The 144,179-nt window shown below is 34.9% G+C and overlaps 1 protein-coding gene and 1 long non-coding RNA gene across 5 annotated transcripts; one reads left to right on the forward strand and one right to left on the reverse strand.

The window, feature by feature from the left end:
• Positions 1-42,120: 42,120 nt before the first annotated feature.
• Positions 42,121-93,980, reverse strand: LOC101264235 (dnaJ homolog subfamily C GRV2). 4 transcript variants are annotated; one of them, XM_069287936.1, is made up of 23 exons: positions 92,984-93,980; positions 90,655-90,888; positions 90,434-90,521; positions 90,131-90,339; positions 78,172-78,273; positions 78,022-78,084; positions 75,811-77,076; positions 74,836-75,741; positions 67,780-68,142; positions 66,435-66,575; positions 63,314-63,706; positions 62,753-63,235; positions 59,938-60,161; positions 59,505-59,849; positions 52,420-52,714; positions 51,423-51,860; positions 51,007-51,352; positions 50,591-50,928; positions 50,038-50,505; positions 49,768-49,892; positions 47,268-47,391; positions 45,606-45,674; positions 42,121-42,672 (listed from the first exon to the last, which is right to left on the reverse strand). In XM_069287936.1, exons 1-23 carry the CDS (start codon positions 93,443-93,445, stop codon positions 42,466-42,468), a joined length of 7,689 nt encoding a protein of 2,562 aa, XP_069144037.1. In that variant the 5' UTR covers positions 93,446-93,980; the 3' UTR covers positions 42,121-42,465. The 4 variants fall into 4 exon arrangements, with proteins under 4 accessions (XP_069144037.1, XP_010324779.1, XP_069144036.1 ...); XM_010326477.4 differs by having other exon boundaries at positions 50,591-50,931; XM_069287935.1 differs by having other exon boundaries at positions 74,836-77,076; positions 92,984-93,943.
• A 1,888-nt stretch (positions 93,981-95,868) lies between these two features.
• Positions 95,869-109,455, forward strand: LOC101264040 (uncharacterized). The gene is made up of 2 exons (XR_182991.5): positions 95,869-96,135; positions 108,740-109,455. It is a non-coding gene; the product is annotated as an uncharacterized lncRNA (long non-coding RNA).
• Positions 109,456-144,179: the final 34,724 nt, after the last annotated feature.

Here is a 144,179-nt window from a genome sequence, read left to right on the forward strand (position 1 = left end):
AGGATTTTTGGAGATGTGGATCTCCTATAGATTTTTGTGAAGTATGTCAGGTTGCGTTGATAAGGCTTGAGTTGGTGTGTAAGACTCTGGAAAAGGTTTGAATATTCACGAAAGGTAGGAAACATCTCAAAGTTCACAAAAGTCTTATGCCTATGTTAGAAGAAGGTAACTTGAATTTATTGTTGATAATTTTGTCCACTTGAAAATTTTACCCATGAAGGGCGTGATGAGATTCAGAAAGAAAGGGGAGCTTAGTCTCTGTTATGTGGGCCCATATCAAATTTTGACACGTGTTGGCAAAGTTGATTATGAACTAAATTTTCCTAATGATTTAGCATTAGTACATTTAGTATTCCATATCTCTTTATTGAAGAAGTGTGTTGGATATCCAACGTTGATGTAACCTTAGAAGGATTGGGAGTTATAGAAAAATCTTTCATATGTAGAGGTGTCGATTGAGAAGTAGATTTTGTGAATGTTTTTTTGGAGGAATCAGTTAGTTGAGGGTGCTACTTGGGAGGGCAAAGCCGATATGATGTCCCGATTGCCTCAGCTCTTTCCCCTCGCTCATTTTTTAGCTTGAGGTATTAGCTCTTAATGGTTCATTTCATGCATTTGGGTCATTTTCTTGTTTCCATATGCATGCATGTTCATGAAAATGTGATTTTTATGTTATCATTTAGCTTGGAATGATTCTCTATTTTAATATGCATTTTGATGAGATTTGAATTAATTTTTAGTTTTAGTTTCTATCCTACTCTATTCATTATAACTTCAATCCCGTTCGAGGATGAATTTTCCCGAGAAAGAGATATTTTAAGACCTCCGAAATTAACAAGCCAAAGTTGTAAGGGGAAGATCTCATTTTGGCTACTAATTGTGTCCTACGAGACTAATTTACGATTTATATAAGGTTCTATGGGTCATAGAAGACATTATTATAAATGAGGTTGAGCATTTGAAAGTTCAAATTTCTAAAATTTGACCTATGAGTGAATAAGACGAGTCATAAGATTTTTTACAAGTCGTAGACGGGTTCCATAGTGGTATTCCAGACTAATTAATATATTTTATTTGAACTTGGTTTATTCGGATGGGGTCTATGAACCTTGGAAATTGTGACGGACTATAGAAATGTCTCGTGAAAAATTAAGGTGAATTTGGGCTTTGAAAGATGGTTCTCTGGTTGATTAGTACGTGTCGTAGGTCTAACCGGTAGAAGCCATCCAGAAGTTATTTTAAAGTGTATTTGTGTGTTTTTCCTATACATTTAATGACTTTATTATATAATTTTACTCCATTTCTAAGTCTTAAAACTATCCTTATACCCCAAAACTTTCTCCAACTCCCTCACTTTCTCAAAACCACAAATCCCCTCCAAATGTATTCTTCAAATAATTTCTCTCAAAGTCAAAGAACATGAAGCTAGGGTTTTCAAATCAAGTCTATATTTTCACAATTTATTTTTATCTTTGAATACCAAGGTGTGTTGGGTTTTATCAATGGGTTTCATTCATCCATTCAGCCCCAAATATTTCTTAATTCTCTAAGTTCTGTTTCATTAATTTGATTAACTTTTTATTCAATTCTTTTTTGGGTTGTAATTGTGTTAATTGAATTGATCAATTTTAATTTTATTTTGATTGTTTTACATGCTTTTTAATTGGTTTCATCAGATCACATGCAATTTTTATGATTTGACTGTAAACTGTTAAAGAGATGAATTTATGAAGAAGCTATGAATCTATTAATGTTGGTTTGATGAGCTTTATACATTATTTATGATAGGGAATGTCTTATGATCTAGTTTGTTTCAAAATGAGTATAAATGAAATTGTAGAAGGATTTTTTTACGTATTACGGGATCATGAGTTAGTGAAGATTTTCTTACACATGCATGATTCCTGATTAAATGAGCTATTTTATGATGTATTAAGTTTGGATTATTATCTTAATTTTTCTCATACATATATGATTATATGTTTATTAATTGAGAGAACTGGCGGTGAAGGATCAAATATGGTAGTCTCTAGTAGCAACTTCTAGTTCTAAACAATGTACTCCTGTTGGATTGTCTTAAATTACCTTGCAAGTGTACCCTCACATAGAATACGAATCATGAAACAATATTTTATTGAGGTGGTAGACTCCTTCTTCACATTGTGGGAGTTACATTATAATCCATGGTATAGATCAGATAGTTTATTATTGGTAAAGCTAATATCTTGCAAAATGAATTAATCTTTGTATCAAATCTTCCATGTATTAAGGGATACCTTTACCTTCATTGTTTCACTAATGTAGGGTCCAACGATCTTCGTACTCCCTATCATGGCTAGTTGATTGCTTAGTTTATTGAAGACTTGGTAAGTCCTCATGATACGAGGACCATTTCATCCTTACAACATTTTTCATATGTGTGGAGTTTTTGGATGTAGTAGATGGTGTACAGATTATTCCCGAGCACTTATTTATGTATTAGAATGTCTTGTCAAGACTACATTTTGACTTATGCTTTCATGTCAAACTTTTCTAATGACAAGATATTCTATACTTTTTCTATTTTATTATGTTGTATGCACGTCAGTTTGCTTGTGTAGGCCTCTTAAGATTTCATGCGTGATGTCACGTCTGCGGTGTACATTGGATTATGACAAGCTTTCTGTTCATTGCCCAATGTCTTAGAAAAGGTCATTGGTATTTAACAAGCAACATTGAGTAGAGTCTACTTCATGATAGTGAAGTACACAACATTTTTTCTGAGAAGTCTACAAAGCGTTTTGGAAACTTCACTTCTATTATTACTCTCAAGTTGTTCCATAGAGTCTATTTATATAAAAAATCCTTCTTCTAAATCTTGCCTTAATATTTCCACGGTATGGTCCTATGAACAACTTACATGAGAAGGAATGCAGTTGAAAATGTAGAGCCCAAGGTTTATCTGGATTCAGTTGATCCTTTGGCTTAGCAAGTCACTAATAAAAAAATTTGAGCCACTTTTCAATTGTTGACTCAAGATATGACGGTCCAGCCTAATATTGAAGTCATTTCTCTTGTGAACCCAAACATGGGTACGACAAAGATAAGGGACTTCACTAGGATGAATCCTCTTAGTTTCATGGTTTCAAGGTTGTTAAGGATCCTCAAGACTTCGTTGATGAGGTATATAAGATAGTGGGAATCATGTTATTTTCTATGGTAGAGAAGAGGGAGTTGGTCGCTATTAACCTAAGGATGTGGCTCAACTTTGGTTCAACCAATGGAAGGATAGGAGGGTGGTTAATGCAGATCCTATTGATTGGGAGATATTCAAAGAAGCGTTTCTTGATCGTCTTTTTCATCTTGAAATGAGAGAACAAAACTTCCTTGAGTTCACTAATCTCCTCCAAGGCAATATGAGTTACTAAATTGGGTGACTATGTTCCATCTATGGTTTCCGGCTCTACGAAAAATATGAGGAAGTTTGTGTTGGGCATATTCGAAATGATGGTAAAAGAGTGCCGCACCACCATGTTGATTAAGGTACCTTTTGATAATTTATGACCTACATATTGAAGATGAAAATCTCAAAGAGATGGCAAGAGGGAAAGGATCGGCGATTGTGACTTTTTTCATTCTAGGTTGAGTGGACAAGGGTGTCCATAATTTTTTTATAATTTTATGGTCGAGGTTCCTCCAATTCTTCGACTAAGAAGTTCAATAAGAATGGGTGTCTAACCCAAAACATTGACCTGAGCCAACCTCGTTTAACCACTTGTTAATGGTGCATATAAGCTACACATATTCAACACAATTAACAAGTACATCTCGGCTTAAAAATAATCTCTCAACTGGCAAGGCCTCTGTCAACAAGTCTATAATGAAAACAACTACTCCCAATAATTTGTATAATGTAATAATCACTAGCATAAATTATTGTTTAGGCCGTCAAGGACACCATGGTAACTAGGAAAGCATAAACTTTATGTCAGCCATAAAAGCCAATGTGATCTCTATACAGAAGATGAGAATAGGTATGTATCTAAAAAATATGTCAAACAGCTAAAAAACAATTCACCAAGTATAAATCAATACCAACATGGAAAATAATGTGGCTATACAACCAATACACTAGTTTGTTAGACTCTACGAATATAAAACTTGAAGGGGACAGGGCTCTTTCATACTTTAAATATTTAAAAAGTAAAAAAGCGAACCTCTAGGTTTCAAGCATTGCTTTGAAGAAAGGAGTCAACAAATATGCTGGATAAGAGGTTGTGCTACTTGGTAAGTCTATCTATTCATTGCTCATATACTACAGGCATGGATGCATCGCCACCAAGCAAGGGGCTTTAGTAAAAAATAATGTATCAAGCATGTAAGGTAAACTAAAAGCTGAAACTGAAGTATAAGTAGTGAACAAAAAAGGCTGAAAAGAAAGTGAAGTACAATATCGTATCTCTGTATAACAAGAAAATATAAGCACATAACAAGCAATAACCTTGCCTGGTCCCTAAAATCCTGACAAGAACAAACAACCCACAATCCATGTAGCTCCTAACAAGAACAAATAGTTGTTAAATAACCATATGAACCCCCTTCGTGGATCCTAATGATAATTTGATCTAAACTGTCTGAATGTACATATGCCATGAATCAACAGAAAGTTGATGCTCTATGGTCAAACACATATGTATGTTGCCCAATCGGTACAACCTACCCAGCCTGTAGGCACCATCTACCCAGCTTGTACGCACCGTCGACTCGGCCTACCTAACTTGTAGACTCAGTCTACTCGAATCGATGCTCATTAAAAGAATTAATACGTATACTTCAGAACCTTGCAGTACCAATGTTAGCTGAGGACAAAAGAAGTTCATAGGCAGAAACCAAATGTAAATATTACAACAATAAAAAGTATCGTAATTAATCATAATATAATCTTCTAGGCCATTAAGTAAGTAGTAGAGTGTCGCCAATAAATATTATATAATCATGTGGTAGCCAACTTAACAGAATAAGTCTACAAATCATATAATGATAGTACACTGCATATAATGATCTTAGGTCATTAGGATCATGCCAAAAGATAAATAGTAGTCTTAACATACGTTTCAACCAAATCCCAAAAGGTGTCTCTATGAAGCTTGTCCAACTAAAAGTAATGCAATAATGCTCGAATCAACCAGGCTATGAAAACGATTGATAAACAATCAAATATGGTGTTAAGTTCATCATTACGACAAGACTACTATTAAATCAACAAGAAAATTCATAATCTCAAAATAATCAGTAGCTACTAACAAAAACAACACGAGTATATCAACATATTACAAGAACGATAAGATCCCGGGGAAGTTAAAGAGGTGCACATCACACCATTCAATTGATAATCCTCCATACGCGACATATAAATGTTGCACACATATATCTCATTTCTTCATAACTTTAATAGAATCATATACAAATCTAAACAACTTAAACTAATACAACAACAAGATTGTGTGGGACCACGACACTCAAACACGCCTTATTGCAAGATGATTGGAGGAAACCTAACCATAATGATTATATTTTTTTTATCATAACAGTATTCCTCAAGGGTACGATACAATAAAGAATCCACAACTTTAAGAAAAAACATCAAATCAAAGCCAAGGTTATAGGTGTCAATTTGAAACATTCAACCATGATTGTTTTTTTAAGAAAAATAGAAGTACAACCTTGCCTCAAAGTTGTACAACCATATACTTTACTTAAAAACGCAGGCAAAACATGAAAATCCTTCAACCATAACAAAATAATTAAAAAATAGCACAAAATGAACCTTCAATAAGATAAATATTTCTCCAAACATGAGCAAATGAAGAATCAAGATAGAAAGGGGTGTTTTTGTACCTCAAAGGTCTTGCAAGAATCTTCCAGTGCTACTGGACGTTTGTCCTTCAATAAAATGAGAAGTTAATCCTTTTAAAAGTTAGAAATCAATTTTTAAAGAAGGTCAAACATGACCCCGATCCGTGACCGGGTTTTCTCGAACAGTCTGTGGTAAAAAAGTTATAGCTCTCTACTATGATGTCGTATTGAGAAACAAATTCATGAGTTGGAAACTAGAATCATAGACCTTAAATTTTTTAATTGTAGTCTTCATAAATCCTTATTAATTGGAAGATATAATTCTCCCAGTCAGGATATAAATAAGATCATATCAAAATTTCCTTGTAATAAATCCCTTTAAATTCTATAAATGAATTTAGGTGACTTAATATAGTTTTTTCTTAGTATAACTACATCATATCCATTATTCTCCCTTCATCTCCATGATGGTTGACGTAAATTATAATAAATCAACTCATCAAATATAAACTTTCTATTTAAAATTTTACAAACTTATGGTGAATTACATCTCCCCCCTAAGAACATTCATCCTCAAATGATAAAAATATATGTGGAATTATATAAAACTACACATGAACTCATATAAAAGCAAGTAAGGTACCTCAAACACTCAAGTCTAAGTCTATTTCCTTTCTACCTTGCAAAACATATGAAGGAGTAAGAGCCTGTTTGGCTCAGCTTAAAAGCTGGTCAAACTGACTTAAAAGCTGGTTTTGAACTTATTTAGCTATTTGGCAATACTCAAAATAACTTATTTTAAGTTAAAAAAAACTTATTTTAAGCCAAAAGTTAAAAGGTGGGGTAGGGGTGCTTTTTTTTTTTTTAGCTTATAAGCTGTTTTAAGTTGACCACATTTTTATCTTTTTACCCTTAATATTTTTATACAATCTCCAAATTACCCATATAACCCTAACATTTGTTTCTTCCATTTTTCGCTTTTCACGTTTGATATAACAATTTCAGCACTTTTATCCAAACGCATAATTGCTTATTTTAAAAATAAGTTTCAGCACTTTTAAAAGTACTTTTTTAAAGTTGCTTTTATTAAGCCCATCCATACGGGCCCTAAATAGGTAAGGATATATAGATTCCATGTCCTCTCTAGCATCCAACATCATCCTCTTCCACTTTACGGATCTGTCGTAATATTTTATTTTATAGAAATTTCATAAATTTTTTTTGATCTATTATGGTAACAGGAACTTCTGCATAAGATAGCTACTTTGACATTTAAATATTTGTTACCTATGAGATCTAAATATGTGTTGTAGGTATTGTATATGTCAGTTATCTAATACACTCCTATTACACAAAACATGAAATCCTAGATGTATCATCTCTAACTCTGGAGGCAATTCTATCTCATAGGCAACTTGATCTATCCTTCACAAGATGCGGTAAGGCCAAATGTATATGGGGCTAAACTTGCCCTTTTTGTTGAATCTTATAATATCCTTCATAGCTGAAACATTTCGAAAGACTGATTCATCAACCTCTAAACTCTAAGCCTTATCCCCTAACACTTGTATATGATTTCTAACAGCTCTGAGGTATCAATAACTCTCTCTAATTAACTTAACTCAATTTGTTGCCTGGTGTACAAAGTTTGGTCAATACAACCCTAATTCTCAAACCTCGAACCAACCAAGAGGGGATACCCCTACTATAGTTCCTCTTATATAATCCTCATATGACATCATACCTATGCTAGAATGATAGGTATTAAAGTGGAATATGAACATCACTATTTTCTTTGAATCTAGCACAGACACCCATAACATATCATTGAGTACGGCTCACAACGGAACCAGAATCAAGACTACCGAACCGGGACTGACAAGAACCTGGCACCACAGACCGGTAATGGTAGTTCCATAAATTTTAAGTAGTATCCGTCCCCAATTGCCAAAGAGCTAGGATCGGACAGGTTTAGCAGGACTCCAACGACTCTTTTTTTAAAAAAAATATATACTAAAAAATTATTAATTACTAAAATTTAAAAAAAACAAGATAATTTTTTTAAAAAATATTTACTCAAATAATTTTAAAACTTTATAATTTTGAAGTTAAAAATTTGTACTTTTAAACTTATAAATACAAACTTTAAAGTTTAAAAATATAAACATTCAAACTTTTAACTTTAAAAGTTTGAAAATTAAAATTCAAACTTTAAAACTATAAAAGTTTAAAGTTTTAATAGTTTAAATTTCACACTTTAAATTTTTATTAGTATTAATTGAAAATTTAAATTTAAGACAATAATTGAAAAAATAAAGGCGAATAGCCTATAATTTTAATAATATTATTCAATTATTACAATTTGATTTACAAAATATTAATAGAGTATTAAAATATCTAAACCACACAACCACCTTCTAGGATGTGTTCTATTTTAATTAGACCTCAAATTATCATACTCATATTAATAGACGATTAGAAATTGAATTTAATAGTTCATACTACCAAAGAGATTTTTTATTAAATCATGTAACATTTCTCTAGTAACAAGATCGGGAATTAGTTGATTAGATAAATCCTCCATTGCTTGATACTGTCTTCACTAAAATCTTGCATTATTTTGTCAATGTCATTTTCAAATTTGGTCAATAAAGGTTGACAACTATAACTCCTTCTCTAAGCATTAATCCAATCTCTAAATAATACCGATATCTCAAAGCTATCTGCTGTTAATGAATATCTATGTTCTCGAATTTGAAATCTTGTTGCACTAAAATCGCCTTCCGAAGCTACTGAAGATTCTTGAATAGCTAACACATCTCGAGCCACTGGTTGAAGTTTGAAAATCCCTTGCCGTGATTGCTCCACCATTCTAGAAGATCTACAGTAGGTTCTGTATTTTGATTAACATATACATCAAAATCATTTCTATTATTATGAGAAAGTTCAAGATAAGAATCTACCATATCATCAATATCATCTTAATTAAAATCTACTCCTAGAACTTTGAGGTTCTTCATTACTTACTACATTTCTTATATTAGAATTATATAATTCATATAATTCTCTAGTTTCAACATTTATACTATTTTTATTATCTTGACAACTAGGTGTTTCATCGTCTTCAATATCAATATCAAAATTTTAATATATATTTCAATCATTTGAGATGCAGCTTCATCTTTGTACTGTGACTTTAACAAACAAACGATTAAATAAATTTGAAGAGTATGAATTAAATTTTTACTAATCATTTTGTTAACAGATTCTTCAAATCTTAATTTATTTTTTAATTTATAAGATTTATTAGAAATAACACAAGTATTAGGTAAATCAGAGCAAATAGTTGCATAATAAAATGCAAATATTTTTTTGTAGTTAGATAAAAAACTTTTAAGTATTCTATGAGGTCTTTTATGTCATTCCAATAACTATCATCAGGTCTATATGTCATGTTTGAGTTAGGAGCATTCCAAACCATTCGTAAACGTTTTCTATATTCGTAAGTGACTTCAAGAATTTCATATAAATTATTTCATCTACTACACACTGATTTTGGAATATTTCTAGGTGGAAGAATATATTCACGACAACGATTTTCAAAATCTCTACACCTAGACTAACTTGCCATTTAAAAATAAAATAACATGCACTTTCAACTTTTATGCAACCATCATTATACATTGATATACCATCTCTAACAATCAATTATATAAGTGTGCAATACGCCGAATATGAAAACCATCAATGTAAATAGGGCAAAGAGACGGTTTTAGGATTTCAACAGCAGTTGTATTATTAGAAGCATTATCTATGGTGACACTACTTATTTTATCTCAAATTCCATAGTTTTGTAAAACATCTATAATTTTTTGACCTATATAACTATTAGTTTTATGCATTCCACAATATTTATAACCTAAAATTTTATTATACAAAGTCCAATTATCATCAATCCAATGTGCAATAATACTGAAATAATCATTAGCATTTACACTGCGGCCCATATTAGAAGTAATAACTATTTTAAAATTATTATAATAAAATAAACAACGAAGATATTGATAATGTTGAGCTTGATAATCAAAGACAACCTTTCTAATTGTATTTCTAGTAAAACCTTTAAAGTATGGATTATACACAATTTGAATATAATGAATAAATTGGGATTTTCAGCAAAACTAAATGGCAAACCCATGACAACAATCATTTAAGCTGATTCTTTGAGATATTTTTCTCTTCTATATAACCGTTGTATACTAGAGCCAGAAACATTAGAGCGATTTATTTTTGTTTGGACCATATTAGAGTCACCTACTCCTACAATTTCCAGATAGAGGATACCATTTCTTTTAGCTTCGGCTAAAACTTTAACATGCAAAAATTCATTTTTACAACATGACATTAAATGATTACTCAAATGTCCCATCCCACCCTTTTTTCCTACAGTTTTATGATTTTATCTATGTTTACATTTATCACAAATAGCTTCTATTTTATCTTTATTTAGATTCATGAATTGCCACATAAATTATTTTTTAGCCACGTTCTACCTTAGTTATAGGATGTACGCGGGAAGGGAGCAGGACAACGACACGGAGCGGTACTAGGAGCAGGACTGGGAGAGCGACTGGGAATACTAATAGCAGTAGGTGGCTTTTTTTCATCATCATCATCATCAAAAGTGGGTGTATCAATATAATTATTAACATTATCATGTTCATCATCTTCAGGCAATTCCTCATCAAAATTATCAAATCTTCTTTGTAAATGTTCATGATATTGATTTAATCCATAATTACTATCAATATCAAAAACAGTATCATTAACATGCGTATAATCATTCGTATTAATTCTTAATAAACTAGTTTTTTTAGTTTCAGATTTTGAAGAACTACGTGGTTTTTTATAAGGGTGGATTTCAAGTTAAACATACTACTAACCGACTCAATTATGTTTTTTTTTACCTTTTTAAATAATTTTTTTAATTGAAATTCATATTCAAATATGAAAAGTGAGTAAATTACTAAATTATATATAATACAAAAATGTAATGCAAAAAAAAATTACACACAAATTAAATAAATAACTAAATGAAAAAAGTGAGATGGAACGAATGTACCAAAACTCTACTTAAAAAAGTATATGTGTATGGCCGAAAGCCGAAATTGAAAGTTTGAATTTGAATTTTGAAATTTCAAATCCAATTTCCAAATATCAAATTTATAAGGTTAACGAGAATAACAAATTAGAAGTAGAGATTTGTGAGAGTAGAAAATGTTTTTTTGTGAGTGAAAGAAATGAAAACTATGGGGTATTTATAGGTATATAAAGGTATGAAAATGTAGATTTTAAAAGGTTGGGGTATTAAAAGAAGTTGGGGGGGGGGGGTTAGGGGGTGAATTGGGGAATAATGAGGGTGTAAGAGTTGTAGGTGGGGCTCAAAACTCGTTGCCCAACGACTCCAACGACTATTTTCAACGACTATTTTAGATTTTCTTAAAAAAACAAAAAAAAAAGTCCAGACCGGGAGCGGTATTTACCGGAGTAATCGATAAATCCCAATTTCTGTCCCATTACCTCTCCCAGACCTCCTACTGACCGGTCCTGACTGGGATAAACTGGAACCAGACCGAATCGATGACGGACCAGGTTGGAACGGTATCAGAACTGACACCACCCAATTGTGTTGCCAGGCTTATCGTCGAGCATATGGATAGTAAGCTTAGTTTGGTCGTCGGTCCAAGGATTAAATATAGTATTAAGGTTTACCTATATCCCCATAACCGTATGGAATAATTTTTAAAAATGTTTTCAAAGCTATGATGATGTATGTGAAATAATCAATATAGTGACACTGTGCAATTGAACAGTCTCTTTAATATCCATGCATCATCCTTAGCTGAAAATGTGGTCCTCATCGACAAAAAATGGGCTGATTTTTTTAGCTTGTTGATAATTACCCCAATAGAATCAAGCTTCCAGCGAGAGCATGGTAAATGTGTAACAAAGTCCATATTTATTGCCTCTCACTTCCACAAAGGAATTGGTATCTTTTGATTCAATGCACTGGGTTTATGGTGCTCGAACTTCACTTGGTAATAGTTGGGATATTGTGATTTGAAATCAACAATATCGTTCTGTATCCCAAAACATTTATAAATTTCTTTAATATTATTATACATAGTCATAAAACCTATGTGAATAGGATATCGAGAATAGTGTGCTTCTACCATAGTCTACTCTGAAAGATCTACAATATATGGAAATCATAATTGATCTCCATATCTAAGGATTTTGTCTTTTGCTATGTTGAAGGCTAATGATTCGTGTTGTTTAGACTTGCCCCTAAGATTCCTGAAGATGGGATCCTCATTTGTTGTGTTATCACCTCCACAAAAAGAGATAATATAGTAATTCACCAAATTATGACCCCTTCATCACTATCTAACAACCTCATCCCCAAGTTAACTAGGTGGTGAAGTTCTTAGGCTATGAACCACTTTTTTACTGCCAAATAAGACAAGTTGTGCATGATTTATGAGTTAGGGCATCTTTTACTACATTCGACTTCCTTGGATGGTACTGGATGTCTACATCATAATCTTTCAGCAACCTGAGTTTTCGATGATGTCATTGATTCAACTTCTTTTGCGTACGAAGGCTTTTATTATGCTATATAAATGAACATACACACCATATAATCAATGTCTCCAAATCTTCAAGGCAATAATAATTGTTGTCCACTCTAAATCAGGGGTCAGTTAATTTTTCTTGTGATTCATTAGTTTTCTAGAATCATAAGAAATTACCTTACCATGTTGCATTAGAAAATAATCCAACCCGATTGTTGAAGCATCACAATACACCACATGTCCCTCTTGTCCCTCTAGCAAGGTCAAAACTAGGGTTGAAGTCAATATGTCATTCAGCTCTTGAAATCTCTAGTCAGATGTTGTGGTTTAGTGAAACTTGGATAGTTTTTTAGTCAATTTAGTGAATTGTGTTTAAATTGAGGATTATCTTATCTTTCTATAAACCTTTAATAATAGCATGCTAACCCTAAAACGAAGCTCTATTGGGGTCCTTGGTATAGACCATGTCTTTACGACCTTAATCTTTTGCATATTAAGTTGTATTCCAGTAGATAATACAATATGTACGAATATGGCCACAAAATGCAATAATAACTCACACTTTAAGAGATTAGCATACAATTTCTTACCTTAGAGTGCCTAAGGCACAATCTTGTGAGGTCAAAGTCGATATGATATCCTCGTGACCTCATCTTTTTCTATCTGCTCCACTTCAAGCTTGAGTTATTAGTTCCTCGTGTTTAATTCTTTTGGATTCAAACATTCAGTCATTCTCATGTTTCTATATGCATGTATGTTCATGAAAATCTTGATTTTTATGTTATGATTTAGCTTTCTCAATGTTTATGTGCATTTTGATAACATTCACACTCATGTTGGTTTGTTGGTTTCTCTCCTACTCTATTCATGCTAGCTTAAGTCTCATTCGGGGATGAACATTTTCAAGGGGAAGATATTGTAACAGCTGATAACACTCAAATGTTCTCTTTATAACCAATTAAAAGGGACAACAGTCATAGTAAATAGAAACCTAATGAAGACTCGGGGTAGAATCCCATAGAGAATGGTAAATGAGGAGAAAACCTATAAAGATATTTGTATTTTTCATCGTTCTTTTGCAATACAAAGAAAAATAGTATGGATACTTCCAACAAGTTTATATACAGTTTTGGTTATCAATTATCGCAATTAAACTAAAATGTCAAAGATTCAAGAGTTAACAAGCAATATAGGGGTTATATAATTGGAAATCGATGTCATATAGGGGTAACTTTGATACTCTTTGTGATGAATATATATTAATAGGCTAAGCCATATTCATAGATGTTAATCATCTTTCAATCTAAAATCATTTATGCATAGAATCTCCATTCAAATTCATCTAAATGTTAATTTAAACAACCCAATACCTTACTCTATTATCTCTTTCAAGAATAGGTAAACTAGATTTGACCCAAAACCTCTATATTAAAGAAAGCTATAGACATCAAAACCAAGTTGCAAGTATTTGACTAATATCCCACTCCAATCAGTGTTTTTCGAGCATCAACTGGAGACTGGAAGTAGGAATTAAGTTTGTTGATACGCTCAAATTACACCTCCCTAAAGAATAATAAGTGATCATTATCAAGTAAACAACCCAACTAGTATGGTGGGGTCGATCCCACGAGGAATATGGTTTAGACTTAACTTTAAGCTACAATTATCTCTTTTTAGTCAAGGTATTCCCGAAAAAAATAAATAAATGGGGGGCATTTGTGAAAAAAATTCTTTAAATTGTATGATTCACAAGTGAACAAGGTTAAACTTTGGTTGTGATCAAGATGAGAAAGTAACCAGTGTGTTTGTGTTCCCCACAAGTTCATAAGGCGGTATTCCTAGTAATAACAATCCTTTCCTAATGTATTACATGCAAAGTGATAATTAGGTATCTCTAATCCTTGGTCCGGAATCTAGAGAATTTCATCCCACACCTTGGCCCGACTACGTGTGTATAATTTACTAACACTTACCCTTACCTCATATTAGACATCATAATTGATGTATATCTTAGTTATTAGTTCTCACCAATCAATACTAGCCTATTAGATAGTATCACACTAAATCTATGTTGATAATTTTTTTTATTAACTACCTCCTTGGTCCAAAAAGTAGCAACAATGCCATTTCTAAGGCGTGCACTCGTCAAAAAAACATCTAAGCGAAACAACTATCAATGCATGCAAAAACACTATTCATGAATTGCTTAAATGCGAATCATACTTTGTTGATCCCTCATGGTTCCCACAACCCTAATTGTGGATTTAGTTACCCATATTAGCAAGAACAAAATACATATTTGTAGATGAAGAAATCATGAACTTATGCAATAGATTAGTAAACACAAAAATTGCACTTGAAACTCAAACCAAACGCTTCAAAACCAAATCCGAAAATCAATTATTTGCCCAAAAGATTTCAAACAAAAATCTCCAAGAATAAACTAGAACAAGGATAGTAGTAGCTAAACCCAAAAACATGGTTTAATGCCTTACTTACAAAAAAGAGTCCTAATAAAAAAAAGAAGTTAAATAAAGAAATTTTTGTTCAGGCACGTGGCTTCCATCTACGGGATCACTGATGGGCCATTGATCGATCGGCGGTCCATGGATTGATTCTGTCAGCCAGGATTTAGAGAAATATTTTGATCCCCTGAATGCATCTTCTCTGAATCGAATGACGGACCAACAACACGGTATGTCGTTCCATGTATGGTCTGTCGATGCTCCTCCGTAAATCCACACTTAGAATCTCCAACTGTCATGTACTGGAACCATCACAATTGCAAGCTACGGTTCACCAGTACGATCTGTCGATCAATTGATGTACTATCGATGTTGGTCGTGGTTCAACACTTGGTCAGTATTCCCTAATTTCTTCAAATGCCTGGGCTGATCATCTAGGATCATCATCTACGGGGTCTTGATTAAATTATGGGTTGTCAATTTCCTCCGTAGATCCTGTTTCTGCCCTTCTTCAGTTGTTTCCATCATTTTATGCATGAACATCTTTCCTACAAAGCAATACACAAAATTTGTTAAAACCAATACAAATCGGCTCCGGAAACACACTACTCTCAAATTAAATGCATTAAAAATACTTCGAACCAATGGTACGTCAACACCCTCAACTTAAATTTTTTTTGATTGTCCTCAAGCGATGCACTATGACCCTAAATGACACTTGCATAAACGCAGGCACTTTAAGCTGGAGCGATCACATGACTATCTATCCCGACTCTTTCTTTATTGAGTGTAGGCCTACACCTTAGTCTCGGCAAGATAACTCATGTAGATCATATCATGACATGAATTACCATTCAACAAACACCTCCATTGTTTTTCCTATCACCAAGGTACTGATTTCCTCCTAATGTAACTAGTGCCCTCACTCCAAACAATCCTCAATTATCACATAGTGATTATGACATTTGAGTACAAGGATTTGTTTAAACACTCACACGCAGAAATGAAATTCATATACAGTTAATCCTCCACGCCATAGGCTTGTCTTTATATTCACTGCTCAGGTTCACCGAACCAGACTTTAGGATCACGGTAGGACTTTCTTGGCTTGTAAGTAGGCTCAGGGTCAAGTATGGTACATTTGGGTACATTTAGTGACTATCATCCCTCCTTGATATTGCAGTTAGGATTTCCAGCTCTTTTTATCGTTTTGACGCCCTATTTTTGTTTTTTTTATTTCCTTTTACTCTTTTCTAAGTTAGGTGTGACTTTCACTTTTGGATCTTTTTCTCCACATTTTTTTCATTTATTTCAACGGTTCTTTTATTTTTCACTAAGTCACATCCTTCTCTTACTTATGCTTTTCTTTTCAACATCCAACCCTTTTCACACCCATTTTTGGGTATTTTCTCATAATTGCCACCCTTAATTCATGTCTATTTCACGAGTCGAGGTGCACCAAAATTGATGTCGGATTAGGGCCATGATGAGGTCACTTTTGCATTAGCCACCTTGAACATGGGCTTTTGACCTAAGTCGAGGTATACAATGTCCAAGGAGGGTCTGGGGCCAACACATTAGACCCTGGGAAGGTGAGTTGATGAGTTAGAAAGAAATGTTCTACTAAATTCTCAACATATTGGGATCAAAGGGGACATTTACTTCATTTGCTCAACTTCTGTTTTATTCTATTTGTGGACTATTCTTAACAAGGGTCTATGATCACTATTTGTGGACTATTCAGAACAACGGTCTATGATCACTTCCTAGATTCTAGAGAAGATTCCCTTTGAAGGACTAACTAGGCAAGTTCTAGTTCGGCACCAACTGTTGAACAATCAACTATTCTCAAACTCACTTGACACATCAATGCATTATCAGATTATTATAATTCACAATTCAAGTTTTAGTTACAGGTCATGCAGTTGGTGCATTTTAATATCACGTTTAGAGCCAACATATTCAATTTATCTGAGTCTATACATGCAAGCACTAAAACTTGATGGGGCTCAATATTTTTGTTTTTAATTAGACATCATGCTTGAATCTTTCCTTCTTCTACACATACACTTACTAATACATGTCGGTCCAATAGAATTTTAAGCAATCTCTTGAGGAAAAAGAACACATGCAAGAAAACCCCAATAGAGGATCGTGAGTTGGGATACTCAAACTTCACCCTATCACACTCCGTTTACCCCTCCCCCAACAAAAGAGAGTGCAATTATCGCCTATGATAAAAAAAATCATATAAAGGGCATAATGGTAGGTGAAGCAAACCTGTGGCGCAAAGTGCCGAAGACCTTGTAACAAGCGGGTGGGTCCCAGTTCTCGGAACCAGCAGGATTGACAATTGGGTCACCCTCATTAGCGCCCACATCTCCAAGGATGACACTGTCAGTAGTGCCATACACCACTCTATCAGCACCATCATTAGTAATCATTGCTCCACCCATGGGTTTGGAATTGGATGCCTTAGCAGCTAACTCTTGCACCCTTCTCTGACACATCTCTTCATCCACAATCGAGGCCCTCCTAGCATGTTTCACCTGCATCTGCTCCCTTTTTCTAGCATGTGCCTCATCACCAGTCTCAGTAGTGTGCCTAGAATGGTGTCTCTTGCCACAAACTCGCGGTTTGGGCTATATCTCATCAAGTGTCTTAAATAATGCCTCGAGGATAGTATGTTTCACCAGCTATGAAGGGACATGCTCTGGCTCAGCATACAGCATCTCAAATATAGAATTAACATCCCACCTTAGGCGCTCCAACTCTACTTAATGGCAGTGAGGTCTATGGTGAGGGCTGGCTGTGCTAGAACAGGTAGCTCAAATGAGCCAAGCCGTTTGTGAACCGCCTGAATTTGCTGCTCCATTTGCTTGGCCATCCGTTTCTCTATGGGGTCCTCTGCCTCCACTATGAAATTTTGCATCCAGGTTTTTATATGATGGAGCAAGGTGGTCATCTGCACCTCTAGATTCTGGACTCTAGCTAGAGGAATCACTGATACAATTGGTGGTGTGGACCTAGATGAGTTGGGGGCATTGTTGGTTGCATGCAAATAAGAGGATGTGGTGGGGTCAGTGTGATCTGGTGAAGAGGGGTCTGCCTCTTGATCTAGCTCCACTGTGTCTGCAAGATTTTCTCCTAAAAGAGGGACTTTGATCCAAGACCCTCTACGGGGTGCTCCCAGATTAGCCTCATCTTTGATGAGACCTATATCCATTGTCCATGTATGTTTGAAGATTGTATCATAGTGCCAGATTTTCACTCCAGCATCCCTACACATCTGAAAAATCAAACATGGGAAGGGGTAAGTAGTGGAGGTCTTAAATGCCCTCTCGTGTATCTCTGCCAACATCATCCTGGCAAAGTCAATCTTTAGTCCCGCTACCAGCGCTGCAACCATGACAGCCATATCCCACGTGAGTATGTTGTCAGCCTGCATGGTTGATACTTTGTTACAGACTATAAGCCAGAAGAATTTGGCCACAAAGTTAAGGCCTTCCTGATGATCACTAAGGGTGCTATGACCAGTCAGCCCGCTCACCATCTGCTGCAATGTATTGGACAAGCCACATTTCATCACCTATTGCTTCTCGACAATCCTCTAAAACTAACCACCTCTAACGATGTCCCATATGTAATCAAAATCTGTAGTATTAAGGCTCCAATATGGACCAATGGTGGGTCCGTATAGAAAGTGGATGGTGGCATGCAAGATGTCAACCCAGCAGCCTCGGACTACTGTATAAGTGAGAAAGTCCTATTTGGCGGGTTTTGCTTGCTTGTTTATTGACCCTTAGAGAGTGGTAGCATAGGAAACATAGAACTCCCGCACAATCTCCTCTCTATATGTGCCCAAGTCTTGAGCCATACAGTCTCACTTGCGATGTTTAAATAGCTAGTGCGCCTCGAGTACTGTATGCAGGCTCCCTGTGAGGACTTGTCGTTCTTAAGAGATCAGTCGGGCCAACACCCCTTTTCATTTATCATATTGGCATCCCTATTAGATTTTTCATTGTCCATCAACACACCACCTGTTTGGTTCATCTACTGCTCGGGTGAGGTCATATTTTCGGTGTGTAGGTGCAGCTCCCGAGATAGTGTCCTCATCAAACAAGGCATAATGTTCTTGTTCCCCTGTTTAGGTGGCTCCTTGAGAGTTGGAACCGGATGCGGTGGCTGACTGGACCCTGAATAGGCCGACCCTGATCTTGAAGTTGTGGAAGACAAAAAAGCCAGATGCTGATCTCCCTTCTCAACTAAAAGCATCCTCGGTTGGTGAACTGATCAGTGTGCACTCCTTATCAGACTGGAAGACAGTGACTACGTCGGGGTTCACCTTCCTAGGGGTGACACCTAGTGACTTGAGATGTTGTCGGTGGTGTCTTTGTTCTCAGACGAATGTAGGTTGGGTCTATATCTGAGTTTGTGTCTTCATCTATCAACCGATAAGACGAGGCGACCGACTTGGATTTTCCCATTTTGGAGTAGACCACTTGCTTTTTTGGATCCATGGTACATGTGGATCTATTGTTAGTACCAAAATAACTTACGACACACTTGAAACAAATATAAATAAAAAAAGTCCCAGGATGTATTTTAGGTTGATGGGCCCCATTGATGGTCACTAAATTAATCTACGGTCCCTGGAACCCTTCCGTCGATTGGGTGGGTTGAAACATACTCTTTGATAGAAACGACGGATATACAGAATGACCCATCAATCAATCGACAGACCGTAGTCCACATCGGTTATTTGACACTTGGTTTTATTTTTTGCATAGAAAGCAATGAACCCAATCAACAATCTATCGATTGAACGACGGTCCGTAGACAGGGTCTCGACTTAGGAATGTGCCACATTTCAAGCCTCCTTCAATTCAAATTCTGAGTTTCTTTACTGATTAGTCATAACAAAAATCAAGTCTATGCATGTTTTTCAACATATCATATGCTAGTTCATCGTTCCAAGTATTTTGATTTTGAATAATTTTCTAACCTTAGTTGTATAAAGTATGGAACCCTAGTTAGAAACTAACATCTAGACTTATACACACATATTTTTGGTAGTTATGATGCTACACAATCACAATCTATCATACCAAGGGTAATTACTACATAATAATTAGCATGCAATGTTAATTGATTCAGTACCAAGGTCAAGATCCCACTCCCAACTTCCTATATTAACTATGAATGTTAATTCAGATTGAGGGGAAGTAAAATTACCTTTTAGGCAATGAAGAGTGGTGTGATTGTGTGCCTACAATTTTGTGCGACCCAAAGAAGAAGTCAACGCTCGCCGAATCCGATCACCGAACTTGTGGGGACAAAAGGATAGAGAATTTTTTGGGAGAGATGGTTGGGATTTGGGGAGAGTAAGAAGTCTATTGATTTTTTTGGAAGAAACTTTAATGATTTGGGGAGTTATTTTAGGAGAAAATTAATAGGGAGAGAAATTATGGTAAGAAAGTTGGAAGAAAATTGAAAGGGAAGAATTTGAAAAGGGTGTTTTAAATATAGGCGGCTGGGTCGGGTCGATTCACTGGCAGACTTGATTTACGAGACCTGTTGACGGTCCATGGATTTATCGAAGGTCATCAATTTGGATCGTCGATCACAGTCTGTAGATTGAATGACATACCGTCGATGGGATCCATAGATCTCTGCACCAAAATATTTTCTGCAGATTCCACTTCGGCCTTTAGCAACAATTAGGCCATTCTTTTTGTATTTTATCCTAATCTTTAGCCAATACTAGCACACAAATACAAAGAAAATAAACACTTAGAGAAACTAAACAAAACAAAAACTCTTTCTTCACTGAAAATAAAACTTATCGTTGGCTAGAGTGTACACCATGAGTTGCCTCCCAAGTAGCGCTTGATTTAGCGTTGCGGCATGAAATAGACCTCTTGATTAATCTGATTTAACAATATGGTAGGCCTTAACCACTTCGTGAACACTTTCTTAATTCCCCAGATACACCTTAATCCTTTGTCCGTTTACTATGAACCTTTTTTGACTTCCTTGTTCTCCAGCTCAACTGCTGCATGTGGGAAAACTTTGGTAATGAGGAATGGCCCTGTCCATTTGGACTTGAGTTTACTCGAAAACAAGTGCAGCCTAAAGTTGAATAGAAGCACAACATCACATACCGCAAATGCTCTCTTTTCTATTCTTTGATCATGATACCTTTTCATGTTATCTTTGTAGATGGTTGAACTTTCATAGGCCTTAAGTCAAAACTTATTAAGCATATTCAATTCATTTAGCCTTTTTTCTGAAGCTCCTTCCAATCCAACTTCATTCTCTTCATTTCCCACATCCCCTTATGCTCTAGCTCGATCAGTAAGCGACAAGACTTCCCATATAGAAGTTATCATGGAGACATACCGATGGGGTCTTGTATGTTTTGTGGTAGCCAAAAGTGCATCATCAAGCTTCCTTGACCAATCCTTTCTATTTACGTTTATAGAATCTATTTGATATCCTATTGGACACTTCAACTTGCTCGCTAGTCTGTGGGTAGTAAGGAGTAGCCACATTGTCGCGAGCACCATATTTTTCTAGCAGTGCTTTGAAAACTTATTTACAAATGTGAGAACCCCCGTCGCTAATAGTGGCCCTAGGTGTACCAAATATAGAGAAGATATTCTTCTTCAAGAATGCGGTGACACTCTTCCCTTCATTGTTGGGTAGCGCCATTGCTTCAACCTATTTTGACACATAGTCTACCTCTACAAGAATAAACTTCATCTCATGAGAACTCACAAATGGTCCCATGAAGTCAATTCCCCAATACGTCAAATAGCTCAATCACAAGAATGGGATGCATGGGAAGCTCTTGCCTCCATGAAATCCCTCCATATCATTGGTAAAGATCACATGATTTGACAAAAGCATAAGCATAAGCATGTTGGTGTATGGTGGGCCAAAGGTACCCACATTGCAAGATCCGATTCGTAGTTCGAACACCACTATGGTTCCCGCCAATAGGCGATGAATTACACGTCTCCATAATACTCAATATCTCAACCTCAGTCATACAATGACGAATAATCCCAATCTACACAACTCCGATATAAGTAAGTATCATCCCAAAAGAACTGCTTCACATCACGGAAGAACTTCTTCCTTTGATGGAAAGTCAAATCTAGCAGGACCAAATCACTTGCCAACTAGTTAGCAAAGTATGTGAACCATTGGATCAGATCCTATAAAGAGGCCAATATATGCTCATCTGGAAATACATCATCAATTTTAGCCTTTTCCCCCAATTTACGTATAGCTTCATGCTCCAATCTAGACAAGTGGTCAGCCACTTGATTTTCGGTCCCCTTTCTATACTTCACGTCAAAATAAAACTCTTGAAGAAATATTACCCATCTGATAACCCTAGCTTCGTATCCTTCTTCGGCATCAAAATCCTTAATGCAGAATAGTCTGTATGCATATGACCCTCGTGCCCAGCAAATAGGATCAAAATTTCTCAAATGCAAACCACCACTTCTTGAATTTCCTATTCAATTACACTGTAGTTCTTTTAGGCTTCAGTTAGGGCTTTACTCTAATAATAAATAGGGTGAAGAATTTTATCTCTTTTTTGTCCCAATACAAAACAAATTGCAACCCCGCTCACATCACACAACACCTCAAATGGCTCACCCAATTTGGTGAAATAATAATGGGTGCATAAACTAACTTCCCTTTCAACTCTCCAAATTCTTTCGAACAGGATTCATCAAAATAGAACTCACAATCCTTCTCTAGAAGCACAAAGGGTGCGCAATTTTCAAAAAATCCTTGATAAATCTCTGGTAAAACCAGCATGCCCAAGGAAACTTCTCATACCCTTGACTGAGATGGGTGGTGGAAGCTTCTCTATTACCTCAACTTTGGATCAATCAATTTCTATCCCCTTTTTTGAGATTGGATAGCCCAACACTATACATTCTTTCACCATAAAGTGGCACTTTTCCCAATTTAGCAACAAATTGCAATCTTCACATATCTTGAGCACCTCCGCCAGATTGTTCAAACACCGATCAAAGGAGTCGTCAACCGTAGAAAAATCATCCATTAACACCTCAATAGTGTTCTACACCATATCAGAAAATATTGACATCATACAACGCTAGAAGGTTGGCGATGCATTACACAACACAAATGTCATCCTCTTGAATGCAAAAGTCCCATAAGGACAAGTGAAGGTGGTATTTTCTTGGTCTTCCAGCGCGATATAGATCTGATTGTATCCCCAGTAGCCACCAAGTAAACAATAACATCCCTTGTCTGCAAGACTGTTTATATCTGGTCCATGAAGGGAATGGGAAAATTTTCCTTTTCTATCCACCCATTCAACTTTCGCTAGTCAATGCAAACTCTCTATCTTTTCATGGGTTTCATCGAGACAAGCTCATTCATTTCATTAGGTACAACAGTCTTCCCATCCTTTTTGGGCACGCACTGAATTGGTCACACCAAAATGTTTTCGCAATAGGATAAACGACCCCGGCATCCCACCACTTGATGATCTCTTTTTTAACTACTTCTTGCATAAGTGGATTCAACCTTCTTAGGTGCTCAATACTCGGTTTGTGATCTGGCATTAGTTGGATTTTATGTGAACAAATACCTGGAGGGAGCCCAATTATATCCACAATAGTCCATCCAATGGCTCTCTTGAATCTCTTCATCACCGTCACTAAACACTCTACCTGTGTCCCATTTAGATCTGCTGCAATAATCACCGACAAAGTTTCATCTCTACCTAGGAACACATACCTCAAATGTGATGGTAGAGCCTTAAGCTCTAGTTTTGGTGCCTCCACAATAGATGGTCTCATAGATAAAGACTCGTGATGCTTCATGTCCAACTCCAACTTCTTCGACTTTGACTGATATTAGTTTCTTCCAAGTGCAGCCACTAAAACATCATACTCTTCAATACCATCATTGTCAAAATTAATGATGACAGTTGTTAGTGCCTCAACACTTAATCGCTCTTTGATCTGCACTTCTGATACACTATCAACTCTGTAGGTGATTGCAAATATAGTTTGATGCTTACCATTCTACTTCATGGACCTACATATATTGAAATTTTCTTCTTCATTATTCAATTTAAATTTCATCTGCTCTTTTTTCATATCAACTAATGCACGCCCAGTTGCAAGGAATGGTCTCCCTAGGATAACGAAACCTCAAAATCAACCTCACAGTCAAGAATTACAAAGTCAGTCGGAAAGACGAATGACTCTACTTTCACTAGCACATCATGAAATACACATATGATCCTCTTCATGGTTCAATCGACTATCAATAACCACATCATGATAGGCTTTGGTCACCCAAACCTAACTTCTTATTAATGGACAGCGGCATGAGATTTATGCTCGCACCAAGATCACAGAGCGCCTTCGTGATGTGAAGCAACCCTATAGTACATGAAATGATGAAGACACCTGGATCCTCCTACTTTTGCAAAAAGAAACCTTGAATCAATAGCACTACAATGTTGTATTCCTTCATCATCTTCAAAACTCACATACCTCTTCTTTGTCATCATATCCTTTATAATCTTAGCATATCCGAGCATTTGCCCTAAAGCTTCTATAAACGGAACATTGATGGAAAGTAGCATCAACATAGTGATCAATTGGCGATATTTACCATATTTTATTTTCTTCACATTGATGTTAATAATTTTTTTCTTAAATACTGGTCTGGCAAGTAGCAACAAGGCGATTTCTAACGCGTGCACTCGTTAAAAAGACTTCTAAGCGAAAAATTTTCAACGCATGCAGATATACTATTCAAGAATGGCTTAATTACTAACCATACTATTTTAATCTCTCATGGTTCCCACAACCCTAGTGGTGGATTTAGTTACCATATTAGCAAGAACACAATTCATATTTGTAGATTAAGAAATCATGAACTTACGTGATAAGATTAGTAATCCCAGAAATTACACTTGAAATTCAAACGAAACGCTTCAAAACCAAATCCAGAAATCAATTATTTGCCCAAAATATGCAAACAACAATTTTCAAACATAAACTAGAATAAGGATAGTAGTAGCTAACCCCAAAAATGAGTTTTTATTCCTTATTTATAGAAAACATAGTCCTAATAAAAAATATGTTAAATAAGGAAAGTTTTATTCAGGCATGAGGCTTCCATCTACGGGACTACTAACGGGTCGTCGATTGATCGATGGTCCTTGGATTGCTTCCGTCAACCAATACTTAGATAAATATTTGGATTTTCAAATTGTATCTTCTCTGAATCAAATGATGGACCAACAACACGGTCCGTCCATGCTCCTGCGTGACTCCATACTGAGAATATTAAAGTATCAAGTACTCGAACCCTCGTAGTCACAAACTATGGTAACCAGTACGGTCCGTCGATCAATTGATGCACCCTCGATGTTAGTCGCAGATCCACACTTGGTCAGCATTCCTTTATTTATTCAAATGCTTCGACTGCTCATCTATGATCATCATCCACGGGGCATTGATCAAACAACGGGCCATCGATTTCTTCCATAGGTCCTGTTTTGCACTTTTTCAGTTGTTTCTGTCATTTTATGCATGAATACTTTTCCTGCAAAAGATATAAAATTTGTTAAACCAATACAAAATGGCTCTAGACACATGCAACTTTTAAGTGAAATGTATTAAAAATACCATGAACACACAGTACATCATTTTCAACCTTAACCATACATTATACCTGTGTTAATTATAACAAATTCATGTATGAAAAATAGCAAAGTAAATCATAGCACAATACCCACTTCATTAAATTTACACCCTACCCAATAATTGTGCCCCTAGACCTTGGGGTTTTAGCCACCCATTACAAATAATAAAGAGATTATACCTTCTATGAAAGCAGTCATGAGTAAAATAAAATTAAGAGGTTATTAGTAAACCCACCTTGGATCCAACTTCAACTTGTCAATTTTAAGCACTAACTTGTAAAACCCTTAAAGCTAGAAAAGTTTTCTTCAAAGGTAGAGTGTTTTTTCTCTCTAAACTCTTTACACACTTTGATATTCTCTATTTTTATGTCATATGATATATAATTTATCTCTCTTTGTGATATTTTATAATTTCCTAAAATTAGGCAAAAATTTAACTATGCGGCTCAATCGTTGATATTAGTTAGACTCCCTCTTGCTCCTCATCTCGCCTTTTCATACTCTAGGTTTCAGGTCTTTTGAACTTCGATTGGCAAACTCGATTGAGTCAGCCTTTAAAGTTCGGTGAACCAGTGAGAACAACCTTAGTTTAAATTTCGAGCATTCTATCTTTTCTTTCCATACTTTCATTTATGTGATGTTCGTCAAGGTCGTGCTCAATTGGCGATCCGCTCTTCTTGTTAGGCGATCTACTCTTCTGGTTAGGCAATCCATAATGTATGGTTTGCACTTCTTCTTTTATATTTTGGCAATTCTTTCAAACATCAGAGAATGATAGGAGATATTCCCTTTTTGAAAGGTTATTTACAATGTATGATGCACTTAATTCTTATGTGTGACTTACTTGTGAATTGTGATTTATGTACATGTTATGTGTGACTGAACTACTTATCATTGAGATTGACGTATTTGCTTTATCTTATTGTTGACTTATGAAGATTGAACTGAAAATATTGGTCACGTGACCCGTGTATTGTAGAATTTCTAGGTTGGTTTGATTTATATGCAAGTTATATTTTGAGGAGGTTCGGTTGGAGTGTAAAAGGTATTCGATTTCTATCTAGTTACTCTGTTTATTAGTTTGCTTATTGGGTACTGTGTTGTTGGTACTCACCCTTGCTTTTACACTTGTGTAGGTTCCGATCCTAGATCTGAGTGATCGCTTTCTCCTTCTTTTTATCACGAGGAACGTCAAGGACTTGATGAGGTATTGGATTTTCATTCGTCAAACCCTCTTTTTCCTTTCCTTAAACTCTATTCTATTTGAGAGACAAAATTGAGATTTGTATTTATTTCCTAATTCTGCACTTATGTATTTTGTGGGTTGTACATATGACAACCATATTTTGAAGGTTTTTATAGATAAATGAGTTTTCCGCTTTATCTTGCTCTTAATTTTCTGATTTAAACATTTTTTTTATTTCGTTGGGCTGCGGCTGACTTATCTTGGTGGGAAAATATTGGTGGCATCATGTCCAATTTTGGGTCGTGACAAAAGAACATGTTCAAACATAAGACATCTGACGGTTACTTCAGATCAAATACACATTGAATAAAATTTCAAAATATACTTGAGCTCGTTTAACGGGAAAGTGGATTGTCAAATAGGATTGGGTAGCTTCAGTGAATTCGCTAAATTAGACAGTAGCAATTGTCTCAAGGTTAAGGCACAAAAGGCAAATTTAGTACGAACTCGGAGATTCATCAAGTCGATTTTTGAAGGCTAAGATAAGTGTGTCAAAAGCGATAGTGAAAAATTTAAAGACACAATTATCAAGGGTGATATCAACGCACAATCAGAGATTTGCCAAATGGGTTCGACGGACTAAGACAAGCACTTTGAATGGGACAGTACCTAGGTAAAATATATGCTAAAGAATGCAAACTGGGGCTTATTATGTGATTCACCTAACCTCCTTGGCGAATTAATACAAGCTCTCAAACAGGAAATGTTTAGCATAGTGCATAATTTTTATAGCTAATCTAACATATACAAGAAATAAAAGTTTCCCCATCATTATAATCAACCTATATGATTATCTACCCAATGGGTCCTTAGATTCCCCCAAATATTATTAAATATTATACTAATTGATGATTCTCCCTTAAGAAAGTAGTCACCTTATCTATCATTGGGAAAATCATGCAATTGGGTGAAGTCACCTTATCAAATCGAACTCAGACACAACACATTTCACAACTCAATTTCAAATTTTAATCCACACAAACAAGATTTACTTTACAGGCACACATATTCGACTATCACAGGATTAAACTTATAATCATACTATACGATGCTACCCATCAAAATCTAGCAGACACTAACAGTTAAAGGGCTCAAGCCAACATCCCACATGAAATATAAGGCTAAAAATCTCAACAAAGATTCGAAAATCAACCTCAACCTCAATACAACAGTTGAGAAAATGAGGGATTGTGGGTTAGGTTAACAAAAAATCCAAGAAAATACATTCTACAAACTTTGAAAATACTCAATAGGACTCACAATCACTCAATGAAGGAAAAGCACGAGAAAGTATTTTAAAAAACTTCATGATAACAAAGGGTTTGATTTAAGAATTTGAAAAGACACTTGGTATTTTTATGCGAGGCCAGTTCGGCGATCTTGACTAGTGTCACCGAACATGTTCGGTGAATTACCATTTGGATATTGGCATCACGTATTCTTCCGTTTTCCACATATTCTCAGCATGCACTCAAAACACATTATTTGCATGAAATAAAACAAAAGTAAAGACTTGGGTTGCCTCCCAAGAGGCGCTTTATTTAACATTGTGACATGGCATAGTTCTCATTTCAACAATCATTCTTGGGGTTCAGGATGGTATCACTAGGAAATGTTCTCTTTTTCTTTACCCTTTTCCTTGGATTAAGAAGAATGCCCATTTCGACAAATCATTTCTCCATCTTCTTGATAGAAACTGAGTAAGAAGTTAGTGTTGGGGATAAAGTGGAAAAGTCATTTTTCAATTTATTCAACACTTAATCACACCCTTCAACCTTGTTGTAGATCCTTGCAAGCATGTCTTCAGTTCGGCTTCCTTTTGGAACAACTAGTTCTTTACGGTATGGACAAAAATGGGAGGGATGTACTTATCTTTTTCCATCTCCTTCTCTCTGCAATTTCCACCCCTCCGAACTGTCAAACACCACCATCTCTGCCATTATTCTAACCTTGGTTCCCACTTTTTCATTGGTAATTGTTTTTGGAACCCCCCCCCCCCCCCCCCCCCGCGCATCACCCTCCAAAAGAAAATTATTTCCTAAATATTGAACTTCTCAAATTTGGCATCATTCAGGCACTGCCCACTACCTGTTCCAATCACATTTATCGACTTGGTTCCACTGATGTACCGTGATTTCATGATATTTCGAATGCATTTCACTTAAGAGTTGTGTGTGTCTAGATACTTTTTATATTGTTTTTAACAAGTTTTGTGCCTTGTTTTGCAAAAAAAAAATGTTCAGGCAGAAAATGAAGAAGACAACGTAAAAAAGCCAATCGATGGTTCATCTTTCAATCGACGGACCATAGGTGGTGATCGTAGATGAGAAGTTCTGGCATTGGAAGAAAATCATAGAAGTCTTACAAAGTGTGGAACCACGAGTGCCATTCACGGTCCGTTAATTGATCGATGGACCATACTGGTGAATCGTCATTTAATTCAGAGAGGGTTCTAGTACCTGATATTTGAAGATTCTATGTATGGAGCTACAGAGGAGCATCGACGAATCGTAGATGGATAGACGAACCATGTTGTTTATTAATCATTTGATTCACAGAGGGTGCCATCTGGAATGCAAAATATTTTCTAAGTCTTGACTATTGGAGTTAAACCACGGTCAGTTGCTCATCGATTGAAGTTGTGTACCTGAATAAAAATTTTCTTATTTGAATTCCTTTTTCATTAAGAATTTGTTTTCTATAATTATGGGATAAAAACCTCATTTTGGGGGGTGGTTATTATTACATTTGTTCTTGTTCTTGCTTTTGGGATTTGTTCTTTGCAACTTTACCAATTTATCGAATTTCAAATTCTTTTTGAAGATTTGTGTTGAAATTTCTGCGTTTATTCGTCTTGATACGTATGTTTATGATTTCTTGATCTAAAAAAATGAATTGTGATCTTGCTAACCTGGGTAACTAAATACACAACTAGGGTTGTTGGAACCATGAGAGATTAACAAAGTATTACTAGTAACTAAGCAATTCTTGAATAGTATTTTTTGATGCATTCATAATTCTTTTGTTTAAAAGTCTTTTTAACGGTGCACAACGTTAGAACTTGCCTTGTTGCTACTTGTCGGACCAAGGAGGTAGTTAATAGGAAAAGAATTATCAAATAGACTTAGTGTTATACTATCTAATAGACTAGTGCGATTTGTGCAATGTATTAACTAAGTCATACATCGATTATGAGGTCTAATATGAGGTAGTGGTAAGAATTAGTAAATTATACACACGTAGCCGGACAAGGTGCGGGGTGAAATTCTCTAGATGTCAGACCAAGGATTTAGAGATACATAAATTATCACTTTGCATGTACTACACTAGGAAAAGATTGGTATTGCTAGGAATATTGCATTATGAACCTGTGGGAAACACAAAAACCCTAGTTATTTTCTCATCCAAATAACAACCAAAGTCTACTTTTGTTCACTTGATAACTATACTAAAGAAAGAATTTGTTTCCAACCCCACACCTTTTGTTTAATTGTTTTGGAAAGACCTTGACAAAACAATTATAATTGTGGGTTAAAGTTAAGTATAAACTATTTTTCTTGTGGGATCGACCCCAATCTACTAGTTGGGTTATTTACTTGATAACGACTGCTTATGCTTCTTTAGGGAGGTGTAATTTAAGCTTATCATCCACCTCCCATGAAATATCTAGATAAAAATTTGAGTTGGGTCATCACTTTGGATATATTTTCATCTCTTTCATGGTCCTTCTCAATTTTTTCCTTGCTTAAACTCACTTATATAGTAGAAACTTCGTCCTGTCTAGTTTGCGATGCTCGATTAACCTTAGTCATATCATCAAGAAACAGTACAACCATATCTTATGGTCTCATTAATCCACATTGGACTAACTGGTCAGTCAAACCTTTATTGACTAAAACAAGGTTGCAACAAAATTATTGCAATAAGAAAATTTTCCGGCCAACCATGCGCTGGACATTGTAAAAGCAACTTCTTGAACCTCAGTCATATCTCATATAGAGATTCAACTACATTGCTTTAAAATTTAGGATATGGATTCGAGGTTTAACCATCTTTGATAGTGATATCTATCTCTCAGAATGGCCACATTTAGCTATTCAACGAAGTGATAGAATCATTTGGCAACTCTGACAACAATCTTATAGCCTCTCCCGATGAAGAGAACGAGAATAACATCAACCTTGCGGACTTTCGAGATATTTTCTTGAATACGAAGGGTCCACTTATATCCATGAAACTACTAAGGTGTTCATGGGGATTCTAGGCCCCCAAAAACTTCTTTCATCAAGAGCAATTGTATCATAGTTCTAGTGATGTGAAGCACAACCCTCCTGATTGTGGGAGGTATCCCATGATTTGAGTGATATTAATGTGTATATCATTCAAATCACCCATGTTGTTGTTTTTTTCATAATAACTATTGTTTTAACTTCCATGGCCATTCTTTGAATTAACCTGCAAATCAACTAACAACACACCAAACAACAATTTACTACAACTAAACAAAATAATCTAATTATTTATTAGAATTCTCAACTACCATTCTCTGGCAGTAACGTCAATTTTTATAACGCTCAAATGTCGTTCTTAATATCATTAAAATGTACAGTAGTCGTAGTCAATGAAACTCAATGAAGAGTTGGGGTAGAATCCCACAAAGAGTGGTATATCACAGAGAATTCCTATCAACATATTTTAGATTTTATGATCATTAATTTGCAATAGTAAGAACAAGATGGTGGATGTTTCCACCAAGTTTATATAAAGCTTTGGTTATCCATTATTGAAACTAAACTAAAATATTGAAGATTTCAAGAGTTTACAAGAAATCTAGGGTGTTGTCATTAGAAATCGATGTCACATAGGGGTGATTTGTTTCTCCATGGTGATGAATATTAATGAATGCCTATTCATCTCTATTAAAGCTAATCATCTTTCTATCTCAAAGAATATATTCATTGAATCTCATTTTGGTCTCATCTAATTGTCAATCTAAACAACTCAATTCCTTACTATATTCTCTTTCAAGAAAAGGCAAATAGACCCAACCTATAACCTTTATTTTAAAGTAAGTTACAAACATCAAATCTAAGTTGCTAGTATCAGACTAATTATCCACTCCAATTAATCTCGTTCAAGCATCAACCGGAGATCGGAAGTAGGAATTAAGTTTCCAAATTAACCCAGGAATTAACTTTGAAAATTAATCTATAAATAAACCCCATGCTAGTTAGACCAAATTCATGCATGAGATAATAGCAAAGCAGTGCATTGCACAATACGACTACATTGAATTAATACCCAACCCCATAATTGCGCCCTTAGATCTTGAGGTTTTAGAAATTCATCAAAAAAAATTAAAGAGATTATACCTTCCATGAAAGAAACCATGAGTAACATTTTATTAAGCAATACAAATAAACCTACTTTGGATTAGACTTCAATTTGTCAATTTCAAGCATAAAGTTGTAAAACCCCAAAACCTAGAAAAATGTTCTTCAAAGGTAAAGTATTTTCTCTCTATAAACTCTTCACACACTATGATATTTTCTATTTTATGTCATGATATATAATATCTCTCCTTTGGGATATTTATAATTTCTCAAATATCCACTATGTGTCTCAATCAACGACGTTAGTCGAGCTCGCCAAACTCATTCTGCGCATCAAATTTTGCTCCTTAGCTTATCTTCTGATGCTCGAGTCTTCATGTGTTTTGAACCTTAGTAGGAAAACTCATTTGAGACATCCATTCATGTTTGGTGAAACGTCAAGTACCACCTTGGTTCTCCTTTTGATCATTCAATACTTTCTTTCCATGCAGTCATTTTTGGTGATGCTCATCAAGATTGTCTTTCTCATTTGGTGATTCGCCTTCTCCACTAGAGTCTGCTGACCTAATTTGATAAACACAAGTGTTATGCATTGTTATTTTGGGCAAGCTCGTGCTCAGTTTTTCTTTCTCTTTAGGAGATCTACATGTATAGTTTTACACTTTTTTTGTCATTTTTTCCATTCTTCCAAACATCAATCCTTCCTTTGTCCAATTTCCTCCATAGCTAAAAATCATCAACATTTAATCAGAATAAGGAAACTATTAGTCATTGAATACACTAAATAGACCTTAAATTAGTGCAAATCTACAACTTAAACACCTAGAAAATTGGAAAGCTAAAGTTGGAAAGGGAAGGTCTTATTTTGGGCTAGTGGTTGTGTCCTACGAGACAAATTTGTGGTTTGTAAAGGTTTTATTGGTTGTATATGGAACTCGTAGGAATAAGGTTGAGATTTTGGACTTTCAAATTTTGGAGGTTTAACAAATGAGTGAACATGACGAGTAATACGATTTTTGACAAACCTTAGATGGGTTTCGTAGGGGTGTTCCATACTAGGTGAAATTTTGGTTTGAGCATTGGTTCTATAGATGGGTTCTAAATACCATAGGAATTTATAAAAACCTAGAAAATCATCGTGGGAAGTAAGGTGAATTTGGATTTTAAATATGGTTCTACAGTTGACTAATACGGATCGTAGGAAATTCTATCCATCGTAGGTCCAAACAGTAAAAGCCATTGGGTAGTTATTATAAAGGGTATTTGGGTTTTTCCCAATGCATTTAATGCCTATACTACGTTGTTTTACCCCAATTTTGTAAGACATATAACTTCACTTCAACCATAAATTTTCCCCAACTCTCCCATTTCCCTCAAAATCCTGAATCCCCTCCAAGGTTTTCTTTATAAAATTGTTGTCAGTGCCAAAGATGAAGAAGCTAGGGTTTCGAGATCAAGACTCATTTTTACCATTTGTTTTGGTATTTGAATAGCAAGGTATGTAGGATTTTTTTCTAGGGGTTTCATTCATCCATTAATCTCACAATCTTTATCAATTCTCAAAGTTCAATCTCATTAATTTGATTAGGTTTTTATTAAATTCTTCATGGTTTCTAATTGTGCTGATTCAGTTGTCCAATTTTTTTATCATGGTTGTTTTGGCTCAATTACATGCTTTACAATATATTTCACAATAACCCATCCAATTTTCAATATTTTGACTATTAACTATTAAAATACATGAATTTATGTAGAAGTTATGAATCTATGAATGTTGTTGTCACTAGAGATGTGCTTCATTTATGAATGAAATGTTTTATGATCTAGGTGCTTTAATATGAACATCAATGAAATTGTAAAAGTCTTTTCTCATGTATTAAGAGATCATGAGTTAGTAAGAGATTTTGTCATGCATGCATCATTCATGATAAAATGAGTTACTCTATGATGTTTTAAGCTTAGATTATTATCTTAATTGTACTTTTCATGTATGATGACATATTTATGAATCTAACTATTCCGTTGGCATTTAAGAACTTGATGGGAGGCTCATATAGGGTAGTATCTAGTAGCAATCTCTAGTTCCAAACTAGGTGAACGGTCTGATACACCTTTGTACTTGTATGCATTTGTAGTTTTAATTCTTTTACTCAACTATTTGTCAATTGAACCCTTAAACTCAATGTAACTCAGAATTTTAAATCGCTTTGGCTTTGTGTAACCTTCAAACCCACAATAAAAATGAAATGTCATCATCCACATCAGATTTATATGACATGTCATTTATTATTTGTTTTTAGAATAAACTATTTTTTTCTTCTTTTTCACTCTATCCTCATCTTCACGTCACTTGACCAACACTGGTAAAATCTTTTTATCCATGGGTTCTAATGAATCACCATTAAAGCATTTCATTATATATTTTAATATTTATATACAATTTTACACAACATATCTCATCTAATTTCATAAAGACATTCAACAATTATTTTTCATCTTTGTCACTTAACTCTAAAAAATAGAAACGAAAGACAAATCAAGAAGAACTTCAAATTTAAAGATGGAGCACTAAAGATACCTACTAGACATACTTCTTCCGCGAATTTGGATATTACACCAATATTTTCGATTCTCCTTTGCTCATTTTGTTCTCACTTTATTGTACGATTTTATTTCTAATTTGGGGGGAAGAAAACATGAAAAAATAAAAAGGAGAAAATGAAAATTTATGGAATGGGGGATTGGGTGGTGGAACAACAGGGAGGGTGATAGACTGATGGTAGAAAAAGGAAAAGAAATGAGGAAGTGTTTGGGAAAGAAGAAAAACTGAAGTTTTTAATTTTTATTTATTTTTATTCTTTTTATTGTATTTTCCTTTTTGTTTTAATTATTTTAGTCTAAATTTTCATTTGCATTCCCTTTTTTTTTTTACGTGAAATCATGTGTGTATGCTAAATTAGTAATTAAGTTGTCACATAAGTTTGGTCAACGGTCAGAGGGATTTAAGCTGTTTAATTTATTGAGTTTAAGGGTTCAGTTGACAAAGAGGTAAGTATGAAGGTTCAGAATACCAACTCATGCAATTAGAAGGGTCCAACAGATCATTTCACCTCCAAACTATGTTCTTGTAGGCTTACATTACCTAGCTATTAGATCCACAAATAGCATATGAACCATAATACAAAGTTCTACCTTGTCAAGTAAACTCTCCCTTGTATACATGAGAATTACATCAGATTACATGGTATAGCTCACATGGTCTATTGTTGGTTAAAGCCAATAGCTCACAAAAAACCTAAGTTGTCTTTCAAAGGTTTTATAAAACTTTCATTATGATTTTAAGATGTATTAATCATGTTCATGAGTTATGGTTCTTCTTTAAATAATTTTGTTATGTTTAGCTTGGTCACGCTCATCATGTTTTTAATTATGTCTCCTTATGATAATGTCTTATGTATTATTGCATATCTATCATACTTACTACATTTCATGTACTAATGCATATTTATGACTATTCTGTTTCACTAATGTAGGGTCTAAAGATCCTCCTCCTCCCACTAATGACTAGTGGATTGCTTAGTAGATTGAAGACTTGGTGAATCCTCATGATTCTAGGACCATGTAACATTTATTATATTTTTCATATGTGTTGAGTTTTTGGATGTTGTACATGGTATTCATGTTCCGTCCTAACCAATTCTTAATGTAGTAGAATGGATCGTCAAGATTACGTTTAGTCTTTCGCTTTTATGTCAAATTTTCTAATTATATGAGATTCTCTACTTTTATCTATTACAGTGTGTTATGTTCATGTCAAATGTCTTGTGTAGGTCCTCTCGAGGTCTTATACACCATATCTAGGGTGTATTTTAGATCGTGACATTATGGGTCGTAACCTAAGGCAAAAACCTAGCATAACTCAATTCAATTTTGTGTATATAGGTAGCATCTGAGGGGAGAAAGAGTTGCATGGGTTGATTCCAATTTATATTTATAAGGACAACGACCCAACGATTAGAAAATGTCTAGCACGGGTCATCATTTTCTACCACTGATCAACTAGTCATTTGTATGCCATGCCTTACACAGATCATGACAAGAAAAAAGAATATTATGTACATAATAATGATAACTAAAAGGTAATTGTTTATTCTTATCTAGCCATTAACACATTGATACATTATTTCATTTCAGCTCTTGGTTTATATCTAATCACTTTATTTCCTACATCTTTAGTGTACTCTTTTTACTAACGTCCCTTATGGGGGATGGTGTGTTTCATGCCACATGTACATTTACTCCAGGTAATAGATCTCCTCGATAGGAGCATACGATACTCAAGTGCTTTTGGTGAGCTCCTGATTGCTCCTGAGCTTTATCGAGTTTTTTGTAGATTCATCTTGGTGTTTTATAGTAGGTAAGGGTAGGACGGGCCTATCTTGACTTAATTTGTCACGTCCCAAGGCTTCCACCTAGATGTGACATGATGTACAAGACTCCTAAAAGTCTCATAAAAGCCTCATATCAAATAATAGCATAAGAACATAGGGAAAAAGTGCAAAAATTTAAAACTTTTCTTTACAATAGAAGTCTTTTATAAGACGGGAGAGTTTATAACACCATGTCTCAAATCATTTATAATACTTGGATTAAAACTCTTGAATACAATCTTAGGGACATAGCCCTTACATAAATCTAAAACATAAAAGAAAGACATAAAGGACATATGTTCAAGACCTTAAAAACTATGAGGACTCAACAATCATCTTCTTCTTGATCTATTATGGTCCCAGCCATGAGGGAAGAATCCAATATCTTCAAACCCTACACTTACAGAAAATGTAGACATATGGGTTAGCACAAAATATACTAAGAATGGAAGCATGCATAAAAATTCTTAAAACATGCAAAAGGGTACATTTTATTTAAAACCATGCGATATGCCAATTTTGAACATCATATTTGAAATAGTTGGAGAATGTAGCTCCTAAGACAACCCATGTACAATTCATCATAACATAAAGGATATCAACATAATCACAAGCATAGTCTCCAACATAAACATAATGCATACTCCAATCTTTACAAGAAATAGTTCACATACATAATTACATATCAAGATAATCTCATCATGATAGAAATATCACATAAGCTACACTTGCGCAATGTATAAATAAGGTCCCATAACCCCATTCTACACTAAGTGTCACTTTTAGGACATCATAATCATGCATAACATACCTTGACCTTATCCATAGCCAACACTCATAGACAAAGAGACATTCATGTTCATAACTTGTAATAAGTAAAGTTAATCATAGCAACAATCCATGTCATGCATTCATAAATTCATAAATCTTCGTAGAGTACGGAAACCACACCATAACCCCTTTTAAGTCTACTTGTGCAATGTATAAGTGAAGTCACATACCCTCCACTCACACTAACTAAAGCTCATTAAGAAGTCATAAGTATAGTTCATGTTCATAATTCATATTAAGCACACCTTATATCATAATCATCATGTCATAAGAGAAACATACCATGCCCACTCTCAAAGTGTATTTGTACAATGCATGAAGTAAGTCCCATACCCCATTCATACTATGTAGAAACCTCTCGAGGAACCATAGTTCATAACTAATGTTCTTGTCATAATTCATATTTTTATTATGTACGGAAATATAGCCTTAACCGACATAGACCATGTGAGCTACATGGAATCCGGTGTCTTACTCCCACACTAAAAAGAAGTGTCCTGCTTACGTAAGGTAGAACTAATATATTAGCTTTTAGGTGGATCCATTAACTAAAGACCTATGTGGGCCCATAGTTATGGGAAAAGAAGATTGCTACTATAAATTTGGACTTTCTAAAGTAAAAGGTTTTCAACTCATGAGATAACTTACTTTGGGAAGCCAGACTTTCTAGCGTAAAATCTTCCATTTCATTTTCATATTCACTTGATGCTAAGCATAGTTCCCTTTAGAATTCATATTAAGTCTTTACTTAAGTTCATGTTCATGAAAGAAAACACTAGACACTCAAACCAACATAATATCATAATAGCTCATAATTCATTAGGTGAGAATGTCCTTTCAACCTTATAATCATCAATATGTGAGTAAACCTTTCACGTCATATTCATAGTGTATTCATGATAATAACATTTCATTCAACACAACAATACTATCAAAGTCATAGACATATCATACAAAGTCATGTGTGAAAGTGCATATAAGAATTAGCCTTTCAATAACACTTTAGTCACATCATAGTCATATTCATGCATGGGGTGCGTGTGGCTATCCTTAGAATGAAACAACAACAATATTATCATATTCATAAACATTTCATGCATAGTCATATGTAAGGGTATGGGGCGAATGATCTTGTAGCCACACCATTATTACACAATAGTCATAGGATCTTCACTTTCTAAGTGAATCATAAGCTCATACACAATTCTTATCAACATGTACAAACCCTAATAATTTTCCTTTGAAGGTTATGAATTGACTCAATCTAAACATCTATAATTACTATATTAGATAGGGGGAATATAAAGATTTAATAATGCAATCAACACATCTAGCATTCACCACATTGAGATATAAATATAGTCATAACTTCAAGCATACCATTCATTCCATGTATACACTCATATGCTCATATTATAGGTCATGTGGGCAAAGTCCTACAATAATACCATATACAATTCAACATACATAATACTTTCCTTCTTAAAGCTTCAACATTAACAACTCGTTCATTTTATCTTTTATCTTTTTTTGCCTTAGGAGTCATCTTCATAGTTGATACTATAAGCATTACTCTCAAGCAGCACCTCACATGGTCATAGTGTAAACTTAACTCTAAAGATAAACCATCCACATGCTTCATTCTTAACCAATTATAGTAATATAGCATCAAGTAAACTTGATCTCAATACTACTCAACCATAATCCATATAATCCCTAACTTAATTTATTCATATCTACAAGCTTTGCTTCATAAAAAAGTTCATTAATCTTAGAAGGTCGCATCTAAACCCTCAATTTTCCTCTTTCATCACATAACCCTTGACCATATCAATTTCACCCTAAAATCTTAGATTAATCAACAACGCATACATAATCATACTAAAGTCATGTAATTGCATCATAAACAATCATTAAATGCTCAATTGAGCAAACATACAACAATACCCACACTTGAAGATCTAAACTGGGAAAATTGGGAGTTTCATGTGTTCTTGGGGAAATCCTTCATGATTTAATAACTAATTCGACATAAAGATGATCAATTCACATACTTCTAATATCAACCAACGATGTCATTGATTCATGATTTTGCAATATGGGGAATCATGGGTCCATAGAGGATTTTCATCACAATCAAAATTCTCCATTAAACCAATCATTATTCATCATAATCAATCTAAATAAACAATTGAAAATATTTTGGAAGAAGAATCGTGACATAGATTGAAACCCTAGGTTTCGGGGGAAGTTGGTAACCAAGTTTTGAAGGGACTCTATGGGTGGAAACTACCCATAGATGAAAAACCACCATACCTTAATGGTGTTTCCCCTAAAATTTGAGAAGAAAGACCTTGGTTCTTCAAGACCTAGCCTCCGCTTCTTCTTATTCTTCTTCTTTGGGAACCTCTAGAAATATTTGGATTTTGGAATAAATGACTGAACTGAGTAAGTTCTGGGGTTAAATTAACTTAAATAGGGGTCCTAGGCTTGGGCAAAACGACATAAATTTGAATTAAAATGATTGAAAAAAAAGCAAAGAAGTTACGTGAATGTTAACTACCGAAATGGCATGATGGACGCCTTCACAGATCGTCATCATCACCACAGCCTGTCAAACGAGTCGTGAAGAATTTTCAGCCTAACAGTGCTTCAATATTTCAGGCATAACTTTTTACCCCGAGATTGAAATTTGGCAATCTCGGTGGCACTGAAAAGAGGACTCACAGAACTTTAACTTTTTAGCTCATGGCACACCTAATTCGTCTTGTGCTACGTGATATGACCATTTGAAGTTGACTTTACACTCTAAGTCTAATGAAAAGCCCTTCACGTGAAGCTTCACGAGGCATGGTGCGTACCACGAGCCGTGATGCTTCTCGTGGTCATGATACAATATCTAGGAAACCTTCCCATTAACCGCTAACATCTAAATAACAACCACAATCCTTCCCACGCCCCTGGTGGCTTTCACGAGACATCTAGTAGCTCGTGGGGAGGGCCCTTATTTTGGGCAGTTTTGTGAAGCTACTGCCTCACCTCCCCAAGTGGTTCCACGATCCGCGGTGACCACCACGAGTCATCTAAGATCTCATGGGTGGAAGGAAACCTTCTTTAGCTACTGCCTAGGCATCATGGGCACCACCTCGAGTCATGGTGCCTTTCGCAACCCGTGTGGGCACTCATGGAGGGTGCCAAGGCCCAATTCTCTAGTCCATGCCTAGCATTTAGCGCCTAGCCTACTATACTAGATTCTAAGGTGTTACATAACCTAAGTTTGCTATCTTATAGAGGTTTTGTAGAGTAATGTTTAAGTTATATTTGGTTCCTTAGTAATTGTGACCTCAACGGCCAAGTCATGTATATTTATATTTTTGGTCTATTTATATGGTTTTTTGTTTTTTAACAATGTAGCTCATCCATATTGTTAGAACTTCATGATTGTCATAGCTACTTGCGTGATAATTATAGGTTATAAATTGGTTCTCTAAGTCTATAGGGCATAGGGTAAATGTCCGTCTTAATGGGATTGAGGTGTAACACAAATATAATGAAATAATACATAAATATGCCCTTTTGGCTTCAAATTTATGCGCTTCAACTTTGGGTATGCACAAGTAGACACTTAAACTTGTATAAAATTGAACAAATAGGCACACATGTCCTACATGTCATCCAACATGTCATTTTATGTCCTAGTGGTGTCTTACGTGCATTGTGCCATGTAGGACCCATGTGTTTTTATTTATTTGAAAGTTGGATAGTTAAAGTGATTGTTTGTGCATTATGAATGCTGAATGTCAAAGTTAAAATTTGAAGTCAAGTTTAGGATCCAATATATGTATTATGACCAAATATAATCGAAGCTTTTTTTTTTCAAAATTTGTAGCTTCGATGAAGGAAGTATATGCAAGGAGATGAATTATAATTACGAGGGCAATAAGAAACTTAGACATGAGCTTTCAAAGAGCCGAAACTAGTGTTTAGTATTGGATGCCTAAAAGACAACACACAGGCAAACTTTCTGAGGTCCGCTTTGCATATGGAATGTGATTTGTGAGTCAATTTTCTCATCATCTCCCATGCTAGCTAGCTATTGCTAATGTCACCACTAGCAAATAATGTTCTGTCTTTAGTATGGTGAGTTCAGCCAGAAAGCATTGCTAATGTAACAGAGGTAACATAGGGTACATCTGTCGAGATTTTATACTTTGAAAAAAAAATTGTGGTTGTCTCCACCTGATATACTATGAAAAAAGGGAATAGATTACTAGCGCACGAACTTTTAACATACTCCTATTCTTGGAGAATGTAAAAAAGACTCAAATTCAAGCATTGCATAATGTGTCTAGGTTTTTGGATTCCCAGGAATTTATCCTGCAATCCACGGTAGAGTTGTTAAACAAGGGTTTTGGATTTATCCAACTCCATTAGATGTTATTTTACAAAGCTAATCATTACAAAATAAAGTAAAACAATTATCTCACTAAAAATTAAAACTTCAATATAATGTTGGGGGAGCTATTTACAACCATGTCAACTCAGCGGAAGGCGTAAATTTCATGTTTAATTTGAAAAGCTCTGTGAATCAGCTCAGTTGTAAAACAATTGAGAGGCACAAAAACTCACCAAAATGAACTCTACTAGTACTATAAGAAATTTACAGGATGTTTTGCTAGTCTTATACATTGGAAAATCATGTACTGCTTTTAATTTGACCTCTTCCGTAATTCCATGACATCAAAATAAGAGCAAGCTAGAAGTGGTGGGGAAAACTGTATACAAGATGAAGACCAAAAGCCGGGGAGGGGGGGGGGGGGGGGATCACATGAAGAAACTCTTCTTTGAAAATAAAAAATTGTGTCCATGGAAGGACAATGCATGCCTTCCAAGTGCCAAAAAGAGGAACAGCATAATTTTTTGGCTGAAATACTTCAGCAAGACGTATATATCATGGCTAACTTTTCATCTTACGAAACTTGATCCTGCTTGCCACTTGATTCAGATGTCGTCACGACAGGAGGTTTAGCTAGACCAGTTTGCGCTGGAGGAGCTGTCAGTGCATATGTCAACCTGGATGACGAATTTTCAATCAAACCAGCAACTCCAGCAGCTGCAGATTGGGCATTTGACGGGAGAAATAAATCATGTCTCTGATCTTTATAAGCACTCCAAACCTGCGAGTTTAAGTTTGATCACAAACTTGGCTTCATTAGATCCATCTTACGACCTCACTTACAACAATCTCTTAACACTTCTTGTGATAGTAAGAGTTGGTCCTGACTACATGTAACTCGGGCAAAGTGCACAAACAGCCTTTTTTAACCCCACTCCTTAAATTTCAGCCGTTTTTAAAGTACTTTTAAAATGGTCAAGTGCTTTTGTAGTACATTATATGTTGAAAAAGCTATCTTCTTCCTCTCTTCTTCAGCCACCTGCTTCTAATAAATGTCCAAAACCAGGATAAATGACTTATATCTTCTACTGATTCAAATATTCATTATTATGCGAATTACCACCACACATATATTAGTTAGACATACCATAAATTATGACAAAATAGTATTTCAAATTCGAAATTTTCTATGCAGCCACGAACCCAGATGGGCTAGTTTGGATGAAGATGCAACTGTCTTTTGCAATCCAGAATGGGAAGAGGGTATTATGGAAACAATGGTTCTACATAGGAGAAGTGATGAGTTTTGCTAGAGAAAATGATCAATGGATATGAACGGATTTTCTCTGGTAGAATGCATATGTGTCTATGCTTTTGATAATTTCCCCAATTCTCCAATGGAATGAGTTGTTTGTGCTTATATATAGTGTGTCAAAGATTAACAAGGTAGAGTGTGTGTGTGTCGTTGTGAAGGACAGGTAGATGAAAAAAAGAGAAGTAACGATGGATTGTTGTTGTGAAGAGGGTAAAACGGTCTTCAATATTCATTATAAATAAAAAATGAGTATTCTTGCTCAAATACTAAATGGGCTAAACACTAAATAACAGGCCAAAAAAGGCTCCCCACACTATTTGCACATGCAACACAATCTCAGGCACAACAAGGAGAGGGCTAATGTAAGACCGTATAAATTCTAAGGTAGAAAGTATCGAAATGCAAACCAAAACCGGAGCATGGGAACACGCTAAGATTTTAAAGTCAAAAAGTAACTAAACAGACTAGGACGGGCATGGATGTACTTTGGAAAACGGACAAAAGCGCAAAACGGTTTAAGGCTTTAAAGTGCAGCAACAACTAGAAGTAATGCTTTAGAGTGCAAAAAAAGGCATACAGACTAGTACCATATCACATGGTCATGACAATAGGTGTAGGAGGTGTGTTGGAAGTGATTTAAAGGTGTAAAGTAAGCTCTAGCACAATGTTGGGTTTGAAGCTATGCCACAGACTAATATATCAAATAACCTCAAACCAGGTCCAACTTCAAACAAGTTTACGTCTCCAGAATATGTACTTTTATGTGGTGAATTACCTATCAAATCAAAGGTCTTCGAGTCTAGTTTCCAACGCTCCAAACTGTTTACCATTTGGACCTTCCTACAAGGAGTTATGATCATTCCAGGGGGGACGTAGCAAAATAGCCAACTACCGTGACCAACGGTTCCAATCGTGCAAAAATGCCCTGATTGTTCCCAGAGTCAATTGTTGTGACCGCGTCCAGTATGTTGGATTCAAGGCTCAAGGACAAGCCCTAACCATGGCCACAGGTTGGCTCCATGGTTGACCCCTAATATTTTTACGATTGCGAAGAGAGACAAAGGGCATATGTTTTGATCACGTCTTTGAAGGTTCTCTCCCCTCTCTATACCTCCAACTCCTTCCACGTTTAAGGTAGTTCTTCCCCATTACTTTGGTGTTGAAACCTATCATTTCAACACTAAAATTACACCTCCTACTCCCGGAACCCATAAAAAAAATTTAAATCTTCTCAAAAATTCAAGTGAAGGATTTGGCTAGGATTTCGTCCTTGAGGTAAGCTTACACCCCTAATCACAGATGCATGATATTGTGATTACTTTTTAAGTGTTGAGATTTATGTGATAGTGATTGGAAGCCAAAAATACTTGGATTGAAATTATGTGTTGAAAGTAGTACCTAAGCATGATTTTAGTGCCATTATCGGCTTATAGGAAAGTTGTTGGATGAAAGAAACACCATTGATTTTTCTCAAAAAAAAAAAAAGAGAGAAAGAAAAACCATTGATGAACAATGGGGAATGATGTACACTGCTTGAAATGCATAAACGACTCAAAAACAGTGTTGTCAAAGGCACACGTAAGCCCTGAAAAGAGGCTCAAAAAGTGTTGAGCTCTTCACCTAGCTTAATGTGCACTTTGGTGTCGCCATCAAGGTTCTAAGATATACTCTTCCTTGCCAATAAACCTCTTTTAAAGAGACGACAATAACAATTGATATTTCACTTTATTGTAATTATAAGACTCTGAGCCAAAGATTTATTAGGTATGCACAAGCATGTTCCAAACGATTCTAAATTAACCTTATACCAACAAGTCAATTTCTGCTCCTTTCCTCTAATTCTAGATAAATTTATTCATTCTTAACAATCACAGTGTTAAAAACAAAAAGTCTCACATTGGTGGTTAATGAGATGGGTGGACTCCTTATAAGGCCTGGACATTCCTCCTCCCTTTGAGTTAGCTTTTGGGGTATGAATTAGGCTTAAGACCCAATTTAACATGGTATCAGAAGCAGGGCCCATCTCACCCAATGTTGGGGCCCAAAAAAAAAAATTATCCACGCACTAGATGCTATGCACTCGTTCTGAGATGGATCAAAAATTACCCAAAATGCCCACGCACAAGATACTACGCACTGGACGTGAGGTGAGGTGTTAAAAACAAAGTCTCACATTGATGGTTAATGAGAAGGGTGACTCCTTATAAGGCTTGATAATCCTCCTCCCTTTGAGCTAGCTTTTGAAGTGTGAGTTAGGTCAAAGGCCTAATTTAACAGTAACATCAAGAACTAAAGAATTGAGTTCAGTACATCGGGGAAAGCCTCAGAATTTTGAAAAAGTTGTGAACAATAAAAAACTGGAATGGCAAGCACAAACTGTTTACGTGTTTGGAACTTACATCGGAAGCATTAAGTATCTCACGAACTTTAGTACAATGGGCCCCTTCTGCGGCAAAAGCATGCAAAACCTGGACAAGTATTTTTAATACTAGTTAATAATGGATATCAAGAAATATACAACTGGCAAAAACATGCAAAGAGTGGGGATGGTTAAACATGTCTTCACAGCAATAAAATTCTTCAGATACTCAACATTTCACTAGCAAGGGCACTATACACATAATATATTTCTCCAATAATGTGCAGTCACCAAGTCCATAGGCAATAGCGCAGTGTTATAGGAAGTTGCTGTTTAATCACTTAAAGTTACAACACGAGGCGACAGGATCTCACTTCAAGGGTACATTTACAGTTTTGACCAGCAACATTTACAGAGGGTGAACCTATACAATCTCTAAATGCTGCTGCACCACTTTTTCTTCAGCAACATATTTTTCTGCTAAAAGCTCCTCAAGCTGCTGCTGCTTTTTTCTCAACAAAAGAATCCTCAAGCTGTTGAGGTGTTCTTTTTATTCTTCCTTGTCATTTTTTTTTGTTTTTCTTCTTCTTCCTCGGTGTTTTAATCTTCTGTCGCTCTTATATTTTGAAAGACTGAATTTGAAATAGCTGCATTTTAATTCTTTCATGAAGTTGATTTCCAGTGGATTTTTTCAATTAAAATAGCAGAAAATTTTAATTCTTTCAGCTCGTCATCAAACGACTCTTGAATTTCCTTGTTAGCCCTACCCATAGCTTCATAAATGTAGCCAAGTGGTGGTTTTTGTTCCCCATCCACCAAACCAAATGTCATTGATCCAATTTGTTTGGATAGAATATTTACATGCCATAACAACACCTGGCAATGTCATTGATCCAATTTATTTGGATAATATTGGTGAGGCTAATGAATGGCTAATTGGAGTCCTGAAAATCATGAAGATGAAGAAGTAGTTGATGGCGATTCTAATTTCACTAGGGTTGATGTTGCGGAGGCAAGTGGAACTGGGGAGAGCTTTTCTGGTTTAAGAGGGAGTACATCATGTTCAAGCTCGCATAGGAGGAGAAAAGAAGTAGTTATGAGTTCATCCTTAGTTGATGAGAAAAAGAGGAAAATATAATGATGATGATGATAGAATTAGATATTTTGACAATCTTGTAGAAGTATAGGATGTTGATTTTATGGTTTAGTTTTGATTTTAATTGTCCTATTTAACACATTGTAGAGTCTAGTTTTTAGTTTATAAATTGAACATTTGTTATGCATTGTCTCTGGGTAAAAATTTTTAAAAAGCCGCACGTAATCTTTCTTTTCAATGAGCCCTAAAAAATTGCACTTCACTTTGAGGAAGAAGTGCTTTGCTTTCCCGCTTTAAGCAAACTGAGGCCTTGTCGCTTCACGCTCTCAGAAATGCTGCATTAGTGAAAGATTTAAGTCCTAAAAAAGGCTTTCTCAAATTCAAGAAGTTTATTTAGGAAAACCAACAAAGAAGTTCATTCCACAGTGATCGTATCATTAATTGACTTTTACAGACTCACAAAGCATGAACCAAAACGGACAGAATCATCAAGCACCGGTTATTGCCAGTTATGAGCTGACACAGGAAGTACTACCAGATACTTAAAACAAGATAAAGTAGACTACAGATCATGCAAATCAAGTAACAGTAATAAGACGCACTGACCTCAACTGCAAGCACCCTGCCAATGGATGCTTCAGACTCATTCCACTGCATCTGGGAGTGAAGTCCATTTCTTCCTCCAGCCCTCCAATCAAGAAGGCCCAGGAGTACTTCAACAAGTCCCACCCTATATAAAGAAAGCAATTCGAGTGTAGGTAAGGTAGTGAGGAAGAAGGTAGGGTACAAAGAATATCCTTTTCAGACTCAATAAATTCGTTAATTTTGTTGGAAATCCGTGATAAAAAGAAAACATAACACCCACACAATTTCTAAAAGATAAACAGAGGATACTTTTTAAGTGCCAAGCAAACCATAAAAGAATATAATAAGGGCAGTTTCAAAGATAAACTGAGAATACTTTTTAAGTGCCAAGCAAACCATAAAAATACCACCAAGGACAGTTCAGAGTTTGCTAATATTGCACCCAACAGTGTGACCACTTAGCCAATGGAGTGACTTGAAACCATGAGGTCTTAGGTTCAAATCATAGCAGAGGCAAATACATTAGGTGACTTTTAGAGCATAACTTGGGGGGTGCAGGTGACAAACATTGGGGATCAAGGAAGAACATTGAGGTAACATTTTCAGACCTTCTTTGATCCTTATAACATGTTCTGATCATGAAGCTTACACCAAAATAGGTTTCTGTCCTTGGGGATAGATTTGGGGATAATTCTCAATTGACCATCGATGTCCAATCAAAATAAAACTTTGATTATGGATTAGGAATCCTAGAGTCATGGACTTTGCAGGAACATAAAACATATCAAATTCTGAGTCCATTTGGATTGACTTAAAAAAAAAGTAGCTTGAAAGTCGAAAATAAAAAATTAAACTTAAATGACTTTTACATCAAAAAATTAAAAAGTAGGGGAGGCTTACTTTTGATTTTTAACTTATTTTACGTTATTCTTAACCTTGCCAAACACTTCTTCCTCAAAATATGGTATAAAAGATATATGGACCGTTTTAAAATAAATAGATGAGTCGACATTAAACAAGAAAGTCACTGAAAAATTGTCTAAAACATGTTCATGTGCCGGAATACTAGATTTGTGCCTGAAAGTGGTCAAAATCTGAGAAATAAAATTATATGGGTAGGGTTGAATGATGGCACGATCCCCTACAAAGAAAGAGAACTCTGGGTATGGTCAGAATGACAGCACGACCCTATTGCAAAATAGAAATCATATGTAGGATTGGAATGATGGCACGATCCTACCAAAAAACAGAAATTATAAGGGTAGGGTCGAAATGATGGCACAACCCTACACAAACAAGAAAGTAGTCACCGGAAAGAACAGTGTTACGCCAATTAGATATAAAAAAAAATTAGTCATCGGAGAGACGGAACGGTGCTAGACTAATCAGATATGCAAGTAATCACCGAAAAGATGGCACGTTGCTACACAAATAAAATATGAGAAAGTAGTTACCCGAATGATGTACAATGCTACACTGATCAAATATGATGAAGTAGTTCGAGAAAAAGCACAATACTATGCAAATTAAATATGAGAAAGTAGTCAACAGAAAGATGCACAATGCTACACAAATTCGATATGGGAAAATAATCACAAAGAAAGATACACGGTGACACAACTTCTACTAACACAATTGTCAGCCAGACGAGCGACATAAGTGGGTACTAGCAACCCACTGATAGTGGAAGCTCTTTGATTCTCTACCAACGTCGTAGAGGCTCTGATACCGTGTGAGAAATATTGAAAAAAATATATTATTGAATTGTGTATCTACATTACTACGTTGAGACTCTACATTACCATAATTATATTCTGGAAAGCAATTAGTGCAACTCCAAGATGTAGAAAACTAATTTCTAATAAGTACCAAATTAAGCAATTAGTGCAACTCCAAGATATAGAAGACTAATTCTTAATCTGTCAAGCCTAAATACAAAAACTAACTGTTCACTCCTCTAGCTTCTTTTGGCCAAACCTAACAATAGCATTGGTTCAAAGCTGCACCTTGTGGACTATGCATCACTTAGAGCATGTTTGGATGGGCTCACAAGCATAAGCTAGGAATCCTAACTTATGTTTTGGCTCATTTTTGTTATTTAGGCTTAAAACAAGTGCTTAAAAGCACTTTCTTATCTTACTCAAACAAAGTGCTTAAATGCTATTCCAGCTTAAAAGCACTTAAAATAAGTCAATCCAAACAGGCTCTAACTCCTTTGGGGATCTATTGTACCAAAAAAAAAATGAAACATATTATCAAGCACACTTCAATAAAATAGTACTTGATCAAGACTCGGTCATTTCCAACACCCTGCCTATAGCTTCCTATGAGAAAAACCTCCAACTTACTATCAGAACCAACTAGACTGTGAAAGAGAATTATTATTTTTTGATGGTGAGATTTGTGACAAGAAATTACCTCAGTTATATTCTGAAAAGCAATTAGCAACTCCAACATATAGAAAACTAATTTTTAATCTGTACAAAAACAAACTTGCTACATAATTAACTTATGTACTCACTTGAGTCCCTGCGCAACCAACGCATCCCTAGCCCGGTTTCCAGCAACGACTACACGTTTTAATGTTTCAAGAGCTAGAATACTTCCACCTTGCCATCCAATAGCTTTCATCAGAAGGGGAACAACCTGAAAAACGCACCAAAGGCACAAATGACCATTAAAGCAGGACCTTGCAGCAAAGTATTTTGTTTTTAAGTATTTTAAACAGCAGAGACCAAGAAACACAAATATCTCAACTTATTCTAAGTTATGCATTTGGTAAAGCACATACCTGGGGTGTCCCAACACTAGTAGCTGCCATAGCTTCAGCGCACGTTGTACTTCCTGCAAGTTGATGCAGAACACGCAAACAACTTAGACGCACACGCTCTTGTAGCGTTGGTGAAGGGGGCTGCTTTGAGCTACTATCAGCTTCATATTCTTCCTTGGAGTAGTCAACATTTTTCACTTCCCCGATGGCCATTGTTTCTCTTCTCCCTTCATATGCCACCGCAGACACAAGTTTTGGTACATATCCTAAAAATCCAACATGATCTGCAAGAGTAGGGTGCACACGTAATAATGACACCAGAGCAGCAGATAGAAGAAGAGGAAGTTCAGGGTCAACAGATTGGACATCATAATGTGTGGCAGCGATTGATGAAAGATACTGATCCAATAGACCTTCCAAAAACCGCTTCGGATTTCTAAGAGGAAACTTTGGATCTTTTAAGAATAATCTAACGTAGATTCCACCAACCTACATCACCATAAAAATTCACCATTTAAACAAAAAAAAATGGTTCTGGAAAATGGTGCCAAATAAGCAATTTATCAATCAATACCTGAGGCTCATCTCTCATTTCCTGTTGGCCAGTTGCTTGCTCAGGTACATCCCAATCAACAACACTGCCTTTCATCTGTTCACGGTACAGTTCTGATGCCATGGTCGCAATTTGAGCAGACAAAGAAGCAGCCATTGCTGGAGTCCACACGAGTTCTGGAGTCTCTGTCGTTTGTTCAAGAATGCTCACAACAGCTTCACCAGGACCATCCTTGATGACAGATACCAAGCCATCAGGAAGAAACCTAGCCAGAGTAATAGCAACTCTAGGTCCATGCATTGGTTGCCCAACAAGTTTTCCCAACAATGATGCAGCTGCTGCTCTTTGCTGCAGAGGAACTTCTGCAAAACATTATTCAATATTATTAGGCTGTCTAAGATAATGATCTAGAAGAGAATGCCGGTAAAAAAAGTTACCTCGCAAAGGCAGGAGAAGTTCGAGAATGTAGACCACTCCACCATGTTTAGCAGCTGCCCATGCAAGCTCTGGTGTGCTAGCTAAAGCATACAGAACATGGAGAGCTCCTTCGCGACAGCTAGGAGAGGAGTGAAGCATTTGCAATAGAAGAAGCAGACTGGATCCATCAGACACAATTGCATCCAAGCAAGGAGCGTGTGTTGTCAAGCGTGACAGGACACTTAAACACAGTTGAGGAACATTGGTTGTTGAAGCAACAGGAACAGCAAAGCATTCAAAAATTGGTAACAATTTTTCTTTCGCAGAAAAAACTGATGCCAAATCTGGGTTGCTTGTCAGGAGATTCTGAAAAAGAAATGCATATGTCAAACATCAGATCACCATACTAAACGGAACAAATGATTCCCATGTGTACCTGGAGTGCGGTTAGAGCAAAGCGAAATTTATTAACCAATTCATTTTCCTCTTTCTTCATCTGTTTCACATCTGAAGAAGTTGAATCATCATTAGATAACTGCTCTTCATTATGTGGTTCATTAATCGTATCATTTTGGAACTCTGATGTCCCAGTGATTGAAGGAGTATCTGTTCCCACTGCAGCATCACTCCGTACCAGACATGATATAAAATCAACAAGAGCTACACAAAAGACCTCAGGTTCACTAGTTTCATAATCTGGTTGGTCATTGTACACTCTCAAGTATACATTTCCAACAAAAAGTTCCTTAGCCAATGCTTCATATGTGAAGGAATGCAAATCTTTTAGGTCATATGAACCATCAGGACTCTGGCTATCACGCTGCTTGTCAACATACTTTAACAGTTCTGCGCGGGTTGAAGTGTTCCAAATTATCTGCACTCACAAGCAATGGCAAATTGAGATGGACTGAGAAAATCAGAATGAGCATTTTCAGACAAAAAATAAAATAGAGAGGGAAAAAGAAGAAAGAAAACAATCTATCAACAATAGAGTTTATGAGTGCAAATGGAAAAACCCCATTTCAAGTCCATCTAAAGGATGTCATTCATTAAATGGCCGTTTTTCACATGCCCAGAGATAGTTTCTCAAGAAAAGTCTTGTCAACCAAAAACAAGAAAAGGAGAAAAGCTCAAGAGCATTTAAGGATTAGAAAATACTCGTCGTCATATTAGGACTAACTTGCACGAGTTGCCTGTTAGTATAGAGTAATTGGGTACATTTTGTGGCAAACCATGTTTTTGTTACTCCCTGCAGGAGATAATGAAACTCCTACAGCACTAGACAAATGAGAAATAATAATAAAACGGAGGCAACCAGAAATTAAAAAAGGTTACCCTTAACCATTCTCTGGAAAGCTGTAAAAGAAAAAACTCAGTTTTGCATATGCAACAGAAAGATCCACCAAGTAAACTTAAAGATCTGCAGCAATCACCTCTGGGATCTCCAGGTTCAAATTTAGTTTGGATAACAAGTCTTTGAGAGATTTATCTTTCAGCATACTGGCAAGCTTTGGTGTCAGCAATGCGCTAAGCGCATCAGCTGCAACCTTATTATATGGTGTCTGATTCTCATCCGTACCCAAACCACTGAGTCTTGCCAAAGCCTGAGCTGACCGTACAGCATGCATATTCTTTGCAATTTGAACACTAACACCAACACCATGAGCTTCAGATTTGTCTGTGTCTTCTGCAGTAGAATCATATTGAAACAACAGTGGCAACAGGTACCTACAGCAGACAAGCACAAGACAATAAATGCCAATGACTTGTAAAAGAAAACTTTAAAGAGCTTAAAGTTTTAAAAATAAAGTATAAAGAATTCAACATCAAGAAACCAGGCATTAGATTTTACTGCATCCATCCTATGTGACATAGAGGTCAATTTTGAAACAGAAGGAGAGGAAGATAGAAGGGGAGGCTTTTGATAGATTGGAGGTGGAGTCGCCACCTCTTTTTCAATTCTGATCCCCACTTCATGCTTTTGACGATGATATTTTATTTCAACTTAGTTTTATTTCTATAAATACGATTCTCTGATCTATTAGGTAAGTAACTTAATAAATCAAAACAGTGTGATAGACCTTTAAATAAACTTCTTTAATTTTCATGTTTTATTTTCCAGACCCTTAATCCAATTTAAATTTATAAAAATAACAATACCTCGCCAGTTGACTAATCCACATAAAAATAGATTGGAGCAATATATTCTAGATAACTAGAAATGCAATGTGTACGAAATAGTTGTTATTTTGTGATACTCAAAATGATCATATAGCAAAGAATACCAAGTATTTTAAATTTCATAACTGGTTGCTTGGACAAGAGAAATTTGTGATATGGTGGAGAGTTGGTGGTCCTCTTTTATTGAAGAAGACAGTCTGGACTTCATCGTGTTAAAAAATGAAGATATTGAAACTGAAATTGAAAGAGTGGTCTAAAGAGGCTGCTGAGAATTATGAAATCACAAAAATACATGGACAGATTTGTGGAAGATAGAGAGTTACTTTTCTGATATATATATAAAAAAAAAAAAGGAAGATAGGAGTCGCTGAAGAAGAAATGTTAAGAAAAAGTTAGCACTCTAATGGAAATGGGGGACATGTCCAAAGCAGAGGAGATATCTTGAGGCAGATATCCAGAGTGTTAAGGCTGAAGCAAGGGGACAAAAACATCATTGCTTTCAGAAAATGGCCAATGCCCATAAAAGATAAATCACATTGACAAGGTAGTACTGGAAGAGACAACCTTGGAGATACCAGAGAGATAAAAAATGAAATTGTGATTTGTATGAGAAACTATACACGGAAATAGAAGTTTTGGAAACCATTACATAATATGAGTGATTCAACATAGATTTCTCACGAGAAAAATGCATGGCTATAAAGACCTTTCAAAGAGGAGAGGTACATAAATAAATAAAACCAATGTGCTGGTCATAAGCTCCAGGATCTGATGGATACCATATAGATTTTTTTCCAAAAGTGTTGGACTAGAGTGAAAGAAGACTTAATGAAGGTTATTGACCATTTCCACCAACAGGAAAAATTTGAAAAAAGCTTCAATGCCTACTTATATATTACTTGATTCCCAGAAGGCAGCTAGAGAGTTTAAAAACTTTAGATCCATTAATCTAATTGGAAGTTTTTACAAGATAATGGTCAAACAAACTACTTACAGAGAGACTTAAAGAAAATAATGTTAGGGGTTTTCCCTAACTTTCTTACAATATTTGAGTTTTACTAAAGTTAGAAGTACTACCATAAATGCTTTAACTTTTCCTGAAAAATATAGTTCTCTTTCATATTTAGTTATTCATTCCTTACCGGAAAAGTATGGAACCCTGTAAATTGAAGACCCTTCTTCTCATGCAATGAACACGATAGGATCTACAATGCAGTTTTTTAAAGACTTTTGCTTGTGGGGAGATTTTCTCAATACATTTTTATGCTTTTAATTAGTTTTAAAAACATGTAGGCCAATTGGTCATATCATTTAATAATAGACGTTTCTTTAATAAGCTTCGGCATGAGGCACTGTTTCTTTCAAACCCAACGGATAATGCCCAAGCTAGTTCCCATCTCTATGAGCTTACCATTAGTATCAAAATTGGAAATGAACAAGGGTGCTAACACGCAAGATACATGAATTGGGCACTCCCCTCTCAAAGAGAAGTTCCCCACCCTGTTTAATCTAGCAGTGGACATTAACCTCAGTGTCACACAAAGTAAAGAAGGCAACTTTTTGATGATCTTTAGAAGAAACTTAAATGATTGGAAAATGGGCAGAATTCTGATTTCTTTGTTCTTTCCTCAACTCTAGATTTAAACATTACATCAGTGAAGATAATTTAATTTGGACAGGGCAGAGAGATGGTTCCAATTCAGTGAAGTCATGCTACTGCATGTTAGTAAAAGAAGCCAACCAAGAAACTTATGGCTCATGGAAGAAGGTTTGGAGCTCTAAGGCACCAGCTTAAGCGATGTGCTTTACATGGCTAGTCATCAAAGAAGATTGTGACTCAAGACAACTTAAAATTTACACAAGAGAGGCATACAACTAGTCAATCAATGCTTTCTGTGTGGAGGAGAATATTTTCTTCATTGTCCTTTTACTTCTCAGATTTGGCATATGTTCTTCAATGTTTGAACCTTAAAAAGGTCAATGCCCAATATCAACTGCTAATCTGTTTTTATGCTGGTACAAAGAGGGCTTATCTAAGAAACTGAAGAAGGCTTGGAACTCCATCTGCATGCATTTAGAGGCAGAGGGAACAGAAGATGTTTTGAAGCAAAAACGACAGCAATATAATGAAACTAAATCTGAATGTATACTTTTGATTTTTTTTTGGTGTAAAGTGGAACGGATAGATGATGCCAAATCCCTATTGCAGTTCATCGAATCTATTAGAATAGAAATAGGTTTATATAATCCTATTGAAATAGGAATAGGTTTATACAATCCTATTAGAATCGGAATATGTTTATACAATCCAATTAGAATAGGAATAAGAATACTAAATAGTATCCTACTTGATAGAGGATTGTATTCTATGGTCTATAAATAGGGTCTCGTGTAATAATGTAGACATAACAACAATTCAATAATATTCTTTTCCTATATTTTTCACATGGTATCAGAGCAGGCCCTGTCTCACCCGATGTTGGGGATCCCAAAAAATCAAAATTGCGCACGCACCAGATGCTAAGCACTGGGGGTAAAGTGGTGTGTTAAAGAATGACAAAAGTCCCACATCGCTGGTTAATGAGATGGGTGGACTCCTTATAAGGCTTGGACAACCCTCCTCCCTTTGAGCTAGCTTTTTAGGGTGTGAGTTAGGCATAAGACCTAATTTCACATGGTATCAGAGCCTCTACGATCTTGGTAAGCAATCAAAGAGCTTCCGCTGTCGGCGGGCGGCTATTACTCAAATATGCCGCCCGTCCGACCAATAATTATGTTAGCAAAAGTTGGGTCACCGTGTATCTTTATAGTGACTATTTTCCCATATCTAATTTTTGTAGCACCTCCCCAACATTCAAGTGACTACTTTTTCATATTTAATTGGTGTAGCACCATGTCATCCTTGTGGTGATTTACATATCTTATTTGCGTAGCACCATGCATCTCCACGGACTACTTTTAAATTATATATGCGCAGTACCGTGCGTTTTTTTCCAAACTACTTTTTCATATCTGAATTGCATAGCACCGTGTGCCTTTTCGATGACTCCTCAAATTTGATTTGCATAGTTCCATTCGTCTTTCCGGTGACTTCTCAAATCTGATTTGCATAGGGTTGTGCCATCATTTCAATCCTACCTATATAATTTCTCTTTTTCATTAGGGTCGTGCTATCATTCCGAACCTACCCATATTATTTCTCCTTTTCAATAGGGTCGTTGCATCAATTCGAACAATCCTATTTAAGTTCTATATTCTAGTTGTGTCGTGGCATCATTCGGACCCTACCTATATAATTTTAATTCTTAGATTTTGACCACTTTTAGACATCAAACCTAATACTCCGGCATATGAGCATGTTCCAGCCAATTTTTCGGTCACTTGTTTAATATCAACTCATCTATTGATTCCAACATGATTCATATGCTTTATACTAGGTTTTGAGCACTTTGTTGCTCAGGGGGAGTTTAGTAGCCTTGTATGTCGGTTATGTGAGTCACTATATAGTTTGAAGCAGTCTTTGTAGGTTAAGTTTGGGAAGTTCAACACTGAAATTTTATCTCTGTGTTTACTGACATTATGCATCAAATCTAGCATTTCATAAGAAGACAAGAACATTGAGATTGACTATCAATTTTGTGAAGTCGACTGATCAACTTGCGAATATCTCACCAAACCTCTCATCGGTCCTCGTGTTAATTACATTTATAACAAGCTAGGTACATGATTTTATGCACTAGCCTGAGGGGGAGTGTTAGAATAGGAATAGGTTTATACAATCCTATTGAAATAGGAATAGGGTTATACAATCCTATTAGAATAGGAATAGGTTTATACAATCCTATTAGAAGAGGAATATGTTTATACAATCCAATTAGAATAGGAATAGGAATACTAAATAGTATCCTACTTGATAAAGGATTATATTCTATGGTCTATAAATAGGGTCTCGTGTAATAATGTAAACACAACAACAATTCAACAATATTCTTTTTCTATATTTCTCACAAAATCTTTTGTATAGCTTAGTCTTTTGGGATTCCGGTAGATTATTTTTCTTCTTCTCTTGTTTTGGATGTAATCACAGCACTTTCCTAGTGATAGTTTTGACATACATAACACTTGCCATTTCAAGAAAGAAAGAAGGTATCCTAAAGCAAAGAATTAATTGTATAAGGTATAACAAATTAATATTTAGGAAGCATACAAATTGTTTGAATAGGAACAGGTTTATAAAATTCTATTTTGATATCGAGGAATAGGTTTATACAATCCTATTAGAATAGGAATAGCCGAATAGGTTTATACAATCCTATTCGAATAGGAATAGAAATACTAAATAGTATCCTACTTGGTAAAGGATTATTTTACGGTCTTTAAGTAGGGTTTCAATGTAATAATGTAGACACAACAACAATTAAATAATATTATTTTTCTATATTTCTCACATGGTATCACAGCCTCTATGATCATTGTAGAAAATCAAAGAGTTCCCGTTGTCAGCAGGTGGCTATTGCTCATATATGTCGCCCGTCTGGTCAATGCTTATGTTAGCAAAAGTTGGGTCCCCGTGTATCTTTCATGTGACTATTTTCTTATATCTAATTTCTATAGCACCGTGCCATCATTCCGGTGACTATTTTTTCATATTTAATTTGTGTAGCCCCGTGCCACCGGAAGCCACCATTCCGTAACTACTTTTTCATATTTAATTTGTGTAGCACCATGTCATCATTTCGGTGACGACTTTTTCATATTTAATTTGAATAGCATTATGTCATCCTTCTGTTGACTACCTTTTATTTTTGCATATCTTATTTGTGTAGCACCGTGCATCTCTCCGGACTACTTTTTATATTTTATTTGCGTAGTACCATAGCTTTTATTTTCCAAACTACTTTCTCATATCTGAGTTGTATAGCACCGTGTGTCTTTTCGGTGAATCCTCAAATCTGATTTGCGTAGGGTTGTGCCATCATTCCAATCCTACCTATATAATACCTCTCTTTCATTAGGGTCATGCCATGATTCCGACCCTACCCATATTATTTCTCTTTTTCAATGCGGTGGTTCCATCAATTCGAACTATCCTATATAATTTCTATTCTCTAGTTGGGTCGTGACATCATTCCGACCCTACCTACATAATTATATTTCTTAGATTGTGACCACTTTTAGCCATCAAATCTAATACTCCGGCATATGAGCATGTTCCAGACAGTTTTTCGATGACTTGTTTATATCAACTCATCTATTGATTCCAACCTGATCCATATACTTTATACTAGGTTTTTGAGCACTTTGTTGCTCAGGGGAGTATAGTAGCCTTGTATGTCGATTATGTGATTCACTTTTTGGTCTAAAGTTGTCTTTGCTGGTTTGGTTTGGTAAGTTCAACATTGGAATTTTATCCCCGTGTTTCCTCACATAATGCATCAAATCCAATATTAAATGAGAAGACAAGCATATTGAGATAACTATAAATTTTGTGAAGTCGACAGATCAACTTGCAGATATCTCACCAAGCCCCTCATTGGTCCTCATGTTAATTACATTTGTAACAAGCTAGGTACATGAATTGTATGCACTAGCTTATTAGCTTGAGTGGGAGTGTTAGAATAGGAATAGGTTTATACAATCCTATTGGAATAGGAATAGGTTTATACAATCCTAGTAGAATAGGAATAGGTTTATATAATCCTATTCGAATAGGAATAGGAATACTAAATAGTATCCTACTAGGTAAAGGATTATTCTAGGGTCTATAAATAGGGTTTTAATGTAATAATGTAGACACAACAACAATTCAATAATATTCTTTTCCTATATTTCTCACACAAATAAAGCAAAGTATTATTTCAGAAAATGGACACATACTACGTGAAATGGATAGGATACGAGCAAAGCATGATTGAGAACCCATCATTAACTCACAAAGCTAAAGATAGAGCAGTAGCTAATAGTTTCCTGTTCTGTAAATGGAAAGTAACCATCACAGAAATCACTCCTTGTCAAAATATTCTGTTAAGTTGAGTACGTACGACATTTATAAATATGTGGTTCCTAAAAAAAGCTTTCGAAGACCTTTTTGATATCAACAGAAAATAACTTATAAGCAAAGGTAAAACAGAAAGCAGATCCAGGTGCATCACCTGTTTAGCTCATCCTGAAAGTACAAACAAAAAGCTACAATAGAGGTAGAATTAGGCAAAAAGTAATGGCTATAAGAAACATCTTTGACTCTTTTCAGAGAGTATCATGATCCATCTGTTCTAAGCAGTGGTTCCAGTAATCTATGCAGTTCATCTGAGAAAGGTGATATAACAAATTCACGTACCACAAAACACCAGCCTTAAGTAAGTTATCCTGAAATTCAGAGGACACAGAAACATGAGCAATCGTCTGGAGGGAAGCATCAACAGCAGCTGGTACAAGCTCAAGTTCAGTACAATGTACAATATCATCAACTAAGCCAGAAAATTCAAGCATGTCAGCTCTGGCACTCTCAAACTGACTCAACACTGAAAAGGTTCTCATCACATTTGTGACAATGACAGTAGATGGTTCACTTGCAGGAGTAGTTGGTTGAACTACACACATACAACGGGAAAGAAGATTTGCAAGAAGTTGTATTCCTCCATCCCTTACAAGTTCTTCACCATTTAGTGAAGACGATGCACACCTGACACATTAAAAAGGATGAAAATGTTTCATATAGCTGAAAGGTGTGGTATAGGAAATAAAAATTCAATTATATTCAGCGAACAGACGTTAGCCATATTAATTCAGATGCAGCAACAAGAAGAGATGCTCGATCAGAAGAAAGGAAATTGTTGTCGTCTTTATCCACGGTGATTGCATTTAATAACATTGGATAACCAGCATATTTAAATGGCTCCAATACATCTCCATGTCGTCTGTACAAAATACATTGTCCCTTCAATAAAAGCAATAATCTCCAAACCTGTGGACCTTGCAGTCCTTGCATTGTAGCCTGACCAAAGTGTTTAAGAGAGAAGAAAGAAAGAAGATAAGCAAATATGCATGTGGATTTAAGGGACATGATAGGAACAACAATATTTTAAAAACTAGAAGCAAGAAACAACCAAATCATGAAGGCAGTAAACTCATCAACAAGTTATATTTTACTCCCTCCAAACTTAGAATATCTGCACATACCTTCTTTGGGTTTCCTCAAGAGTGTTCCACCTTTTTAAAAAAATGGTAAACTTACGGGTGATCCACCTTTCTTTACAGGAAAAAATAAATTATGCCGCAGTTCTTCTCGCCCTCAAAATTTACAGAGAGAGAATTCAAATATCAAGCTCCTGTATATGGATTATCTATTTGAATTCTGGACTCATTCCACATACTACGTCGCAAGGAAATCATGATAAAGCTAAGAGGTGGAACAAACATTCATAGAGTATCACTTAAAAGTAGAATTGTCACTTAAAAGACTTGGTCAGACACTTGGTAAGGAGGTGAGATGATTTATTGATCACTATGTTAGGGATGTATGATAAAAGGTATGACTAGTGAAGAAGGATTATATGAAGGGACTTTTAATCAGGGTTTCATGCATAAGATATGTGCATAGATTCGTGCTCAAATTTCACCTGACAGAATATCCTCAGCGTAGATATATATGATCTCCATCTCATTAAATATAGGTATACTTTTACAAAATCAAGGCTGGTGATTAGAAGTCTACTGCAACATATGAAACTAGTCATAAAACACCTTTAGATCAGGCCATCCCTACATATCAATCAATATATTATTATTCACCGTATAACAAAACCTGTGTTTAAAAAAATATGTATGGGGTATATCTCAACCTTAAAAGTTAGCTCATGAGGTGAGAAATGTCCAAGAACATACAAGGAGGCAACAACTTATTTGCACAACCAATGTAGGAAAATCTACATTGTTATATGTAGAACAACAGAAACTATCTCAGAAGATGTCTGATTAAACGTCTTGTACTGAACAAACAAAATATGACTAAGTAAAGAAACAATTCAACCATTCACTATTTGGATTCCATTTTCCATAAAATGAGAAACCTTTGAAGATCATTTTTTGCAGGTTGCAGCGAAACTTCTCAAGTCCTTATCACATGTTATTGGGTTGAAAAGAATTCCAACAACAAATTTCAAGAAATGAAAGAATAATCTCAAAATTGTGTGAGAGAATCAACACAAGTAATGAAGAGAACAAACTAAAAAAAAATATTATGAAAGCTATCAGAAAACTTGCAAGGATATGGCAAGAACAATTTGGGTTGCTACAAAATTCTGGAAATCAACCAATGTGATCTTGATATGAGCCGACCCTTAATATACCAGAGATAATTTGATATTTTTTTCGAAAACGAGTTAACTTAGTGTGTGGAAGCTCTTACGAGAGTTTGCCACACGAAGTTCTGATCCTTGTAATGGTATTAATTTAGGCACAATGCTCACGGAAGCTTAGGAAACCTCAGACGTTACACTGTCAAAATATTTCTCAGGGACAGTGCTTTTTCTTACATAGAAAAAGCCCCAGTGATTATACTCACGAAAGCAAGGTGGGGACAAAGCCTGCAGGTCCTAAAATTGGAACCTGACTTTAAAACCATGCAAAGAAAATGGATCTTTGGATCTAACTCAACCCCAAAAATTAGCTAATCATGTGAGGATTGACAAAGATCATATAAGAAAAAATGGTGGAGCTCCGAGATGTAAATTTGGGATCCCAGCCTATAGTGTTGAAGATTAGTACACAAAACTGTTACCTTTGTCAAAAAAAAAATGGAGATTGGTTCCTGCTTGTATATGGTGGACAGGTTGGAAAGAAAGAAATTTAAGAATCTTTGAAGGAAGAATAGCTCTTCAAGAAATTTAATATGAAGTGCTTTCTTCTTTTATATTTTTGGTTTACAGATCATTTTGTATAAGTGGCAGCATCTTTAGTACATCTGATAGGTGCTCCATAACTGTTAGAATTTCAAAGTTGGATCTGTGGTCCTATACCCCCGTATTATGGTTTTGGCACTATCCTAGTGCTTTTTTCTGTGATATTCAAGTTACCGTTCTCAAAAAACAGTTCATAAAATAGGTTAATCACAATTAAGCAGTGTGTTTTACCAGATTTACGCACCGTCTAAAGGAAGTCCCTTCTGTGGAAGGCAAATCCACTTAAGTGATCAAAACACAGTTATAATATTACATAAGATATTTAAGGCCCTTATCACCTCTAAAATTCACATAACCAGCAATCTTCGGGGACAAGGGTAGTAAAGGTTTCATAGTTTCTACCAATTGTATGTATGTTCACGGTTAAGATTTCAAGATTAAACATGCTGTCAAAATATTAGAAGGCAAAACTCACGAAGCTTCAATTCCTAGCCCTAGCTTACAAGTGACAAACCATATTCACAATCGCATTAACACACTGAACCTATATAAAATGTGTTATATAGGGAAATAAGAAGTAACACACAGCTTTCACTCTCCTGATTTCAAAATTTGAGGTTTCAGAACGAAATTTGGTTAAATAGAAAATATTAGTCTAAACACTAAACTAGGAGCATACAACTACCTGCAGCCGTTCGTAAGCTTTCTGCACTGCCAGAAATTTTTCCCTACCCTCGGGATTTTTGTCTGGATGATACTTCATTGCAAGTTTTCGATATTGTCGCTTGAGCTTTTCTTCGTCAATGTTCTCAATCTGTTTAGAGATATTAACTGTCTCCTCTGATTGTCTTTTGGGAGTATCATCTCTTGACACCTCATCCAAAGAAATCTCCAATATTTTGCAAGCCTCTTCTTCAGAAAGATCCATGGGTCTCCGAGTTAACTCTTCTCGCCACATAACCAGCAGCGATTGCAAGAATTCAATGTGTTCAACAATTGGCCAATTAGGAAAGCGAACTTCATCACATAAATTACGAAGGTAATAACGGTGGCACCACATCTCATCCCTCAGCTCTGGATACGTCACAGGTGGCATAGGAGCATATTCATACAAAGAATGGCAATGTTGTGACAACTTCTGGGTAAAATCACCAAGATGCTGAAGGACCTGCAGAGACAGAGGTAAAGTTTATCAGCAACTCACTATCTTGGAAAGGTACAGCAAAATCATGTTGATCGGAACAACCTGACGGATAAGATTCTCAGCTCTCATCTTGTGTGTCCAGATAATCTCAGGAGTGTCAGAATCAGAGACCATAGCAGCTGCAAATGCAGCAGAACTGCTACGTTCCAGAACATAGAGCAAGGACTCAGGTAAAAGCCCACCCAAAACACTACGTTTTGCCAAAGGCAAAGAAGAGGAGACGGCGGCATCTTCCCCTCCATGAAATGCTTGATGAACATGTGTCACTGAGAACAGCTGAGCAATTGAGAGGAGATTGGATCCAGGATAAGCTAGAGCAAAGTAAAAGGCTCCAGTGCTATATAATTTTATCATTGCCTTGGGATTCCTAGTAACTATGGCCTTCAACAAAGCAGCAGCACCTTCTACAACACTTGGTTCTCCAGAGAGCATAGCCTATAAATCACAGTTATAAAAGAAAAATCAAATGAGAGGAAGTTAGAAAACATCCCCATGTCACTCATTAAAAATGTGATCTGAACTTGAGAAAACTATCAGAAGTGAATACGAGATAAGAGAAATTCCATCTGGTACAAGCATAAGTGAAGCTTAAAGCCCCTATTTGCATTATTAAAAAAATTACATTGAATAGTAATTCAGATACTAAATACTTTCAGTTAGTTAATCATGTTGACTTCCCTAACTTATGCCTTATTTTGGTGTTTATATTAATAAAATATTAGCATTTTTTTATTTAAACAAAACAAAATTATTATGTGATAAAAAATTAATATATTAAATTTGATAAAACATTTAAATTATTTTTGTGCATATATATATATATATATATATATATAAAAGGCCTCTTATTATAATTTGGCATTAAGCTACTAATATTATTGAGACGAACATGGCACAAATAAGGATACACTGAAGTATCTAAGCTTTTCTTGAGTAAGCAAGTCAGCAATCTCCCGTCTAACTCAAGAATAAACTTGAATATAGTCAAAGTGTCAATAACATTGATAAATTCTCATTTAGGTTACTCACCAATTTTTATATATTCTTTATATATACGGTCAAAAATGTGTAAGAAAAAAGTAAAGCAAAAACAAGGCATCAATTTTTATTCCTTTGCATGGTTATTGAGGAGCATAATCTAGAAGAAAAGAACATCAAAAAACATAGGAAAAGGCTGGAAAAAATAGAAGTAGTGATCTGTATATGAAGCAAAAAATATCCATTTTGACTAATGCAATTTAATAAAACTAAACTTGCCTTTTGTTATAATTCTCTTAAACCTTAGTTTGGTCCTTACTGAATTCCATCTTCATCTGAACTTATTATCTTTGGTATTATCCCCATCTTTCCATAATCACATAAGAAAATTTTTGAAACTTTTTTATATTTATCCTCTTTTTAATAGGATTCTTAACTAATTTATATTTTTTTGGAGAGCAATTAAGGAATAATCAAAAGGGTAATAGTGAAAGTAAGGTGTACCATATCCTAACATACGATCAACCATCATGCACCAAGAAAATAAAGTAATTGAAAGGCGAAGAGGTTTCACCATAGTCAAGTAACAACAAAAACTTTATGCGTGTAATCTTATTCAATATAACTAGCACAAACTTTGTTTTATCGAACAAGCACCATGAGACTACTAATTTTATAAATAAAACCTAAAATTACAAGCAACATTTTCAGAGTTGTCGTACAGTAATACCAACGATATTTTTAATATAAAATTAATAAACAGAGTAACTTCTAAAAAGTTTTGAAATCTTACCCATTCAAGAGAAAAAATTCAAAAACTCCTTTGACAGAGAGGGGGCACACTCTTGGAGAGAGAGGAAGAAAGAGCAGGTGTCCATGAGAGAAGAAAAAATTGTTTGAGCTTTACAAAGAAATAAAATAAGCGCTTTGAAAAGAGTCTGGATAGAAATACGACTCATATATCTGACTGAATCAGATGCTTTCAGACCCATTAAGAGATTTTTTAGGAAAAAAATGCACTGAATGGTCTAATGTCTGGACCATTCAGATTCAGACCTCCATTAAGTGCAAACAAATGAGACATTAGACTGCCTATTCAGCACAAACCAACTCTTTCATTGAGGATTAACAGTGAACCTAGAGAATTATGCATTCCAAATATTACTTAAACCAACAACAAAATCAGGACCAGTCAGGACACATAGTTATAGAAGGATCATTTCCTCCACCTTATTCTCGGAAGTCTGACAGCTTGTCATCTCTCTCCAGAGATTTTCATGCATCAAGTTTGTCAACTGGAATCCAACGTTTAAGAAACAGCTAATTCTCAATTATTTCTTTCCCCACTCCCATTTCAAGCACTATGTTCAAGTGATCTGAGGAGAACTAAATCTAGAGCCTAGACTGTTAAATATTATATGACAATCCTTATTCTGAAAAACGCAAGCCTCAGTCAGTTATTTCACTGTGCTAATCCAACTTGGATAGAAGAATATGAATAAAGATTGTCTCTGCAAAATTTTTAAATTGATCATAGGGATACTGAAAAGAGGAAAAAATATAAATTCAATAGAGCAGCATAGGGTATCAAGAGGGCATTAAGGAATGTTGAATGTCAGTGTCATAGTGTTATGTAAACAGATATGAAGCTGTTCAAATTGTTTGGTTACACCGTCACATTGACTTTTGATCATTCCAATGGATATTCCAAATCTGGCACCTAAGTTTCTTTATTTCAAAAAAAAAAAATCAAATTCTCTATTATCTTATCTATCAAGGAAAAAGGTCTTAAAGAAATATAGTATCACCTGTACCTAAACAGACCTCCACAACTTCAGAAACTTTTTTCATACTTCCACTAGAAGAAACCGTGTTTAAACATAATAATGGAATCTTGATTAAAATAATTATCATTTCACACACGCAAACTAATATTGAATTGCAAGAAAGGGAAGGGCTGATCAATGAAGTAGAAAAAGCAGCTACACCATCAATGCTTTCAGAATATATTCTAGAGGCCAGTTGTTCCTAATCCAACCTGTTTAAGACTGAGGCACAGTTGTTATTGTTCTTCCAGGTCCACCCAATACGATGAACTTCAAAATTTTGGCAAATATAACAGTGATTTTAACCGAGGACTCCTTTACTATAGAAAAGTGCACCATAACAAGTCAAATATTTTAACCTGAGTAATATGCGGAAGGCAACGTGGACTTGATAAAATTCGCTTGACCCTAGGTGTTGGTGTAACTATCTCTCCAGCATCATCTATATCTGAGTGTGCCGCAACCATGCTGTGTAATATGCTCAATGCTACTTCTCCTACCTGGAATGCCGTAGCCATTTTGAACAATAACATAGTTAGTGGAATTAGAAGGATGTGACAAACTGTTACTATATTCCAATATCCCGATACACGTACATAGGCATATGTTCATACATGCAAAAAGAATCCCTGACTGTTTCCTCTTTGATCAGGCATTAATCAAATAAGTCAAGTCCGAGAAGATCATAGTACATCATTTGAATAAAAAATAACATAGCCAACAGAATATACACACCTTAAGCTTGTTTTAGTGAAAATCTAGAACAAATTTAAGCGAAGAATTAATTCTACGAGCCCCAAACTGATATTCCTTATCCATTTCCAGTCCATAACATAATCTTTTTCACTTTCTCAGAATGCAAAGTTCTTCCAAACCCAAGTGAAATGCCTCCATTTTCAGGCTATTACAAAAGATCACCAGTTTCTCAGGCAACGGTTCCACTAAAGTACAATAACAACAACAATATACCCACTGAAATCCGACAAGTGGGGTCTGGGGAGGGTAGAGTGTACGAAGACCTTACCACTACCCCGTGGAGGTAGACAGGTTATTTCCGAAAGACCATCAGCTCAAATGCAGCAAATCCAAGTACAAAGAAGAAGAAAACAGTGTAGAAAGGAGCAAGAACAACAAAATAGTGCGATAACTTAAACACAGTAAATAACTGATGATGCTAGATATCAAAAGCAAGAACTACAATCATTCGGCTAGTACAAAGCAAATCCGTGTGGAACATATATGCGATCACAAGAACAAAGCAAGGAAATGTAACAACAACAGTAAGGTGCGATCACCAAAACACAAATATGTGATATCAGATACCAAAAGCAACAGACAATATGAATAGGCTAATAGTACTACTGGCAAGGTGCCCTATACATGCCAAGCCAAGTATATGAATAGGATAGTAATACGACAACTCTTTAACCACCTACTAACCTTCTACCCTTAGCCGCGACCTCCAAACTCTCCTAAAATATACATCACAATCTTGATAAATATTACAGAAGAAAGTTTACATCTACTAACTTCAAAACAACAAAAGACATCAAAATAAAAAAGAATCCATTTTCAACTTCAAGACCACTCAGTTCAAGTGTTACCAAATTTCAAAGTTCTTTTCAAATCTTTCACTGTCAAAATGGGACGTGGGAAATTGAAAAACAAGTTTTTAACTATATCAAAATGAAAGTAGTGCAATACCTGGGTTGGAGTGAGAACAGGAACTCGGACAGCCAAAGCCCACCTGAGCTCACGAATATCTCGCAACTTCTTCCAATCTGGCATCCCAGTAGCCCAACATCTGGTGGTCCAATCTATTTCCTTTTTTGACCAGAGTCTCCTAATAGCGTCCTTCTCCACTGGTCCAGCTTGCAGACCATCCTTGTCAAGAAACATCCACTCCTTTAATGGCTCCATAAATGCAGTAGAAGCAATCAAATTCGACTGCAGAGGTATAGCTGTTCTTTCTGAAGCTTCATGAACTACTGTTAGTAGGTCAACAGCTAGTACACAGCCTCCAACCAAGACACATGCCTCTACATTAGTCAAAACCTTCATCAAAACCTGCACAAGTTGGGAAATATTGAAAAAGAATATAGAGCACTCTCAAAGTTATACTCTTGCAAAAAAATATTTTGATCAGACATGAAGGTGAAAAATTAACTAGTGCTTGTGTGATTTATAGAACTATATACACTCTCTCCAGCACTAAATGGTTTTCCAAGTAACAGTTCAGGAGCCAATTCATTATAATTCGTAAAGCGTGGTAACCTTTCCAAGAAATTACTCCCAATAAATAAAGATGGCCCCACTTTTCACTACACGTATCATCTGACAACAACTAAGATAGCTTGCATTTGTTTGTTCACCATGTGCCATTAGGTGTCGACTGAATTAAATCCATTTTCCTATATAAAGCGTATTTGAGGAACAGTTATTACATGAGATCAGAGGAATACATTATATTCTGCAGCATCAGAAATTAGTGTAGAAAGTGACTCTGCTTTGCTCTCCCACAGAAGAAGTGTTTCCTTGTATATCCAGAGATAATGAATTTTAAAAGTGTTATTGAGAAATTTGTTATTTACATACTGAATAAGTATTTCAACTGGATCACCAAATACACCTGATGAGATTATACACGTGTATACACCTATTGCAATTACAGATTTTGTTTACTTCATAAACAAAATTTACCGCTTTATTTTCTACAAATGGACATAGATTTGTCTTCTTATATTTGTAGGTTCAGAATACAAAACTCAGGCAACACCAAAACCACAAACTGCCTTTCATTACTTATATACACGAAAAAGGTTTATCAAACAAAAAATATTTAAGAGATTCTTACAACACTAATGTCATGAATTTATTTTTTGTTACAAGAAGTTTTATTAAAGTAAGGCACATTACTTCAACATTTCTTTCAATTTAGCTTCTCTTGTCAAGATATTTCTTAATATACAAATTCTATTCACCACTCCATCTTATATAATTACTAGTTTCCGAGCACGCGCTTTGCGCGTGTAACCCATGAGTGTATTATTTCTTAAAAGATAATATTACTAAATAATAAAATATATCTAATTGAGATTTCTTACTTTGTTTTACTACTAATTGTGACACTCCAATTTTCTGACCTCCAAGTGAATGCATCGAGATAATAATATGAGAAATTAATAAAATAAACTTTGTTTGTAATTTAAAAAATAAGTTTGCAAAGCTAAAAGGAAAAATAACAACTATCTAAATTAAATTTCTTGATAGTTCCGTTTTATTGGTAGAATAATGCTAGATAGTGTAAGATTAACTTTGAGTGAAGGAAAACAAAACCTTTCAACTTTATTAATGAATGTGTTTTAAGTATTGTATTAAATTTTTATCCACAAACACTTTAAACTAATTAGTTAACTATAAATATTTAAAACTAAGATGTAAAAAGTTTTATCATTTATATTTTAAAAATCAAGATATTTATGAATAACTACTATTTTTATATAAAATTAAATTCTGTCATATATAACTTATCCACCATTAATCTAATATTATATGTTTCACCTTTTTTTCCATAAAAAGAAAAGAAAAGAGTTAACATCCTATTTTATCACATTCATTCTTAAAGATGAAAATTAATGTATATGTAAAAAATGATAAGTACGGAGAAAAGAAAAAAAAAGGTACACATGAGCAAGATAATTAGGCATTTCATTTTGTTTGTCTCTATAGTAAAACTGAACATTTGAGCATACAAAATACAAATATGAATTTAGAGCAACTTGCTAATAAAACAAGAATTCAACTATATGAAGAGAGACAAAAAAGTTTTATTATAATTCTTACTACAAATAAGTATAACACTAACACATCAAGCTACCTTTTTTTTCCATAAAAAGAAAAGAAAAGAGTAAACATCCTATTTTATCACATTCATTCTTAAAGATGAAAATTAATGTATATGTAAAAAATTATAAGTACGGAGAAGAGAAAAAAAAAGGTACACATGAGCAAGATAATTAGACATTTCATTTTGTTTGTCTCTATAGTGAAACTGAACATTTGAGCATACAAAATACAAATTTGAATTTAGAAGAATTCAACTATATGAAAAGACAAAAAAGTCTTATTATAATTCTTACTACAAATAAGTATAAAACTAACACATCAAGCTCCGATGATTCAGTAATTGAATTCTTATCTATTCTCATAACTTCATAAGGGAATCTCACAACTTTCACCTCAAATTGTGACATTATTTCACATGTTTAGAGTTCCTACATACAAGAATTGTAGGAGTGGTAAATAAAAGTTCTTTTTGAAAAAGTTAAATTTATAGAACAAAATTATAGAAACATGAAAAGTCACATGAATTATTGTTAAAATAAATATAAAAAAGATAGAAATGAAATTTAATTTTAAAGATACATGAATCTACTTTAATTTCTTGATAACTACTCATTTTTGTTTTATTTTACATTTATATTAGAAATTTGAAAGGTCAAGATTATGAAATGAGAATAAGAAGATTATATATATATATATATATATATATATATAAATTATATTAGTTTTAATTTATTAGAGGCGCAAAATGGTAATTCAACTTTTAAGTTTTGAGCTTCATGCTTATAATAATATATGATTAGATAGGTTATCGCACCTATGTTTTGCAAGTATCATAATTATTAGATAGGTTATCGCACCTATGTTTTGCAAGTATCATTCATACGAGAAACAAAAAAGGTAACAAGCCCCCAAGTATGATGCGTCTTATGCAGATTATTTTCTCATGAATAGTGTATTGGACAACATTCCCACTTATTTTATGTCCTTAATCCTTATGCCAGCTGAGGTGAAACTGTGAGTTGACAAAATCAAGAGAGACTTTCTCTCGGAAGGCAACAACAACGACCACAAAATTCAACTTGTTAAATGGGCCAAAGTCACTTTGCCAAAATAATATGGAGGATTGGGGATAAAAGACTTGGCCTTACATAACAAGTGTATTCTATTGAAGTGGCACTGCAGATACAATCAAAAGGCGGCTGGCTTGTGGAAGGAAGTGATCCAAGCAAAGTATGGCAGTGATAGTCATTCGTGCTCTAATAAAGCCAGTACCTCTTATGGTACGGGGGTCTGGAGAGATATAAGGGAACTGTGAGAAATATTCTTCAATGATGCCTCACTTAGGGTGGGAAATGGGGAACATATTCAGTTTTGGAAAGATATTTGACTAGGAGACACTCCTCTAATGAATTGTTTTTCCAAGCATTTTCCAGATTGCATCTCATCCAGACTCAACCATCTCGCAGTACAGGGAAGACAATGTGTGGAATCTGATCCTAAGGAGAAATCTTAATGACTGGGAGTTGGAAGAGGTTTTTAGCCTCATGGCCACCATTCAGACTAGTGCAATCACCAGTCAACACAGGGACAAACTTATCTGGAGACATAGAAGGAATGGATCCATCCTACTCAGTTAAAGCATGCTACCTTCAACAAAGCTCCAAGAAGACCTTAATTGATCAATGCCCATGGAAATCAATCTTGAGAACTAAGTTGCCACGTAAAGTTATTTGTTTCAGTTGGATTACTCTAAAAGACTCTGCTTGACTCAGAATAATCTCATGGTGAGGAAATTTCAAATAGTCAACAGATGCTACATGTGCTTGTGCAACTCAGAATCTATTAATCACTTGTTCCTTCATTGCACAGTTGCAACAGGCCTATGGAACATGTTCTTCTCAATTTTTGGACTCACTTGGATCATGCCAAGATCATTGAGAGGGTTTTGTGTGTTGGAGTTCCTGGAAAGTTGGGAAGTCCATAAGCAGATCCGGTCTTCATTTCTAGCCTGTAATTTGTGGTGCTTATGGACGAAGAGGAACAAAAGATGTTACGATGGCACCAACCCCCAACTCTACCTTTAAGGAAGATGTTTGATTACTCTTTTTGGTTGGGTTAATCTCTCTCCAGTACTTAGTGTCAATTCTTTCCTAGAATTTATCAGCTCCATAGATCTCTGTTGTTAGTGGTTTAGATAGCTTTTTTTGCCTTTTTGGGAGCTGATATTTCGTTCTTTTGTAATCTGTGCATCTGCTTGATGCTTTGTTAATGACATTCTTCTTACTTCATCGAAAAAAGAAAAAAAAACTAGAAGCTAAAATGATTAGCTATTTTTTACTCATCAAAGCGAAGCAATGGTCAAGTAAAGGAGGCATAGCATTTCCATCTAAGCAGCTATTTTAGAGCCACCACCTCTGAAGTAACATGTTCAAGCAGCTATATATTGCAAGTCAATTTTGTTTGCAATTTTGTCCATTATTCTCAGTAGTGATAAATGGATCACCGGAAGGTTTTTTTGCAGCCCAAAGGGGAATAAGACAAGGGGATCCTCTGTCCCCTTCTCTATTCATCCTAGCAATGGAGGGTCTCAATAATATGATTAAGACAACAAAGGTCAATGGCTGGCTATCTGGTTTTGAAGTGGCTAAAAACAATGGAGAAAGTCTAGAGGTGACACATCTACAATACACAGATGATACATTGATTTTCTGTGGGGCAGAACAGGAACAATTTAGATACTTGAGAGTGATCCTAGTACTTTTTGAAGGCATTTCAGGTTTGCACATTAATTGGGAGAAGAGTCACATTTACCCCATTTATAATGTACCAAACATTGACCTCTTGGCCTCAATTCTGGGAGGAGAAGTTGGAACCCTACCCTCTATGTATCTAGGGATGCCATTTGGGGCCCAATCAAGGTCCAAGGAAATTTGGGACAATATCCTGGAAAGGTGTGAGAGGAAATTATCAAGATGGAAAGCCCAATACTTGTCTGGGGTGTAGACTCACTTTAATTAATGTTGTGTTAGATGCTCTCCCAACCTACATGCTTACCCTTTTCCCCATCCCAGCTACGGTAGTACAGGGGCTAGACCAGACCAGGAGAAGCTTCTTTTGGCAAGGAAATAATACTAAGAGTAGGTTATCACTTAGTCAAGTGGAAAGAACTAATCTCAAGCAAGAAACTGGGGGACCTTGGTATAAAAAATCTGAAGAACCAAATAAAGCTTTGAAATGAAGTGGTTATGGAGATATGCCCCATGAGACACTCTCTCTATGGGAAAAGGTGATTACAGCAAAGTATGGAGAATTGGATGGATGTATCACTGAAGAAGCAAACAGTCATTCTGTTTGGAGATCTATCAGAAATTGGGGGACTATTTTAAGTAACCACACTACCATTAGTGTACGTGATGGTAATAAAACCATCTTCTGGAAAGATGGGTGGTTACCTAATTGGAGTCTTGCAAAGAAGTTCCCTGATTTGTTTGATTTAGCTATCCATCAGGACAAAACAATAGCTGACATGTGGGCGCTCCAAGGCTTGGACATAAATTTTAGAAGAAACTTGAATCATTGGGAAATTCCTAGACTGATCGAGTTCTTCAAAATCCCTGAAGCTTTTCAAAGTCTGAATGGGGTGGATAGACTGTGGTGGAATGGGCACAACAAAGGGGTATACAAAGTAAGTTCATGGTACAAACTCCTGAACTCGACAGTGGCACAGAACTCCATATGGCCATGGAAACAAATCTGGAGAACAAAAGCACCTTTGAAGGTGGCATGTTTCTCATGGCTGCTACCGAAAGAAGCTGTCTTGACACATGAAAACCTAAGAAAGAGGAACATTATCTTAGTCACGCACTGTTGTTTATGTGGTGAGGCAGTTGAGATAGTGGGAAATTTGTTTTTGCACAGTAGAATCACTAACCAACTATGTAAGATTTTCATTAATCTCAGAGGCATACAATGGGCAATGCCTAGCAAGATCGTTGACACTCTATCTAGGTGGGAAGAAGCTGGGAAGGGAGCAAAAAACAGGAGCTACTGGAAAACCATACCATCTTGTGTACGGTGGAACATCTGGAAGGAGAGAGATGCTAGGTGTTTCGAAGACGGGAATAGAACAGTTCATAAAAATCAAAAGAGATTGTATTTTGCTTTTGTGTTTTGGTGTACAAGGAACTCCCCTATAGATGCAGAAAATATCCTAGATGTGTTAGAATCATGCTAGGATTGGGAGTCCTTTGATATATTGCTATACTTTGACTTGTTGTAAAAGGGTTTGGCACTACCTCAGTGTTGAGTTATAATACAAATGATTACTTATTAAAAAAAAAAAGAACTCCAACATGAAATAGAGAATTTGAAACTAAAAAACTTTTTTGAGGAGTGTTTCTAATAAAAAAAGGTTTCCACTTCTAAAACTCCTAACTTCTTTTTCAAATGAAATTCATGTCCAGACACAATTTCAGCTTCAAAATACTCTTTTTCAACTTCAACTTCAAAGAGTCATTTTTTCAACTTGACCAAATTTTCCGAAAAAAGAACACTAGACTATGTAAGAAGAACGTAAATCTTCATCATTCGAGTGAATCAAGGTATCCAACAAAAGTTCTCCCATTAAAATGGGTCTTAAAGATCTTTTATATCTTTTGTTACTAGGACCCATAGTAAGTTCAATAAACCAAGTTTTCTATTTTCCTTTTTACTCCTCATACATGGAAGAAGCACCTTCTTTGTTTTCCATGGACAGGTGTTGTTAGTTAAAGATCAAACAGCATGAGCTGTTTAGCTGTTTTTTGTACACCTTAAACTTAGATGAACCAGTCGTCTTTTCCTTTTCTGTACATGTGGTGTTATTTAAAGACAACCATTAAATAGAAATACAATAATAAAATAAAAGAGATGCACCTTTAGAAGAAGAAGAAGACGGTGCCGTAAAGCTCTATCATCAGTCCGGTCCAAGAGAACTGTAATGTGCGCTGTTCCTTCAAATGAGCCAACTGTGTTGTAGTGTTGTTCATAAACAATTGCCATGGCCCGTGCACAGAGCTCCCTGACAGAGGAGCCTCCCCCTCCTCCAAAACCATCTAATCTTCCCATATCACACCAATCATCAGAAGCACCCAATTCATCAGGAATAGCACCATCCACAGTAAGCCCAGTGTCAGCATCACATAGAAACCGGTGATACAGTGCTCTGAAAAAAGCAACAGGGTCACGCAGAGGAAAATCTTGTGCCCTCCCACTTGTGCCACTCTCAAGAAGTAAACGCAAATAGTATTGACCTACACAAACTTCTTTTGATAAGCTAGGATATCTAACAGAGAACTCTCTGTAGTTCCATGATATTTGAGGCACACTATCTTGGTCGGTTATTGAGTCTCTATTTGCACCTCCAGGGGCAATATCTTCGGACCGTTCTTTTTCAACATCGAGATTATGAACTTCAGCTTGCAATGACTCTCGCAATTCCTGTCGGGTCCTCTCATTCCAAATTAAGTCAGCGCGATTATGGTCAAGAGTGAAAGCTCGCCAGAATTCTGGCCAATTCAGTAACAACCTTCCACATCCTACAGGTGCATCTTCAACCACTACCTGTGCAGGAGCTGGAAGGCCTGTATCCTGGGAAATCGCAGTAACATCAGAATCCACAGCATTTGCAGCGTTTGATTCAACCAAGTAATGTGTACTTGTTGAAGGACCGTCAGGTGCAGGAATGGTTGACGACTGATCAGTTTGAGGAGCAGCAGCAGCAGACAGCTCACCTTGGAAGCATTCACCTGCATTGCCAGCTGAAGAGTGCATGGATGACACCTGTCCAGAGATTGAATCAACAGCAGCCCTTTGATAACCATCAGAAGTTCTGAAAGGGACAGAACTTACAGGAGCTTGGTCACTAACTTCATAGTTAGTAGCAGAAGGCAAAGATTGTCCTTGAGATGTGATCTCTTTCCCAGGATGAATCCTCCTTTGCTGAAGCAACCGTCTGCGTCGTCTACTCAGCAATGAATTTTCCTGGTCAGATACACCTTCAACTGGAACCCCATTGGATCTAGTGTGCAAATAAGCAACAAGTCCTGGAGGCAGAACTCTAGATAACAGATCAAGAGCAGGTTGATAAGAGTCAGCCCAAAGAGCCACAAGTTGCCTGCTAACTTCACGTCGCTCACCAGAAGGAAGGTATAGTGCATGCAACAAATGACGCAGTAGTGCACCATCTCGCAAAGCAGCGTCACGCATTGATTCTGCTGCAACTGCATCTTCTTCAGCAATTGTTCGCATAATGACAGCTACTGTTTCTCGCACACTTTCGGCAGGATGTCCAAACAATGCAAACAGCTGGCGGCGCAATCCAGCTACAAGACGTAGTAACTCCACAAACACTGTATACTGGGTTGTTTCTCCATGTGGTTCACAGACCATTGCCTCAAGAACCTCAACAATAGACATTGATAATAGTGGTGACACCGATACAGGCCTTAACCGATTTACCAGAATTATAAGATTACTTTGTTGAGCAAACAGCACAGACTTGGTATGCATTATTGTTGCATGCCATTCCCCTTTTGTATCTGTCTGCACGTTAGTTTCCCCTGGACCACCACCAATAAGTACTGCCACAAGGCCTGCAGTTTCACCAGCTACTCCTTCAGACCCATTTCTAAGTAGACCCATTATACGACCAACAGCAGCAGGAAAAGACATCACATGAGAAGCAGCACTTCTTGATGAAAGCAGCCTACGCAAACAAGCAATGAAACCCATCACAGTAGCAGCGGCTTTAGGAGAGGGTGGAGGTAGTGATGGCGCCTCTGGTGGGAGATTGGGAGCAGCTGGAAGCATTGTAATCAAAGCCATTAGCGTCACCTCCGGTACTTCAATACCAGAAGGTACTCCACCATATGGAATACATGCATTAAATTCTCTTATCCTGCGCCATAGTTTTGCTCTTGATCCAGGAATAGATCCTCCCTCGGCCACAGCATCTTTAGCAGCTGCTGCCATATGTTTTAAATGCAAAGTTGCAGTTTCCAAGTCAGCAACAGGCTGTTGTGAAGCAGAAAATTTTAAGTGGAATCTGCCACATGGTGGATCAATTCGATGACCAGGCATTGTTAGCCTTGGTAGCACGGGGACCGGACACTGGCGCTACACAAAATAAACAAGATGTGTAAGGCGATATGACTTAAGAAAATCCATGTATTCAATGATGTCTAAACATGTGAGAATGCATTCAATGCAACCCCTTAGAAAGGCTTAAAAAACTATTAATGACCAAGAAGAGCATGTCCACTTAGGCCTCATTTGTTTTCATTAAGATTAAGGCATTTGAATCTAAATGCATATCTGATTAAGATTTGAATAGTGATAGTTAAGACTATTGGTTTCCTCAACATCTGAATGTATAAAATTTGTCTTTGTTTATACAATAATAAAATAAAAATTTAACTAAGACACTAAATTGATCTAATATTATATCAAAAAAAAAAAAAATTATATGGCAACTGGTACTAGTGATGACTAACGATGGTGATTGTGTGTATCGATTTGGGATGGTATTGACTGATGTTGGTGGTTGCGGGCATTATCTTATTGTATAGTGGTAGTGATTAACCAACGTTATTGGTGATGACAGCTGATAATTAGGAGTGAGATACATTGACAGCTATGACGATGGTAAATGATAATGATTACCAGAGATATATAATGTTGACTAATGGTAATCATCAGTGGTGATTAGCGGATATAATAATGGTTGGGGGTAATGACTGCAAATGATGGCTAATGGTGATGACGATTGATTTTGTTGATTGGTGGTTGTGGATGGTAGGTAGTGGTAATTGGTGGAGGTAGTTGTGGCTGATATGGTGGTTATAGGCACCACCCATCATTTCTGCACAATTTTTTAAATAGACATCTTAATAATGTTAAAACTTCGTTATAGATCTTAATCATTCAGATCTGTTTAGACCCATTAAGTAGCTGTAAAATAAGACAAATAAATGCGCTTAATATTTTGATCTCAATAATTATGATCCAGACTTTGAAATTAAGATTAAGACCTTCATTAAGTACAAACAAAAGAGGCCTTACTTCTGTTTGCAAAACATCACGAACTGCGGCAAGCAAGTTATCACGAGACGTGCTAGCATATACCTGAAGAAAAAAGGACATAAGGCAAAAAGTCTAACCAACACAAGTAAATAAACAAATTTGACATCTGGCAAAGCCACAAAGGCACACATGAATTGGGCATCCATCATTAAATTCAATAGCAAACATTTGGGGCTCCTCAGCAAATCGAACAAGGGCACCAACGGCAGATAGAGGACGCACAACAACTGCCTGCAAGCATTTTAGAAAGCATTAATAACATTTTTATAAAATCAAACAAAAAGAGCATCATAACAGATTCCTAAAGTAGGAAATCAGGGAGCACTAAGATTTGTCACCTCTATCTAGTTCTAAGTTGGGGAACAAGGTAAATGTAACTAAGTGACAAGTCTGCAAATAATAGCTATAAAGCTATTGCCCATAATGTCTCAGCACTTTAGGTCCATTTTCATGAATAATACACACCTCTCAGACACGCCACAAAATTATAAATAATTCAGCAGTGCAAACAATGAGATCACTTGAGAGTATATGTATTGCTAAAGTAGAACATTTTATTTTATTTTTTTCTTCTTATGATAGGGAAAGGTAATGGTTTTATTAACTAGTAGCAAAAACTACAAGAGAGGAAGAAATTTCCATCTAAAATTTCAAGGAGTATGAGACATAAAACATACGAGTCAAGATCCAATAAAAATGCTTGCTCTACGCCATAAATAAAGGCTATTCGAACAACTGATTTGACATGTAAGATAATCTCTCCTATCATTAGGACCTCTGCTGTTTCTCTTCTGCCAAATGTTCCAGAAATGCAAGGAGGAATTGCCTTCCAAAACTGTCTACTCTACTTAAAGGAGTACTGTTCATACCATAGTAACTATAAAAATTGCTTTAGTAATTATTAATGAGTACAAAAATTGCAAAGAAGGGAAATATTTTCATCTAAAGGTTAAAGGAGTACAAGAGATTAGACAGAGAGTCAAGATACAGATTAAAGCTAGTTCTACACCATAAATAAAGGCTCTTCAAACATCTAGATTTGACATATAAGATATTCTCCATCCTTTCATTAAGAAATAAGACATCTATTGTTTCTCTCATGCGGCTTCCATATGTTCCAGAAAATGCAAGTAGGAATTGTGTTCCAACATCTACTGTACTTAGAGTAGTACTATTTATTACATAGTAACGTTGAAAAATTAAAATGTTTTTTGCTTTTTCAGCCAGATGATTAGTGGGGACAGAAATAATATTCTAAAATTTTAACTTTTAAACAGAATGAGTTAACCACAGATATGTACTTATTTTTGAAGTTGTTGTGAGAGAACAAGAGTTTGAGAGAAAACTAATTATTCTCACAAGCTATTGGGGTTTAAATAGCTCAAGTACAAATGTCCTAAAAAGGAAAGGAAATCAATACAAAAAAATACAAATGAATACCTAATTAAGATAGAAGTAATCTAGGAGTAAAAACTCTAGTTGTAAATCTAGGAGTAAAAAGCTAGTTTTAAATCTAGGAGAAATCAAGCTACCTACTATACTTATACATATGCTATAGAATATTCCTACCATTCTAACATTGGTAAAATTGAACAACATATAGATACTTAATCTTTCATGTCCTATGTATACCCTATTTTAAGAATGATCTAATGAGCTGGCTAATAATAGGACGAGGTTTTAACAGTGCATGCTATTTGCTGAAGAGATGACTTATTGAGAATAGAATGGGAGCACCCAAGGGTGTGGCCTAGCGGTCAATGAAGTGGTTGAGAACCCTAAGGTTTCATGTTCAAAACTCAGTGGAGAAGATTAACATTAGGTGATTGTTCCCATATGTCCTAGCCTAGGTAGATAGAGTTACTTGATACTTGTTGCTTGTGGGAGGTGGCAGGTACCCTATGGAATTAGTCGAGGTACACCAAAGTTGGTCCGGACACCATAGTCATAAAAAAAAACATGGGAATCAACAAAATCAAGAGAGTAGAGGTTTCCAAATTAAGGAGAAGTAAACAAGATATTTGCACATCAAGTTTCCCCACAAGGGAGAATTGATGGATTAGAGGCTTTTGTGCTAACAGAAATATGGGCAATAAAATGGACATATCTCATCTACTTTATGCAGACGATTCCCTAGTTTTTTTGTGAAGCTGAAGTTACACAAATAAGGCATTTGAGAGCTATCTTTACCAATTTTGAAGGCGTTTCAAGGCTCCATGTTTACTGCCAGAAAAGTTGTCTCTACCCAGTCAACCAAGTGCCTGATATGCAGATCCTAGCAGAGAACCTAGGGTGTCAAGTGGCTTCCCTACCTACTTAATACCTAGGTATGCCTCTCGGAGCAAAGAACAAGAAGTTGCAAGTGTGGAATGAGATTTTGCAAAAACTGAGCAGAATAGAGAATAGAGAAAAATTTAACAAGGCAAGAAGAGTGTTACTATGGCAGGGCAATAAAGAGAAGAAGGGGTACAATCAAGTCAAATGAGATAAAGTGAGTCGTAGCAAAGAGTAGGGTGGTCTAGGCATAAAGAAGCTACGTGCACAAAACAAAAGTCTACTGAAGAAATGGTTGTGGAAATTTTATTGGGAAGATACGGCACTTTGGAGGAGATTCATTTCACAGAAATATGGGCTCCTGGATAGCTGGATTATTGAGGAGGTGACTGGTACACTTGGGTGTTCTGTGTGGAAAACAATTAGAAGACTGGCTCTCTTTCAGTAATAATCTGAAATACAAAATTGGTTATGGGGGAAAGACTAATTTCTAGAATGAATTGTGGATTGGTTGTGGAGATTTTGTTGTGAAGATATGGCACTTTGGAGGAGATTCATTTCACAGAAATATGGGCTCCTGAATTGCTGGATTACTGAGGAGGTGTCTGGTACACTTGGGTGTCTGTTTGTAAAACAGTTAAAAGACAGTGGCTCTCTTTCAATAATAATCTGAAATACAAAATTGGTAATTGGAAAAAGACTAATTTCTAGAATGAATTGTGGATTGGGGAAGAAAATTGGTACTGGGGAAAAGACTAATTTCTAGACTAATTGAGCATCAATCATCTCCCATTGTGCTTTGGCTAATTGGCTTTATCATTTGCCTCACTAGCCTTTGCCTTTTCATCTACCACACAAGCATTGTTGGCCAAGAGATCTTGAACGCCTAGGCACTTGCACCACAACTCAACCGAAGAAGCTCAAACTAAATAGTTTGAGCTTCCCATTAATGGTTTTGTAGTGATCATGGCACTTGAACTTCCTATATTCTTGGAGCCAAAAGTATGAATCCCTAACGACATATTGTGATATTAGGATATTCTCACAGAAAAAATGTGAAGAAGAATTTTGGGGCCAGAATCTGTTGTTGGAATGGCTGACTGCCAGAACTGGACCAGTTGGAAATAGATCTAACTGCCCGAAAAAAGATCTGATCACCGAAAAATGATCTGGAACTGATGGATATAGACCTGACTGCTGAAAAAAGAGATCTGATCACCAAAAGCTGATCGGAATCAGGAAAAAATTATATGGTCAGCCTCGGAATCAGGAGTTGACGCCACTAGAAAAAAAAATTCCTGAAAAAACACTGCCAGAAAATTTTATCTTCACGGCCAGCAATTTAGGTCAGCGGAAAAGTGCACAATGACGGTTGATTTAATTTTCTCACCATTGCTCTGATACCATGTGAGAAATATAGGAGAAATATATTATCAAAATTGTGTATCTACATTAGTACATTGAGACCCCATTTATAAACACTACATTGGTTGTTGTTTTTTAATGAAGTAGAATCATTTCAAGGCATCAAGAAGATGCAAGCTTTACAAGGATACATCAGTTAAGCTCACAAAAAAAAAAGGATTTGTAGCCTCCTCCTAAGCTATTGAGCTAACAAAATCCAAGAAGAGTTCTAAATTATTTACCAGGGTCAGTTTGGACCAACTAAAGAGGCTAACTAGACATACATCTGCGTCGCAAAAGATTTCTAGAAGTTGAAATCATCAAAACATCTTTTGTTCCTCTCTTTCCATAAACACCAAAAGATAGTACTAGGGATCATCAACGATGGGAAGAGCATCCAACACTGAGTTTATAAGGGTAACTCTGCCTCCTAAAGATAAATAATGTGATTTCCATCTGGACAACTTCTTTTTACACTTCTCCATCACCGAGCTCCAAATGTTCATGGAATTTGATTTGTCTCCCAAAGGCATTCCAAGGTAGGTGGTAGGTAAAGTTCCTACTTCCCCTCTTAGAATTCTAGACAACTCCTCTATGTTGGTAACCTCATTTATAGGAAACAACATACTCTTGCTCCAATTTATATGCAATCTAGAGACACTTTCAAATAGCACCAAAATTGACCTTAAGATCAGCAATTGCCCTTCCTCAGCATCACAAAAGATTAAAGTGTCATCTGCATATTGAAGGTGTGTGACAGCCAAGTTTGGTACAGAATGAGGATTTGTTGCCACCTCAAATCCCCTTAGATAGTTAGTGTTCTTTGCTACCTTTATCATATTATTTAAACCCTCCATGGCTATAACAAACGGGAAAGGGGACAAAGGATCTCCTTGCCTCAGACCTCTTTGAGCTGGTAAAAAACAATTTAGTGCTCCATTGATCAGAACAGAGAATTTGACTGTTGAGATGCAGAATCTTACCCATGTGATCCATTTCCTCCCAAATCCCATACAAGTAAGTATTTTCAGAAGGTATTCCCAATTAACATAATCATAAGCCTTCTCAATATCCAATTTACATAATATTCCTGCCTTCCCCTGTGATATTCTAGAATCCACCACTTCATTAGCTATCATGATGGCATCCATAATTTGCCTATTTTTGATGAAAGCCATCTGTTGAGTATCAACCAACTTGTGTACCACTCTCTTCAATCTTTCTGTGAGTACCTTTGATAGCAGTTGTAGATACTACCTATGAGGCTAATAGGCCTAAAGTCTCTCAATTCCTTAGCTCTAGTGTGCTTTGGAATTAATGTAACATAGGTAACACTAAAACTTTTCCCAAAAACACGCCTTGCATGAGAATTTCTGAAAGTACCCATGATGTCCTTTTTCAGCACCTCCCAACATTTAATATAAAATCCCATTGTGAAGCCATCTGGACCAGGTGCTTTGTCCATGGCACACATCTTCAAACAAGAAAAAACCTCTTATTCCTCAAAGTTACCTTGTAAAAAGCTTTCTTCTCTGCTTCAGAGATAGTAGGCCAGTTTACCAACAGTCTTTGTATACAACTTCTCATAGAAACCAATGATTTCCCCTTTGATTCTCTCTGAATCCATTATGTTTGTGCCTTGAACCACTAATTGATCGATGTGGTTGCTTCTCCTATGTGCATTGGCCAGCTTGTGAAAAATAGCTGGTGCTTCGGTCCCCCTCTTTTAACCAGAGTGCTCTAGATCTCTGCCTCCAAGCTATTTCTTCATTTTTGAGATGTTCTTCATACTCCATCAAAAGAGATGCCTTCACAATAGTTTCCTCTTCTGACAACACTCTTATTTTCTTGGATAGCCTCTAACTTGACCAACTCCCTTAGAATTTGAGTCTTTTGAGTTCCCAGATTGCCCATGTTGGTCCTGCACCACTCTTTAAGTTTCCCTTTTAGAGCTTTCAGTTTCCATGCCAAGATGTGATCAGGTTTTCCTGTGAATTCAAAAGACTCCCACCACCCTTTAATTCTATCCACAAAACCATCTGTGTTTAGCCACCAGTTGTCAAATGAAATAAGACTTATTCTGCTCCCACCAGTGTTACAAAAGGCGAGCGCCTCCTCGCCTTTGGCGAGAGGCGAGGCGATGCCTCCTCACCATTCTCCACTGCGACGAGGCGAGATCGAAATGGTGAGGTGTGGCGACGTAAGGCAACACAATGGCGACAGAAAAGGCGTCGCCTTTTTAATTAAAAATATTTGACTTAACAATATTAGTCAAAATTAGGGGTTTTTTTATACTTTTGAAATTGTTGCTTTCTCCATCGCGATTGACCTCTTCTCCCTCGATTGACTCTCTTTTCGGCTTCTCCATCGCGACTCTTCTCCCTCGTTGTCTTCTCCCTCGCGACAAACTCTCCAGTTCTCCCTCGCTCTCTTCTCAGTCGCGAGACTCGCGACAGACTTCTCTTGTTCTCCCTCGCCGCCTCGCGATTCTGTTCTCCAGTTCCCTCGCGACTCTTTGTTCCAGGTATGTCATTTTCTCAGTTCTTCTTCTTCAATTTTTTTCTGTTCTTCTTCTTCAGTTTTTTTTTCAATTCTTTTTTTCTCGTGTAAGCAATGCTTATTGCTTTGTGTGATTTTTTTTTAAATTATGGGCAGTCAATTAAAAAAAATCTTTCCATTTTCCTAATTATTTATTCCAATATTCCTAAACAGTGAATTAATTGAATTCAATAACCAATGGCGGATGCTAGCAAAAAAAGGGACATTGGATGAAATTATGGCACTCAAGGAGTGACGAAAGATTCTAATAATTGTAACTTTTGTGGGAGTACTTTTAATGGTGGAATAAGTCGACACAAACAACATTTAGTGGGTGGTTTCAAGAATGTTAAACAATGTGCCGCTTGTCCGTCGGAGATTAGAGAAGAAGTAAGGGCTTATATGCAAAACAAAATCGCTAATAATCCCAAATTTCAAGTGAGGCAGCCAGAAGAATATGTTGATATTGATGATCTTGATGAAATGGATGATTATGCGGAAATGATTCCTCCCTCCAAAACTCAAAAGATATCTTCTAGTGGAGGTTCATCCACCGCACGGAGTGTGACGAGGAGGACCTTTGAACCTCTATTTTCACAAAAATCAACACAAAAAGGAGGCTGAAAAAGGACGAGGAATTGATGAAACAAAGAAAATTCTAAGAGCGCGTGCGGTAAGTGCTTTTGCAATTTGGATGTATGATGTCGGCCTCCCTTTTAATTGCGTCAATCACAAATCATTCGATAAATTTATTGAGGCGGTTGGACAACATGGCCCCGGAATGAAGCCTCCTACATTCCATGAAGTTAGAGTCACTCACCTTAAAAAAGAGGTGGATAAAGTAGAAAAAATTGTTGATGAGCATAAAGGCAATGGACAAGGTTTGGATGTTCCATTATGATGGACAAATGGACCGCACGAAATGGCAAAATGATCATCAATATTTTGGTGAATTCTCCAATCGGTAGTGTATTTCTTGGTTCTGTTGATGCTAGCAATGAATCTACCGATTCCACCAAAATGTACAAGTTATTTGAAAGCACTATCAAAAGAATTGGACCGGAAAATGTTGTACAAATTGTCATTGATAATGCTAGTGAGAATGTCAAAGCGGGAAGTATGATGATGGGTGCATACCCACACATTTATTGGACTCCATGTGCCGCTTATTGCATCAACTTGATATTTGGTGACATATTCAAGGTTAAGCCATATGCTTCCGGAAATCAACCTATCCTTTAACTTTCTTTATAGTCAATAATTCATTAGCTACTAATTAATATAATTTAATCTTTCTGTAACGGTTTTTAAGAAGGCCATCAGAATTCATTCTTACATTAGTCAAAGGCCATTGTTGTTAAACTTGATGAGAAAATTCACCAAAGAAAGAAATTTGGTGAAACCGGCCAAGACAAGATTTGAAACCGCATTCTTAACTTTGAGAGCTATGTACATACAAAAAAAAACTTGAGAACTTTAGTCCTCTCAACCAAATGGAATTCAAGTAAATTTGCAAAGGAAACTTTGGGGAAAGAAGTTGTCAATCTTATTATTTCTGTCCACTTTTGGAATGATGTTGTTCGGGCACTTACAGTTTGTGGCCCTTTGACAAAAGTGCTTCCTTTGGTGGATGGGGAGAAAAAACCACCAATAGGTTATACTAATGAAGCAATGGATAGAGCCAAAGAAGCTATTGCACATGGTTTTCGTGGAGTTAAGAAGCAATATGAAAAAGTGTATGAAATTATTGATGCAAGGTGGTCAGAAGAACTCCATCGGCCTATGCATGTTGCAGGTTATGTTTTGAACCCACGATTATATTATAAAGCTGAAGAAGAGGGGACTTTAGCAAAGACTCTGTGGACTGAGTATATTGCATGTGTTGAGAAGTTGGTCCATGATACAACAATACAAGATGCACTAGTCTCTGAGCTTCCTAAGTACAAAATGGCGGATGGACTATTTGGTTGTGGTCTGGCTAAAAGAGCTAGAGACACAAGGTCACCGGGTAAGTGGGTTGATTTAGATCTTACTTAAATTATTTGACTTATTTACAGTCACTAACCTTTAAATTTATTTTAATATAGTTGAATGGTGGTCCTATTTGGTAGTGAAACACCAAACTTGTATAAGTTAGCCATGAAAGTATTAAGCCTAACTTGTAGCGCATCCGGATGTGAGCGAAATTGGAGTGTGTTTGAATACGTAAATAAAAATTTATATCCTATTTTTCATATTATATTATTATCAATATCAACTAGTTAATATCAATAACTTATGCACAGATTCATTTCAAAAAGAGGAATAGGCTTACACTATCGCGTCTCAATGATCTAGTGTACATTAAGTACAATAGAACACTGAAACGTCGTTATGATGCTCGTGACCTTATTGATCCAATTCGCTTCGATAACATAGATGATTCAAATGAATGGTTAGTTAGATGCCCCGAAGATCAAGATGATGAACTAGTATATGAGGATGATGATCTTCCTTGGGGTAGTGTTGCTACGGCAATTGGAGCGGACGAGAGTATCTATCATCTTAGGGGACTTTCTTCTAGATCAACAGCACTTGACAAGGGCAAAGGAGTAGAAAGTACATCTACAAGTTCATCTTCAAGTAGGACTCGAACACTAATTGATGAAGAATACGAGGAGGAAGAAGATGAAGAGCAATATAATGATTTGGAGGATTTTGATCTTCAAGAGTTGGACTATTTTCAAACTTTCATCAGACTTTCGTGTATTCCTCTTCTTCTCTTCCTCGAGTCGTTGCTGCTTCTTCTCTTCCTCAGTCGCTGCTCTCTTCTTCTCTTCCTCAATCGTTGCTCTCTTCTTCGTCTCTTTCCCTCGAGTTGTTGCTCCATTCGTCTCTTTCTCTTTCACTCTTCACTGCTCCCTGCCTTCACTACTCTTTTTTTCCCTCTGTTTTCTTCACTCTCTAATTTGTCCCGGAATACTGTAAAATGCTTTCTGCTTTCACTATGTTGTGACTGTTGTCCATTATTTTTTTGAAAAAAAAATAATTCTTCTATAGTAATTATTATAGTATTTGTAATATATGTAATTGCTATTGAAATTTTGAATATTATATGTGCAATTAAATGTCTTTAATTTTTGGTATTAATTGGCGCCTCGATTCAAAAAGGTGAGCGCCTCGCTGCTCGCCTCGCCACGTGGCGAGGCAGGCCCTTGTCCCCTTTTGTCGCCTCTTGCCGTCCTAAACACTGCTTCTAACACTTCCCCTCTCCAAGACCTACTATCCCATATCATCAAAATTCCTCCTCTTGTGCCACTAGCTTGTAGGCAAGCAAACTTCACCCATCTCCCACCCCAAATTTCTTTGATTAAATCTTTAATTTCACCTTCTAATTTTGAATCCTGAAGACAAACTATGTCTGCATTCCAGTTGTGAATCATACTCTTCACAAATCTCCTTTTCTCCCTATTGTTCAAACCCCTAACATTCCATGACACAAGTTTTACCTTCATCGCAACAACTTGCCTTCCCTCCCCCTGTCTCTCTTCCCTTCATCTTTGAATTTGACATCAAAAGAAGCAAGTCTTTTGAGTTCTTGTACCCCTTTATACCTTGGTCTTTTGGTGATGCTTTCATTCTCCATCTTTCTTGCCTGTCTGCAGCTGTCTATCTGCATGAGTAGCTCTAATGTCTCTTCCTCATGACCCTGAAAGTCAATCCCAAACAGTTTCCCTAATTTAATTAGATTTTGTCTAACCCATGTCGTAGTGTCCTTATCTTTATGAAGAAATCGTACTTCATTCTGTTGGATTGGCTCAACATCTTCAACCACCCATTCTTAAATTTCTGTATGGCTACATGGAACAATGGAAATGTGATGATCAATTGAAATCTGACCCTCTGCCCCTACTTTGTTGCTGGCAATTTCTATCTCCGTTTCCTCCCGCGATAATTCCTTCAAAATATTAGCGGTTGCTGGTCTTGAGTTATATTCATCTTCCTCTTTTTGAGAATCTTCAAGAACTGAATAGACTTACCCATTAAAGTCTTTATGTTCCAAGACCCAACTCTCAACCTATCGCTCCCCTTGTTACCCTTGACCCCTACACCTACCCCCCCCCCCCGCACAACTGTGCTCACAATATCTATAAACTACTACAACGAAGAGTTTATTGACACTGGACAACAAAGAGCCCGATAAAATGGAAGAGCACTAACTATGAAAACATGTGTAACTTATTTAACCAAAAAAATAAAAAAAACAGGTCAATAGAGTATATCAATTAAATAATGTCACTAAAATACATTTGTGACAATCTAAGGTTTACTAAAAGTAACACTAAAAACGGCAAGAAATCTAAAATTTATAGCACAACTCAAGGCAAGAATCAAGAATAAAGACAAGCAAACAACCCTAATGTAAAAATAGCAAATTGATAATTTCACAAAAACAAATACGAAGAAAGCAAAGTAGGTTGCTTATACAATACTTGCAAATGATTTTTCTTTTCATAATTGTGGCATTCGGGTCAACTTGCGCACCTCAACTAATTCAAAGGAATACCCATCACCTCCCATTAGTAACAAGACTATGTGACTCTATCAATCGAGATTAGAATAGATTGAAATAAATCACCTAATGTTTTTGTTCTACTAGGATATGATATACTTTGGAAGAGTACTTTCCAGATCGACTCTCACCACTACTTCCTAGGGCGATCGAAAATACTGATTGAGTACTCATTGTACTCCACCCCCTTCCTTTCCTGCCATATTTGGATCTGAGCACCAGTAAAGCCTATGAGTGAGAGCTTCACAATATTCAAATAATGAGCTATCAACCTTGTTCACAATATCTTAGGGTTTTTTGTTCTATTGTCTCATACTCAGAGAGTAAATGCATCGTATTCGATGTAAGTGATGTACTTTTTTATTTTAGTAGCTCATAACTAATCGTTACCATGTCCTTGGGGTTATTTATAAACTTCTGCAATTGTGTCAGATAATGATTTTCATTACCTATTTAATTTCCCCGATACACCCTTATTAACTTTAATTGGTGATGTTAACATTGTTTTGACTATTTGGTTATCACAATTCAGGAAATTGAATCGTGACACAAATGCAAATTTGGTTTAGCTATGCCCTACATAGTCCAAATACACTAATTTATAGGTGCATCAATGTAATATTGAAGATGAAAAAAAGGAGACAATGAAAACTTAAATCAAATGGAAGAAAGTTGTCTCTAAAACAGTAGTCTCTTAAAACCAAAGTAAATTTAGCTAAAATCATATAATTTAGTAATAGCAACAACAACCACAACAAAATTAGTGTAATCTCCCAAATAGGGACCGGAAAAAGTGATGTGTACACAACCTAACCCCTACCTTGTGAAGGTAGAGAGATTGTTTCCAATAGACAATACACGGAAAGAAAAGTATTCATACAAATGACACCAACTAACTGTGATAAATACTTATATTTATTTTTCAGCAGTCTTTTATTCTACTAAGTGACGCGTATGTCCTGTGTTTGGATATGATTGCATTTAGAAAGAACCTCTTAACCTAACAAAACATCATTTCTTACCTTAAAATACATTATTTAGTACTGAAATAAAATAGACCTATACAAAGTGAAATAGGCACTGAGGATTAATATAGCTAAAACCAAGTACAGGATTGATACGTCAGTTGTGTTGCCTTCTCTAAGTATGCTACAGGACCACACAAGGCGCAAACTTTTCAAATGATAGATAAGTCTTATTGTCTTGCTATGAGGGGACGAGTTAAGGGGATTAAGAATAAAGATTTGTATAAGAAAAGGAGAAGAGTCCCAAACATAAAATTCCTGGAAAAAGAAACAAACAAGAGAATATACAGCTTACTTCATAGTTCTCGGGTCGTCTTTCCACAAATGAGCCCTTTGTGAGAATGAGTTGACGAGATACCGTATCACCATGTTCTCCGAGACCCCCTTTTGGGCCAATAGACAAACTTACTCCTGGAGTATTCAGAGTCCCCCGAGCAGCAGAGCGCAATCTCGTTACTAACCAAGCTCCACAAGGAGTTTCATCTGCCCCAACAGCCTCTTTAGCTGAATTTGACAAGTAGGATGACATTTTGTAAGTACCAAGGATTTCACAAGAAGAAAGTGAGAGTAAATGTATAGCTATTCTCTCAAGAGATACCTCTCCTATTTATGTACTCAGATACAGCCAGCACATGAGAACTGTCAACAGTTAATCCCACACCCACCATGGATGTCGCAGTTTTAGTCTAATCAAAATATTTAGCAAATTAAACATCATAAAAGTATGACTAGAGCATGAAAATGACTCATGGTTCAGAAAGTAAAGTTTCATTGGATGAGAATCAGCCAAAAGTTTCATCGCAAGGACATCTTTATTACCAGATTTGATATGATGGCAGCATTTGTACTTCCCGAAGTAGCTTGGAAAGCTTTAGATTTTCTTCCATAGAGTGAGCAAAGAACAAAACCTCCGTGATCTGTATTTTTCTTACCATAAGGGTCAGATAGTAGGATAATTGCAGGAGAGCCCATATCTCTGAAGTCCAAACACCAACGAAGTTCTCCAGTTTTTAGTTCAATAAGCTCAACTCCAATATAAGTAATTTTCAACTTCTGCACCCCCGAAGAGGAAAAGGAAAATTATCATTAATTGCTTTCTTTACCAGGGGCAGGAGTTTAGAAAAAAAAAGAGGAATTCAGTATTAGTGTACGCATTACTTAACTCATCAAGTTGACACTGAGAAAGAAATAGACAGTGGATAGCAGACCATAAATCAATACTTGCCAAAGCATACAGAGAATTAAGCAGCCATGGCCAAAAAACCCTAATCCTCTCCTTTTTTTTTAATCCTCTCGGTAGGTGTATATATCAAGATGAGGCTATTAACAGCTGAGAGCAGAGAGCAGGACTCAAAATACTGTCAAGTACAACTTCAAAGCATTATGTAACATTAAACATACAGCCAACAGCAATTATAAGCAGAGGACTAAGTCCCCCTACTCATTAGAAGATACATATGTGTTACACATTCAGGTACATTCAGGTACATTCAGGTAACAGACACCTGAGAGGCTGAGACTTCAAGTAAATCCAGAATGTATCACCAACTGGGATGGAAAATGGGACATAATATAACTTCATTAGCAGATGTTTTATAGGCTCTCCAATAAGTGTTCCAGTAATCAGTGGATTTTGCTAACCAAAAGAAATGAAAAAAAAAGAGAAGGAAAAGAGATGCACAGAGCAAAAAGTTTTAAAGACTACAATCAATTATAGAAAGTGACAATGTCCTATAGTTCAATGAGCTTGATCTGTAAGCTTGAAGCAAGATATCTTCTTTATACAAGAAAGCAAATTGGTGCTTGCATCCTAGGATATTTTGGTTTTGCGCAAACATAAACATCTCATCATAAACCCAAACAGTTACCAACTTAAATTCCCATCATAGTAAAAGTAATTTTTTTTGTTGAATAACCATGGTCTCTGATATGGCATGTGACCATCACAACTAATCCACAAGTACCTACTACTTTGCATCAATACAAGTATCATATAACTCCGTCCACCAAGACTTGAACAGGTGGGAAGAGATCACCTAATGTTTTTTGCCTCTCTTAGGAATAGAATTGAGGCCTCACGATTCTCAACCCACTTCATAGACCACTAGGCCACACCCTTGGTTTGCTAGTAATCATAGACCAAGTTGATAGATGCTACTGGATTGAAATAAGCCTATATTAAGATAGATTTATGATTTCTAAAGCTCAGTTATGCATCATAATCATTTCAACCCAGGGCTATTCTCAACTAAATTCAAGTACCTTAACCTACCTTCCTAGTTCAGTCCAATATATAAGCACTGCTAGGGACACATCAATTCATCGGATATTGTCGCAAAAACAGTAAAATCAATTATATTTTGCATAAATTTTAAGAAATATACTTGAACTAATCAATTTAGAGCCTGTTTGGATTGGATTAAAAGTTGGTCAAACTTAATTTTTAAGCCATTTTTAGCTTTTGAAGTGTTTAATAAAATTAAAAATAACTTAAAGTAAGTTTTAAATGACTTTAAAAAGTTAAAAATCAAAAGTAGGATTCTCCCTACTTTATAGTTTTTGACTTATAAGTCATGCAAGTTTGACTTCTTATTTTTTGACTTGAAAGCTGCTTTTTTAAAGTCAATCCAAACGGATTCTTACCCTGAAGCATATCCACATGTACTTCACAGGACTTCCCACCTTAATAATATACACTTGCAGCCAAATAATACAAAAGATACACTGAATGGAAAGGTCAACACAACTTAAAAAGCCAATAGCTAGGATAACAAGTAATGAGCACCAAAGAAATAGGGGTAGTGAAAGATCCTACAAAAGCATTGCATCATCATTTCCTCATTTAACCTATCTCATAGTTCCTCTATCAACTAAAAATTGGTGTTTTAACAACATTCCACTACAGTTTTCCGCATAAGTGCATTCTGATAGGGAACACTTTATTTTAAGTGATCTTATTGTTCCCTGTATGAATTCTCACTGTAAGATAAAATAAGACGGGTATTGTTTCACATAAGTCACCTGATGGTCATGAAAAAAATTAAGGGAACAAGTTCATGGCAATGCATCTACCATAGAAAGAATTGTGTAAAGCTAATACCATAAGACTGCAAGCTATTAAAATCAGACAAGGAGGAAAAACACTTACAAAAGGAACCCACTTTGAAGTCCTCCTCTTTAGATGCAAAACAGGAAACTCTCCCACCGCTCCAAGCTTATTCCACCTTATTCTATGCAACTCTGTCAAAATGCTTGCTCTATACTTGGAAGAAAACTTCATAGACTTGAACTTCCCACGGCCATCAGTCCTGACACTTATGGTAAACTCATTTGAATTATCATCCCTGCCAATAATAGGGGCGGCACCATCATAATCAGTCCCAACATCGTAGGAGTTGGTGACTGATAATGTAGCTGGATCGAGTGTAATCAAAGTGAAATTCGATATACAAAAAATCCTTTTGTATCGACCTCTCCATGAGTGTTTGACAACCATATAACGGGCCAAGTACTCGGGCTCCTCGGAGGCATGAGAAGGTGGAACCGAATAGGAGGATGTGGATTCAGAAGGTGTTTGCTGGTCAGAAGCGTGTCGGCTGACAAAATCCATTTGAGGAAGGTATTGAAGAGAGTAAGGCTGTGGTGGACTAGGGCGCAGGAAAAACCATATCCCCGAACCACCGGCCGGCCCAGCCGATGACGGTCTCTGTTGAGACTGATTGGCACCCAGCCTTCAAAGTCACACAGATTTTTTATTATTATTATACTTTATCGCAATCAAAATCCAAATTTCATGACCATGGAAATTTCAATATTCAACGATCAATCTGCACAAAACCCTATCTCTCGTCAATTTCTTCTTATATAATAAATAAACCACAGAACCCCAATCAGCGAATTCCGAAAGATGAAGAAAACTTTTACTATTAATCTGAAAGAGATATATGGAAAACAAAAAATAGCAACAGATCACAGAAGTTGGTTCATCACTATACGTATAATGGGTTCATTCCTCTTTGACAGCCTCGATTATTGCCTAAGCAGTAAGGCACTTCTATTCGCACCAAAACATTTCTTTTTTTGCCCACAGCTCCCTCCTATTTGAAATAACTTCACTATTATCCTCCTCACTTGACCAAAATGATACTACCAACTAGTCAATTTAGGATTTTATCATCTTCTAAAATTTAATCAAAATAAAATACACCGTTTTCATCCAACTATCATAATGATAAACTTAAAATTGTTGGGAAAAGATACCAAAAGTCCTAGACTATGATCGAAATTTTAAAAATACAATTTAATTAAATTAAAGTTCTATTATTCTCTAAAAAAATTTGTAATTTTGTATACCTTTTGGCTTACGTGACATTTAAATATCTCACACGCCCCTCAATTGTGTGAAATCGTGGAGTATGTCACATAAGACAAAATGTGTAAAAAGAAACTACAAAAAAAAGAGGTCCAGGGGTAATGAATCCTTAGTTTAGTTAAGGTATGGCGTTGAGATTTCGATCATAGTCTAGGAGATATTTGCGCCTTATCCCTAAATTATTTTCAAAACTCTAAATATCATCAATTTTATTATTTATTTTACGCACTTAACTAATTTCTTTTTTTAAAATAAAATTTGGCTTATATTGGACGAATAAAATTATAAGAAAAAAAGACATAATGTAGTGAGTAAAAATTTAAATGGCCTAACTTTGACTTATATATAGGGAAATTATGTCTAGTGTCTTTCAAAGTGTTTGATTTTAAATTTTTATCCTGCAAAGTTTTTTATTTTAAATTTTTGTTTTGTACTTAATGATTCTTTTTAAAATAAAATGAGCTTAATGTGAAAATATAGCTTGGAGATTAAAATAGTAATTTATGTCTCATGAGCAACAATTTGTACTATATCGCTAGTGCAAAAATTACAACTTATGTCTCGTCGACAATATACATATGTTTTCTTTTGCTTATATGGCAGAACGTATGGTCAATTTTACAGATCTCGTGTCTTCAAGTGTATTGAAAGTCTACTTTATGGGAAAAAATTAAAACGTCTTCCTTAAGGGCAATTTTTTTTGGCAGGGTCAAAATCAAAACCACATTTTATGAAAGCATTTTTGTAAGAAATTTCTTACGAGAAACAAATATTGAGATCAACTAATTTTAAAAGTCAATTATGAACTTTACATGTTTAGTCCCTAAATTCACTTTAGACCTAAAATAATGACAATTTATAGTCAAGCTTTCTCTCTCGTGCACATCTCTTCCCCTTCATTCTCAACGTCGATAATTTGTTATCATGGCTTAATATTTTACCATTGCAAAAACATTCTGATGAGTTAGTGGGAAGTTGGACGAGTGATAACACTCAAAATCACTCTCTAAAATCAATTAAAATAGTGACTGATCGCCGTCAGTAAAAAATTCAACAAAGAGTTGACATCAAATCCCACAAGGAATGGTATATCATGGGAAATTCCTTATCAAGAAATTTGGAACTTAAATTAACTCATTTGTAATAGTAAGAGCTATTGGCGGAATTATGCCACCAACTAAATATAATGTTTTGGTTATCAATAAACACAATTGAACTAAAATGTTAACGAAATCAAGAGCTAACAAGAAGTCAAGGGGTGCGGAGATTGGAATCGATATCACAGAGTGGTAATTGTGTTATCCTATAGTGATGAACATTCATGAATAGGCTAAGTCATCTTCATTGATGTTTGCCACCACCCCCCTCCACCGAGATACCCCCGAGACGTGGACACAGGACGTAGGACCACACGTGATCCCAAGATAACCCTGTTGGTATGATCATGAGCATACTTAAGATAATAAAGGATGCGGAAGCTAAATTATAATTAAAATGAAAGATGGGGAATACTCATATACTATAACAGAGATATATGAAAATCGATGAGTTTAATACAAAGAAGATTAACTCAAAAACCACTTTCTATCATAGTTCAAAATGATAATTAAAATGAAAGATAAGAATTTTTTTAAAAGTGCGGCATTTAGAATTTTTTTAAAAGTTCAATTTTCACCAAAATTAGAGCCAAAAATAAGTGTAACTAAATTTTTTTTTTAAAAAAAAATAAAAGACGCTTGTTTCTAAGAATAGAGTCTTGAGTAAGAAAACCCTAGTAGCATCTGTTTGGCAGCAATCTCAGCATAGTTCAGAGCTCTCAGCATTTAATCTGTGTATTCTCAAAACAAAGAAAGCACATGTGTAACTAGAAACGATCTCAACTATATCTCTATTTTCTACGTTACTCGAATATGTTGCTTAAATATCAGGTATGCCCACCTGCTCGAGCTGATTTTTTCCGTCTCTAAGTATGATATGTTGTTTGTTTTGTGCAATTTATACCTTTGCTTGTTGATATATTCCTTTTCTTTTGAACTAGCTGGTCGTTCTTTTAAATATGAAAGTTTGTGGTATGATAAGATCCAAACTAAGAATGGGATTATTCCTAAGAGAATAGTGCGTTTCTAATTGTTCTGGAAACAGAGGTACTCGAAGCTAAATGAACTAAAATAGTGTTTGAGAGACTACAGAGAGAGAGAGAGAGAGAGTTGTATTAAACATGAATTACAAGTGAAGTATTTTTCTGATTTTTAGTCGAGCAGTGATAGAAAGTAGTTGCAGTTGTTCAACTGATCCATGTGCGGCATCACGTGCCACTAGTTCCTAACAACTTTCTATCTAGCTAAAAAATTGCAGTTGCTATTGCACTATTCTGAAGTTATCTAATATAAATAGATCATATCATAGTGTATTGTGTATGTCTAAAGAATCAATTATATTTTACAATCAAATTCTTCCGTTCTTGTCTAACTGAAACTATGTTTACTGTCTACTATAATCTTAGGTATGCCGCCTCTTTCGCAAGTTTTATTAAGTTTCATCTCTAATTCTGCTTGTTTGGTTTCTTTGTATACTATTGTTGCTAATGTTCTGATAGTTGCTAGAGTGGTACTAAAATTGAGAAATCTATCGTGAATAACAACTGAATCTGGGTGTAGCTCGTCGCACCAGACTTGCCTAGTGCGGGTTACCTCTCCTATGTGGTTTGCCAGCTATTGCATAGGAGCGGGTGTTTTACCATGTGCGCACCCAAAGGGTAGCGACCGTGGATTTTCCTTGTCATTAAAAAAAAACAACTCAACAATTGTTCAACATTTACGGCAAATAGAGCAGGCGGAAAGAGTTGTTGTAGTTGTTAAAACTGATCCACATGGGTAGTAACGTGCCATTAAATCCTGAGAGATTTCTATCTAACTAAAATAAATTAGGAATTTCAATCATTAATTTCATTTATTGCTTGATGGCATGAAGTTTCATTTCTAGCCGCTTTCTTTGTATTTGGTGTGGCTCAGCCTCTCCGGGGAAAATTAAATATATTAAGTGGGCAGTCATATTATTTAATGATAAGCATATATATAAAAACATATAGCAAAGACAAGAATGAGAAACTCTTTTTCTAGTACATTTATTATGCCTTATAGTTTGTCAACAAACCTCTGGAACAATTTAACCTCCTCTTCTTCCTCATAATCGTGGAGTTCTGCTATTTCGAGCATCTAACAAGAACAGAATATTGTAGTAAGAAAATGGGAGCAGGAAATAGGAAAAAAAACAGGAAAATATAAGAGGTTAGTAACTGAAGAATGTAGTTTAAAGCACAACAACACCCATATTGCTTCTGTGGAAATTTCTTCACTTTCCTCCACAAGAGTTTGTATTGTCTCTAGTTTCTTTTGGAGCATGATAATTCCTCTATGGAGGTCTTCCTACTCACTAGTAACACCATTCAGATTTCTCTATTATTATTCACTTATGCTCCTTTTGCTAACAATATCATCATACTTGGTAATATCAATCTGTAAGTTCTCACTGTAACAGCGCTAAACATCATAATTATCCTAAATATATAATTAATTATTTGATTAATAAGATGGAGGGGTATTTTGGGGAGAGAGGACCGACATTGGGCTCTTGAAGTGAAGTCTTGCTCCACCTAAGTTCAAACCTAGGTGCAACCAATGAATTAAAGTGGTTTTTTATTTAAGCTATTGAATTAATGTAATTAATTAATAATGATTATTCATTATCTGATTTAAAGTAAAATAAAAATCAAATTTTTATTAAATAAACAAAACCTTATTGACTAAGTTCTAAAACTAGACTCCTAAGCCTCCTAGAACTCCCACTCTCTCACGTTTATCTCTCCACTCTCACGCTCAATCTCTCTTATTCTTTCTCACATTTTTTCTCTGCCAAAATAATATACAAAAGCAGAAAAAAACCAAGTTCTTCACCCTAGAAGAACTCACACGAAATAATAAGAAAACAAACGTTAATCTCACACTAGGCTAAGGGAGGTTGTCATTCGAGAGGAGTTGATATTGAGGAGGCCTAAACGTGTGCTTGGGTGAAGTTTTTGGGAAGCAGGTCAAGATTTTAACGTCAAAAAGGTATGGGTTCTCTTCCCTCTTGGTCGCTTTCCAAAGACACCCCTTAAGGTTCAGACGAATCTATTCCAAAAACTAGGATTGTTCCCCGTTGCATGTCCCTGTCACTAGCTCCCATTGAATCATAGGTTGGTTATGTTTGCTGGTAGAAAACTAGGGATGAAACGTGTTTTCATGATGACTATGTGTTTATATGTATGTTTAGAATTATGTGACTTATGTTGATGTTTCCAAAAATATAATTATGTGTGTATGTGTGTGTTGTCGTGGCTATTGTTCATGGTTTAGGACTTGAAATTGCATGATAGTTCTTTATATTTCATGTACACATGTTGATGTAAATGTGATGTTCATATGGGTTGAACTGTGGCTGATTTGAGGGATAATCGCTTGTCTAAACGAATCCATCAAAACACACCAAATACGTTCTAAATGCACTACGAAATTCCCCTAAGAACTAAGGTGTAATTTGATGAAAGGATGCTGAAAAATTAAAAGAAAACTTGCAGCTTCTAAAGATGAATTTCGGTCAGCAAAGAGGGTTCAAAATGTTGAAAAAAATGAATTAAAACAAGTGAGGTCATGGAGGATTGAACTCGTGACCTCACCATGTTAAAAACCATGAAAATAAAGAAGTTAAAATAAATGTGCTGAATGGGATTCGAACCATGGTATTAGCTTGAAAATGTAAGTTAAAACAAAAAAATAAGAAATAAGAGGAGTGAGATTCGAATCCACTACCTCTTAATCAGATTTAAAGAGGAGAATAAAAGAAAAATAAAGGGGGAGGCATGTGGGAATCGAACCCACGACCTTTAAGGAAGATTAAGGAGGAGAATAAAAAAAATCTAAAGGGGGAGGCGTGTGGGAATTGAACCCACAACCTCTTAGGCAGATTAAGGAGGTGAATAAAAGTAAAATCAAGGGGGAGGCTTGTGGGAATCGAACGCACGACCTCTTAGGCAGATTTAAGGAGGAGAATAAAAGAAAAATAAAGGGGGAGGCGTGTGGAAATCTAACCCACGACCTCTTAATTAGATTTAAGGAGGAGAATAAAAGAAAAATAAAGAGAGGTTGTTGGGCTTTTATCCCATAACCTCATAGACAACTCGAAATAGACAAGGAGAAATAGATAAAAAATAAATAAATAAAAGGGGATGTGGGGCTTTGATCCCACAACCCCTCGGCCAAGATAAAGAATTTTCAAATGATAGAACTAAAAAGGAAATAGTGATGTTAGGGCTCGATCTAGGGTCCCAATGACACGTGGATTAGAATAAATAAAAAGAAAAATGTAAAGTGTTATCCAAGGGATTTTAAATTGGGTTCCCTTGCCCGAATTCCGTACATGAATTAAATATTCAAGAATAATGCTGCCTACTGAGATCGAAATTGAGATCTTGGCATAAATACAAGATGCATAAGTCTTGTACTACATAATCTTCGAAGATATGAATTATTTAAACAAACGATGAATGAAGCCTCATGACTTGTATGTATAGACCCATAAGTCTAGCATACGTTTAAAAATAAGTCAACCTAAGATGTATGTAATGAAATGATGTAACCCTAGAAGGGTTAAGTAAGAGGGTAACACACTAAATGTCCATGTCCGTTGGCACATAATGAAATGAACAATGAAATGATGAAATGAACAAAGAAATGATGAAATGAACAATGTAATTATGAAACCCTATAAGGGTTAAGTATGAGTGTGAAACACACTAAATGTCCAATTGCATTGGCATATGATGAAATGAACATTCACGTAAAATGGGGTGCGTAATTATGAAGAGAAAATTTACTAATGTTAATGAACGTGGTGACAACATGATATGAGGCTTATGTGAAAGATGAGAGCAATCTTAAATGATCCTAAGTAAATGTTACCAAAACGTACTCACCTATGAGAGTGTAAAGTTAATGAAGAGACTTGTCTCTATGAACACTCTAATGAAAGTATTGAGATTAACACATTGAATACTAATGATGAGATGAGAAATCATCTATTGAGATATGATGTTCTCATACTAGAAGCCAACTTCCGTGACGTATGCGTTAAATATAATGAAACTTTATAATGAGAATCGATAGACTAGCTATGAGCGGTGCTTCCTTCTTTCGGGAAGGGCGGAGGTTCATGTAACTCTCATTAGATCAGACTGTCCGGTATGTCGGGTATAGGTCTCCTTATATCTCCTAGTATTCGAACCTATACTGCCAATATAGGGATCTGGCGGGGTTCAATCCCCATGTACGCTAGCATGTTTTGGGTAACTTTGGCTGGTGATTCCACCTTTTTCGGTGTGAGGTTTCATGACACTGGATTTCATGATGCTCACATGATCTTTTGGGTTAAAGTTAAAGTTTATAATGAATGAATGAGGTCAGCCTCAAATGATGCACATAACAAAATGAGCGATACCAAAGGTGTTAGGATAGGATAATCAAAAGGTGAGTTAGATTCAAGTAATGACATTAGGTCATTCTTCACCATTGCACAACGAACCCGATGAAAGGCTTAAACTACATCCTAGGTATAGCTTGTGTTTACTCTGGCCCATAAATGAAATAAAATGAAGTACGTATGAATGAACAATACATTAAGATTCCGGTAAACATTCAAGTGTTCTTCTTGCTACTTTGCCATTTTGATTTTGTTCGAGTAAAAGTTGGATCAACTTGTTTGCATTGCTACCATTCCTAATCTATTTAACCGGTTAGTATTCGGAATTAGCATTTACATTATTTTTTATATTCGTACATTTGTGTGAGCTCATTGTTCTATTCTTTTGTTATGTATAAGTTGTTAAACAATTGCATATTGTCTCACCTTGAGTAATAAATGTGATTACTTGTGTAGTTATTTGATTGCTTTAACAGGTTTCAAACTTGAAATTCAAGTTGAAGATGAACCATGAAGAAAGATTTATTTGTTTATTTGAATCTAAATTTTTTTTCTTATTTTATTTATTCTAATGTTGTAATATTTGTAACTCTAGAGCTCTCATATATAAATTTATTTGGAGATCGTCTATGGGAGGGGGATTTACATGCCTACTTGTTCATTGTAATTTTTTTTAAAAAAGTTAGAAATCATGCCTATAGGTTTATCTTTAACCACCTAGAATTATTGTTTGTAGGTGTTATAATCTAACCAATTTTCAATTTGTCTGGCGCTTTTGTTAATAAGTCTTAAAAAAAATTAATAACTAGATTCCATTAATTTTGAATGTTAAAATCAAATCATAATAATTTAGTAGGCTAATTAGGTGTTTTAAAAATGTTATAACTTTTTAGCATTATCTTGTCATGTAGAAACCAGGCCTAACGATTAATTTGTTCATATCATTTAGATTTACAAAATCATGCATGCATGTGTTACTAAAATTAGTTAATATTTGTCCCTTTTTAAGATCTCTGCACTCATGATGCAATATGTCGTTTCTTAAAATAGTAATATTAAATTAGAATCATTTCATGCACTTAACAAATTACTTAGCTTTTAAAATATATTTCATAGTAAAACTTTTGCATTTAATAAATTTACCACCTTAATATTCTACTAGTTTTTTTTCTTACTTACAAAGTTTTGCAAACATAATTTTCTTAAAAGTCATTATTCAATCTTTTTTTAAAACTTTGGATTGATTATGACATTGTTTATTTTTGAAATAAATTATAAGCACTATCTCCTAACCTATCGTTAGTGGGAAAGTCAAAGGAACTATGAGGTCTAGTTCCAATTTTTAAAATTAAACCGACGCGTCCTTGGAAGTACCACCTACCCATGAATTTCAAAAGGAATTATGTGTATTTATGTGCATACATGTAAACTAAATCTTTTAAATCATTTACAAAAACATAAACTATTTTTTAGACCGACCTCAAATCAAAATTGTTTCTATGGTGGAGGAGCGCGATCAACAATATCGTGGCATCATCCCTATAAAGAAACAAACATTTTTTTAAAAATAAAAATTCCTTCTCAAAACTTATCAAATTTCAAACTTTACTTTCGCACATACTAATCGCTTAGTTTTTTCCAATTTAGTTTATAACATAGTCTCATATGCTTAAATAAAAATAAAACTTGATTGTTTATTTATTGCTATCACCTAGCCTTGCATGCTCAAATTAATGAAAAAGTAATAAAATAGTATTAATTTTTTTTTGTTATCACTTAGCAAGATTAAATAAATTAATAAATGAAGTGACCTTGACTGTTAATTGTAACCCTCACATAGATTGCATGAAATACGGTCGGGACCCACATTTGTGGACCTCAAGGGATGCCTAACACCTTCCCCTCGAGGTAATTTGGACCCTTACCCTAATCTCTGGCTCGTTGAACTTAGCTAGACTTAGTTAGGTTAGATAGGTGCCCTAACGCGCCTTAATTCGTTAGGTGGCGACTCCAAACTCAAAATTCCAAAATAGTTGTTAGGTCGTGCACAAAACCCGTTTTCTTCAAAAATGGGGTGCGACACAAAGTGTTACTGAAACTTACCCCACAAATCTGGAAACAGGTTATAAGTAATAATAGACATCGGGGTTTGAATCCTAAATATGATGGTCCATTCGAAGTGGTGAAATGAGTGAGTGAAGTTGCTTATAGATTTAAGCTGCCAGAAAGGTTGAAAATTCATCCCACTTTCCATGTGAGTTTCTTGAAACCTTACTTTGCAGATGCAGATGATCCGGACAAAAACAGGTCAAAGAGGGTCCTTTATCGGTACCTACATAGTATGATGCTGAAATTGATAAGATCCTTGATCACTGAGTTTTGGGCACAAGTAAGAAGAATATTGAGATAGAATTCGTGGTTCATTCGAAAGGAAAGAGTGCAGTTGATGCAGTTTGGGAGAAGGCGAAAGACTTATGGCAGTTTGATGCTCAAATCGAGGACTATCTTAAAATAGTCTCGATGAGGACATCGAGTTCAAGTGGTGCGGGTAGTCTGTTAGACCCATAAACTACTTTATCTAAGTATGTGCAGATATGTCAAGGACTTAGGCATTGGTCTTGACATGAATGGGGGCAAAATAGTGCAACACATGTTCAAGGTGCTTGAGTGTTGTCAAAGCAACTTGAACATGCAAGGATTACGTGCGGGCTGGAGTCATCAGCAAGGCAGCGTATTGGCTTGACAAGTCAAAGTTGTGAAGACTTGACGATGGCAAAAACAAAGGCATTTCACGTGAATTGCTGAAATAAAACAAAGTGTTGGAGGGAAGCTAAAATATTCTAAGTATTGGGAGCTGACTGAAATATTCTAAGTGTTGGAATGTAGCCTGAAATATTCTAAGTATTAGAAATATTTCCTGTGGATAAGGATGTAATTTGAATTAGATTCCATCTGTTAGAAATATAGTTGTTGGAAACTTTAGTTTGAATCCTGTGATGACAAGTGTCGGACAAGTGTCATTTTTAACTGCTACATGTAACTGCCATGTGCAGAAATTTTATTAAGGTGGATATTTTGTTTAAGTCTAAGGAGAGTGATTTCTGGCCTTAGACAAATTCGTGAAGCCTTCCCTTTGTACTAATTATAAGATTAATAAAGGTTGGGACGAGTTCTTGTACATTCTGTTCGCTGTTCAACTTTGCTGCTTAAGTATTTCTATACTTAGTCAAATCTGTGTGAGTAAGATAGGCTGAAAGTTGCAGACGTTTGCAAGACTGCCTATGGAGGTGTTCGATAAAAATAAACCGACCCTCTTTCAATAACCCTCTTACCAAAGGTTATCCTAAGACTTACTTAAGTAAAACAAGAAGAGACTGTCCATACACCCTCTTCAAGCACACCTAATAATCCTTAAGACTACATAAGATAAGATCATTCCCTTTGCACTACATAGACTTTCTACCAAAGGTTACTCTAAGACTCAGTTTAGTAAGACATGAAAAGACCACCCATACACCCTCTTCAAGCCTACCTAGGAAATCCTCAAAGCTACCCTTGATACGGATCCTTTTATTCAACCTACATTAACTTAAATAATAATCATTCATTAAGTCAATTAATATACAATTAAGCATTTAGAGGACATCACGTAATGGTTTTGGAGAAGACCTAGGGAAACCAAATCCTAGCATCTTCAAAGCCTACTCGTTCAATGTCTAGATAGTGTGCGAGTCGACTAACTAAATGTTGTAGAACTTCTCCAACACTAGAATGCATCCTACATGATGTAAATATGCATTAACATTCATAGACCATACTATCTAGACATGGAATGCGGAGTCTACCCTACTCCGATGGAGTGTGTTTTACTTGCCAAGGGTAGAACTAGGACACATCCCATGTAGGCATATGACTAAGGAATATCAAGGGTTTGTTTGTATCCTAGTCTCATAATAAGTAGAGTCACTACCACAAGCATATTCTCTCGGTGCTTTGCCTTAGTTCTCATTAAGTAAGTTCAATCACAATAAGGCATATGAAAAGGCAACACTTCATAGTATTACCAAAGCATAATACCTCTACCAAGGATGGGTCCTCTAGGGCTGCTACTTAATGGTTATATGGATAGCTCAATAACTTCCTTAGAGATGGTTTCATGTTGTTCCAACAAACCTATCCCTAATTCAATCATTCACACAAGAAGGATACTATTACGTCTTTCGATTTCAAGGATATCATAATATTCTTTCTATATTGAAGCTTCCAAGTTATTGACCTTCTTTACAGGTCCAAGGTCATTTACTAGTCATACTTAGAAGGGTACCATCTTAGGACTACCGATCCTAGACTTTCATTCAACATTTATTCATACACATACACATATATGACACAGGTACTTAATGTTACAAAGTCAAGAGTCAACCTTCATATACTAAGCATGTATAGTTTTCCCGGACATGGACCCCAACTAATGCAAGATTAATAACTTTTTAAAACAGAAACTGGTACTAAATACCCTAATGAGGAGAACTCACCAACTGTGGATTGGAAGTTCTAAACACTTACAAAGAACTCACCAACTGTGGATTGGAAGTTCTAAACACTTACAAGTGTATAGAAGTAATAATAATGTTTTTTCCTAAGAAATTTTTTACAACCAACATACACCATGTAGGTTCATGTTGTCTATCTTATAATCCAAGTAGGAAGGGTTGCCCTATAACTTACCGGGGTATACATCATATTTATCTGATGTGCATCCACTAACTTGGCAAAGGTCTAAAAGAGTTGACTTTCAAAGCGACATAATCAATCCTACATCGGCACACAGTTATGGGACACAACCTTTATAAGTTAAAGTTCTCTCGGTGCAAATAATCCTCCCACAATAATACTTATATGATATAGTCATATTTATGTAGACTATATGTATATCTTAACAAAGTGTGAGAGAGCTAAATCTTTCTCTCTAAATCATATGTAAAAAATTTCTTTTTAAAACATATCTTTCAAATCAAGTTCATCGCTTAAATAATGAGAAACTTTCGATAACATACATATGTTGTGATTTCTCAAAATTTAATTAATAGCATAACCAGTTCTAAAATCATGCTTTGAACATATAAGCTTCATGAGTCATAAAATAATGTCATGTCAAGAACTAATAAGGATTATAATAGTAAAGAATTCATTATCATAAATAAATAGTTCTAAAAATCATTCCGGGTCATAAAATGGTGAAGTTGGAAGAAGATTTATAAACCCTAACTATGGAATTAAATTCATAAAATTTAGGAGTTTCGATATGAGGAAGAAAGGAATTCTACATTGAAGTCCTACATAACTTAATTGATCCAATTACCCAAGAAAATGTATGATCATGGATGAAGAACCACAAAACTTTTCTTGAACATTGGTGATGAGTTCATGAAGTGTTGTCTTTTAACTCTACTAATTTAATGAGTAGGAGATATTAACTGGTGTTAAAATAAAGAAACTATGAAATTCTATGGTCAAATCTTACCTTGGTTGATGGATGAACCTTGGAGGAAATTAGTTTCTTGAGATTTTCTCTTTGTAGAGTAAAATTTTGAACTAGGGAGGTGACACACGACTTTTTGGTCTTCTATTAGTATTTCTGACGTGTCCTATCATCCATATAATTTCTTGGGCATGCAGCAGACATGCAGCAAGGCAGTAGTCATTGCCTCTAAATGGGTTGATGCCTTGAAAACTAGAATCACATACCTAGAATTTTGATAGATCATGGGTTACCTAATTCTTCATATTCTAGGAGATATGATAGATTGAAGTTGACCCTTATATGAACTCATGCGAAAAACATAGCAAGTAGAAAATCCTTGCGCTCACCCTAGTCTTATAGGTTCCTATGACCGTAAACCATATCTAATACATTTCCCTCACTTGGGAATGAACCTTAAGACACATATATACAAATTAGAAACCATCACGTTCGACCTATATCATATGACAGATGGTTCAGATATTTTTTAAAAGACATAGGCGTTGAAGTGTGCGACCATCTAATCTAAAACACATTTTTTAGTTGATTATATTTTCAACACGCCTCCAGAAGTAAGGGCTTGATTTACTTTCAAGGGCCAAGCACGTGGAAATTCTTTTTGATTTTGGTAGCGGTCAAATTCGATCACTGGACCTTTGCCTGCTCGGATATCATGTTGAAGTGTGTGACCATCTTTTCTAAAAGTTTAAGCTATTAGAGAGAGCACACTTTTATTATTCGATTATATTTTCAACAATAGGGCATTACAATTGTAGTCCATATTTTCACATTTTTATTTGTATAAGCTTGACTTCAAGACTTTACTTTTGTTATTTCCTTTATTTTTATTTTCATGTTTTGAGATATATTCGATTATGATGAAAAATTGACTTACATATCCATCGAAAAGAGTAGATACAGTCATGGCCTTGAATTTAGCAGTTTTCTATAGAACTTATTTTCTTCATCATTGTAATTAGTAAAGATTGTTACCTCATTAGGAATTTAAAATAAGGTCTAGCCCCACCTTCCTTGCACTTGGGGTTGTTGAGGATTTTTATTTTATTAATAAATTCCGCTAGATACGCTGTCTAGAGGTATAAATTTGTCAAAAAAAAAAAAAGATTCAGTAATTTATCACTTGATATATTCTTAAACTAAAGGATATTTAACCTGGATATTGGACTCCTAAAATATTGGAATGAATTATATTTGTAGATCACTTTGAATTCTGCCTTTTTCTCTATTCTTTTCAATAGAAAATTTTTCCCTTGTTGATTATGAAGAGGAGAAGGTTTAATGCAGAGAAATTTCTCTCTTGTGTTAAAATTGTCTGGTTGCATTGTTGTGATTGAATAGATAAATGTTGAGTAATTGTATCAAAGTAAATGTATAAAGCACAAACACAGTGAAGCAAGCCATTTAAGAAGTTCCGTTTATTAGCTTGGACTTGTCTATACATTTTCCTAGTTCGAAAGGATACAAATTTATTTGCTAAGACTTGTCTATGCTTTTGAACTCTCAAATATGACTTTGAAATTAGATTCTCGAAACAGTTACGAATATTTCTTGGAATGGTTGAGTCATATTTGTCATGCAACAGATCAAACATGGACATGTTTAATTTACAATTTTTTGTGCTGCTGCTGATCTTATTTCATGCTTCTTTTTCTGCCATACACGCAACAAGCATACTGTGTTACTGAGTAGAAGGAGTGCCATTAAGCCACGCCATACTAAAATTCCAATTTCAATGATCTGACCAAGTGCTTGACTGTCCTTGCCAGGCGTGAGAATGTAAATTGATATGCCATAACTGAGTGCTATCGAGGAAACTGTCGACCACATGATTACCATCAAACCCCACATGAAAAGCCTGCGCCTGAAGGGCAATCCACTTATCAGCAGCATTATTTTGCTGAGAGAAGAAACAAAAGCAATGGTGTTGGCATGAAGGAAAAATCGATACGATTTGGGATGAATATAAACCATTACTGATTGCCCAGTTTTATGTGAGGGTATTCCCTGATTAGTTAGTTTTCCAAGAATCACCTTTTGATGGGATCTTTTGGGCCTCATTTCCCCCTAAATACACCGGTGGTGCAGATACTTCAGAATGGTTATATCCAGCAGAGCCGTTGGAAATTTTTTTACCATTCTGAATATCTTTTACCCTTAAACCTCCAGCTTCTCGAAGACACTCTCCAATTGATAGATCATTCACGCCCCCTCCCACTCTGTTCTAAAATATCTAATGTTGTATTCTCATTTGCATCCATTGCATTCACACACTACAACAAAAATGATCATTGGCGGCAATTAACTTTTAATTGCCGCTAAATATGTATTTTTAGCGGCAATTGTCACTCTTTGTATATGTCTTTAAAGCCTTTAGCGATATTAGTTCTAATGGCACTTAACTAATGCCGCTAAAGACTTTAGTACTCTTTATTTATGTCAATATTTAATGCCGCTAAATGTTGTTTTTGTTGTAGTGACATCAATATGATGCGTCTTACGAAAGTACTAGGAAGTCTGCATGATACTGCTTATAAGAAATTGACATAGTCATGCATACCTCAATTTGCTTATGAGCAACAGCCAAATGCAGAATGTTGTGTCGATCACCATCCTTTGCATTCAAGAACACGTGGTCCCATCCAATCGCCATTAGCACCTTCAGAACCTCCAGCTGATTATGCTTCACACACAAATGCAAAATGTTTTCTCCATTGATCATCGTTCCTAGAGCTGCATGAGGCCTGACATGTATCAGTTCTTTGATGACTTCAACGCGGCCTTTGATGGCTGCAAGATGGAGAGGATTTCCACCATCGCAATCACGAGCCAGACACAGTTCAGCATTTACCAACAACAACATATGTATGATATGCAGGTGACTTTTGTGAATCCTATTCAGAAGCAAGTTGAGGATTTTGAACCAGAATTAACCTCACAAAGTCAATATGCCCACACAGTTCTGCTATGTGAAAAGGTGTTTCATTGAAGCTAGTTAAGGTAAGTCTATCAAGAATTAAAGTATCTTCTTCAAGTAATTCTTGTAAAACTCTAACATCTCCTTTAACTGAAGCTTCATACAGTCTTCTGCAGATCCATTTTCCTCTAGTAGATACTTTATTACAAATTGAATTGGATAATTTTATAGTTGCTGATATTTCTTTACTTATTGGATTGAGCCATCCTTGGAAAAGTCTTGCACAAAATTTTAGACTTGTTTAAATGATACTATTCACGATGCTTTAGATTAGGGTCGGCTTGATCATAAGAACACTAAAGCAATGACTTTTGAAATCCAAACTTTTTTGGGGTCTCCTTATTTTTCAATATATATAAGTCGAAACTCTCACCATTTTGTCCTTATCGTATCCCTAAAATAAATTAAATATTAAGTAATAATTATATTTAAATTCATGCATCAAACAAGATCTTATTGCAATCATATATTCTTGTACTAAATGTGGGTAATGAAGAGTCTATCAAAGACATTCACACAACAATGCAACATTATTTATATGTCCTTCTTGAATTCAAATTTGTGATTATCTTGAATTATACATTAGGTTAGTCTATATCATTTGTAAAATTTGCATTACCAATTTGTAATTGTAAAATTTCCTAGTGATTCTTTTTGTATTTTTTAAAACTTCATGCGTATTTATCTTCTTTTTGTTGAAAAATATGTAAATTATCATAGTTACAAGATGAAGATTCATCAATATCATAGAGTTTAGGCGGACCTTGCATAGCAAGATCTGAGCAAGTGGGGTGCAAGAATGTGAGCAAATTATCAAGTGCCGCACGTGTGCTGGCTAGAAAACTAAGGATGCGACAGTTTTTAGAATAAATTAGAGGGTATTTGGAGATGGCCGTCTCTATTTTTTTCTATTAGCACTACACTTGCTCGAAACAATAGGCCAATAAGGGATAATAGACAATTATTTCCATGGACAACTTTTTTCTATTGCATCAAAAATAAAAAAGTTGAGTTGATCCAATAAACTATGTGCAGGTCAATGTCCACGCTCAAATTGAAAGTGTAAATATAGGATTCACTCTTGACTAATGACAACAAAGGTAGAGAATTATATAGATGGAGTGTGTTATTTTATCTATCAACTAGTAGTAATTTATTATTGTTAATGCAGAAAATGATTCTAAATTCTAATATGATGGCTTTTGAACATTCAACACAATATTTTCCAATTTGTTTATACCAAATAAACAATTTTTCCACAGAGGAATCTTTATTAGAAAAAAGTATACTTACGTCTCCTAAGATATAGTTGATAACACATACTACTTAGTTAAACTATGATCGAAGTCAGAGCGCTATATCATAACTTAATTAGGGTCCTCTAACCTCCTCGAATTCTTTTTTTTTTTTTTTTGTATTTTCGTGCATACAGTTGTGCTTATGTGACGACACATTTAACCAAGTAAGTTTAGGTGTTTGTATGACATATTTGCACGCCACGTGTGTAATTTTTTTTTTTTTAAAAAACTTCTTAATTTCTTTATATTTTATTTTAATTAAGTTAACACATGTAAAAAATATTTTTTTAAGCCTTGTATTTTAAACTTTTTTTCTGCATTTTGAACCTTCATAATTTATTCTTCTATTGGTTTTATTTATTATTTATTTTCTCTTTTCATTTCCTTTTGATTTGCAATCAAATTTAATTCTAAATTTTATGTATTTAATATAAATTACTTTCGGGCTAGATATTAATAAGTAAAGAAAATCAAATTCAGAGGGTAATAGAACACTAGTTAAATTGAGGTGTATCGTTGAAATTTGGATCATAATTTAGAACAACTTATGCATTGTCCCTTAATACTACACTATTGTCCCTCTTTAAGATTTTGTCTAGTAAAACTTTGTTGTCATCTATTTTTGTTTAACTTTTTTTTTTCTACTTCAAATTACTTCCTTGTTTGTTAAAATATGAAGTTATAGGATTTGATATAAAATTAGATAGGAACAAACACTTGAGATAACATGAGAGGTAATTCTTTAAATAGTCGCTCAATTTTTGTCAATTGTCTTCAAACATCACTTTTTGTTTGATTTAGGATAAAAATATCCCTCAATTATTATTATTTTTTTAAAACAGTATTAGACACCTCAAAAATCTCTTTCTCTTCTAGCTGACATGTTATATCATTCAACTTCATCTTTATAATACTTATTTAACTCATTTAACAAAAATTATAATCTTATGTTTTAAAAGAAAATACATAAATTTATTAAGAAGAAATTATAATTCGTAAGAATCCTTTTATTATACTTGAACTTTATAAATTTTTACTATGAAAAATAGCTTGTTTACAGTTACTATAATGCCATAAATTTTGAATAGTTATCGACATGAATAATCAAAAAATACTGCAGTTAAAAAAATTCGATTGAATTTCAAACTAAGTCAGGATATACAAATCATTTCATGCGTTAGCTTACATTACTAAGTCATACTATTGTAGGCTATGTATCAGTTAGTTCGATTCAGTTTTGAAGTTTTTTGTTTGACTTATTGGTTAACGATCTGTATATATGTTAAAACGTTATAGAACCATTAAGATAATATCGTATTGATTATTCACTTATTGGTTATTGATCATTATTGGTTCATTTCTCAATTTAAATATTAAGATTTGACAGAAAAAAATTATTCAAAATTACTTAGAAACAAGGTGACAAACTAAATGAATCATGCATATGAGTTGACAAATTGCATCTTCCTCAAAAGTAAACAGTGTCACATTGTAGAATATTCGAGATTTTGAGATAACCAAATATAAAAGTATAAAACTGAACTCTAATTCAATGACTTTTATAGATAAAATAATATAAATATAATTATTAAATTAATTACTATCAGGTTATCGGGTAATCCGTTAAGAAAAAAAATTCAAACCATTTATGTAACACCTTGCAAATTGGAAAGTCAAATTTGGAAAGGAAAGTCTCATTTTGGCTACTGGTCATATCCTACAAGACCAATTTATGATTTTTAGAAGCATCTACTGGCCATAGATGACATCGTAGGAATGACCTTGAGATTTGGGAAATTCAAGTTTCCGAATGAAAAGGACGAATCACAGGACTTTTGATGATTCGTAGGACCTTTGACAGAGTCGTGAATGGGTTCCGCGGAAAGGTTCAACATTTAGTAAAATTTTTGGGTTAAAATTGAGGTCTAGGATAAGGTCTACAGATCATAGGAATATAGACAGTCCAAACGGGGCCCCATAGGAAGTTGTCAAACTTTAAAGCCCTAGTAACTCGACCAACGGTTGAATAGTACTAAACATAGAAATTTCTACAGTCCGTAGGTCCAACTCGTTAGTCACTCCGGCAAGTTTAAGTCAGGTTTATTTGAGTCTTTTCTTACGTTTCTAACTCCTGCACTACGTTGTTCTAGCTTGTAAATAGACCCTATAACTGATTTTACTCCTAGAAAAATACTTTTTCCCTTTCATCCCAAATATGCCCTCAAATGATTTCAAGATTTTCTCTCCTAGGCTCACAAGGGATTTATAGAGTTCTAGAGTTCTTCGAGTCTTCAAGGTTTTCTTTCTCCATTATTAGGGCTTTAATATCAAGGTATGTAGGGTTTCATCAATGGGTTCTATTCAGGCATTGAGCCCCAAGGTTTGTCAATTGTCAAAAGTACCTTTTAGTTGTTCATTCAATTCGTCATGCATTCTAATTGTTTTGATTCAATTTTTTGATATTTATCTTATAATGATTGTCTTGACATTAACCGTTTATAAATGGTGTTTTTTTTCCTTTTTATATTCCATACACTCATTTCAGTTTTCTATTTGATAAAATTTTGTAATTTCTTCCTTTTTTTGTCTATTGTAACAAAAGCTTAGTATCTTTGGCACCAAGACCTTCGAGTACCCACTTTTGGCGCCACAAGTTTAAGTGAGTGTTTAAATTGACTTATTTTTAGTGATTTTGGACTTTCAAGTTATTTTATTATTATTATGGAAGTGTTGAGATACTAGAAAAGGTAATTTTAAACACTTTTTATAGGTGAAAAGTACTCTCTCCGTTTACATTTACTTGTCACTTATTTCTAAAATAGATTTTTATTTTTACTTATCATTTTTGACATATCCATAAACGACAATAATTTTTTCCATGTTTACCCTCAACATTAAATACTTATTTTCCAAATTATTTTTCAAGACATCATTTAATATGAGATAAAGTAAAACCTCACTAAATTAATACTCAGTAAATTAATAATCTCTCAAAAATAATATTTTCTTTCAATCAAAACTTGGACTAATGAAAAAAATCACCAATTTCGATGACATAATAAGATAAAATATTTTTAGAGAGCCCCTATATAAATATATAGTCCATCATTATTATAAACTAATAATTCTTCAAAAGTACACCTATATCTAAGATAATTTAGTGAAATATGATTCTATTTTTTTTTTGTTAAAATATAAATATATTTGAAGTTCATCACTAACTTTTCTTATTGCATCAAAAAGTTATGATGTTGTCTTCTTGAACTCATCATAAAATTACGAAGAATTCTAGATGTGATAAATGTTTTCTTAGGTGTAATTGGTTGCAAAGATATTGTGTCATCTTCAACTTCATCATCAACATTGTTTTTCCCAATGATATCTACAATTTCTTCTAAATAATGGACCTATGAACATGCATCACTTTTATCCGAGCAATCGAAAAGGTTATTGATGTCAATATTTTTGCGGTAAACGGAATAATTAATCATGACTTGGAGTTCATGAGTTATTTTATCATTAATCACTCTTTTAGTTAATAAATATTTGCTTATCGATAATATAATATCTCTACAAAATAATTTTTATGGTCCCACCTATATTAATTTAGTATGGTTTTACTGTAGTTTAATAAAATACTTATATCAATAATTATTTTCATAATGGGTATGTCAAGTCAAATTATGATAAGTAAAAATGACCGAAAGTCGAAAGTTAGATGTTCTCAATTTATGACTTTTAAACCAATTCAAACACTCCTTAAGTTGCTCTTATATTTACGCATGTGCTACTAAATCTACTTAATCAAGAATTTTGACAACATAATCTGTTTTTCAAAAGAAAACTATTTTAATGGAAATTTAGAGCGCGTTTGAATTTCCCTAAAAAGTAAGTTATAAGTAAGCAAATTGAATATTCAAACTTCAAGTGATTTTGAAGTAAAAAAAAGGTAGGGAGAGATCTACTATTGATTTTTACTTTTTAAAGTAATTTAAAACATATTTTTAACTTTATCAAATACTCCAAAAATCTCAAAATGACTTAAACTTAAGTTTGACCATCTTTTCAGTCAATTCAAATAATCTCTATGTCAACCTTTGAGAAATAAACTACTTTTCTTCTTGAAGTTTTTGCACAAATAGCTTTATTTAAGGTAATCTATAATTTTTCCCTTAAATAATTTTTGTCCATATGAGTCAAATTATCTTTATTTATGATTTAGTTTCGCATGATATCATTTTAGAAAATTATTCTTTGTTTTAAGTGTGGGTTTGGGAATAAATTCCTAGTTTTACAGTTGTATTTAGTCTTTTTTTTTAGGATGGGTGTCTTGGATTTTGTTTTCGATTCTTTTCCATAGGATAGTCCCAATTTTGATAGATTATCTTTTTTCCTTTTAGGTAGTAATTTTCTTGTTTTGGAGAGAAAAGAAAAGAACCTTTTGGCTTGTTTGATATTTTCTATTCAAGTCTAATTTTAAGAAGTACTATCTTGTGAATGTTTGGTTACTAATGAAATTGCAAACTCTTTGACACTGAGGTTGATGGTTGTGACTTTGTATACAACTTATTTTATTTTGTAGTTTTTGATGAATCTATATTTATTAGAAATGAAATTGATTCATCTTGATTGATACTTGTACCACGTGTGGTGAGAATTTGTTTATTTCATGTTTGCATCTTAGTCAAGAGTTTTCCTTACATGTTATTGAAGCAAAATATAAAGTATTGCTTTATATAGGAGATGATATTAGGTTTGTTTAATTCGTCTTGTTAATTTAGCCTTTTGAAATATTATATCACTAGTATCCTTGTGAGCTTGTAGGCTTTTTTTGGTAGCTATATTCTTAACTTGACTCTTTTGTTGAATCCATATTTGTTACATCGTGTTTCCTTGAGCATTGTAACATAAATGTATTATAATTGTTACATTCGAAGATTAAAGGATGTTTGAGTAAAGAAGGTAATTATTTATAGCTACAAGGTGATTAAAAGGTCCTCTTTGAATGAATGTGACATGATATAAGAAGAATAGGAAAAAAAAACTCTTGTCGAAAAAATGGTTGAAATATTCTTGTGATGAAGATAATTATTCGTGAAATAATCAGAGAGTGCCGAAAATAAAGAGAAAAAATAATGGGTGATGAAGTCTAAAAGTGCAAAGTGCTTAGAGAAGTTTAAGTCGATCACTATTATATAGTTTTCCTACCATCCCCTAACCTACATTACAACTCGTTAAAGTACTATTTAATTCTATTCGAGCACACTTATTTAGTGGAGATATACATAATTGGCAAGCCTATGGTTCTTTTTGCGTACATGTGATTTTTTTTTTGTGAATGTGATAGTTGTTCTTGATGTGAAGTCCTCAATTTGTATTAAATCTTTTGAATTGAGTGTGTGTACTATTTCTTTTTGTGAGGGAAACTTTCATGATAGATAAGTGATGTTATTAACTTTCTTTACTGAGAGTAGGTGATCAAACTTAAATTTGATGAGGTCATAGTCCTTTTTTGAGGTTAGGAGGTTTGATTTTTATTTGTATATTTTGCATAATGATTTTGCAGTGTACTTGATGTCTTGACATTGGTGTGTGACCTAAATTTTGTTGGGTTTTTGCATGATTTTCTTATCTTATTTGAAGTTTAATTTTTCTTTAAAGAAAAGACAAAACATTGCCATAAATGTTTTAACTTTTCTAAAAGGAAAGTATAATGTTCTTCCTTATTTTCAGTTATTTTTTCCTTAGAAGAAAAGTTTGGACATCTTTAAATTGAAGATCCCTATTCTTATAGCAGAATAACAAAAACTTCAACAATGTAGATATTTAAGAGTTTAGTTTATGGGGAGATTTATTTTCTCAACAATTTATAGTATTTTTATTTTATATTAGTTTTCATATAATAATAGTATGTTTTTCGTATAAGTTTTTCTTATCTTATTTATCAACAATATGATTTGAAATTTGTAAGCTTCCGCATGACGTCATATTCACCCCTTCATAACCCCAATAAGTTGTATCAGAGCGCACGATTCAAAGATTTGATGGTTCAATGATCTAATCTTTCAATGAAGTTGGAGACAGACTCAAGTGGTCTCAAACCAATTTGTAACAAATTTGATGATAATGAAGATTTTCTCAAGGCACATGTGGAGAAGAAGTTTCAACCACATTTTCAATATTCATGTTGCTAAAATTTGTAAAAATAAAACAAAGTATTTTAAATAAATTTTAACCCATATATCTTAAACCTTATTTTTAACCATGGTAAGCAACAATAATGAATATTTTGTGATGAACAAGATTTATCAAGCATAGAAGAAGGTGAATCAAATTTTGTCAAGAAAATTCAGCCAAAAGGATAGATTTGTTGGGGGTTTTACCCTTGTTTTATTACCTTATTTGTATTTTACTTTTTCTAAAAGAAAAGACAAAACATTACCTTAAATGTTTTAACTTTTCTGAAAGGAAAATATAATTTTCTTCCATATTTAAGTTATTCTTTCCATAGAAGAAAAGTTTAGAATTTATAAATTGAAAATGAAGGTCCCTATTCTTATAGCACAATAACAAGAACTTCCACAATGTAGACATTTAAGAAATTAGTTTTTGGGAAGATTTATTGTCTCAACAATTTATAATATTTTTCTTTTATATTAGTTTTTATAAAATAGTATTATGTTTTTAGTATAAGTTTTCTTATCTTATTTATCAACCATATGATTTGCAATTTGTAAGCTTTCGCATGACGTCATATTCAACCCTTCATATCTCCAAATATTTTTTGTATCAATCAAAGTGGTGGCATCCCTAATTGATGAACTTTAGTGTTTGCTCGAGGATGAGCAAAGGTTTAGGTTTGCAATGTTGATGTGAGGTCAAAGATATGTATATATAATCATTATTATCTTACATTTAATATTTTCATTTTTCATTTTTGAGCATGAATTTTATGAATTTTGCTTAACAATATACTTTATTTGTATGATTAAATTAGTGTGAAGATGAAGAAATTTAAAGCTAAAATAAATTAAAAGAAAAGATTATACAAGTAAATCAAGTAGACAACTCAAAGGATTAAATTGAATATTATATTTTATTTATTTATATATATTTGGTCACTGCACTAGAAAAGTAAAGAAAGTAGTCTTTTGAGGCTGTGACACGTGGCAAATATGAAGTACTTCAATTTTGTGGGCGACAACCACTGTTCACGCGGAATTCGATTCGTTTGGGTCTTGGGTTCTTAATTTGTTTTGAACAATAATTTTGTTAGGTATTTCTTCATTCATAAATAGTCCATAAGAATAATTATTTTTGGGAAATATTTTCATAGGAAAAGTCATTATACTTTTTAGGGTTCTTTTCATTTTTTTCTTAGACATTAGTACTTAAAGACCCTTATTTTGGGGTTGTGCCTATGAATGATTGTTTAGTACTGCATTTTATGGATTGAAGTTAATTATCGTATAAACTTTTCTTCGGTTCTTTATTTAGTATTTGTAACACCCCATAAGCAAAACAGACCAAAAATTAGTTTTTTCAGAAAAATCTGCACGTGCTACCAACGGTGGCATCGATGCACCGTAGCCTGAACCACGGTCCGTCCTGCACAACCGTCGATGGGATCAGAAACTCCCAAAATTTTTAGCCTAGAAAAAAATTGGTTAAGTCTTGGACGACGGACGGACTTACGGTCCGTAGTCCGTGACCGTCAATCAAGACTCTCTTGAACCACTCTTTGACAAGAGCTATGGATGACCAACATGGTTCGTAGGTGGACCTACGGTTGGGTCAACTTAAAATGATCATATCTCTTAGCACAAAATGAATTAGGTCTTCCATGACCTACCCACAGATAAATAATTTAATATCTTTCCATAGCCACCAACCTTGATAAAATAAGACCTCCGAGTAAAAAGTTATGTCCATTTTAGTAAAGGCCTGTCGAACAGGCCCTCACGACAGACCCAACGACGGGGCGTCGGGCGCACGACGCACCGTCAGTCCTGGCCATCGTGAGGCCCAACAACAACCTTCCCAAGGGTCTTTTTGACCTTTCTCCCTCTGTTTAAACCCTAAGTTACGTCGTTTTGACCCTAAATCATCAGATTTTAGTCAGTTTAAGCCTAGAAACATAATTAAAACATATCCAAGTCAAATCATTAAATCAAAACTTATAAAATTAGAAGCAAGAGAGGAGAAAAAATCTCAAGAACCCTAGTTCAAGAACTCCACAAGCTCCAGCAGTTCCATCCCCGAAACTTAAGTATTTTTCCGTGGATTTTATCAACAGGTATGTGGGATTTCACTAGTGGGTTTCTTTCACCCATTGGGTCCTTTGTTTCAGTCAGTTCTTGATTCTCTTATCATGATTAAACCTAGGGTTTCTAAAACTTTGATATAACTTCATGAATTTATTAAATCTATGTTCCAAATCAGATTATCATGTTATTACTCAGATTATCGCATAAATTTCAGAACCCTAGCTTTGTATTTCTTTAGTTCTTGAATTACACATGCTATGTCATATATTTTAGACACTTCAGATATACATGCCTCAGTTATAAATGCATAATTACCAGATTAATTGTTGCATTCTCATTTTGCAAGTTCAGTTTCGAGCGATCTAATATTTGCAGAAATTCAGATATAATCAGTTAATTTACAAAATTCATTGGGAGTAGCATAATACCGAGTTGGACTAGGGTTTTGCGTACCCAACAGTCCTAGAACTACTAGCCAAGTAGGTTTTAAGTCCCCTTTGTGGGCAATAAATTTAGTGATCACGCCAGTATGCCTTTATACATTTGACAGGGTATATTGGGTTCTCTCGATGGGGCGTATACATCGGACTCCACATTTAGCTCATGTGGTTTTATTATCGGTTATTAGTAACTCCCACAGTTCAGTCAGACTCTCTGCATTGACCATTTATCAGTATATTCAGTATTCAGTTTCAGCATGTTATGAATTGGTTGGTCATTGCATCAAGTTATCTCAGAAATCAGCACATCACGTTCAGATTATTATACTTGTTTTTGTGCTTGTTCTGTTATATTTTATGTCAGTTTTACTCTATCCTACATGCTCAGTACCTTTCAAGTACTGAAGCATATGTGCACTAGATCTTCTCGTGATGTAGGTTCAGTTTCTCAGCATCCAGATCGCGCATATATCGATTTCCCGATCTCCAGTTCAGCAGATTCAGTGGTGAGTCCTCATTATCCAAGGACAACAATCATGAGTTTCATTTCAGTCTTTAGTCAATTAGTTTCAGTTTTTGCTAGATTTAGCTGGGGCTTGTCCCTGTATTTCTAGTCTAGTTTATAGGTTATTTTCAGACATAGTTAGATTTAACTTAGTATTGCGTTAATATCTCTTTTGTATTAAACTCATTGTTTTCAAATATCTCAGTTATAGAATATGGGTATTCCCCATCTTTTCATTTTAAGTATGCTTTAGCTTCCACAATAGTTTATTATCTTTAGTATGCTCCTGAATATGCCAGCAGGGTTAGCTTGGGATCACTTGTGGTCCTAGATTCCGTGTCTGCATTTGAGGGGTAGCTCGGGGCGTGACAGTATTTCATGATTGACCACCATTGAAATAATTTCATTGTCCAAACACCCTGGAGACAATTAAGAGGATAAAATATGGGATTATAAGTAGTGCTCTTGAATTGGTTTAGTCTGTCACCGATCAACAATTTAGTTAGACTCCCAATTGTGATAGACAATTAAAGGTCGGGAATCCATGATCATATATTCAACATTGTAAATAAGTGATTTCATAATCAATTGAAGTCCACATAAGAAAATACTATGCATGAATTTTAAGTTGGCTGGCACTTGGAATTTTCCCAATCATCAGTATACATATTTTATTCTTGAATTCTAGTAAGGTAAGTTCTTTTGGTACGCTTGAATAAATAATCAGGATTAGTATAACTTAGTAAATAATTAATTGACAAGTCTTTTGGATTTGATATTCCTACTCTTTTAGGACCACTATATTAGTTGTGTGACCACATAGACTTGCGTATGCAATCGGAAGCAACAATTGTTAGAAAATATGTCATACCATCAAGTGTTTCACATTTATACTAAAAACTAGAAATATGCCTTCTTAAACTATGTGGGAAGGCAACCTGGTTTGCCTAGCAAGTTGATTTATCTCATAATTGTTCAAAGTAAAGGAATTATTCTTTTTAATATCATGAAACATAAGTATCTTTTTAAGGACTTTGATTATTACATGACGCATTCTCAGATGCCAAGTGACATTATCTTACTCGTCTATTATTACAGTGCACTTGTCAAAAACATCCTTCTTGTTTCCAGCGAGCAAATATAACTTGTTGAGTCCTTCCTCCTCCTTAACAATCTCTCTCACTTTCCCAGATGAGAGATCCTAAAAAACACAACTATTGAGGGACAAATAGCATAAAAATTCATGTCTTTTGTCATTTGTGGGAGTGACATAAGATTAAACTTGGAGTCTGGGTCACACAAAAGATTTGTTAAAATATCGCCTCCTCCTAGATGATATTTTCCTAAAAGATGAAACTTTTGATGATTCTCCTACTGGCAACTGCATTTTACCTATATTTTCTAGGAATTCTTTATCCAGCAAGTGCATTTGATCTTCTATCATGTGATCAAAGACCACCGTGTCTACTACCCACTTAAAAAAAATCCTTCTAATGATGGAAGTAGTTACCTTCCATGTGAGCATTGCCACTAACATTAACATTTCCACCTACGGACAACATCCTTAAAACTATGTTTAAGAACACATAAGTATGTTGTGAGTATATGTTGATTGTATAACCACAACTCTTTCTCATACATTTCTAATCACTATACCAATTTATGTGGACTCTTACATGATCATATGACTTATTTGAACTTATTTAATTGAATAAATTTTAAAAATATAATTTATTATTAATTAATTTCTGCCTTTTAGGAATCCTTTTGATTTTGGTCTATATATAATTGTGATATTCTACTACCTGCGGTATGGATAATATTTTAACATAGACATAAATCCGAATATACTTTACTAATGTCAGAATGTAAATCTCATTGATCTTACAAACACCACACACATAGATATGCATCGATAGTTTGAGACGTTTATATATTTTGACAACCAGTATATATTTTCATATACACATTTCACAACAATAATAATAGTTCAAATTCCTTTTTTAAACGGTAACATCTGCTTATTTTTTAGTATACAAGGAAGACAATTTCCTCATAAACAACTCAAAAACCTCTATTTTTACAATGTCTCAAACATCTCAAACATCCAAAGTAAAAAAGTCGTACCATTGTTATTGTGGTAAACCAACTACGTTGAGGACATCGCACACCGATACAAATCCAAGTTGACAATTCTTTAATGGTGCTTTTGGCATATGCCCATTTTTAGGTGACATGAAAATGAATCATCAACGAGTAGCCCATCAAATTTTCAAGACGTTTTCAAATTTGAATATTAACAAAGCTATGAAAATACGAAGAAAATAGGGATATGCTAATGACTTTCTCAAAATAGGAAGAAGAACTGGGGAATCACCTGAAAATGTTGGTAAAAGATTCTGAAATAGCTCGAGATTAACTAAAAAAAAGTTGACTTTGACAGAAGAAAAAGAAATAAGCGTAAAAGCTATACTGTGTAGTTTATTTTTTGTATTTGGATTTTGAAAATTGTCACAAATGAATAACAAAAATGTAGTGCTGAGTAAATAAATTATTTATCTCTATTTGTTGCACTATTATATCTTTTATTTGTCATTTATAATGTTGTCATTTCGACATACAAGTATATTAAGACATAGATTTATAAGAAATCTAAAAGCCCTTCATAACATAATATGTACTGTTAGATGTGCATCTTTTGTCTTCAAAAACAGCAAAACTATAGACCACTTTTACCTTGTAAAAAAACATGTCTTCAAACCAGGGAAAAACCCAACTATCACAAAACGTACACCAACTATCACAAAAATCAATTATCCTAAAAATCGAACTACTTCACAAATTTTCTTGAAAGACCAAGGAATAACCATCTCAAAAATCACAACTGCCCTTAATCACCACCAACCTGAGCACTTATCTCCATCAGAATACCCATTACGTCTATTTCCACTTATGTGACCAATTCGTCTTCTTCACACTTTTCCTCTTCTTTATTCTCTGTTAGCTTCTCCTGTTGTTTTTTCTCTTCTTCTTCATTTGCTTAATTTTTTTCTTGTTTCTCCTCTTCTTTTTCTTTATTGTTCTCTTCGATCATCTCCTCTTGTTATTTCTCTTCTTCTTTCCTCTCATCTTTATCAACTTCTACAACAAAATATGCACAAACTTCTGCAAGATCATCATCCACTACGACTAATGGAATGATGTTGTCATCCACTGTTGGTGATGAAAAGTTGTCATCATCTACTGCAAGATCAGTGGTTAAGCATAAATACGAATACATCATATTAAACGATTAATAAGTATATAAATTTATCTACCTTTGTTTTTCTTTTTCTTTTCATTTCCTCTTGTACAAAAGCAATGATTTCCACCGTTGATTGCTTGAGGGATGACTTCCATCCTTAGAAGTACTTGATATACAATTCTCCCCAGGTTTATTGGGAATGTGTTCGTTTGAATACTCATACTCCACATGACCAATTGCAGAAGTGAGGTGTGTAACGCCTTTAAAACTAGCCCTAAAGACATCAATAATTGTGTCCTTTACTTCGTCCGTATGTGGATTTAATGTTGCCATATAATTTTGTTCTTCTCATGGATAGTAGGTACTAGGTATGGATGCACAACCTACAAAAAGATTTATTAGTACAAGACCTTCACTAATTAAAAAAAAATTATATAGAAAAATAAGTTTATACCTTTGTACACTTAAATGGATCACCTTCGACAATGTTATCGCTCTTTGCTGTGTGCCATCTAAGTAATCGGGGAATTGACAATGGAGAATCCACTGACTTCTTTGCATATATACATAGATGAGGAAAAACCTCATATATCCAAACCTAAAAGCAATAAAATGACAAATAAATGAACAAAAATATATAAGAGTTTAGTATTAATCAATTGCAGAAATGATAAAAATTACCAGAAACACCTGGGGAAAGCCATATAAAGCATATGATGCACTCTCTGTTTCCTTGTACACGTCACATTGTTTTTTCAAATTAACTTTGATCTTCAAATACTTCAGTGTTAAGTCAAAACACTCTTTGCCCCATGGATAAATCTTAAAAAACTCTAAATTATCGGCCATCTTAATGTGGTTTTATTCCACAATCTTAGATCGATCGTGGGCAAGTGATATTGAGTGGACGAACCAAACTAAAGAGCACTTGAACTTCTGCTTCTTATTCAATCTAGAATCCTTAATCAAACTCAATAACTTAGAACCATTAATATTCATATTCTTGGTTACTTTATAATAAAAATTCTCATCTTTGTCAAGCACTTTTTTCGTTTTTATATTGTGGGGTTATACTCCACAATTCAGACCCGTAATCAATGCAAACTCTTTTAAGCTAAAAAATGCAGGCTTATCATTCACACAAAATCACATCTCATGTTATTTTTTTTCATGATTGATACGACGCAACAACATGTAATGGACCATCTATCTATTAAACTTGTAAAATTCTGAAATATGCCTTAAATTATCAAACAACTACCTTTAAAGTCACTATCAATTTATTCAAGTAAAACATTTCTAAAATCATCATACATAGTCATTCTTGCTCTCACATAAATCTTGGATGGAAAAGATCCTAACTCATCCATACATGTAGTGATATTATAGGACTTACCAGAGATTTCTCTTGCACAAGTTGGCAAGGACAGAGAATCCTCATCCTCATCTCCGATATCTCAACTATCTCCACTGATCTCCTCACTGGACTCAACCTCATCAAGACTCTTCTCATAGTTGTATTAATCATCCATTGTATCAAAATTCGAATCAACAACTTTTTTCTTTTTTGATTACCTTGAAACTTGAGGTCCAACCTTCCTTTTCTTGTTTTTACAAGGCTTAGAAACAAAATTGTCAACCAAACCACCTCTAGTTTTAGCCATAACAACAGTAAACCTAAAATACTAAAGTAGATCAAAGTCTAACAAAAGAGTGCAATGAAAAACACTGCACAACGGAGAAAACAACACTCCACAACAAAAACAAAAATTAAAAAATCAACAGACGAAAGACACAAGTTTTTTAAAGAAACCAACATATGACATCCCAAACAAAAACGTCATTAGGGACCACAAATATTCATCCTAAACAACAACATGAAGACAATTATCAAGAAATAGGGTTTATTAAACTATAACAAAATGAAAAAATCAAATATGACATCCTAAAAAAGAGCATGAAATAAAATCATCGTGAAAAAGGGTTTATTACACTAATAAAAAAGAAAAAAACCAAATACGACATCCTAAACAAGAATGTGAAATAAAATCATTCAGAAAAAGGGTTTATTACACTAATAAAAAAAGAAAAAACCAAATACGACATCCTAAACAAGAACATGAAATAAAATCATTAAGAAAAAGGGTTTATTAAACTAACATAAAAAAATAAAAAAAAATACGACATCCTAAATAAGAACTTAAAAAAAACTAATCTAGAAAAAGAATTTATTACACTACTATAACAAAATAAACAACAAAATACGGCATCCAAAACAAGAACATGCCGAGAAACATCCAGAAAAATGGGTTATTGCATAACTATAACAAAATAAACAACTAAATACTCCTAAAATAAACAAAAACCACCATTAAACTCAAATGAACTTACCAAAAATGATAGTTTATAACTCGTAGAAGAAGAAACAGATGAAGATTTTTCGTTTAGGACGATGAAATGATTGATCGTTTTTAATGGACGATGAAACGGTTGAAATTTATGTGGAAGAGAACCGTTAATATGGGAAGAAGAAACAAGTGAGATGATTTCTCTTGAAACGTTTGGAGAAGTGTATAGGGAAGAGACGCAGGAGGTAGTGATATGATTACCGATAGAATCGATGTATGGGGAAGAAGAAAAGTTGAGAAGAAGAACGTTGGAACAGTCCCAGAAAGGTGTCTTTTTGAATATATATATATATATATATATATATATATATATATATATATATATATATATATATATATATATTCTAACATGTAAAATCACAATATAATATAAAATAAAATATATTGAGATTATATATATATATATATATATATATATATATATATATATATATATATATATATATATATATTCTAACATGTAAAATCACAATATAATATAAAATAAAATATATTGAGATTATAATATATTTGGTAAACATATATATTTTTCTAAGTTTTATAAACACTAAGTTAGTCTTTAATCCCACATTCACAAATATACCCCAAGTTTCAAAATGCCAAACAAACCCATGGCTCCACACTCTTTCCTTTTTTAAAAGCTCTACCCTAGAAAATAAAGTAAAAATAAATGAAGTGTCTATAGAGTGAATTAAGTATTATTTGTGTCCACAATGCCAATTCTTCTTGTGTTAGTATCGAACATTGGAGTACGACCAGTAATGGAAACTGTTACTACATAATCTCTCGTATTTCCTTTGCAATTATCCTAAACAGTTTCCCTTCACATGACCATTGAGATGGAAATGATCACATTTCTTCAGCTTGGTGCAATCAGCATTTATATGTTCTTTCCTGCCACATAAATCACAGAATGAATTTCCTGTTAAACTCCTCTCCTGCCTGTCTAGAAGTGTACATAGCCGTAGTATTAGGGGACACCATTCTACTGGAACCTGCAACTATCCTTTGACATCTCTGCTCCATAGTGTATAATTGTCAAATTCAGTCACCATAATGGGAATCATAAGAGAGCCAGGAGCATTTGATGGATACAAAAAGAAAGAATGATGATATTGTTGGGTTTTAGCAAGTGTGAATGGGGAAAGAAAAGAGAGAATATCAAAAGTGAGGGAACTACTTTGGAGAGAAAATGAAAAGTCATTTGCAAAGTGCAAATGAAAAGTCATTTCTTTGGATTTGGATTTGGATTTGGCAAATGATGTGATTGATTGATAAATTTTTTGGACAAAATTTATTTAATCAATTTTTGTTAAATCAAATAAATCCTGTTAATATTATCTCTTATAAATTTGCGGGTAACAGTAACATTGCGAAAAGTCGTTACTTTTTCGAAAAGTCGTTACTTTCCAAAAAATAGTTATTTTCCTAACAGACACAATTTTTCAAAAAAGCTGTTATTTTTTCCAAAAGACACAACTTTCTGGATAAAATGTGTCTGAACAGATTTCACTGAACAGACATGTTCCTTGCTGAAAATGGCTATAAAAGGAAGTCAATTTTTGATTTTTTAATCACTGAAAATTTTTCTTTCTCTGCATTTATTTTTCTCTCAAATAAAATCAAAGTGTCGATCGATTGAGTCTGTGTGACTTGTTGCTGTTCTTAAGTTCGTTGAAGTTAAAGAAGTTTGAGGTACCGCTATTTCTTTAACAAGTTTAATCCGTTTTATCTTGGGAGAAATTAATCCATAACCTTGGGTACAGTGAGGGGATTAAATTTCTTAAGGACATACAGTAGTTTCTGTGGAATCGGATTAATTCTTGTATTCTATATTATTTTCTGCTTCATCTTATTTTTGTTTCTGTTTCTGTTCATTAACTTCATAAATATAAGTTATTGTAAGAATAACAATCTTAAGAAATTTAACCAGTTTCTGTCTTTGAGGTTTCTGGAGATTAAAACCTTTATGGTTTTCTACTCTGCTTGAATTTTTAAAATTCATTCGATTAACGATTAAAAGAACATAAAAACTTTATCGTTAAATCAGAAACAGTTTGTGTAAAGATCTGTTCTTTACTATTAGTATTTTAAATAGTTAATTTATCTGCCATTTGTGATAGAAAAAAAAGACTAATTCAAGTCAAACAAATGCTGAAACAGTAAGTGCTGCAACAACAACGGTTGCACATAATCGTTCAAATGTTGCCTTAGCATCGGCTGAGAAACCTGCAAAGTTTTCTGGAGTCGACTTTAAGAGATGACAGCAAAAGATGTTCCTCTATCTCACTACGTTGAGTCTGCAGAAGTTCATCAATGAGAATGTTCCTGTTATGTCAGATGAAACTCCGGCTGATGAACGATTCTTGGTAACAGAAGCATGGACACACTCTGATTTTTTGTGTAAAAATTATATTTTGAGTGGTCTGCAAGATGATTTGTACAATGTGTACAGCAATGAAAAAACCTCAAAAGAACACTGGGATGCTTTAGAAAAGAAGTACAAAACAGAAGATGCCGGAATGAAGAAATTCATTGTAGAAAAATTTCTCGACTTTAAGATGATAGACAGTAAGTCTGTCGTCACCCAAGTTCAAGAATTGCAGGTCATAATCCATGATCTCCTTGCTGAAGGTATAAATTTATTTAATGCCTATATTAGAAATATTAAGTTTTCCCTTAATACTCACATATAACCTTTAATGTATGATTGATTGTGAATGATGTTTTGCAAGTGGCTGCAATTATTGAAAAGTTACCTCCATTGTGGAAGGACTTTAAAAACTACTTGAAACACAAACGCAAGGAGATGACGGTTGAAGATCTCATTGTAAGGTTGAGAATCGAAGAGGATAATAAGGCTGCAGAAAAGAGGTCACGTGGTAATTCAGCAATATCTGGAGTAAATTTTGTTGAAGAAGATTCCAAAAAATTAAAGAAAAGAAAGAAAGCATCTGGTCAAAAAAGCAATCCTCCTAAAAAGAAATTCAATGGAAACTGCTTTAATTGTGGTAAACATGGTCATAGGGCTAATGAATGCCGGGGCCCTAAGAAGGACAAGAAAAAGAAGGATCAAGCAAACTTGGCTGAATCCAAAGGAGAAATGGACGATCTCTGTGCAATGCTTTCAGAATGTAACTTGGTTGGAAGTCCAAGAGAATGGTGGATAGGTTCTGGTGCCTCATGCCATGTTTGTACAAACAAAGAATTATTTTCATCATATACTCCAGCACTTACAGATGAAAAATTGTTTATGGCAAATTCCGCTGTTGCAAAGGTGGAAGGAACTGGCAAAGTCCTATTAAAGATGACATCAGGCAAGGTGGTGACTTTGAATAGGGTCTCATATGTTCCAGAATTGAGAAAAAATTTAGTTTCAATTCCAGTTCTGACCAAGAATGGATTTAAATGTGTATTTTTTTCTGATAAAGTAGTAGTAAGCAAAACTTATATGTATGTAGCAAAAGGCTACCTCAGTGATGACCTTTTCAAACTCAATGTAATTGCAGTTGACATGAATAAATATTTTGCTTCTTCTTACTTGCTTGAGTCTAAATGTTTGTGGCATGAACGTTTGGGACACGTTAATAACAAAACCTTGCGAAAACTGATTAACTTAAATATTTTGCCAAAGTTTGAGTGCAATAAATCAAAATGTCAAATTTGTGTTGAATCTAAGTATGCTAAGCATTCTTAGAAATCTATTGAAAGGAATTCAAATCCTTTAGAATTGATTCACACTGATATTTGTGACATGAAGTCAACACCATCACGTGGTGGGAAAAAGTATTTCATAACTTTTATTGACGATTGCACTAGATATTGTTATGTCTATTTGCTAAATAGTAAGGATGAAGCAATAGATGCATTTAGGCAATATAAAACTGAAGTTGAAAATCAGTTAGATAAAAAGATCAAAATGATCAGAAGTGATAGAGGTGGAGAATATGAATCTCCGTTTGCAGAAATATGTTTAGAAATGGAATAATCCATCAAACTACTGCTCCCTACACTCCTCAATCTAATGGAATTGCAGAAAGAAAAAATCGAACTTTAAAAGAAATGATGAATGCATTACTTATAAGTTCAGGTTTACCACAGAACTTGTGGGGGGAAGCTATCCTTACAGCAAATCAGATACTTAACAGAGTGCCTCACTCAAAGACAAATGTAATTCCATATGAGAAATGGAAAGGTAGAAAACCCAATTTGAAATATTTCAAAGTGTGGGGGTGTCTAGCCAAAGTCCAAGTTCCTATACCTAAGAGGGTAAAAATAGGACCTAAGACTGTGGATTGTGTATTAATTGGATATGCGACAAATAGTAAGGCATGTCGATTTTTGGTTCATAAGTCCGAACATCCGGATATTCATGATAATACGGTAATGGAATTAGATAGTGCTGAATTTTTTGAACATACAATCCATATAAAACTAGACTTGAGTCATCTAGTGGGGGATCTAAACAACCCAGAGAAGAACCAAAAGAGAATGAACAAAATGAAGAAAGTCCAAGACGCAGTAAACGTCAAAAGACATCTACTTCATTTGGATCAGATTTTGTAACATTTTTTCTTGAAAGTGAGCCTCAAACATTCAAGGAAGCAATGTTGTCTAGTGACTCATCCTCTTGGAAGGAGGCTGTTAATAGTGAAATTGAATCAATCTTAAGCAATCATACTTGGGAGTTGGTTGATCTTTCTCTAGGGAACAAACCCTTGGGTTCAAAATGGATCTTTAAAAGGAAGATGAAAGACGATGGAACTATTGACAAATATAAAACAAGACTTGTTGTCAAAGGTTTTAGACAAAAAGAAGGTCTTGATTATTTTGACACATACTCACCAGTGACTAGGATTGCATCAATTCGGATGTTAGTTGCACTAGCTGCAGTATACGGTCTTGAAATTCGTCAAATGGATGTAAAAACAGCTTTCTTAAATGGAGAGCTTGAAGAGGAAATTTACATAGAACAGCCTGAGGGTTTTGTATTTCCTGGTAAAGAAAAGAAAGTGTGCAAACTTATTAAGTCACTTTATGGGCTAAAACAAGCAACAAAACAATGGCATGCAAAGTTTGATCAAATCATGTTGTCAAATGGATTTAAGATCAATGAATGTGATAAATGTGTTTACATTGAAGATACTCCAAATCAGGAAGTTATTTTATGCCTATATAGAGATGATATGCTTATAATGAGCAAAGACATTGCTAATATAAAAGCTACAAAGTGTATGCTTGCTAGTAAGTTTGATATGAAAGATTTAGGAGTTGCTGATGTGATATTAGGAATTAAAATTCTTAAAACTCCTAACGGTCTAGCACTGTCTCAAACTCATTATATTCAAAAGATACTTGAAAAATTTAAATTTTTGAATTTTAAAAGGGCAAAGACTCCAATTGATGTAAATCTTCATCTTGCAAAGAATAAAGGAGAAAGTCAGTCTCAATTGGACTATGCTAGCGTATTGGGAAGCTTAATGTATGTCATGAATTGTACACGACCAGACATAGCTTGCGCTATCAGTAAACTGAGTCGATACACAAGTAATCCTAATCATAATCATTGGTTAGCAATGAAGAGAGTTTTGGGATACTTAGATGACACTCAAAACTATGCTTTACATTACAACATATATCCAGCCGTTCTTGAAGGATATAGTGATGCAAATTGGATTACTGGGTCAACTGAAACGAAATCCACAAGTGGATACGTTTTTACTATTGGTGGAGGAGCAATATCTTGGAAATCATCCAAACAAACATGTATAGCTCGCTCTACAATGGAGTCTGAATTCATTGCTTTAGACAAGGCAGGTGAAGAAGCTGAATGGCTCTGAAATTTCTTAGAAGATATTCCATTTTGGCCCAAACCAATGGCCCCTATATGCATACATTGTAATAGTCAAGCTGCAATAGGAAGGGCTGGAAGCATTATGTATAACGGCAAGTCTCGTCACATAAGACGAAGACATAACTCTATGAGACAACTACTCTCTAGTGGAATTATCACAATTGACTATGTGAAATCAAAAGATAATGTGTCGGATCCACTTACAAAAGACCTAAATAGAGAGGGAGTTGAGAAATCATAGACGGGAATGGGACTATGGCCGAGAACAAGTTATCGTGGCGGTAACTCTACCTAGAAGATTGGAGATCCCAAGATCTAGGTTCAAGGAGATAAAACAAAGTCATTGATGACGGTTCAACATTGTCGAAGAAAAAAAATATTATTATTATTTTATGGTCCATTCTCATGATGAGACAATGTTTGGAAACCAGGATAAAGACATAAGGACTTTTTAATGGTTTCTAAGTTTGATACAGGGAATATCAAATGGTGTATCTATGGGATAATACATTTAGAAATCACCTATGTAAGTGTGAAGTGTAAGCCGCTTCAAGGAGAATCCTGTAAGGCCAGTTCTTTAAGAACTTACTATCCAAGATGTGTTCATGGCTGAAACAAACAAAACAATGAGAACTAAGAACAGTTCAAGGGTTGATTGAGTGACACATGTTGTCTAGGTATACACCAAAGATCGACGGTTCAAAGATATCAAATCTACCGATTGACCGAGTATATCTGATATATGTTCACTACGGAAAGTTTAAAGGGAAACCTACTTATCCAGATTCGATTAACCTTTACCTACAAGACACACAAGTTTTTTCATGCATTTGTTTTAACAATAGCCTTCCCCATTCATGTGAGGGATTGTTGGGTTTTAGCAAGTGTGAATGTGAAAAGAAAAGAGAGAATATCAAAAGTGAGGGAACTACTTTGGAGAGAAAATGAAAAGTCATTTGCAAAGTGGAAATGAAAAGTCATTTCTTTGGATTTGGATTTGGATTTGGCAAATGATGTGATTGATTGATAAATTTTTTGGACAAAATTTATTTAATCAATTTTTGTTAAATCAAATAAATCCTTTTAATATTATCTCTTATAAATTTGCGGGTAACGATAACATTGCGAAAAGTCGTTACTTTTTCGAAAAGTCGTTACTTTCCAAAAAAATAGTTATTTTCCTTACAGACACAATTTTTCAAAAAAGTTGTTATTTTTTCCAAAAGACACAACTTTCTGGATAAAATGGGTCTGAACAAATTTCATTGAACAGACATGTTCCTTGCTGAAAATGGCTATAAAAGGAAGTCAATTTTTGATTTTTTAATCACTGAAAATTTTTCTTTCTCTGCATTTATTTTTCTCTCAAATAAAATCAAAGTGTCGATCTACTGAGTCTGTGTGACTTGTTGCTGTTCTTAAGTTCGTTGAAGTTAAAGAAGTTTGAGGTACCGCTATTTCTTTAACAGGTTTAATCCGTTTTATCTTGGGAGAAATTAATCCATAACCTTGGGTACAATGAGGGGATTAAATTTCTTAAGGAAACATAGTAGTTTCTGTGGACTCGAATTAATTCTTGTATTCTATATTATTTTCTGCTTCATCTTATTTTTGTTTTTGTTTCTGTTCATTAACTTCATAAATATAAGTTATTGTAAGAATAACAGATACTCGCCAGTGCTTGCATTATTCACGGAAATATTGTCACCAATGGATCTTGAATCAGGCACGATTACAAGCTAAAAATTGTAGAATAAAGCTAAAATGAAGCAAGAACATGTATAAAATCACACGAATTCATTACAACATGCGAATGATTCCCTCGATTTGCACCGGTTTTGCTGTGATACCATGTTAAGTTACTGGAATTGTATGAATATATGTACCAATAATGTATAGAAATCCACAGAAAATTAGAAGAAAAGAATATATTTTTCATTGATTAGTAATTAAACATAATGTGTTGCATATATACATAGCTTAGTACATTACAACTGACGTTTCCGAACTAACTTTCAAACAAAGTGATTCTAATAATCCTGATTACTCACTTAACATGATAATTAGCTTACTCTTCAACAATCACTAACTACTTCAATTTATTAGTTAGTGTTGAGTAATAAGGTACACTGACACATTCTCCAATCTAGTTCACATGAATTTTGGAGAAAAATCAGTAAAAAAGATTAGGAGGAGATAAAGTTTACTTTGTAAAAATGGGAAAAAGAAAAAAAATATGGTAGCATATGTTCGGTATACAAATCCAAAAGTGGTCCCACATAAATCGAATGAAAGGTTAGTGACGACTGGTAATTCTAAACAACTATAGGTATAGTAAATAATTAAGTAGTATATGTTTGCTTAATTGGGTATGTTTTTCAATAAACAAAGCCCCCAAAACTATCCATACAAAGCAAGTGATGTCATGTCACGACCCAAAAATGGACATGATGACACTTATTTATTCTCACCAAGACAAGTTAGCCTCAACTCAATAAAACAAAAAAATGCGGGAATATAAAATAAGATGAAAGTGAAAAACCTTTTTTTTCTATTGTAACCCAGAACCTCGTTGTCGCGAGTACAAGTCGTTAATACATAAAGTGCAGAATTTAAAGATAACTACTAGTCTCAATGTCTTTTTTTCTCAAACAGAATAAATCATAAAATAAGAAACAAGAGGGTCTTCCGGATGATAAGCGACTACCTGTCAACAATCATTTGACAAGCCTTAGAAAGAGGAGAAGAAGAGCAATCAGAGGGTACTGGGCTCAAAAGGTATACACGTGTACAAACAAGGAGTAAGTACCAACAAACATGGTACAATAAAGCAACCTAATAAACAAGGACAATTTGCTAGAAAACAAATACTACTTTCATCCCTACCGCACATTCTCAAACTACAACCTGCATAAAAATCAATTCAACCTAACAATATCACCATACACAACTCACAAGGATTGACCACATTGTTCAATAGTCACGATTTAACAACCAACACATATCAAGTATGTAAATCATAAGTGACAAGTAGATCAATATAAAAATGACAAGTAGATCAATTACAAGTATCAAAATGCATCACAGTAGTCATATCCTGCCAAAACCATTTTCCTTCGACATAATATCACTAGAATGAATCATTTTCTATTGGTTATATATCAATTCACTAGCCAGAACAATTTCCCTTCGACTTTATATCATCTCGCTTGCCGAAACCATTTCTCTTCAACTTATATCATTTCACTAACAACAATCATTTCCCTTCGTCTTTATATCATGTCAATAGCCAAACAAATTTCCCTTTGGCATTATTTAATATGTCTCATAGTGATGTACAATAATAAATGTAAGTAAGCAATTTCACAACCTAAGAAAGATATAACAATTCAAGTCCACTTTCATGCCACCGAAGTGTCTCATCAATGAATCAACTAGAGCCACAACAAGGTAATTCACAAAGCATCATTATCAACCCGTTGCCTTTTCTTTAATCCCTTTTTATTCGTTAAATCAATCAAGTGTAATAATAAACTTATCACCCCATTCCCGTTACTCCCAACACACACAATGAAGGAAAATACATAATTTTACTAGATTGACAAGGTTTAGTAGATCACTTGTCTTAATTCAATCAACTAGTCTATCAAAGAGTTTAATCTTCCCCTTCCGAATAATGTCCAAATTTACACAATCTATTTAAAACAAGTAACCACAATAAAATTCTGAAAACAACAATACCTATGTCATATACTTTGAACAATGGGTAAAAAAACTCAGAAACCCAATGCTGAGAATGAGGTTTGAATCTGAAAACCCCAAGGTATTTGGAACTCACGAGTGAAAACCATTCTAAAAAATGAAATCTATTCGCAATCTCTAGTTTAGTTTAGAAGTTGAGTTCTTGAAAAACCGTTGTCATTTGCCAATCAAAATCCCAAATTTTTATGTTAAAATACATAAATAATCGAGGAGAAATGAAGTTTTAAGACACCAAAGATTACCCAAAAGATTTAGCTTAAGAAATTCTTAAAAATCACCTACAAGGGTTTTACTAAGATCAGAAATTGAAAACGGGGTGAAAACCCCAAAATTTGCAATCATAAAACTACCTAAGATGTCACTTACGCAAATGCGAACCCCGCAAAAGTTCGGCCTTCGCTTTAGTGATCATACCTTAGCTAAAGCGAGGGTCACTAAAGTGGAACGCCTATAGGAAAAGTAATAGTACATATAATATAGGCACCAGAAAATTAGTTAACACTCAAAATATTGAAAGGATCCTTTGGATTCATTCGGAATCTTGACACACAAATCATATATAAAGATCAACTATACTCAACGCTTCAAACTCTATGCAATCATCAAACCAAATCTAAGGTCTTCTTGACTTGAAACCTGTGGAAGTCAGAAGAAAGGAATATAACCCAAAGAAACTTAAATAAAGCTTGGGACCGATGAAAAATCAAATTGGACGTCACATACTTCTAAAATCACCCCCCATCAAGAAATTTCGATCCAAACATTCAAAGTCCAAATATTAACCAATGTATACTCAAAGTCTAAAATTTACATATTTTTCAACTTTGTACTTCAAATACTCAAACATACACTGAATCTAAAAGGGTGAAAAGATGTACTCATATCTAATCTACTACCCAAACCATGTTTTAATGCCTTCCATAAATTAAAAGTGAACAAAGAACCTCAATTAGAGAATATAGAAATTTAGACTTCATATTGTTGCACAATTTGACTAATATAACACTCAACTAGCTTCTTCATTGTATATCTCTTCCAAATTGGGATGAAATAGGTGGACTTGGTTACCATGTACATAACCACTCGAATGGAAATATAACCACCCATTGTTTTAGGAAAACCCATAAAATAATCCATAGCGATTCGTTCCCACTTCCAAGTAGGAATAGACATCCTCTAATATATACCTCTAGGATGCTGGTGCTAATACATGATTGATTCACAATACAAACACCTAGAAACAAAATTTGCAATGTCCTTGTTCAAGCCACACTTCTAGTAATGATGTCTCAGATCATGATACATATTTGCTGCTCCGTATCTTGGGTACAAAACTCGTGCCTCCAATCATCAAGACACCATCAGAATTAAGAACAACCTCTTTTACTTCCCTTCTCATCATGTTTCCTTGAATGATATACAACTTCTCATCATAAAATTGGCGCTCATAAATCTGCTTAACTAAGGAAGAATGGGCCTCTAGAAAAGCAATCAAACCACCAATCATCATAGACATATGTAACCGAAAAAAATTGTACGCTAATATTTGAAAATATCTAGCAAATGGGAATTCCTCAAAAGTGATAGTGACAAGACTACCAATGCTAAAAGTCTTCTTACTCAAAGCATTGACCACCACATTGGGGTTTCCGAGATTATATAACATGGCAATATCATAGTAATTTAGTTGTTTAAGCTATGTAAGCTGCCTCAATTTTAGATCCCTCTCACTGAAGATATATTGAAGACTCTTGTTGTTAGTAAAGACCTCACAATTTACCCCACATAGATAATTTTACCATAGCTTAAGCACAAATACTATAGATTCTAACTCTAAATTATGAGTAACATAATTCTTTTCATTGGTCTTTAGCTGTCTAGAAGCATAGGAGATCACCTTCCCATTTTGCATTAGAGTACCACCCAACCCGATTCTAGAAGCTAAGCATCATAAAAAACAATGGACTCTACACCCTCCTCAGGTAAAGTCAAAATAAGAGCAAAAGTCCACAAGGTTTTGAGCTCTTGAAATCTCTCTTCATGCTTTTCATACCACTAAAAGTTCTTACAATGTCGAGTCAATTTGGTAAATGGAGATGCAATAGTGGAGAAGGTCTGAACAAATCTTCTGTATTAACCTGCAGGTCCCAAAAAACTTCAAATCTCTATAACCAATGTAGGCCTGGTCCAACCTTTACATGCCTCAATCTTGGTTGAATCCACTTGAATACCCTCTTCTAACATCACATGTCCCCAAAAAGCTACAAAATCAAGCCAAAACTCGCACTCAAGATCTTGGCATATTCATCTATTCCTTCAATATCCGAAGCATAATTCTCAAATCTCAATGATATTCCTTATTTCTCTTAGACTATAAAAATATGTCATCAATGAAAACTATCACAAATGAATCTTGACAAGGTTGTAACAACCCGTTCATCAACTCCATGAACGATGTATGGGCATTAGTCAAACTAAGAGACATCACAATAAAGTTATAATGCCCATAACGAGTCATGAAAGTTGTCATAAAGATATCCGATGCCCTAATCTTCAACTAATAATAACTGGACATCCATTCAATGTTAAAAAACAAAGATGCTTCCTGAAGTTGATCAAATAAATCATCAATACGAGGAAGAGGATACTTGCTCTTCACTATAACATTTTTCAACTACTTGTAGTTGATACAGATCCTCATGGTACCATCCTTATTTCAAACAAAAAGAATAAGAGCACCACATAAACAAACAGTACAACGAGAACCCTTTACTGAACAAGTCTTAGTCATTAATTTCCCACAATTCTTCTAGATCCATGTAATCAGGTAAGATATAGATGGTCTTGGTGCTCACATCCTAGTAAATAACAAATCAATATCCCTTTATCGATGAACACATGGAAGTTAGTAGGAAACACATTTGAAAACTCTTAAACCAAGGCACAAAATCCATGGAAGGTGGCTCAACACTAGTATCTCTGATGAAAGACAAATAGGACAAACACCCTTTATCAACCATCTCTGAGCTCGAATTGAGGAGATAAATTTTCTAGGGTAAGAATCACTACCACGTGTCTACTTAACTCTTGGGACATCCGACATAGCTAAAGTAACAGTCTTAACAAAAAAATCAAGAACAAAATGATGGGAGAGAGTCAATCAATACCTAAAGTAATATCAAATTCTACCATATAATGAATAATCAAGTCTATCCAAGTATCATATCCATAAAAATAATAAAGACAAGATCGTTACACTCGATCCACCACAAAGAACCCACCCACTAGTGTAGAAACATGAATAGGCATATGCTCACTATAATCATGTCAAATCCAGCAGCAAAATGAGTAGACAATACAAAAATAAGACACTAGATCTAACAATATAGAAGTTGATCGATGGTAAATTAGGACGATACCTATGACCACAACATTAGAACCTTAGCCTCAGGGCTCACTTAAATTACATAATATTATTCCTCTCTTCCACCTACAGTTTGAGTAGTGCCCCAGCCTCTACTCTATGGAGCTATAGTACCCTTACCAGAAGCCCCACCTTACCAAAAATAGACGTGATGACACTTTCCTATTACGACCAAGATAAGTCTACCTCAACCTAATGAAATAAAAGAAATGCCAAATTTTTTTTATTCTATTATGATCCAAAAATCTTGTTGTCATGTGTACAAGCTACTAATACATTAAGTGCACAATTTAAAGATAATTACATTTCTCAATTTCTTTGTTTCTTAAATAGAACGAAGGGTCCACCGGGATTACAAACAACTACCTTTAGATAGTCCTTTGACATGCCTTAGAAATAGTTGAAGAAGAGCAAACACACGGCACCGATCTTGGAATATACATAAGTGTATTATCAAGGAGTGAGTACCAACAAACATAATGCTCATAAGGCGACCTATTGAACGAGGCAATGTGACAACCCAAGGGTATGACTTAGAAGTTATGACATCCTCAAATCGTCACACGGTGTGTTCGAACTCTTGGAGGTCGTATACAAGACCTTAGATATTATTCATCTCATAAACATAAAAATAGCGGGAAATTTAAAACTTCTTATAGAACATCATATGCTAGAACATCACTTCATATCTATATAAAATATCATAATACATAGTTAGACTCTAAGTCTCTTTTACCATCTTAGAACTGAACATCAATAGAATAGAACAGGGACACGACCCTTAACAACATAGTATAATATCTAAGTTATTAAATATTTTGAGTAAGAACTTGACGTAGGAAAATCCTTGAGTCATAAGGATCCCTTTTCCTTGAACTTGGGAGATCTGTGCAAAATCTTCACTTATGAGACATCATCTAGCCATCACCACCTATACTTTTTGTAAAAATATGAAGAATAATGGTATTAGTACAAGAATGTACTAAGTATGACAACCACGCAAAAACATGCATTTAAAGAGAACATTTAGTTATAAATAAGGCATCATGTCTTTTTAGTAAACTTCATGAACGTTGGCACAATAACTACAACATAGTTCAAATACATAAAGTAGACATGGATACTATTCATAATAACACCTAAAGTAATTTATCATACTTTGTGGCATATTCAACACATATAATACATTACTTCTCTTTCTTTCTTACTTCTTTCCTTAAGTAACTTGAAGTGTACTTAGTACAATTTATAACCTTGAGGTCGCCTTACAATAGCCTTTCATAATATGATTCATAATAAAACCACATAAATTTATAAGTCTTAAGCACCTCATGGACATTAACTTCACTTAAGGACCATCACCTAAGACAACTCCTACGTCACACTAGTGCAGCGTGTAGGCATCATACAATAATACTACTTCCATTAAGTGTACCTAAGAAGTCACCCTAGACTAGGTGTACCATCCTTAACAAGTCATCACATGTTAATTAATAACAAGAATTAAGACACATACTTCATAGCATCATATAAGAACTCATTCCTTTACTACAACCTTAGTCATTACTCATTTAGTTCATACCATAGGTAAACCACCCACATAACCCCTTCACAAGCTTACTTGTGTAATGTACCCATGGAGTCCCATACCCCCACATATAGTAAGTAAACTCATTTAGAAGCCACAGGTGTAATTCACATGCATAGTCACAATTCATGTCTTTACATAACACAGTCACTTAACATTTATTCAAAGAATTCATACATAGCATATGTCTTTTACTACATAGGAGGCTCAAATCCTACCCTTTCATGAAGTCATCTAGTTCAAGACATATGTAGGGTTTGTGTTCCCCCTATTCTAAGTACACTTCTCAAGGCATTTGATTAGAATTCATATTCTTATCTTAGTTCATTTCATGACTTTTTTGAGACATAGCCATATGTGACACAAACCATGTGATCTATATTGAATCTGATGTTTGACTCTCACACCAAAAGAGAGGGTATTAGTTGCCAAGGTAGGACCATCATACAAAATCTCTATTCTAGTGGATCCACTAAGCTAAAACCTCTGGGGGCACATAGTGATGGAAAAAGGAGATTGCTTCTAGGAACCTTGACCTACTAGATGTGGAGGTTTCCATCTCATGAGACAACATCTATGTTGGGAACCCAAACTTACTAAATGTGAAGGTTCTTTTGTGGAAAGTCGGACTTGCTAGACGTGAAGCTCTCACTCCCATTTTGCATGTTCACTCAGTTCTAAGCTTCAACTCCCTTTTTAAACACCATTAAGCCTTTAGATAATATTATTTCCTAAACATTAGGCCTTAGGGACTTGCTCCCTCATACATCATATAGCTCAAGGGTATCTAGGATGAGAATGTCCTTTCATCGTAAAACCTACATTATGTGAGAATTTCCTTTTACATAAGCATATCATAATCATATTGTAGTCTAGTCTAGAGTACAATTGAGTAATACCTTTCAAGAGACTTACTTTTTCATTAGACTGCCATTAACATACTTCATTCATACATTCATGTGTGTGTACATATATGTGAGATATACCTCCACATAAACACCTTTAGGCACACATGCTCATAACTTCATTAATCATATATTTTACATGCATACTAATAGGTAATGGTTCATAGGAGAACTATCTGTTCCTTAGTCATCAAGAATCTATCCTACTCATAGATATGCATGAAGTGTATGTGTGTACATTGGTCAACATGATCTAATAGCTATCACATAGTATTGAGAAGACCATTCTCTAAAGATCACAACACATGTACAACATCCCTCAAGTCTCAAGGCATACACATATAGAGTTTTAGGGACTATAGACTACACACACTCACATTACATCATAGGAGACAACAACATATGTAACGTTAGAATTATAGGATACTCCTAGCATACTATGATCACACATTCATATAGGGTTCATATAGTTAGAAGTCACGCTACAAGAGTATTCATCACACCTAGCCATGTAGACCTTACCTAACCCCAACATATTAATCACATGTACATAACATCATCAACACCCCTAGATCATGATACTAGAGCGGATGACTAAACAAAATCTTCATATTTGTAATATTCATAACCACCTTTCACATAAAAATAATTTCCTTCAAGGCCATGATCAAATATATGGGAGTACTACAAGAATGTAGACACCGCCACCATAAGTGGACCATACTAATTAACACAATTCAATATACATTCTATGCTAATTAGAAAAAATAGGTCAACTTACCAAATCTTGAAGATATGATCATCATTGATCAATTCCCAACAATCCAATATCAACTGGCATTTATAACATTAGGAATGATTAAGATAATATAATCAAATCATAATTGGATCATCATCAATTCAAGATCAGAAAAACCACATTAAAGACTAATTTGAGAAATTAGGAGGATCATGGGTTCTTCATAAAATTGGCTTAAAATTCATAATTAAAACAACAATTAAACATAAATCCATCGTTAGAATGACTTTGAAATCAATTTGATAATGAACTCATGGCTAGATTGAAAATTGGGAATTTTGATATTTGAATCACTTTTGAAAATCATTGATTGAACTCCTTAGATGAATGATTAACTAAGGATAAATGATTATCATACCTTATTGATTGAAGACCCATGAAAAATTGGAGAAGAAACCATAGGAATCCAGCCCGTAGCTTGAACTTGAGTTTTGGTCTTCAATGGAGGTTTAAGAGAATTTGGAAGTGAAGAGAGTCTTGGGGTTTTGATTTTCTTATTGGGTGTTGGGTTTTTCACTTGGAAAAGGGGTTAAATAGGTATTAAAATTTTTTATAACCTTCACCAAAATTTATCAAAACACCCCCATAATTATTTGGTGTTTTAGACATGGAAAACTTAACTTTCATTTTCGGAATCTTCGTCGGGGAACAAGTTCGCGACGTGGAGTTGTTCCCACATGATTTTTTGAATTATTTCTTGGGTTAGTAGAATCTGTGTTGTGTCCGCGACGCGTACCAAACATTTTTGGCTATGGAGGACCTAGTCCGCGACTCAGACCTATTTCACCAAGGAACAACAAACTGTTGCCTTGGGCAGCTTGCTGGCCCAAGGTCGGTTCCTCCTCAAGGACCCCTTGAGCAGTCCTTGAGGAGTCGTGACAGGATATTTCAACCCTAAATATACTTGTATACATTTTAGGGTCCTTTCCTTTCAATTTGAGCACCAAACAACACATAAAACATACCAAGTCACAATAGAATGCACTAGCACTTTTCAAGGCTAACTTTCGAACATCTTAGACGTTCTTGGACGTTTGACCTCCAAACCACTTCAAATAAATTGTACATGTCATAAAAAACTTTATTAACATGTTATTAACCTTTTTAGACACATGTGAGGCTATAGTTACCTTAGTTCATTTTTAGGGTGTCACAGGCAAACCAACTAGAAATTGAACACTCGTATTATCCTAACCATACCTCCTCAAACTACAACCTACATAAATATCAATCCAAAAGAAATATTTCAAAATACACAAATAATAAGGATTAATCACATATGCCAATATTCACGGTTCTAAAACCAACACGTACAAGTATGTCAATCACAACACACAAGTAGATGAACCACCAGAAACAACTAGATCAATCACAAGTTTCAATATGCATCAAATCACAATAGTCAACTCTTTTATGAACCATATTTCTTTGGAACCATATTACTAGACGGTATCATTTCCCACCAGCTTTATATCATTTCACTAGTGGAACCTTTTCCCTTCGTCTTTATGTCATATCACTAGTCGTAACCATTTCTTTTCGGCTATATATCATTTGACTAACCGGAACCATTTTTCTTTGTCTTTATATCATGTCAATAGCCAAATCAATTTCCTTTTTGATAATTTCACATGTCTCATTGCAGTATAAAAAATCAATTTAAATAAGCAATTTCAAACCTTAAGGAAGAGACAACAATTCAAGAAATTCTAGTCATCTTTCATGTAATCAACTCATCTCATCAAACAATCAAAGAGGACCACAATAAGGAATTTCACAAAGCATCATGATCAACATGTTTTTTAATTAACCCCCTTTATTACAAATAAGATTAATCAAGTGGAACAATAAAATGACCACCTTATTCCTATTACTCCCCAACACACATAATGAAGGGAAATACACAATTCTGTTAGATTTACAAGGTTTAGGAGAACACTTGCCTTAATTCAACCAACTAGTCAATAAAAGACTTGGATCTTCCCCTAAAAAAAAACAAAGCCACACAATCTATTTCAATCAAATAAATATCACATGGTTCTGGAAACAACAATACCTATATCATATGGTATTAAAAATAGTCTATAAACTCCAAAATCCAATTCAAAAAAACATTAATTGAAAATAGTCCCAAGAAATTTGAAACTCATTGGTGAATGCATTTCAAATATGGAATTAAAATTCGTTCACAACCTCCTTTTTAGCTTAGAACTTGCTTCTTTAAAAACTATGCCTTTCCAATAAAAATCCCAAGTTTTAATGTTAAAATCCTGAAATAAATTAAGGGGAAAATAACTTTAGGGTTCCAAATCTTACACAGAACATTTAGCGCAAGAAATCTCTGTAAAATCATCTCTAAGAGTTTTACCAAGCCCAAACTGGGAAATAGTGCAAAAACCCCAAAATTTGCAGGCATGAGCCCCTGCCTTATGTTGGTTAAAAGAAA

Source organism: Solanum lycopersicum, chromosome 8, assembly GCF_036512215.1.
Source record: "Solanum lycopersicum chromosome 8, SLM_r2.1".
Lineage (NCBI taxonomy): Eukaryota > Viridiplantae > Streptophyta > Magnoliopsida > Solanales > Solanaceae > Solanum > Solanum lycopersicum.

Bases quoted from the DNA above. Each gene is read 5' to 3' on its own strand.
- LOC101264235 (XM_004244803.5), bottom strand. From the start codon at position 93,445: ATGGATTTTGTCAGCCGACACGCTTCTGACCAGCAAACACCTTCTGAA. The intron at 50,932-51,006 runs GTAACTTTTTTT...AATGTTTTGCAG, and splicing joins ACTTCTCCTGCCTTTGCGAG to AAGTTCCTCTGCAGCAAAGA. The intron at 42,673-45,605 runs GTAAGTTCCAAA...TTAAACTCGCAG, and splicing joins AGATACTTAATGCTTCCGAT to GTTTGGAGTGCTTATAAAGA.